General features: G+C 36.8%; 16 protein-coding genes, 1 long non-coding RNA gene and 1 pseudogene across 22 annotated transcripts; 17 read left to right on the forward strand and 1 right to left on the reverse strand.

Annotated features, from left to right (window-relative positions):
- Nucleotides 1-485: 485 nt before the first annotated feature.
- LOC120770923 (putative inorganic phosphate cotransporter) lies at nucleotides 486-28,207 on the forward strand. 4 transcript variants are annotated; one of them, XM_040098620.1, is made up of 5 exons: nucleotides 486-552; nucleotides 4,007-4,285; nucleotides 26,187-26,326; nucleotides 26,585-27,661; nucleotides 27,756-28,207. In XM_040098620.1, the coding sequence occupies exons 2-5, from the start codon at nucleotides 4,201-4,203 to the stop codon at nucleotides 27,924-27,926; spliced, it is 1,473 nt and encodes a 490-aa protein (XP_039954554.1). In that variant the 5' UTR covers nucleotides 486-552; nucleotides 4,007-4,200; the 3' UTR covers nucleotides 27,927-28,207. The 4 variants fall into 4 exon arrangements, with proteins under 4 accessions (XP_039954554.1, XP_039954553.1, XP_039954555.1 ...); XM_040098619.1 differs by having other exon boundaries at nucleotides 502-629; XM_040098621.1 differs by lacking the exon at nucleotides 486-552 and adding an exon at nucleotides 3,687-3,790.
- Nucleotides 28,208-31,462: 3,255 nt separating this feature from the next.
- On the reverse strand, nucleotides 31,463-39,298 carry LOC120771249. The gene is made up of 3 exons (XR_005704960.1): nucleotides 38,384-39,298; nucleotides 37,901-38,232; nucleotides 31,463-31,616 (listed from the first exon to the last, which is right to left on the reverse strand). It is a non-coding gene; the product is annotated as an uncharacterized LOC120771249 (long non-coding RNA).
- On the forward strand, nucleotides 31,937-33,874 carry LOC120771247 (putative inorganic phosphate cotransporter). The gene is made up of 4 exons (XM_040099164.1): nucleotides 31,937-32,034; nucleotides 32,107-32,237; nucleotides 32,311-33,387; nucleotides 33,610-33,874. The coding sequence occupies exons 1-4, from the start codon at nucleotides 32,031-32,033 to the stop codon at nucleotides 33,730-33,732; spliced, it is 1,335 nt and encodes a 444-aa protein (XP_039955098.1). The 5' UTR covers nucleotides 31,937-32,030; the 3' UTR covers nucleotides 33,733-33,874.
- Nucleotides 35,053-37,064, forward strand: LOC120771238 (putative inorganic phosphate cotransporter). The gene is made up of 4 exons (XM_040099153.1): nucleotides 35,053-35,139; nucleotides 35,204-35,340; nucleotides 35,407-36,492; nucleotides 36,553-37,064. The coding sequence occupies exons 1-4, from the start codon at nucleotides 35,106-35,108 to the stop codon at nucleotides 36,754-36,756; spliced, it is 1,461 nt and encodes a 486-aa protein (XP_039955087.1). The 5' UTR covers nucleotides 35,053-35,105; the 3' UTR covers nucleotides 36,757-37,064.
- A 401-nt stretch (nucleotides 39,299-39,699) lies between the features above and the next one.
- Nucleotides 39,700-42,145, forward strand: LOC120771248 (annotated as a pseudogene).
- A 4,923-nt stretch (nucleotides 42,146-47,068) lies between these two features.
- LOC120771242 (putative inorganic phosphate cotransporter) lies at nucleotides 47,069-49,712 on the forward strand. Its single transcript, XM_040099158.1, has 4 exons — nucleotides 47,069-47,136; nucleotides 47,225-47,361; nucleotides 47,414-48,499; nucleotides 48,556-49,712. The coding sequence occupies exons 1-4, from the start codon at nucleotides 47,082-47,084 to the stop codon at nucleotides 48,730-48,732; spliced, it is 1,455 nt and encodes a 484-aa protein (XP_039955092.1). The 5' UTR covers nucleotides 47,069-47,081; the 3' UTR covers nucleotides 48,733-49,712.
- Nucleotides 49,713-54,606: 4,894 nt separating this feature from the next.
- Nucleotides 54,607-56,348, forward strand: LOC120771244 (putative inorganic phosphate cotransporter). 2 transcript variants are annotated; one of them, XM_040099159.1, is made up of 4 exons: nucleotides 54,607-54,686; nucleotides 54,749-54,891; nucleotides 54,961-56,034; nucleotides 56,091-56,348. In XM_040099159.1, the coding sequence occupies exons 1-4, from the start codon at nucleotides 54,629-54,631 to the stop codon at nucleotides 56,262-56,264; spliced, it is 1,449 nt and encodes a 482-aa protein (XP_039955093.1). In that variant the 5' UTR covers nucleotides 54,607-54,628; the 3' UTR covers nucleotides 56,265-56,348. The 2 variants fall into 2 exon arrangements, with proteins under 2 accessions (XP_039955093.1, XP_039955094.1); XM_040099160.1 differs by having other exon boundaries at nucleotides 54,755-54,891.
- Nucleotides 56,349-61,227: 4,879 nt separating this feature from the next.
- On the forward strand, nucleotides 61,228-63,070 carry LOC120771235 (putative inorganic phosphate cotransporter). Of its 2 annotated transcripts, XM_040099148.1 has the most exons (5): nucleotides 61,228-61,305; nucleotides 61,389-61,525; nucleotides 61,604-62,689; nucleotides 62,747-62,879; nucleotides 62,949-63,070. In XM_040099148.1, exons 1-5 carry the CDS (start codon nucleotides 61,242-61,244, stop codon nucleotides 62,969-62,971), a joined length of 1,443 nt encoding a protein of 480 aa, XP_039955082.1. In that variant the 5' UTR covers nucleotides 61,228-61,241; the 3' UTR covers nucleotides 62,972-63,070. The 2 variants fall into 2 exon arrangements, with proteins under 2 accessions (XP_039955082.1, XP_039955081.1); XM_040099147.1 differs by having other exon boundaries at nucleotides 62,747-63,070.
- Nucleotides 63,071-66,246: 3,176 nt separating this feature from the next.
- Nucleotides 66,247-69,838, forward strand: LOC120771245 (putative inorganic phosphate cotransporter). The gene is made up of 4 exons (XM_040099161.1): nucleotides 66,247-66,283; nucleotides 68,097-68,233; nucleotides 68,311-69,390; nucleotides 69,460-69,838. The coding sequence occupies exons 1-4, from the start codon at nucleotides 66,247-66,249 to the stop codon at nucleotides 69,640-69,642; spliced, it is 1,437 nt and encodes a 478-aa protein (XP_039955095.1). The 3' UTR covers nucleotides 69,643-69,838.
- A 3,953-nt stretch (nucleotides 69,839-73,791) lies between these two features.
- LOC120771246 (putative inorganic phosphate cotransporter) lies at nucleotides 73,792-76,104 on the forward strand. The gene is made up of 4 exons (XM_040099162.1): nucleotides 73,792-74,047; nucleotides 74,231-74,367; nucleotides 74,425-75,504; nucleotides 75,579-76,104. The coding sequence occupies exons 1-4, from the start codon at nucleotides 74,011-74,013 to the stop codon at nucleotides 75,759-75,761; spliced, it is 1,437 nt and encodes a 478-aa protein (XP_039955096.1). The 5' UTR covers nucleotides 73,792-74,010; the 3' UTR covers nucleotides 75,762-76,104.
- A 5,479-nt stretch (nucleotides 76,105-81,583) lies between these two features.
- Nucleotides 81,584-84,570, forward strand: LOC120771240 (putative inorganic phosphate cotransporter). The gene is made up of 4 exons (XM_040099156.1): nucleotides 81,584-81,743; nucleotides 81,836-81,972; nucleotides 82,987-84,069; nucleotides 84,133-84,570. The coding sequence occupies exons 1-4, from the start codon at nucleotides 81,710-81,712 to the stop codon at nucleotides 84,334-84,336; spliced, it is 1,458 nt and encodes a 485-aa protein (XP_039955090.1). The 5' UTR covers nucleotides 81,584-81,709; the 3' UTR covers nucleotides 84,337-84,570.
- A 3,849-nt stretch (nucleotides 84,571-88,419) lies between these two features.
- On the forward strand, nucleotides 88,420-90,061 carry LOC120771239 (sialin-like). Its single transcript, XM_040099154.1, has 3 exons — nucleotides 88,420-88,605; nucleotides 88,679-89,761; nucleotides 89,831-90,061. Exons 1-3 carry the CDS (start codon nucleotides 88,420-88,422, stop codon nucleotides 90,059-90,061), a joined length of 1,500 nt encoding a protein of 499 aa, XP_039955088.1.
- A 3,689-nt stretch (nucleotides 90,062-93,750) lies between these two features.
- On the forward strand, nucleotides 93,751-95,440 carry LOC120771236 (putative inorganic phosphate cotransporter). Its single transcript, XM_040099149.1, has 3 exons — nucleotides 93,751-93,936; nucleotides 94,039-95,118; nucleotides 95,189-95,440. Exons 1-3 carry the CDS (start codon nucleotides 93,751-93,753, stop codon nucleotides 95,384-95,386), a joined length of 1,464 nt encoding a protein of 487 aa, XP_039955083.1. The 3' UTR covers nucleotides 95,387-95,440.
- Nucleotides 95,441-96,512: 1,072 nt separating this feature from the next.
- On the forward strand, nucleotides 96,513-98,463 carry LOC120771232 (putative inorganic phosphate cotransporter). Its single transcript, XM_040099144.1, has 3 exons — nucleotides 96,513-96,698; nucleotides 96,763-97,845; nucleotides 97,920-98,463. The coding sequence occupies exons 1-3, from the start codon at nucleotides 96,513-96,515 to the stop codon at nucleotides 98,166-98,168; spliced, it is 1,518 nt and encodes a 505-aa protein (XP_039955078.1). The 3' UTR covers nucleotides 98,169-98,463.
- A 3,294-nt stretch (nucleotides 98,464-101,757) lies between these two features.
- On the forward strand, nucleotides 101,758-103,414 carry LOC120773091 (putative inorganic phosphate cotransporter). The gene is made up of 3 exons (XM_040102060.1): nucleotides 101,758-101,943; nucleotides 102,008-103,090; nucleotides 103,166-103,414. Exons 1-3 carry the CDS (start codon nucleotides 101,758-101,760, stop codon nucleotides 103,412-103,414), a joined length of 1,518 nt encoding a protein of 505 aa, XP_039957994.1.
- A 5,936-nt stretch (nucleotides 103,415-109,350) lies between these two features.
- On the forward strand, nucleotides 109,351-112,813 carry LOC120771233 (putative inorganic phosphate cotransporter). Its single transcript, XM_040099145.1, has 4 exons — nucleotides 109,351-109,582; nucleotides 110,852-110,994; nucleotides 111,071-112,153; nucleotides 112,223-112,813. The coding sequence occupies exons 1-4, from the start codon at nucleotides 109,546-109,548 to the stop codon at nucleotides 112,454-112,456; spliced, it is 1,497 nt and encodes a 498-aa protein (XP_039955079.1). The 5' UTR covers nucleotides 109,351-109,545; the 3' UTR covers nucleotides 112,457-112,813.
- A 3,420-nt stretch (nucleotides 112,814-116,233) lies between these two features.
- Nucleotides 116,234-118,468, forward strand: LOC120771234 (putative inorganic phosphate cotransporter). The gene is made up of 4 exons (XM_040099146.1): nucleotides 116,234-116,442; nucleotides 116,540-116,682; nucleotides 116,759-117,841; nucleotides 117,911-118,468. The coding sequence occupies exons 1-4, from the start codon at nucleotides 116,406-116,408 to the stop codon at nucleotides 118,142-118,144; spliced, it is 1,497 nt and encodes a 498-aa protein (XP_039955080.1). The 5' UTR covers nucleotides 116,234-116,405; the 3' UTR covers nucleotides 118,145-118,468.
- Nucleotides 118,469-119,884: 1,416 nt separating this feature from the next.
- LOC120771241 (putative inorganic phosphate cotransporter) lies at nucleotides 119,885-123,662 on the forward strand. Its single transcript, XM_040099157.1, has 4 exons — nucleotides 119,885-120,002; nucleotides 122,113-122,255; nucleotides 122,319-123,398; nucleotides 123,465-123,662. Exons 1-4 carry the CDS (start codon nucleotides 119,966-119,968, stop codon nucleotides 123,660-123,662), a joined length of 1,458 nt encoding a protein of 485 aa, XP_039955091.1. The 5' UTR covers nucleotides 119,885-119,965.
- The last annotated feature ends 16,406 nt before the right edge of the window (nucleotides 123,663-140,068 follow it).

Raw genomic sequence — 140,068 nt, forward strand, 5'->3', positions numbered from 1 at the left:
TTTAACAAAAACAAAAACAAGACTAACAAAAAAGGAGTAAAGAAAAAATTAAATTAAATAATAATCAAAGCATGAGAACATCAGCAACAAAATAAAGGCAACAAACGTGCAACCAAAAGCGACTACACACGCATATATACACATTTGCATTTATGTATGTATATGTATGGCTTCGGCGGCATTTTACGATAGCCGGATTGGGTGGCCCGCGCGTGGAATGTGTACGAACGCGTGTGCGGCTGTGTGTGCGCGGGATTTATTTACATTACTTTCGGTCGTACTATATTCGTATTTGATTTGTAATTGTATTGGTAATGCTACTGTTGCTGCGACTATCTGTTGCTTGCGCTTTAATATCGATATACCAACTTATGTGGCTACGTAAGTACGTACGTACGTATGTTTGTTGGTTTGAGTGTAATTTTCAAGTACCGCCCGATATGCCTGAGGAGCGAATTAAATTAAATATAAGTATAAATGAAATAGTTATGTTAACGCTTCGCTTAGTTGGCTTGAAATTGTCGCATGGAACACGTCTATATATGGCTTAACGTAAGAATAATTGAATACGGAATTAAACGCAACGTAATAACGGAATAATATTTAAACACAAAGCGTCCGTTCATAAAGTGAGTGTTTTGCTTTTGGTTTCTCGTTTTTTGGTGTGCTTTTTTTTTTGTTTGTTTTTGTTAAGTTTCAGTGTTTGCCAGTGTTGGCACAGGCTTGTAAGGAAACTAGTTGAAATATAGCAAGCAAATAATTTATGGACTCTGTGAAAAATATTGTAATGAATATTATAATGAAATAAAAATAAATGCGAACTGTGACTGCAGCAATTAAAATCTGCGCGTTTTGATTTGATTTCGTTAAAAATTAGCTGCAATTATTGAAAATTATGTGAACGAAAAGCAATGCATTGGAAAAGTACTGAAAACTTGTTTTGTAATTTACATATGCAAGAATATATAAAAAAAAAAGTTCTAAAATAATAACGAAGGGACTGATTTCATTTGTGTTTACGAATTTTGTGCATATTATCTAAAAAAAAATTCTTAAAATTACCTTAAATGCCTGTAAGCCAGCTTGAAAGTTAGCACTCTCGGAGTTATTGCTAAAAATATACTCACTAATTACACTTATTGTTTGCGGTAGCTCCAACTCTGGTCCCAACTGATTCTCCCAAATGATTTCTCATTTCTCATTGAACTCATTTTCTTGTGCCTTCTGCCTTTAACTAATCAAAACACGAGTGTTCCGAGGGCTTTTGACATATTCTTTTCTCTTCGAATAATGTCACATAAGGAAGTCTGCGACAGTCAAATAGGACGAACTGATTAATTAGCCAGTGTTAACTCTCTTTTATAGCAAGCGTTCAGGACAAATTTAAAGTTTTTTGTATATATCTAAAGGCCTAAAAAATAATTCTGTATGCTCAAGGAATATGAGGAAATTATGATTTTGTATAAATGCCGGTTAGAATAGTTACCTTTTGGCGCCGCAATGAAGTTTCATTGCTCCCGAATGGATTTTCCCCAAATACGTCAATTGCGTGCTTACAGATGTTGACGCTGGCAGACAGTGTGAATTTTCACGTTGAGTTACCAAACTGAACGGCTATTGTCATTATAAAGAGCGTCAATATTTCAACGCAATATTTGGGGCGATTTACTATAAATAATTGGCGTTATAGAAAAAATAGAAAATAAAATTTTAGATTTATGGAATTTTTAATAAGAAAATTTTCAAGAATTTTGAAATTTTAATTTCTTTTATTTGCAATACCTAAAATTTTAGATCGAATGAATCTTTTTTTTAAATTTGCAGAAAAAAAATAAATAAAAAAAAATGAATACATAAAATTAAAATTCTTAACGCTCCTTCATTTAGACAAACATCAAAGAGATCTTTCAAAAAGCTCAAATTTCCTAAGAATTATTGTCTTATGTAAAACATGGAAAATATTTTTTAAATAATATAACTTTTTAATAAAAAAAACTATTGAAAAACTTCATTCATAAAAAACGAAGTGTTACTTTTTGAAGACCAAAAACAAAAACATTAACCAAATTAATGTTTAAATTACGGAAGATAGCGAAAACATATAAGAGTACAGAGTTTTTTTTATTATTTTTGTATAAATTTTCCAAAAAACCTTAAATCCCAAAACTCCTGAGAATCCTTGATTTATCTAAAAAAAGAATAATCGTTTAAAAATCAATTTTTGTTTATAATTTTTTTTATTATGTTAATTTTAAAGTATAAAATATCATTTTTGAAGACCCAGGCCAATTGTGAAGTAATGAAATTTCAAAATAATGGAACATAAGGAAAAAATATCTAACGGTATACAATTTTTAAAATTTAAAATTTCGAAAAATTCGATTTTTTCATTAAACATTTTATTCAAAAATTTTTTTTTTATTATCTTATAATAAATTTTTTAAAACATATTTTGAAATTCCAAATTCCTCAGAAACCGGATTTATGTTAAATATGGAATAATCTTTAAAAAAAAATTTCTTTCCTTAAAACATTGTTTTTTTTGCAAAAAGTATACATAATAAGAGAAAATATCACTTTTTGATGACCGAAACCAAAAATACAAACAAAACGTTTCCATATCGGTGCGCCACTAAAAATATATGAAGATACACATTTACCTTTTTAAAATTTTCATCAAACTTCAAATGTACAATAATTAAAATTCTTTAGAATACTTGACTATTTTATATAAGAAAGTGATTTTTTAATAAAAATTGTATTCAAATTTTTATTTCAAAATTTTTTTCCAAATTAATTAATTAATTTTCATTTTTAACTTTTTTTCAGCATTTTTTTTCAAAATTTTTTTCAAATTTTTTTCAAAACTTTTATTTAAAAAATTTTTTTTTCGAAATTTATTTTTTCGAAATTTTTTTCCACTATGTTTTTTTCAAAATTTTCATTTAAAAGATATTTTTTTTCGAAACATTTTTTTTCAAAATTTTTATTTTTAAAATATTTTTTCCAAAATTGTACACATTACCTTGATTTAGGTGATCCTTATATCAAAATTTTTCTATTTGTCTAGAACTTTCGCAACTTCATTAAGAACACAGCAAGCGTCTAAAAACACTTTGCTCCCTTCAGTTATTCTTAATCAATCATTTCATTCAAGAAAAGTACTTAACGCTATATTTCACACTCACGCTTTTGGCTCACCGCTGCAGCTCGTTGCACTCACTTTTCAACTACCAGCGACCAAAATGGTCAACGGAAAGAACAGGTGCATGCTGTTGACAATAAACTCTGTATTTACACACACACACACAATACAAATTTGAGCACCTTGCTGTCTGATTAAAGCTCGCGAAATGTCCACAAAGACGCAAACAAATAAACGCCAATAACAATAACAAAGACAATAAACAGAACAAACACAAATTAAGCCAAGCAGACAGGTGGAGACACAGCTCGACAGACAAACAGCACAATTGAGAGCGCGCAAACACGCCACGCAGCTCAACAAAAACAACAGTTGAACAGCTGGGCCGTTGGCGGAGCGAGTGCATCCACTTGTCGCCGTCATCGCCAGCAAATTGCGTCCGCATTAGAAAGTCGGCCTTGTGGTTTGTTGGCTGGCGCTGGCGCTCGCGTTCACGCTTTGCAAAAACCGTTCATTAAGTGTCTGAATGCAACGCTAAGCGGGCGAAGCACGCTCACACGCCAAACGAAGCGAAACAAACAAAGAATCACTCATATTAGACGCGCACAAAAGCGGCGCAACGATTAAACTAGTGACTAAAAATATGTTAGTTGCACAAAAACACCAAAAACAAACCAACAAAAAAGAAAACGCTGAAACACAAAAATAATTTAACATTTTAATTGACATTTACTGGCGGCCAGCGCATGAGTTTTACTATTAATTGTAGAAAATTACAACAAAAAAAATATACAAAAAAGTTGAAAAACATTACAAGTGTCGCACGAAAGTAATAATATATTTTTTGTTGTTTTTTTTTAGTGTAAACGGCGTTAAGTGCATCATTATAGCAGCAAATAAATATTTTGCAACAGTAAATATTTAGACACTGAGAGAATAGAAATTATTTACAAACACAGCAGTATTTGCAGAGAAGCAAATATTTCAAACGATCATTCCGTGTCGATTTCAAGTGTTACAACCAGCGAGCGTGCAGCAAAACCGAAGCGAACAAAATGACGGTGAAAAAAATCTGGCCTACAAGCGGCAACGTGGACAACGCGCCCAAAGATGACAGCGAAGTGGTCGCAAAGGGTGGATGTAAGTAAAGATTTTTTTGCTCATTGCTAATATAAATGTATTTAAAGTATATGAAAAAGGGGTTTAACAACTTACAAGAGGCACGCATTCATAGTTTTCAGTTTTTTTTTAGGCAAAAAGTTTTTAGTATATTCTTATGGGAATCACCGATGTTTAGTTGTTCAAGTGACTGTGAAGCTACTAAAAACATAAATATAATTAATTAGTGTAATAAGTTTGCTTAGTGTGAGATTTAACTCTTATTTTGTGAAATTTGCTAATACATATACCATACACTTATTGCTCAATTTTGAAATGAATAACTATTAAAGTATCAAGAGTGATTTTATAAAAAGATGCCATGAAAAAATTAAAAATATTACCAAAAAAATTTTCCACTCTATAATAAGAAATGCATTGCGTCTGCAATGCAAGGGTAAAATACTTATCGTATACAAAATGCTCCACTGACATGCTTTTACGAAATTCGCAATCAGACAAATTTGACTAGTCATGCTCGTCCAAATATTCAAATTAAAAGAAGCACATTGAATGGTATATTAACAAAAAATATAAATGAAAATAAATAAATATAAAAAAATTATTGAACATAATGAGTGATTTCACGGTCATTTATAGAATGATAAACAATAAATGTTAAATATATTGATTGACCAAAGGTTACTGTGGTAATTTCAAAGTATAACATCAATTTGTTGTTATAAAAATTTATTTTATTCTATTTGTTTTTAATAGCCGTTATTAAATTCATATAATTTATACCTGTTGCCATTTTCTAAAAATATTTATCCAGTATTTAAACGATACTTTGCACTTTACGAAAGTAAATCATGCAATCAAAACACATATCATCAAGAAAATGAAAGCAAATGCATTAATAATAAACTTAAACTCGTTAATTTATGGTGGTGATATAATAAGTTATTTATGTGCAATGTCTGTAATAAATTTAATTTTTTATTTTTAATTTTTTTTTAAATATTATTACCCAAGTTGTTGCTGCAGAAATTGTTAAAAGAAAATATGTTCTTAAAATCTTTACAATCACATAAAAATAAAAAAATATCAATATTTTATAAATTTAAGATATTTTACAGAGGCAACTTGTTTTAATAACTTTTTTTAGTAGATTTTTTTTTTTTTAATTTTAACCACTAGAAATTTAAAAAAATATATTTTGTTGCTAATATTCACTAAAATTTACATAACTAATATTTTTAATTTAATCAATTTTAATTTTTTTAATTCTTCAAAAAAATCCTTATTAAACTTTTGTTTATTAATGCATTTGTTGTTAAAGGAAAATAACTTATTTACTTAGCTTAGATGTTAAAGCAATATTTCTCTATACACATGTGGTATAATATATGTATAATATAAATACGTGTCTAAACTCGAAATATAAGACTTGTAATTACTGCAGTCGTGTGTATTGTGCTTAAGTGAGTGTTTTCTCTCAGCCCATAAACTTTACTGCTTTTTTTGCTTCCACGTTTTAAAGTTTATAGCTTATTTAATCCTAAATAAATTTAAGTGCAAACTTGTGTTTTAGTTAATTGTTCTGTAACAAATTTAATAATAATTTTAACAATAAAACTACATAACTACAATTAGTAGAGAGAAAAAAATTACCAAAAACACATAATTTGAAAACAGTTGACTTGTTAGAAAAAATATAAATTTTTAATGTAAAAAAAGTTCGTTTCATAGAAATAAATTTCTACCAAACACTCACAAGTAATTGAAAATAGTATACTGCCTACGAAAAATATTTAAAAAAAGTTTTCTTGTAAACAAATTATTTTCGAAAAGTAAATCAAAATAAAGTAATGATATTGGTAAAATCATAAATTATTAATAATATTATTATCATATAAAAAGGAAATAATTTTCAGATAGCTTAAGGTCACTTATTACGAACACATTTAACATACTTATTATTGAAAATAAATTTATTAAAATAACGTAAAATTCGCTTAAATGTAATTTCACTCAATAAATTGATAATTCATGTTATGTTAATTAACAGTAGCTATTATAACAAGAGAACTGTTGGCAGAATATAAAAATTCAAGCAATTTTATTTAACATAATTTCGCCTAAAACGCTGTTATGTTAACTAACATATAACCCAAGAATATAAAAAGAAAAAAACTGAGCTTATTTCTAAAATCTAAACCATTTTTGTTAGTAATAAACGCTGTTATGTTAACTAACAGCAGTCATAATTAAATGAGGAAACACTTAATTATTTCCAACATTCAAATAATTTCGCTTAACATTATTCACAAAACTTCCTAACGCAGATACGTTATGATTTTGAATGCTCAAACCATTTTAGTTAACATAATTCCACTTTACTCAAAAATATTTAGGCGCTGTTATGTTAACTAACAGCAGTCATAATTAAGTGAGGAAACACTTAATTATTTCTAACACTCAAATAATTTCGCTTAACTTATTCCATCTGGCGCACAAAATTTTTTAACACTGCTATGTTAACTAACAGCGGCTGTTATTACATGCGGTGCTAACCAAATAATTTTACTTAGCAGTATTCAATCTAACTCTAAAAATCGCTTAACACTTTTATGTTAACTAACAGCAGCAAAAATCCTAACAACCGCATCTTATTACTCTTCGCCAACTTCGAATACGCAGTGTTACTCCTTAGCGTTGATGTAAATTGTTATGTTGATGTAAACTGTTGACTAACATGTCAGCTTTATCTAATGCTCTTTTAAAATATTTGACTTCAACGAATTCGTAATAACGTTTGCTGACACGATTCACCACAATAAAAAAAATCACAAGCTTTTTTGTAACTGTTTCCTTTTTTATTTCAAACTATTTCCTATTCTTCGAAAACTACTTAACAGCCATTGAGTTTATGAGTATGAGTAGATTGCAAAATTTGCCAGCTTTGCGTAGCAAAATGCAAATTGGCGCGCTTGTTGTAGTGAAAATAAGAGCTTAGTAACAGATACTCAAAAAATCAAACAAAAAACCAAAAAAAAAATTATAATCATAATTGGCAAACTCGTACAGGTATTACATGACCTGGAAAAACGCTTTTGTACTTGGCCTGGAAAATTGTCAAATTGAAGTGTGCTGCTGGCGCCTTCGTGAACAACGTTTCAAGCCTACTTAGGTTTAGCTGTCAACACATAAACGCACATATTGATGGTATACATTAACAGCAACGTATTAGTTGCTGCATATTAAAAGTTTATTTATTTACCTTTTTTAGTGCGTGTGTCTATATAGCGGCCAAGTGGCGTATGACGCGCAAAGAAATCATATTCGATTAGTCTAGCAAGCTGCAAATGAACTAAAATATTCGAAAAATATCGTTTTTTTGCTACTTCACCGCTGGTGAGCGGTGTTGGTGATATGGGTTTTTTCGCAGATATTGTGATGTCTGTATGTATACAGACGTTGGTGATTCCCTCGATTTTGTGAATGGCTACAACGCGTGTATGCACATTCGTAGACAATTCGGCCAAAGACAAGATTTTGCATTATTTTTTGTACTTCGCGCACACACATACATATTAACGGTTGCTGATATTTATAGACATATATAATAGGAAAAAGAAGCCAGTTATTTCTCGAATTTTTCTTGTAATCACAAAAAAAATTAGACTTAATTTTATTTAGAATATTTTCACATATTTCCAGTTAAAGGAAAGTAAAATCCCTCCACGATTCGCAAATGTTGTTTTAGACAGGTTTTAGCCACACATATATATTTAGACTGTATTACGGGCAAACCAGCAAATATTTCACAAGCCAAATCGTTACATATTTATGAGCAAACAGTGGCAGGAAGCAGTTAATTAATACATAGCCTGCATGTCTAGTTAGTTGAACTGTTATATTTGCGTAGCCAGTGCCTTAATTTGAATATCTTTCAATGGGGAGTGTAAAAAAAAGAAACGGGAAAAAACTGAAACAAGAAATATAATTTTTAGTATATACAAACATATATGTAAGTACTTGTTGTGCTGCTTTTTGAAAGCAAAACAAATTTAATTTGCATAGGGTGCTACAATCACCAATTAAATGTCAAACAAATGGAATAAAAGTAATAAATTATATAGAAATGAAAATGTTATTGTAATTGCAGTAATCCCTTCTCGTTTTGTAGTGTGATGCAACGTAAAAAAGCTAACATTTCGAGACTCGATAATCTTTCGTGTGATAAGAGCTTAAGCTGAGTAAAATTGGCTTTGCAAAGTTGGCCAACCCAAAGAATGTATTCGAGTCTCGATTGTTTTAAACTTAATTTGTTGAAACGGCTTTGGTCTTGTTCATTTTTAAACTTAGTTTACTGAAGCATTTATTCGAGTCTCGAAATGTTTTTTGTTTGAAATGCAAATTAGCGGATGAATTTAATGTTTTCAATTTAGCCGCTTAAAATCGAAAATATAATTCGAGTGTTTGACACAATTTTGTGAGACGTCATCAATTAACTTTGTTAATCTGGTAATTTAGATCCGAGCTGAATTTCACTTCATTTTTTATTTATTTAACATATTTCCACCTAATTTCTCGCAAAAAAAATATTTTTAGAGCTCCAGTGACTAGGCAAAAATCGGAAATATTTGGGATGCCAACTGAGCAAAAATAGACAGCAATTATTTGTTTTTAAAATCACAACGTAGACTAGGTTTATTCACCAATTATTAAATGTGACCATCTTCCAGCACGTTTTCCACTCAGACAGACCTAACACTCAATTTACAAACTTTTCTATAAGCGTGCACGAAAAATGAATGAGCAAATATTAGAAAAAATGTTCTTTGATGAATGTCTATATTTTTCGATAAGATTTATGTATACAAGTTATTTACGCCAGCTATTAGCTTATCAAATATATAATACGCATTTAGTGAAGTACTATCACACAGTCATAAAAAATGAAGAAATCAGCAGTTTTGGCGACAGCAGGTGTTAATTGATGGCCTGCGATGTGGCTAACCGAAAATAGATAGCACGCCAAAAACGAAATTCGTATTTTTGGTAGTGCAAATATTTAGTGGTTCATTGGTACCATATCATATGCTAATGAAATTCGGTACACAATTATGGGTTGTTGGTTGTTTAGCAAAAAAGCGGCGTTATAAATATACACAACTGTATTAAATACTTGAAAAAAAAAATAAAAGTTAAACAAATGTGCCCAATAAGTAATCAAAGAATGTAAGACGACAATAGATTTCGAAAACATATATAAATAACTTCGTAAAAGTAAAATAATGTCTAAATTTGCTATTTTAACTTTTTTGATTTACTGAACTTCTTTGTTTTTGTAAATTTAATTCTTTACGCCAACATATCTTTATTTAAAAATATATTTTTGAAATCTTTAATTTTTTTTGGAATTTTAAATATTTTTGAAATTTTTTTACTAATTTTTTAATTCCATTTTACGCAGAATATAATAACAAATCAACAAACATAAATTCTTTCCAATTTCGTTTAAAAATATCATCAACTAATCTTCGTAGTGAGTAAAACATATGAAAAAATATCCAGTTGGCCTTGTTCAGTGGGGAAGTCCCTGCAAATCTTTCACAAGTCATTATGTATATTCCCACCACAAGCAAACTCGCAAAAAGTAACAAAAATTACTAAATATTTTTGCAATGGAAAATTTATATCAACAACAGTTTGCGATATTTAAAAACAATTTTGAGCGTTCTTTAGAGTGTAAGAGGGAGCAATACATTCTAATTACCAAAAAACAAAACTAAATTCACACAAAATAAATATTAACTGCCTTTCACCCAAAAAACATTGCAGCTTTGAGGTAATCGCCAGCCAAAAAGTAAATGCAAATGTTATTTACATTAACACTGTTATTAACAGCGCATTGGAAGCAGCATGTATCCACGCACTAATTACAATGTACTCGTATATAGAGCTACTGATCCAGCACATAGTGCTCACATATTTATGCCTATAGTTGACAGATATTTTTATGGATCACGTATGCCGCTTGTCTGTTAAGATTTATCACTGTTAATTGCTGGCTGTAATTCATCATGACTATGTAATCAGCGAATGTCAATATTAACATGAGTTGTTTGTCAGCAGAATATGTCAGCAGGTGTAATATAAAATAATGCTGGCGAGGCTGGTGGTAATGCACTGTATATATGGATGTATTTGTGAGTTTATCTTTTGTCCTACGGGTGGTCCTTATCATAGTGATTGCATTGCTGTTGTTGTTACACAATAACTGCTTGATAGCAGTATTGAAAGAAAGCAAATATTCTATAAATTTTATTTTCTTTCTTTACAAATGCCTGTCAACATGTAATTTCAGCGAGAAATATGTATATATTTTCACTGCGTGCTTGTGGAATTTTACGCATTTCAGTAGCGCAAACAAAGATGTATGTATGTATGTATCTAGTATATCTTCAATATCGATATTGAGTTCAGTGAGAATCCGGTTGACAGATTAGCAGTGAACGCAATAATAATAAAATTTAATACCGTAAAATTTATTTATTGCATTGTAATTTAAGGTAATGAACTTTGATTTTGTTTTATCTCGGTAATATTTTTTCCATAATCAAAATTAATATATAATATAACATACCTTAGTTATAATATTACATTTTGATTTTGATTATTCATAATTCAATTCAAATTTTATTGAACAAAATTTCTTAAACAGGTAGAAACATTCATCATAAAAAAATTATACATGTGTTATTTTTAACTGTAAGCTTTCTTTAACTCCTCAAATTTTAAACACTTTCATATTAAGTCTATTTATTCAATACTTCTAAATAAGTGGCATCTCTCCTTAAAAAAAAATATTTTTGACTGTAAGATTTCTAAACTCGAATTGGTATGACCATAAATTTGTACCTAAAAATTGAAAATAAGTGGCATCCCTCTTAAAAAAAAGTAATATTTTTTACTGTAAGCTTTATAAACTCGTATTGGTATAACTATAAATTTTTATTCAAAAATTGCAAATAAGTGGCAACCCTCTTCAAAAAAAAGTATACAGTAAGTTTTCTTAAACCTCTACAATTTGCAAAGTTTTTCATATTATGATTTTTTACTTAAAAATTTGAAATAGGTGGCAACCCAATATTTATATTTAATTACACATTAATCAAACAATACAAACAAAACTCGAGTTAATAAGCTTTGAATAAGTTATCGGACTTAATAATGCGTGACGAAATTTTGTTACGTAATGCAATTTCGTTGCAGCTGATTTTATTAATATTTGTTTTCACTTTCAGAATTATTTTTATAGTTTCTTTCAACATATATACATTTATTGACTATTTCCATAATTACCTCAATATATAAAAAAAATAGTAACGGTTAATAATTGCATAATTTGAAATTAATACAAATTCCAAAGCAGCATATGCGAGTACATTCCTGAATGGCAGTTGACAAGATTTTTGAAGCAAGTACTCTTAATTGACACTAAAAGTGAATACCAGCTTAGCATTTGCATTAAATGATATAAAAGTTAAACAATAAATTAAACAATTAATGTGTAACAATAAGTGATAAGATTAGTAACCGCATTGAGTTGATTTTAAATTTTAATAAATTCATATTCATTTTTTGTTATGTCATATAAACAACAAAATGATTACTAAATATTTAGACATACTTATTTATATTCAAGTATGTGTTTATATATTAGATAATCACATGAACTTAAGCACAAATGTGTGTGTGTGAGTTTGGCAATGTATCCACTTCGCGCCTCAAGTGGTCGTCATGAGTCTCGTCGATCGAATTGGTAATTTATGCCGAAGGTTAATATTTGGCGCCATACTTCTATAATAATTGGCTGTACACATATGTGTGTATGTGTGTGTGCTGTATATATTAGTACATATATTACACTTATTACTCCATGAAATTTATGTATATATATGTATATGTACATATGTGTTGAAATTCCTATGACTTTTGGTATGAATAAATTAATTGAGCGAGAATTCGCGTATAATATTCCTAAAACTACCGAGTACTGACACTGAAACTGTTTGTGCAAAAGAAATACTGAGAGTTAGAACCTGACTGACGCTTCCTGTGTTATTATTAGTTAAGTTAGAGCACATAAATCAGATGACTGTAAATAAACAAAAAAATAAAATCTATAGAAAGTACTAATGGCGCAAGGCTTCGCTTTTTTAACATTGTTTAAAATTCCGTAGGTTTAAAAAGCAGTAAATTAATTTTTTTTGTAATAAATTAGTAAAGAAAACAAGGAAAAATAGCTTTTTGCTGGTAACTACAGCTACTTTTTAACAAAAAAAAAAACTTGATAAATTTGAAAACAATACTTTTTTATGCAAAAAAATAAATTGAACAATTTCAAAAATTAATAACATTACAAAATTGTATAACTTAAAAAGTTTTGGAAAACTTATTTTTAACTTTTTTCGTTTTTTTTTTAAATTTAGTTTTTATTTTTTTAAATAATTTTGTATATTTTTTTATTAAAAATTTAACAATAATTACTAAAACCTTAAAAATGTGTATTAAAAATTAGGAAATATTTGATTTCTTTTATTTCTTTATTATATAATATTATTGGGACTAATTTCTATGCAAATAAAAAATATTATTAGCTACTTTTTGACAAAAAATGGTTAAATTTGATAAAAATATATTTATAACCAAAAAATTAATTATTTCAAAAGTTAATTAAATTACAAAACTAAATAAAAAAACAATTTGAAAACCTTAAAAATGTGTATTAAAAATTAAAATTATTAAAAAATTAAATTACAAAACTAAAAAATCATTTTAAAAATTTTAAAAATTTGGAAAATGAATATTGATTTTCTTAAATTTTTTCAAATTTTAAATAATTTTGTACATAAAATCGAACATAAATAATTAATATTACAAATAAGTTAAATTAAAAAAAAAAATTGAAAATATTTAAAATCTTTTCTTTTTATAATTTAATTGTGACTAGTTTTTTTTGCAAATAAAAAAATATCAAATAATCAAATTAAAACAAATTTTTGTCAGCTAAAAAATGTAAAATTTTCAAAAATTAACAAAATTAAAAAGCTTATTTTTAATTTTAATTTATTTTGAAATTTTTTAATTTGATTGTCTTAACTTTCAAAATAATTTTGTATATATTTTTAATGGAATATCGAACAATTAATAATTAAATAATAATTTAAAATTGCAAATAAATAAAAATGGATAAATAAATAATATTAATTTAAAATTTAAAAATTAATATTAAAAATTTTAAAAGTTAAATAAAAATAGATTGATTATGCCAAAAAATTACAAATAAATGAAATAAATTACATTTAAAAAATTTTAAAATAAAAAACAAAAATTTAATCAATGTTGCCAAAAATTATAAGTAAATATAAATAAATATTAAATAAGATTTAAAAACTAAAAGAAACATTTCTTATCTCTATTTTATTTCTTTTTTAACGAAAAAGTTGAAAACCTCAATTTAATTAAAAATTACATAAAATATAATCGGTAAAGTAAACAGAACTCTTACTTCTGAAGTTGTGTGTTGCCTGTAAATAAATTACGTAAAAAGTTTCCCATTCTAATTACTTATGAAATATGAACCTCAGCTGTTTTATTGAAAATTTAAATACGTATGCATTTTCTTGTGCGCGGGCGCTTGTGTGAGGGCGCCACAGCGAACACCCAACAAAGCACATACTCGTACTCGTACACCTGCGCACAATCACCCGGCCAAATGTGCTGACAGTACCAGCGTGTCAAAATGAAGGGAGTGTGCTGCTAACTGTTTATAATGATTTGATGTAAAAATATGCGCATTCATATGCATTTTTTCACGTAATTACCTTAGCGCTTAATGAATCGCTACACTACTAGAGCACGCTGAAGTGTGAAGCGTGTGTGTGCTACAGTGCATTTCCTACTCTCTCTCTACTACTTCCATGTGTTGCTCACTCAGTCTGCTGTGACAGTAATTACGCTTACTTGCATTACTGCTGTAATTTGTTACGGTAATATGTGAATATATTAGAGTCATTGATAATTATTTACCTTTGTTTAAGTTGTACGCTCTTATTTGCACAGAAATCAGCTGTGCTTAAGCATGTGTTTAATGGGAAAAGTTTCGTTATCAACTTTAAGCTTTCTGAGAGCGAGCTTTTATTAACAGAGCGAGCTTTAGCCAACAGAGTGAGCTTTTGCCAATAGAGTGAGCTTTTGCCAACAGAGTGAGCTTTTGCCAATAGAATGAGCTTTAGTTAACAGTTTCGCAAAGCAACAGTTAGAAAGTTATATTTGTTTAAAGTGAAGCTGAAATCTTTCATTTGAGAGTTTTTAAGTTAAATTTTTAACGGTTTATAATTCCAAAAAATAGCGTTGCCATACTGATGTATAATGTTTGGAGCTTATAGCGATGCATGCTGGTACTAAGTAGCTTTTAGTTTATATATTTGCCAATATAATGAGAGATAGATTAAGTGTTAGAAAAATGTTCAATTTTTTCAAAGGATTAGAGTTCTGTATGAGCTACAGTTGGAAAATACTTTTAGTAGAAATAAACCAGATTTGAAAAAAATTTAAAATAATATTATCTGCACATTTATCTTCCAAAAAAAAGTTCCGAATTTACCCCATTCGCTTCCAACTTCCATTGAAACAACGAGGCTCTATTGAATCGAAATATCTGGAAATTCGCAGCTTGTGAAAGTTCAAAAAAATTGTTTCTATCTTCTTTTTAGTATGTCGCGTTTCTTAGAAAATTTGATTGCATCAAATTCTACAAACTCATTTATTAAATAATTGCAAGGAACGTACATATGTGAACTAAGACACTTTGAGAGATCTAAAAAAATTTCATTGCAATTTGTTTTTGAGTGATTGCCTTAAGTCATTGATTTTCTAATCTAAAAATGTTTCCCCTATTTAATTTTATTATCATTAAGAAATAAAATAAGTTATGAGTCGAGCGTCTGCTGAACATTTGTTTTTGGCTTGGATAGAAAATAAAAATGATAAGCCGAATTCTGATAATGAAATTATCAACTTCAGCTCAAATAAAATTCCAAACTTCAAAGTCAAACATATTTGGCGCTTAATGTTTTTCTGTTTAATTTTGTTTCTCAGCATAAACACATTATATATTATATAATATATATTGTAGATTATTAATGAAATGACCAATCTAAATTTAGCAAGTTCTCTGTTGAGAGCAATAAAAACATCAAACATTTTGATAAGCCAATTTAATACGATAGATAATTAAAATTGCATAAGCGTTTTTATACATAAGTATGTATTAAAATCAAATAAAATAAAAATCAACTCAAATCAATTAAATTTTTCCTTCCAAAAAAACTTCAAATGCAGACTGTTTATTAATGTACCTATATACATATATAGATATTTATATATAATATGTCAGTATATTTAATCATTACAATGTGTGTGGGCATTATACAGTCATTTGAAATAATTTTTATTTCGCCTGAACCCCGGTGTCAGGTGTTAAGCTGATCAGTGAAGATGTCACAGCAATGACACCGAATAAATTATTATTGCGTGATGCCTGAATGTAAATTTGTCAGACGTCTGCGCCAATTTTTTAATGAATGTGAAAGCAGAACAACAAAAACAACTGTAAGAATTTCGTAGGTTCTAGCGAGACTGGAAATTTTGATAAGCCTGACTCTTAGATGATCGCTCAGTGCGCGTGGCACTATTTAGCACATACACACAAATTTCAAATATATAGTTTTGAACTATTAATTGTTTATGAATAAATAAGTTATAGCTATTCTTAATTGTTTACAACCTTGTCTGCTTTTTCCCATAAATACCATATTCACATATATATACTATTTTCCTGAAATAATAAATAATTATGCTGCTTCGAACAAGCCGAAACTAACAAACTGATAATACCGTCCACATTAACTTGGTTTTGATCGGTCAAATTGTATGGCAGCTATATGCTATAGTGACTCGATCTGAATGATTTCTTCGGAGAATGCAGCGTTACTTCAGGTGATAATCTACACCAAATTTCTTGCTGATATCTCGTTAAATAAAAAGGCTTTTCATACAGGAGCTTAGATTTCATCTGTCCATTAGTACGGAAGCTACATGCAAAAGTAACTCAATCTAAATAATATTTTCGGAGATTACATGGATGTCCTAGGCAATAATCCATGCCAAATTTTGTGAAGATATCTCGTCAAATAAAAAAGTTTTTCATACAAAAACTCGTTTATTATAGTTGAGTTCGCATGCCAACTATATGCTATAGTCGTTCGATCTGAACAATATGCCCAGAGAATGTAGCTTTCTTTTGAACAGTATTATATGCCAAATTTCGAGAAGATAGTTTGCCAAATAAAAAAGTTGTCCATACAAGAACATGATTTTGATCGATTTGTTTGTATGACAGCTAGATGCTATATTAGTTTAATATCAGATCCGACAGATGCGAAGCTTCTGTGTGTTATAAGTTGTGTATTATATCATATTTAGGGTATAAATATCACACAGATATTACATAACCGCACTTCAGCATGCTTATATGCGTATGGAGTACCAGTTTAGGCCGTGGCGTATGAGTAACTTTTGTTAGCGTTATAATTTTTCTCATAAAGTATGCGATTGTTGGTATTACTACTAAATTTTGCAAGGCGTAATAAATATTTTATGTGCTTTACGTGTTAAAATAACTTCAACTGTTAATTAATAAAATATTTTTGCCGCTCTAAAATTCTCGTATGCTGAAGTACTTAGAAATACTCAAGAAAATATTTCATTCAAACGCAAAAAATTCCAAAGAGCTCATTTTCTGTTATCCAATAGCAATTTATAATTAATTGAAAATAGTTTTTTTATGAACCTCAAGACCTAATTGAACTACTGTTTAGACAAGTTGTCAACCTTAATGCAGCGCTACAAGCTATAGCTTGGCAACTGATTTCTACAGAAGAATCTTATACACTGAATTATATATATATATGTATATATATAGATACACATGTGTATAAATTAATTGTAACAAGCTGATTTACAAATTTTTACTGAAACTAAAATACATAATGCGCATTAAAATCGCCGGTGATCCCTAGGCGATAACGAATCGCTAATAAATGCCTCCTACAGTAACGACATGTGAAAATAAGTAGAAAAATTTAAAAATAAGAAAATACTGTCAATCAGACAAATTGAATACAGTGCAGCAAATACTGCTATATGCACTTATGTATGAGTGTATATATACACTCATTGAGATGCACAACCGACGTTCAATGTTCAGCTCAACAAGTACATGCAAATTAATTGCTGTAATGCCGTCTGAGCAATTTTGTCGAGCAGTGTTATCAGCGTTTAATTGGACTGGGATTTATATTATAAAGTAAGGAAAAAGTGGCTGACAATTGCTGTATATAGTTCATTTTAATATAAGTATATACTATATATATATATATATATATACCGAGTATACCATATATAGGTAGCGATCTACAAACCGCATGTATTTATATATATATTTTCATATATTTTATATAAATACTGTGTGATCGCCTGATTGTCGCACTGTGTTCATTGTTGTTGTAACTTAAAGAAGGTGTGTCTATTTCATTCACAGCGCACACTAATACACACACATTTATAACATATATACAGCTTATTGATGGGCTTGTCTCTGACTTATAAATATTAAATATAGCAAGCCTCGGTTTATTTGTATGAATTTATAATCTATTTGGACTATATACACATATATGTATATGTAAGTACATACTTATATGCTTGTATATAAAACTATATGGAAAAGCAGCATGTAGTACCTTTCGGGTTAGTAATGGTCCGGATTGGGTGTTTACAATTAATAATTTTTTACTGACATTTCAAAATAAATTCTTCACTATAGTTTGAAAAAGCTGCATTAAAACGCAATTGATATACAAGTATAATAGTGATCATTAAGTGCAAATAATATTGCTAATGAGTATTGTGGTCAGTACTGATTCCATGAAATTTTATTTAAATGCACAATTGTCACTTAAAAATAAAACAGAATTCAATTTATCGATCAAAACTGTATTTCGATGTTACATTTGTCGATACAAATTTATGTTAGTGTTACATCTATCGACAAAAATGTTTTTGATATTAAGTTTATCGGTCCAAAATACATACATATGTACAGTATGTATGTCAGTGATAAATTTATTCCTAAAAATTACTTCTTAAATTTATCGATAACAAATCATTTCTCTTCTTAAATGTAAGTATAAAAAATTATTTATCGATAAAAACTGTACTTCGATATTACACTTATCGATAAAAAAATTTCGACATTACATTTATCTGTCATAAATATATATAATATGACATTTATCGGTCAAAAATATGTTAGTCTAAATTTATCTATAAAATTTTTTTCTTAAATTTATCGATAACAAATGAATTCATTTGTTAAATGTATGTATGTTATAAATGTAATTTATAGAAAGCAATTAAATGTTTAATTTATCGATAAAAAATAGTTCGATATTAAATATATCAATGATAATTTTCGGGTAGTAGTTATCGACAAAGAATTATTTTAATTGCTCTATAGTAAATTGTTCTCAATGCACAATTAATTAGCTTTATGTAAGATTGCAGAAAGCTTCTTATCATTGGGTGAGTTCTGACTACAAATTCAATTTAAACACACAACGTTCAGTACAAACTAATTTAAAATAAAATTTATCACAGTAAAATTATTTTAAAATTAAATTAATCTATCGAAAATTGTATCGACATTAAATTTATCGATTATAATTATCGATATAATTATTAAAATTTATGGATAAGACTTATAGAAATTTATCAATAAGAATTATTTCAATTGCATCATGTATAATAGTTCCCAATGTACAGTGCTAGCAGGGTATTGAATCTTCTTGAAATTTAATTCAAGTTTACAACGATTAATTAATAATGCTTCAAAACAAAGTTCATTAATTCCAAATTATTTCAATATTGAATTTATCGATAAGTAAATATCAATTAGTAATTATCGCTTAGATCTTACTACAATTATTTATATACCGATGTATTATATCGATATTAAACTTATCGATTAAAATCAAAATAATGGATTAAAAATTATTACAATTGCTTAAAGTCAACAGTTTTCAAATCCATCTATTTGGGACCAGTCATGCCACGTGACAACTATAAATTGCCAACTCGTAGTAAATGCTCATGCCTAATAACCTGGTAAACACCGCTGCCACAACGCGTTGCTCTACACACTTCATTGATTGGCGGCCGCTGATAATGTAACTGTCTCAGCACTACATACTTATGCTGATAAGATGATCGCTACCAGCGTCTAGCAATCTGCTCGACACGGTGAAATGGAGCAAGAGCAAGCATGTATACACCAACACACACTTCCCCTGCCACTGTGTGTGGTGTGCTTACATACAACACGTGTATATGTACATATGCATGTGCTAACACTTGCCGTAGGATAGTTAGGTGTAATGTGGAAACTGATATTAAGGCGCTAAAACAAATGTGTCGCGCGTGTACAAACTATCTCCCGCACTACTTTTATGGTTTGTTTTTATTACGTTCTTCCATTTTTATTACGTCTATATGAGTGCCTATCAATAATTAGCTTCGAAGCGCCAGTCAGTCATTCCATCAAACTATTGACAGTTACCAGTGTATTATACATATAAATATATGCAATAGCCGCAGAAAGATAGAGACAGCATTTGACTTGAGATTGAACCTGAAAATACTAAAAAGACTACGCATTAATCCCAATACACACAAATGCTTATATACTCATTCATATGTACACATGCGGTATACCAGAGATTCGCTGAAGAGAAGGAAACCCGCCGATAGTACAAATATACTTTAAATGCGGTTTGGTGCTGGTTCTTAACTTACTTGCTTTATTGAAAATCGATCACAGCGATCAGTTCGATTGCAGGTCTTGTGCGGTTAGGTTGTTGCACTAAATTAAGACAGTTAATAATTGTTTCCGTCAAGACAGTGCTTTCGTGGTTTTCGCAAGACATAAATATCAGAAATTTTTTTAAAGTAACATTCAAAATGCCGAAAAATCGCCGATTCGATGGATCAGGTATGAATTGCATTTGGAGAAGATGGATTCTTTAGACAGTGAAATGAGTTTTAAAATGAATACTAGAATAAGATATGTATAGCAATAATATGCTCCAATTGAAGATGTTTTTAAAAGCAATTATATTTCCAAAAAAATTAAATTTCAAGTTAAATTTTAGATCTAATTTTATTATTAATGATAGAAAATGCTGTTATATATAAAACATTGGGTAAATAATGCATTAATAGCATAAAGGACATAAAAAAATATATCTTGATTTTGAATGTATATCAGCTATATGCTATAGTTGTCTAAGCTAAACAATTTGCTCACAGAAAGTAGCGTTGCTTTCGGCAATAATTCCCGCCAAATTTTATGAAGTTATTTTGCCAAATAAAAAAGTTTTACATGCAAGAACTTGATTTTATAAATTAGTTTGTATGGTAGGTATATCCTATAGCATATATAGGCGGTCGCGATAAATGGGAAGAAAAGAGTGTGTGCAAAATTTCAGTTCAATATCTCGAAAACTAAAGGGCTAGTTCTCATACATAGAGACAGACGGACAGACGCACATAACTAAATCGAGTCAGGTGAACACGCTGGTCATATGTATATATACTTTATAGGGTCTGGATAACATTATATTGGGTAGTCGAAAAAGTCTTTCGTATTTTATCAATAAATGCCGTTGCAGTCGTATATCTCCAGTGCTACCAATCACATTGCGTCCATACCATAGTGTGTTGGAAAGGTGAGATTTTAAGCTTCATTTAACCAAAAAAAAAAACAAATATATTCGGGAAAGTTGAAAAAAAGTAACAGCTGTTCAAAAATGAGTGAAAATAATGAATAAATTCGCTTTAGTTTGAAATTTTTGTATAAAAAAGGGAAGAATGCCACGCAAGCCACCAATGAAATTTGTGAAGTTTACGGAGACGATGCTGTATGAGTTCGTGTAGCACAACAGAGGTTCGCTTGCTTCCGTTCTGTAATTTTCGAAATTTCGATTTACACTTATGAGCGGTAAAATGGGACCAAAATGGTGCATATTTCTTTATTTATTTTTTATTATAAATATGAAAAAATAAGATGAAGTTTGATTAGAACTACGAAAAGACTTTTCGACTACCCAATATATCCAGCTGACTCGAAATTAATTTTGAATTTGAAAATATTTTTGACATAAACACACAATATTCTGATCGAAGGTACGTAATATACAGTTATTTAAACAATTAGGGGTTTCACAAGTCTCACAAAGTTATAAGTTATAACGATTCGAAAACATAGCATTGAGAATTGTAAATGTGTAAACTCATTTTTGTATGAAATCCAACAACAATTTTTAAACAAGTGTACAAATTTATAATTTTACGATTTTACGATGCTTTACGACGGGTTGTGAGTACCCGAAATAATTTGAAAATATTAATTATTAATATTATCGATAATCGATTTTTTTAATTTACAAATTCAAAAAATAAGTTCTTACAGTTTTTTTTTTCTTATAGGTAAAATATGAAATTTTTTAAAATTATATTTAATTTTTTTTTACTATTTTAATTGCTCATTTTTATTTTTATTCAGAAATGTAACAAGAAATATTTGATTTTTAAAATACAAAATAAAAGTAATTGGAAAAATAAATAATATTATCTATTTTGATCATTGCTCACAAACAGGCATTACTTTCTCTTATAAACAATTGTGAGCACACTTTCTTTGTAGCCAAAAACTTAACACTCAACAACATATAAATACAACAAACACTCAAAACAATTGCGTTCCAATTATTAATAAAATAATTCAAACGGTATAACTTCACTTTTAACGCTTATGCAAACACACTACAAGGTAGCTAATCAATTACCAATAACAATTCCTCTTCTATTGAGAGCGATTTCAGCTTGAAAAATTGCTACTTTTTACTCTTATTGCTGCTTCTATTCATAAGCGTAAACAATAAGTGGCGTCTGGGCGCTTATAACATATGTATAATGATAACTGTATACGTTGGCTATAACCGGCCAATAAAGAAGATGAACTGTACATGTGTGCATTGTTGTGAACTAGTATTGTTTTTCATATGTGTGTGTGTGCGTTGATCCACTGGGCGACCATAACTTAACCTATAAAAAAATGCTCCTACCTGCTCTTAGACGAAATAAGCGTTAAATTTGAGTGCAATTAAATAACGGAAATGCTCCGTTATTCAGGCGAAGATAACACATAATTGAGTTATCGTCAATGTAAAGTGCATTCCGTTATTGACAGCGCGCAAATATTTGCCATAAACCGTAGGTAAGCGCTTCTCACTTTTCATTCATTTTATTAATTGCAAGTAATGCTTCTAGTTGTAATAACAACAGATCAAACAAATTAGCATTAACTTAATAACGTGGAACTTCATTGGCTGTGCTATAGAAAAATTGAAAAGAGTTTTGAGAGCTTAGCAAACAAAATGAGAAAAATTTTCCTACAACTCACCTATTTCAATGGAAAGTAGTTGTGAAAAATGTTTTGCTCATTTCAGCGTAAATATGATTGCATTCCTCTTATGTCTTATTTCTTTTTGTTTCTTGTTATTTCTTATGTTTTGAAAACATGAACGGAGTGCAAGCGCTGGGGTAAAACGCTTACGTCGTTTATTATTGATTATTTCATAAGAATCACTTAAGTGTTTTCATAATAAATATTAGCCCTCCATATTTACGTAGTTATGGTGCATATACATATACATGTATAAATACATAAGCACCTACTTAATTGTAGAAACCACATAACCTCAACATTCAATGCTTGAAATTTTATCTATAATATTTTGTTGTTGTAGTGGAAAACGTAAATAAAATATACTCCAGTAAACAATAGGAAGCTCTCTAATGATTCACCTCGTTTTGAATTGTCTTTAGTGCGGGCTGTTTCATGCTTTTTTATTACGTTTATTCTTCCGGAAATTAAAACGAAATGTATTGTGGTTTTGCTCTTAACATACATATATGCTTCAATGGAAAAAATACTTATATGGAAGAAAAATATATAGATTAAAGGTATATAAATCACTCAGTCACAGATGTAGGTAAATGCGATCAATGTGTTTTATAGGGTCTGCTTTGAACTTATGTCCATACGGATAAAATGGACCTCTCCATATGCTACTTCAGCGCACTATCTTCAAATGTTCTTTATTTCACAAAAATTTATATGAAAAGCAACAACAAAGATACGCCGATGCTCCCAATACAAAAGTGTATGCATAAAGTGAGACAAAATAAGGTTTTATAACCGTTTGTTATACTATCTCACTTCAATTATGCCAGTCTATTGCATTTACACACCCAGTTGTTCGATTCGCTTTAACAAAACGTGGAGTACTAACTTACTGATTTGTGCTATTATATAAGTCACTATTACCCTATAAGATAAATTTTGGTATATATAGTCACCTAAAATGCAAAATAACATCACTTTTCATAAGTTTATAGGCTAAGGAAAACGGTATAATAGAAACCACTCATATTGAAATCAAAATTTAGTTTTGGTTATATATGTGGTTATATATTGGTTATAAAATGGTTATATATTGGTTATAAAATAGTTATATATTGGTTATGAAATGATTTTATTTGACAGCGTTAGCTGAAAATTTTTATGCTACATATATTTAATATGTTTTAGTGAATCGTAAGCTATAAAAACTCAATTTCGATTTTTTTTATGATATGTTGTTTTGCATTTTAGGTGACGATTCAATATTTTCTTAAATTTCATAAAATTCAGTTTATTACTTGCTTACATTTAAGTATAACATCAAGTATTTTACCAGATATGAAACAATTGTTATCAAAATAGGAACTGAATGTGTTATCTTTTATGTAAAAAAGTCGAATTCATTATTATAATATAAGTCTAAGTCTACAACCATTATAATGATAATAAATTGAGTGTTTTTTAAGCAAAGTATTAAATTTTTACTTTATATATTTCTTAGAGGGTCACTCTAGAAGGGCGCATTTATGGTATTAACTGCTTTAAGTTGCATTTTTTGTTAATTCTAACACCTATAATTAATAACCATAAAGTTACCGCTTATTAAAAAGGTATAGTGGGAGTGCTCTGATTGTTTTAATACTATTTAAGTTTTATTACGTTAATTTGTTGGGCTTTTGCGCCAATACTATTTAATACTTTAGCTTTAAGATAAATATATTCAGTACTTATTTATTGCGTATTTAATAATGTAATAAATAATTTGCTAATTTATAATTAACAGTAATTGTTCCAGAAACATAAAAGTATATGGATATGATTTTTAATATACTAAAATTATCTTTTTAATTAATACAATTGCTTATAAACATTTAAAAAAAACCGTCTTTTTGAAGCACGCTGAGTTACAACCTTTGAATTTCGCTTTTGACACACTTGGAGAATATTTAGTTATAATTCACACCCAGTTTATAAAAAAAAACATAATATCAAATATTTTCGAAAATTAGCCACGAATTTCAAGTATTTTACACTGACTTGTGGTTGTTCCTTTTAGTACTTATATTGAATATACAGCAAATATTGGTTAGTCGCAAAAGTCTTTTCGTATTTCTAATCAAACTTCAAACTATTTTTTTTTTATATTTATACTAATAAATAAACAAATATGAACCATAGAGACAGTATTCCATCAGTGTAAAACTTTCATCAGTGTAAATCGAAATTTTGAAATTTACAGAACGGAAGCGATCGAACCATTGTTGTGCTACAAGAACTGTTACAGTATCGTCTCCGTAAACTTCACAAATTTCATTGGCTGCTTGCGTGGCATTCTTCCCTTTTTTATACAAAAATTTCAAAATATAGCGAATTTCTTCATTATATTCACTCATTTTTGAACAGCTCTAACTTTTTTTTCAACTTCTTCGAATTTAATTTTTGGTTAAATGAAGCTTAAAATCGCACCTTTCCAACACTATATGGTATGACACAACGTGATTGGTAGCACTGGAGATATACGACTGCAACGACATCTATTGACAAAATACGAAAATACTTTTTCGACTACTCAATTTATAGATTTTCAAATCTTTTATTAAATAAATAAAAAAACAAATAAAATAAAATAAAATAACGTAGTTTAAACAAATAAAGGAAGTCTTCAGTTCACATTTCCAAACGCTCAACTCCGACATAACTTCTACTTAGAAACCAACACACACCTGCATTTTGACGGCAATTTAAAATTATGTCAAAGTCCTTGCTGTACCCGCTTATTTTTGGTATGTGCCTGCGATTTTGATTGCGCCTTTTATTAAAAATACTTTTTTCCTTCAAAGTCAATGGAAGATTTCCACAGCCTCTGCTTCAATATTTAAGTACTATAAATAGCAAGACAATTAAAGAGCTGAATGATTTCTTTTACAGCTGATAAACATTTTAATACACACATGCTGCTTATCAGTTTATTTACATTACCAAACGAAGGCGCATGTGAGGAGTAGTTGAGGTATTAAAAAAAAAATAAAAATGCTTTTGATTGCACACAATTTGATAGAAGCTGCTACGTCGGCTTTCAACCAAAATAGCAAAAGGTTCAAAGTCTAGCAGAAATGATGGCAGTGACCGGGTGAATATGTTTGGACTTTATTGGGGGTTTTACAGACTGTAATTAGTTGTGTTGTCATTTATATCTATTATTTAAGTTATTATATTAGCTCAAGCAAAATATTGAAATAATATGTAAACTAATGCAATTATTTTTTCTCTCTTCACTTACAGGTTTCATGGGCTTTGGTATACGTCATTTTCAAGCCTTCCTCATCTTCGCTGGCCTCTCTGTCGCATATGCGTTGCGTGTCAATTTGTCAGTCGCCATTGTCGCCATGACCGATAAAGACCAGGCAAATCCAGATTTTGAGGTAGGTGTAACACACAATAGAGTGGTTGTAGTGGTTGCGTTTTTAGCGGCAACTTTATGATCTTATAAAATCAAATATCGGTATACGTTGTACTAATGACGTCATGTGAACAGTTTTTTTGACAGCTTTATGTGTCAATGCTGTCACTATGAAGTATTTCAAAGAGTTCTTTTAACGTTGCGTAACTTCAACTTTCACTTGCTATTCATCTACATTTTTAAAAATGTATTTCTAAATATCTACTTTTTTCTTTGACAGGAATATGATTGGAACGAAAAGACAAAATCACTTTTACTCAGCAGTTTCTTCTGGGGCTACATTGTCACACAAGTGCCCGGTGGTGCATTGGCACGTAAATTTGGCGGTAAGACGACATTGCTCTTTGGCGTGCTCATCTGCTCCATACTGGCCATATTGACACCTATTTTTGCGAAAATCGGCAATTGGCAGTTGGTGTGTGCGTTACGTGTCGTACAAGGTCTTAGCCAGGGTATGGTCTTCCCCTCAACGCATACGTTACTCTCGCAGTGGGCACCCATTGAGGAGCGTGGCAATATCGGCACATACTGTTATTCGGGCTCACAATTCGGTACTGTTGTTATGATGGCAACAAGCGGTGTAATCGCTTCATCGTCATTAGGTTGGCCCAGCATTTTCTATCTGTCTGGTGGTGTTGGTGTTGTATGGGCCATTGTCTGGTTCATATGGGGTGCCAGTTCACCGGCACATTCGAAAATCATTTCACCAGAAGAGAAGAAATTCATTGAACAATCGATTGGCGTTGATGCTGCTAAAGAGCATGGTCCACCAGCAAATATACCATGGGTGAAAATCTTCACCACACCCGCATTCTTGGTATTGATTTTGACACATAGCACACACAACTGGGGCTTCTGGACATTGCTCACTGAAATACCCACATATATGAAGAGTGTATTAGGCATGGATATCAAATCGAATGCGTTACTCTCGGCTCTGCCCTATTTTGTGATGTTCTTAATGTGTTTCGTGTTCTCGAGCATCTCAACGCTTTTGAGTAAGAACCAATGCATGTCATTGTCATTCAGCAGAAAACTTTTCAATTCGATTGGCCATTGGATACCAGTGATATCGCTCATCGGTTTGGGTTATGTGGGCACGGATGATGCCACATTGGCCATTGTGCTGCTCACCATAACTGTTGGCATCAACGCCTCCACCTATTTGGGTTTCCAGGTTAATCACATAGATTTATCGCCGAACTATGCCGGCATATTGATGGGCATCACCAATTGCGCGGCGAATATTATGAGTATTATAGCGCCGCTGATTGTCGGCTTCATCGTCACCGATGAGGTAAATAGTTTCACTGATTATAATTATTTCTTATTATGTAATTATTATTTATATGTATAGAAATTATAGTAATATGTAAATATTTTTATTGCAGCAAAATTCAGAACAATGGCGCATTATCTTCTTCATTGCTAGCGGTTTCTATTTCATCGGCAATTTGATGTTCATCCTCTTTGGTCGCGTTGATGTGCAATCATGGAACGACCCACAACCAAAGCCATCACCGGAGAAACGCAATTCCACACAACTAGAGTCACAGCATTAGACACGAGCACGCCCTGTACAGTAGTGTAGTTTTGCCTTGTTTTATTTGATTTTAATTTTCCTTTTTTGTTTACTGTTCGTATCAACATATGATACATTGTTATCGCTTGTCTGCATTTGTCTGTGTATAATTTAAGTTGTTAAAAAATATCGACTTTATAGCAAATACTTGATAAAAGTAGAATTTAAATATCAAAATTATGTATCATAATTTAGCTGAGTGATAAATAAAAAAAAACAATGTAATTTAAGTTTATGTATAAAGAAAAAGAAGAAGAATTAAAAATAATGTACAATAAAAAAATATGAAATAATAGAAAAAAATAATAAAAACATAACAAATTTTAATTGCGGTGTTTATTTAAAGAACTGGTGAGGCTTGAAAACAATACGGCGATTATACCAATGTTTAATTATGCTTTTTAAGCGCAATGTCAGCTGTTTTGCTGCTGTCATTCTAGCATTTATATAGTATGTGTTATGTAAGGGCAAGGATAGCCGAAATCCTAAATTCTTATCACAGAAATCTGCATATCTTAGTCCTGCCATAAGTTCTGTTACAAGTTAAGGACGTTAGAAAACTGAAGACATAATTCAATTTTTCATAAAGTTAATTTTACTCAATTTCTCAGCTATGAATATTGCTTTTGAGCTACCGCTAGCTGATTGCCATTACAGAGGGTGATTACGTTGAACTCTTGTGATAACATTTTTTGCGTCTTGCTTATTAGAAAATTTCTCAACAGTGAACATTATTTTCTCTGTAAAAATTATACTTTTATTGCTGTTTATCGCGTTTCAGGGAACATGTCGCTTGATTCGGTTGTAGGCCACTTGCGTCGATAGGATTTTATGCGGAGTTCATCTCGAATAAGCCTTAACATTAATCTAATCGCTAATATTCAATACCCTTTGTATAGTTTTGTGTGTTTCCAAGAAAATTTTGGCGAACGAGTTCACAAACAGTTTTTATGGCTGTGTGAGAACACTTCTTTTTCTGTCATAAACTGTAGACGCTTGGGAAATCCAACAAAAGTGCACTAACAATCTCGAAATATTTAGCTTCTTTAGAAGCTCATAATCAGCGCAATACGACGTTTTTTAGCTCCTTCCTCCATTGTTAATAAGCGAATGCAGACACTAAACTGAGTATTATATATGAGTAGACACTGTGTACAAATTATAGTTAAAGATAACGCCATTTTTGCTGAGAATTTGTTCTCGCTTTATGCATTGAACATTTTGTGACCGAATTTATGGCAAGGTCAAATAGATTGTTTATCTAATCATATCGTTTAATTAAATTCTGAGAATATAATTGTTATACATACAAGGTTTGTTCCAAAGCAAATAGGACTTTCTGAATCCAGCGCCCTCTGGTGGCGCCATCTATTTGACGACTAGTGCGTTAGAATCTGCTATCTTTATTGATTAAGAATTTCATTATATTTCATTGATTAGAAGTGACGTTATTGCGTTTTAAGTGTCAGTATGTTTGAGTTATTGGTGCGAAAAGGAGCTTCGAGCAAAGAGCCAACATTAAGTTTTGTTTTGTTTTAAAATTGGTAAAACTTTTACCGAAACGTTTCAACTGATGAAACAAGTTTATGGCGATGATTGCCTATCCTGTAGCAGAGTGCACGAGTGGTTTCAACGCTTTCAAAGTGGTCGTGAGGAGATAAATGACGATCAACATGTGGGCCAATCAAAATCCGTGATCACCGGAAATTCCATCGAAACTGCGTGAAGCGTGAAATCGTCAAAAATCAGCTGATGTCATCATTGAAATTCATGGAAATGGAATTGAACATCTCCGACACATCGATTTATCGCATTTTGACCACAACCAAACATTTGGGCTTACGAAAGGTGTGTGCACGGTTTGTTTCGCTTAAATTGATTGACGAAAATCACATTTTCACCATTAACCACTCCCCATATTCACCTGATGTGGCACCGTGCGACTTCTTCCTTTTCGGAAAAATGCATTTGCCCATGAAAGGAAAGCGTTATGCAGAAGCAGAGGCCATTCAAAAGGCTAGCACCGGCATTCTGGCGGTCATACCCGCCAACGAGCCAAAACACTCGTTCGACATGCTTTTGGATCGTGCAAAAAACTGTATTGAAGCGGAAGGAGACTATTTTGAATAAAATAAAATGATTTTGCCGAAAAAACCATTTGTTCTGTTTTTTTGTTTGCTTTAAGTCCTGTTTACTTTGGAACACACCTTGTATATATTGTATTGAAACTGTAGAAATAGTTTAAATTAACTTTCATAATAATGGGACATATATATTTGGCCAGAATGTATTCATCCGAAACGCCATTTGTTTAATTTATTAACACATAACGGCTTCTATTTTAAACCCTGTAAAACTATTTTTATCATACAAGGTTTACCAACAAGAACGACGTAATGTTAAAATGGAATAAAACACTCAATTTTGCTTTTTGTTTTTTTTTTTTTTTTTTTGTGTTATGCATATAATTTTATGCCATTTATGATGTGAACAAAGTGTTAACCAAATGGCACCAAGGACCCGTTGGCATATTTCCGCCCGTTTATGATAATTTTCGATGACCCGGTGTAGCTTTTCGGCTGAAATTTCGGCCATAGCGCGCTGGTGTTGGCGTCTTCGAGCTCCTCGAACATTGCTGGTTGATTGGCTTGAAACTTTGATTTAATATACATAGCTGCAGAAAAAATAACCTAGACTATTTATAACTAGGTCGGTATGCCTAACCGCGAGTAGTTGAAAGTTGGTTTAAAATACAACTTACTACTATGAGCAAAAAATAGTAAGACTTTGTTCATAATTTTATAATAAAATAATCTCCCTTGTCCCCAATATACTTGTGCCAACGTTTTTTCTAATCTTCCAAACAGTTTTTAAAGTAAATTTCTGGAATAGCCTTCAATGCGCGTAGCGACTCTCGTTTAATGTCTTCAATTGACTCAAAATGGGCTTCCCGGAGCGGTCGTTTGAGTTTTTTGAATCACCAGAATTCACACAGAGCTGATCAGCCGAATACAGTGGTTACGGCGCGCTATTGGTTGACAATTTGGCGAAAAACTTACGAAGAATTAATGCAGTATGCGACGGTGCATTTTCGTGGTGCAAAAACCAAGAGTTGTCGGTCCATAATTCCGATATCTTTTTACCAATAGCTTCACGCAAATGACGTAAAACACTCAAATAATATTCCTTATTAGCAGTTTGGCCGGTCGGAAGTAATTCGGAGTGCACCACACCTCGGTAATAGAAGAAAACTTTCATCATAACCATGATTTTTTATCTGCTTTGACGTGGTTTTTCGTCTTCGGCTGACCTTTCCCACGACATTCGGCAGAGTGATTATTTATTATTAGTTTATTTCTGAATCGTTAGCATAGATCGCCAGTAATAATACGTTTCATGGCATCTTGGTAGTCGGAAAGCATAGTTCACAGATGTTAATGGATTATATACAGTTAAAAGGACAAAAAACTGCGAAATTTTCAGAATTTTTCCTCAGAAAGCTCTTAAATGTATTGATCCAAATATTTGACACATATTATGATATCTTTTAAATGTACTTAAAACTTACTATTAGTAAAAATATTTATTTGAAAATGAACTACAGCTTATCTCCGGAAGTCTTCTCATAGAAACGATTTGTGGTGACCATTATATCTCTGAACTGAATCCACTGAAATGAAGAAACCAAACAGATTTTGTTAAAGTAATATTTAATCCAATAAATAATCTTAATTAATTAAGAAATAAGCAAAATAAATTTTTTAGAAAAAACATTTCGGCACCAGATTGGGCTCGGTTTGCAGTGCAGCTACTACGAACCTGTTCCGTAAAATTTGATCTTAAGGTAATGAAAAATAAAAATTCTATTTCAACTTAATTTTCCAAAACTTCTGTTTCTGAAATTCTATGCCTTAATTTCCTTACTTCTTTTTTCAATTTAAAAGACAACTTTCGAAAAAAATAAAAATAAAATAAATTATTCAGCAAAAAACAAAAGCGCACACATAACACAAATAAATTTCGCTACGAAAATTAAAAGAAATAGTTCCGTATAAGCAAAATTCCGATTGCTTTCGCGAAGCAAATGAGTATGAATTTCATTTCGTTGGAGCACTGTTAAGAAAAGATCATATCTTAAACTGAATCATTAATCTTTGCAGCTCACTTTGGTGTTCGGCATCTGCAAATGCTCTTGCTCTTCGGCACAATGTGTGTTGTGTATGCGCTGCGCGTTAATCTCTCGGTAGCGATCGTTGTGATGACAGATAAGACTTCAAATCCGGACTTCGAAGTGATATAAAATCTTGCTGACGGTTGCTTTCTCTCAAATATTGTAACCGCATCATTTTCTCCCTATTTTCTAGGAATACAATTGGAATGAACATATCAAGGGTTTGCTGCTAAGTTCCTTCTTCATCGGCTATGTCACCTCACAAGTGCCTTCCGGCTATTTATCACGCCGATGCGGTGGCAAATTATTGCTGCTCATCAGCCTTGTCAGTTGCTCGTTGTTGGCCATATTGACGCCATTATGTGCAGCTATCGGTAACTGGCAGCTGGTGCTGGCCTCACGCATAGTACAGGGCGTATTTCAGGGCACCGTATTTCCCTCAACGCACACAATACTTTCGCAGTGGTCGCCGGTGGAAGAGCGCGGTCTAATGAGTTCGTGCACATATTCGGGCTGTCAGTTTGGTACGTTCGTTATGTTGGGCAGTAGTGGCGTGATTGCTGCCTCGCGTTTAGGTTGGCCTGGTATTTTCTACATATCCGGCAGTGTCGGTTTACTATGGGCCGCCATATTCAAGTGTTTCGGTTGCAGTTCACCGAAAGAGTGCCGTCACTTATCGGAGCGTGAACGCGAACTTATCACCTCACATTGGGGCACTTCGGAGCTGCAGTTTAGGCGCCGATCAATGCATCCACCGTGGACAGAATTCTTCAAGTCATGCCCCTTTTGGGCGCTCATGACTGTGCACTGTACTAATAATTGGGGCCTCTGGACTTTGCTCACCTATATGCCAGTGTATGTGAAAAATATCTTGAATATGGACATACAGAATAATGCACTCTCATCTGCACTGCCATACTTTTCAATGTGGGTGCTCAGTTTCGTATTTACGGCGTTGTCCATGTGGTTCAAGAAACGCCAATGGATGTCTTTGAATACAAATAGAAAGCTCTTTAACACCATCGGTCATGGTACACCGGCAATAACGCTAATTGCGCTCGGCTATGTTAATGCGGATCATGTGATCGCTGCAGTTGCTTTACTCACGATAACGGTTGGTGTTAGCTCGGCTTCGTATTTGGGTTATCAAATCAATCATATTGACTTATCACCGAACTTTGCTGGCATCTTAATGGGCATTTCGAATTGTTTAGCCAACATAACGGGAATTGTGGCGCCGCTAACAGTGGCATTGATAGTCACCAATGAGGTAGGTTCTGTTACTCAACGTGGAAGACTCACTTGTCGCACTAATGACAACAAAATTTGCTGGCTGAAGTCGTAATTAGCTCGAAAGAGACAAAACATATTTTTTCCACAACAAGAGTTGTTAATTTAGTTTTCATCTGATGATTCCTAAAAATCCTAACCTCACTCACTCATCTTTCAATTGAAAAATATATATTAATGTCGTAATCCCTTTATTTTATAGAAATCCGTTGAGCAATGGCGTATAGTGTTCTTTTTGGCCTCGTCCCTCTACATTCTGGGCAATACGGTGTTTCTTGTTTTTGGTGATTGCAACGTACAACCATGGAATGATCCAGCTGATTAGTTCTAAACGACTTTATTCCACGTTCTTAAATACGTGGAAACCCTGTGGAATTTATAAGCGACCCATAAAATTAAGCATTTAAATTAGGTGTAAATCATATATGTATGTATAAATTAATGTAAATTTGTCTCTGTTAAATAAACTCCAGTGCCTAGCTCATTGTGACTTAACATAAAATGGCAAATGATCTATCAAGTTCGCACTATCACGGGCGTTTAGACTAGGTAAATAGAAATAATTGTTGTTACAAGCAAATACCGGTAAGTATGCGTCGATAAAATGTAAGCATTCAAGCAGATTTCGTTTAACTGCAATCTGTACAGGGATCGCCATGAGGTTACTTGAAAACTCTTTTAAGAGATATACATTTAGTTCAGTATGCCATAATACTAATGTATTTTCGAATATGCTGGTAAGCATCGATTAACCGTTCCAGTGTTTTTTCCAAGAGCTGTTCCTGAATTCTACGTCGATATTCGAGATTTCGCGTCTAAAACCATGCTACAATGCTGCCGTCTATTAGATATATATTCCTCAAAAAGCCTGTAGGAAACGATGCTCACTGTCTTTTTAGCCTTCAAAGGCATCGTCCACCATGAATTTGTTCTTCCTGGACAAATCGTCAACGCCAAGTTTTCCGTGGAAGTCCTCAAGAGACTCAAACGAAGCGGGTCCGACAAGACATCGCAGCCGATTGGAAGTTGCAATATGACAGTTACCCGGCTCACACCAGCTTTCTTGTGAATAGCTACCTAACCAAGGTCGGCATCCCAACGCTTCTGCAGCCGCCCTACAGCCCAGATGTGGCCCCTAGGACTTCTTTTTGTTTCCTTGCTTGAAAAGACCGATGAATGAGGGGAGCAAAGCAGCGTGCACCTGGGTTCTCAAGGCTTTTTCGAAGAATGTCTTCCGTGATGCCTTTAATACTTCGAAATCGCGCTGGCAGCACTGCATCGACGCAGAGTGAGCCTATTTTGAAAGTTGTAAAAGAATTGTAACGATTGATTCAATAATTTTTTTAAATCGACTCAGTCCTATTACTTTCCGGACAAACTCTATATATATGCAAGCAGCTCCTTATTTGCTTATCTTGGCCTTAAATCTTTTTTCCTCTTCCCACTAGCAACAAAAAGTTATAAATAGAGTTAAAAGAGTTAAAAGAGTTAGAGCTTGAGGCTAACGCTACATGACAATTATGATACTAACAACAATATTTGCTAATTGTAAATATTTAACGTAGTTTATATTTGACTGAGATTGAAAAATTTTATATAATTCACACGAGAAGAAAGTCAATCAGATAAGGAAATGCAGCTAAACGCATTCAGTTTTAATTGTAGCTCCGAGCAGTAAACATTAGTAAAGTTCTGATAATGGTGTCGAAGGATATTAGCGCTGAGAATGCTGGTGAGAATGCCGCTGAAACTTTCGACGACACCATGTTTAACCGATTGTTTTATATTTTCAATAGGTCCGAAAGTGGGCGTGCGGCATTTGCAAAGTATGTTGATATTTTTTGGTTTGTGTGTGGCGTTTATGCAACGCGTCAATCTCTCAGTGGCCATTGTGGCGATGATGGATCGTAATTCAACAAATCCAGATTTTCCGGTGCGTCCATAATTTTTCAATCAGTTTTCTTAATTATAACAGTTATTGTCTACGATATACAAATAGGAGTATAGGTGGTCGGAGCAAACCAAGTCGCTGCTATTAAGTAGCTTCTTTTGGGGCTATTTCCTTACGCAGATACCAGGCGGTCAGCTGGCGCAGCGTTTCGGCGGTAAAAAAATGTTGTTCTTCAGTGTCGGCGTTTCAGCATTTCTCGCCTTATTCACGCCCTACAGCGCTCAATTGGGTGATTGGCAATTCATTTGCGCTTTACGATTTCTGCAAGGTTTCTGTCAAGGTTCCTTATATCCTTCAACGCATACGATTTTAGCCCGATGGGCGCCACCAGCTGAACGCGGTATACTTGCAACAATTTGCTTTTCCGGCTCGCAATTCGGCACGATCATCATATTGAGTATTAGTGGCACTTTAGCCGCTTCGAAGTATGGATGGCCGAGCATTTTCTATATTTCGGGTGGTTGTGGCATTATCTGGGCGTTTGTGTGGCTGTTGTGGGGCGCTGATTCTCCACGTCAATCCAAATTAATTACACCAAAGGAGCAATATTACATTGAATCAGCAATAGAAGTGATCTCAAAGAGTGAGGATGATGCCACTTCAGTGAAGTTGCCCACACCTTGGTTGAGCATATTCACATCCTTGCCATTTTGGGTGCTACTCATCGCCAATTGTGCCTACAATTGGGGCTATTGGACATTGATGACACAAATACCCTCGTACATAAAGAATGTTTTCGACAAGGATATCAAGAGTAATGCCTTACTTTCCGCCCTACCATATGCCGCTAGTCTTGTACTCGGTCTGTGTTTCTGCGCGCTTGCCCAGGTACTGCTGTCAGCGAAAGTGTTGAGCACGAATGCTAGTCGTAAGATCTTTAACACAATCGGCATGTGGGTACCGGCGGCAGCCGCAATTGCGCTGGGGTTTGTTGATGCCAACAGCGCTGATTTGGCCGTTATTCTACTCACTGTGGCTGTGGGCACCAACTCAGCAACATTTTTGGGTGGATTTGTGAATCACATTGACTTATCGCCGAATTTCGCCGGCACACTGATGGGCATTACAAACTGCGCCGCTAATGGGATGAGCATTATTGCACCATTAGTTGTTGGCGTCATTGTGACAGACACGGTGAGTAGCTCAACAATAGCAGACGCAAATATAATACTAACTCACAACAACTAATTACAGACAAACCCAAATCAGTGGCGTTTAATATTCTACGTTATGGCATTTTACTATTTTATTGGCAATTTACTGTTTATAACTTTGGGTAGCACTAAATTGCAGCCGTGGAACGAGCCGGTGAAACGAGACACAGATCATGAGCATATCAAATTTCAAGTCGTAGTAGATAACCGGGAGCAAAAATTATCAAAAGTTGAATCTAGTTAGGTGAACAAAAATATATATTTTAGAATGATGAATGGATCTACAGAAAGTATTAGATATAAGAATAAACATTTTTATATTTTTCCTTCGTTATACCTAAAACTGTTCGAGATAGATATTGAGTGGTTTATATGTATATAAATGATCAGGCTGAGCTCAGCAGTTGAAATCCGCGCGGCTGCTTATATGTGTTTCTGAAATGGTGTTGAAGGTGGCCGGAATACCTTCATTGCCTAGGCCCAGATACCCAGAAAATGTCGTTAAGCAAAAAATTATAAATTACCGTAACTAAGTCACAAAGCAAGATATAAAACTGTAATATGGTACAAGGCATTGAAGTAGTTTTTAAAGGTGGACATGGTCACGTCTCTTACAAGTTTATTTTTATGTCTCATAAGCTAGTAAAGCTATATCACAGAGCCTTGCTGAGGAAAGTTCTGTTAGCATCTTCTCATTATTGGTGAAACTGGAGAAAATCCGTTGATAATTCTGGCTACTTCCGATCTTAAGGTTATTTTGAAACTGCGTAAAGCGCGATACTCACGAAATTTATATGCCAGAAGCATTAAGTTTTACAAAGAGTTTCCTTATCTCTTACCCAAAAATGGTTTAAAACAGACAATCCAATGCCGGCTATGAGGACTTCAATGTCTACATACATATGTCTGCCGTTGCGCCAAAAATATCGGGCAACCTATAAGAATTATTAGTGAAATTCTAGGAATATATTTTTTTTTTGATAACTTTAAGCGGTAGTGCTGGAAATTGGCAACAACGAGGCTCTAACCGCCATGTACTTAATACAAAGTGCTCGAATTACAAATTGACTTTATACCATACCAGTACTTCGCTAAAGTCATTTTAATGAAATTAAGGTAGCACATTTTTATTATGACACAGATAACCATAACACACATATACCTTATGTATTCATTTCGAAATTCCAGTAGACTTTATGCCGCATATATAGACCAATAGTTGGGATATTTTAAGAAAATTGATGGAGCTTGTTTTTCTATCAACGTTGCATCTTAGTGCACAAAATAGATAAAAATGAGTAAAAATAAATCCGAGACCCAATCTAACTAACAAACAAGTTACAAGAATATGAAATGTTCAGTTATACTTGAACTTAGCTCTTCCTTACTTGTTTTCACTAACATTGTCTGGTCGTTGTTAATTTTTGAACCAATCCTACGCGACACAGCGTGTAGATCCTTACATTTTGCTCGCATGTCGGAGTGTTTTACAGGCAATAAGCGAATGTCAACGGCATATGTGAGATTTCTCTGCGCTTGCATCTGTGGAACTCTGTACAAAGCCACCGACAAGCTACATAGGCATTAAGCTTCTCAGGATTTCCTCCATTTCTAGAGTTGAAGAGTCGACTGCAATTTGTCCTTTAACTCGTCAAGGATATGTAGGGTGTTAATTTGGTCAACACATGTACGACTCGGGCGAAATCCGACTTATTGCTTTCTAAGAGATTTTTCAAATTTTTAATTATTCCGATTTAAAAATTTACTGAACCTTGTAAAAAATAGAGAGGGAATTATAATTCCGGGATAGTTTTACATTGAAAAATATCGCCACTATTTGGGAGAACGATCAAAATGTCCTTACCAATTACGCTTATCTCGTTGGTACCTCCTTTTTAATCTAGTTGTAGTGTTGGGCAGCTAGGCTGTAAAGTGCTGGTGCTGCTGGTGCTCGTTTGTCTCTCTTTGGCTCTGGTTTACGCCCCTAGCACTTGTTTGCTCATTGTTGTCCGAACTCACTTTTGTATGGATAAGGTAGTCACTCCGTATTCCCGTTCTATGGTGCAGAGGTAAGGGCGATGACAACATCTGATGAGTCTATGGTTCCCGGTCAGTCCGGAAAGATCGTTGGGTAATGTCATCTTGTGGCGTGTAGCGACTTGGGTGTATGGCTGTGTGGTGTCTTCATGGGTGGTGTAGGGTTGTGTGTATTTGTATGTGGTGTCTTCATGAGTGGATTGTGTTAGTGTGATGTATTGGCGTACAGTGCAGTGCATTGAGGGGGAGGCTTAGCTCAAGCAGTCATCCTTTTCAGAACTCTTCCATCTCTTATATACTCTAAAATTGTGATCGAAAATTGATTTTTTCTTTCCCATCGTTTTAATAAAGATAGCGGCTAGATGCCTGGCCAGAATGGGAGCTTCCTTAAGAAAATGCTCTAGGGTAAGGGCTGCGATCTCTGAAGGAAATTGAGAGAGTGTTGTGGGTAGCCATGAGTTGAAAACCGCTTCAATTCGAATTAATATTGTAGTGAACTGTACAAAATTAAAGTTGGTTCTTTGGGGAGCGCACTTTTGTATAATCTCAGGAGAGACTTGTTTAACAAAATTTACAAACTGGTCTTCAGTGGCTCTTTGGGCCACAATGAAGAATTTGCTGTTATCGCTCATTAATTTTGATGAGAAGCTATGTCAACGGACGAAGCGAGCAAATGCCGCGAGAAAAGTATCCTTTGTCAGATTACCACAAAAACACACAGTTAAAAGCATGAAAAGTTTAATGACCTTGGAAACTTTATCAAGAAAAGTATTTTTCTGAAAATATATACAGTCAGTTAATATAATTGCAGGGTGAATAGCAATTATATTAACTGACTGTATATATTTTCAGAAAAATACTTTTCTTGATAAAGTTTCCAAGGTCATTAAACTTCAATATATGTACGCCTAATATCATATATGAATGAAGATCCATATTGTGGGATACTAGCTAAGATTTTTCATTAAATTTCTTTTGCTGTTCTCCTGAGATGCCAAGAATGCAAATAGGGCACCAATTTAAAGCTTGAGATCAGCGCTATCTGACAATGATGATACTAATGATTAAACAATCAGGTTTTGAGCGGTAAATTAATTAAGAGTTTATTAAAAGTTAATATTTAATATGCAAGTTTGTTACACCACTTATAGTGCTTTATTGGTGCCTCATGCATTTCTAATTGTATCTTAAGGCCGTAAATAATAGTATAGTAAAGCTTCTGATATCGAGTAAAGCTGAATTGCTAATGCGCTCAGTTCTAGTTGTATCTCCGAGCAGTAAACTTTAATAAAGTTGAGATGATGGTATCGAAGGATATTACCGCTGAGAATGCTACAGAGATTGCAGAAAAAATTAAAGGCAAGTATACTCGTAGAGCGTATGCTGAAGGGCATCGCACTAATTTTCGACTTTATAATTAGGAATAGGTCCTCGAGTGGGCGTGCGACACTTGCAAAGCTTCCTTTTATTCCTTGGTTTCGCTGTAGTGTATATGCAACGAACCAATATCTCTGTGGCCATTGTGGCAATGATGGATCGGAATTCAACAAACCCAGATTTTCCGGTGCGCCCAGAATTTTAATTTTATTTTTATTTTTTAATACAAAATTTATTGTCTAATGCACACTTACAGGAATACGACTGGTCGGAGCAAACCAAGTCACTGGTAATAAGTAGCTACTTTTGGGGTTACTTCCTCATGCAGATACCAGGCGGTCAGTTGACGCTGCGATTTGGCGGCAAAGTAATGTTGCTCTTCAGTGTTGGTATTGGTGGCTTTCTTACCATATTTACGCCCATCGGCGCACAATTAGGCGATTGGCAATTCGTATGCGCATTGAGATTTCTGCAGGGCTTCTGTCAAGCTGCCGTACATCCTTCGGGGCAAATTATTTTAGCCCGATGGGCCCCACCAGCCGAACGCGGTATACTTGTAGCACTTTGCTTTTCCGGCATGCAATTTGGCACAGTCATAATAATGAGCATTAGTGGCATATTAGCCACTTCACAGTATGGATGGCCGAGCATTTTCTATGTTTCCGGCGGTTGTGGTATTATCTGGTCGCTTGTGTGGCTGTTGTGGGGCGCTGAGTCTCCGCGTCAATCCAAATTAATTACACCAAAGGAGCGGAGTTACATCGAATCAGCATTAGAAGTGATTTCTAAGAGTGAGAATAATATCACCTCAGCGAAGTTGCCCACACCATGGTTGAGCATATTCACATCCGTGCCATTTTGGGTGCTACTCATTACGCATTGTGCCTACAATTGAGGCTATTGGATATTGCTGACACAAATACCCTCGTACATAAAGAATGTGTTCGAAAAAGATATCCAGAGTAATGCCTTGTTCTCCGCCTTGTCATATACCGCTAATCTAGTATTCGGTCTGTGTTTCTGTGCCCTCGGTCAGCTATTGCTGTCAAAGAAAGTGTTGAGCACGAACGCTAGCCGTAAGATCTTCAACACGGTTGGCATGTGGATACCGATGGCGGCCACAATTCCGCTGGGGTTTGTTGATGCCGATAGTTCTGATTTGGCCGTTATCTTACTAACGTTGTCTGTGGGCATCAATTCAGCTGTATTAATGGGTTTTTTTGTGAATTACATTGAGTTATCACCAAATTTCGCCGCAACATTGATGGGCATTACAAATTTTGGAGCTACTTTGATGAGTATAATTGGCCCGTTAGTTGTTGGCGTCATTGTGACAGACACGGTTAGTACTTTAAACATAATAGATGCAAATATAATATTAACTCATAGCAATTGTAGACAAATCCAAATCAGTGGCGCATAATATTTTACACTATGGTATTTTCCTATTTTATTGGCAATTTACTGTTTATAACTCTGGGTAGCACTAAAGTGCAGCCATGGAACGAGCCGGTGAAACGGGATGCAAATCGTGAGCAATTCAAATATCAAGCAGCACTAATCTGCAGCCTATCTAATTTAAACTTGAATTTAAATAGGTGTTCAACAAACTGGTGAATGACGAGAGCATCTGCAATATAATAAGGGGGAAATGCGGCGTAAAATATCCGAAATGTCAAAAAATCTATTAGATATAAGAATAATTGTTCAGATAATAGTTATTTTCTAACTAGTTATTATATGTACTTTTGCAACATGTTGCTACAGAATATAATTGTTTTGTTTTTCGGTAGAAAGTAGCACTTGTGGACTAAAATTCTGAAAAAGTGGCGGATCACGCTAGTACTACTTATGCTAAAAAACTTAATTTTCTGAGCGCAAATTTTATAAATACTACTACCGAAAGTGTGAAATTGGAAGATAACAACGCTCACTTCCCATGTAACAATATCAATAACTGTGTACGCCAGAGACATTAAATTTCACCTCCGAGACGGGATAAGAGGGTTTAAGGGGGGCTGAAGTTTTAAAGGCAAAAAAATATTTACTTGTGTTTTTTTTTGCGGCGACATGAGTAATATAATTTTATTAAATTTAATGACATATTATTGTATTGTAATTGTACAGCTTTTGAAGTAGATTAGAAAAAATTTTCAAATAAAAATATGAATAAAAAAGCCTGTGACGGTGAATCTTGAAGCACCTTGAAAAAAGTGGAACATTATAACTTGTTACCATATCATCTGAACCAAAAAAAAAAAATATATATATATGCGTTTTAAAGGTGATGTATTTCTCGAGGTAATAGAGAATAATGCTGATCCGGAATGTCCTACTGAAAGTATTAGATATTAGAATAAACATTTTTGTATTTTGCTGTCAGAGTGTAATTGTTTTTTGCATGTAACGTTTGTTTGTAATCGGGATGAGCACACGAGTTGAAATCCGAGTCCATGGCCCATAATTTCAGATACTTGTAATAAGATGCTAAATGCGGCTGTAATCCGATCATAAATTCGTTGCATAAGGAATATCAAAGTCATTCGCAAAAATTTTAATTAGTAACAGTTTTGACAGCGCCTGAAAATATGCCACAGGTTATGATCTTTAAAAATTGTGAGAAAATAAAATGTTCGTTAAGTAAAAACATTATGGATCAATTGATTCATAAATATAGTGTAAAAACTATATCCTAATGGTTAAAACAAAGCTTTAAAGTAGATATAAGCCCAATTCGAAGTCGAAGAGTGTCTGGCGTCACTGTCTCTGGCGGCGAGAGCTTTTATTATAAGACTTGTATGGGTGCCGGGCCACAGCGGAATCGCAGGTAACTGCAAAGCTGATGAGCTAGCAAGGAAAGGCACCCTAGAATCGCTATCGGTAGAATGGGAACGGGGGTAGGTGCTCCGGCATCCTCTTGTGTTCTACTACTAGATAGCTGGGCCTCGCGGCTGCTCGGTCAGCGATGGGCCAGCATTGGTACCTGCGCGATCGCAAAAGCCTTTTGGCCAAAGATAGATCGAAGGAGATCTAGTGATCCCTTTGCCCTCAGCAAGGCTAGCCTCTCATTAATAATGGAGCTCTTGACGGGCCACTGCCCTATTGGCATACACGCTGTAAGACTGGGAATCTTACCGGACGCCGCATGCAGAAGCTGCTTGGAAGAAGATGCGGTAGAAACTAGCCAGCACTTCCTTCTTGACTGCCCTGCTATTGGGAGATCAAGACTTAGGCACTTGGGGGCACATAGCTTTAGACATCCGACCGATCTGGCGGGCAGAGAAATTAAGCGCCTCTGCAAATTTGTATTGGATACTAAACGGTTTGCCGATCTCTAAGTTCGAACATGGTAGTTCGATTTTCAATGGCTTCACAAAGGACTACTTCTAGTCCATGTGCGATCTCTGATCAGCCATCTAACCTAACCTAACCTATAAGCCCAATTTGTGCTCGATTGGATTGAACTGAACTTCTGGGACTAAAAAAGGACGCAACAAAGCCAATTCAAAAAATATCGATTCGCAAACCATTAACCAAAATATTATATCATATTTTGATCAACTCACTAAATATATAGGGCAGTCGAAAAAATCTTTTCGTATTTTGCCAATAGATGTCGTTGCAGTTGTATAGCTGCAGTGCTACCAATCACATTGTGTCATACCATGTAGTGTTGGAAATCTCACATTTTAAGCTTCATTTAACCGAAAAAAAATTCGGGGAAGTTGAAAAAAAGTTGCACCTGTTCCAAAATGAGTGAAATTAATGAAGAAATTCGCTATATTTTGAAATTTTTGTATAAAAAAGGAAAGAATGCCATGCAAGCCACCCAGGCTTTGCCTCACCCAGACAACTGTCCAGGGGCCCTATTCTGTATCTCGATTCGTAAATGTATTCTATTCGAAATTCGGATCTACTTTATAATTATGCGAAAATTGTACCACCCTGTGTCAGTATAAATACGTACAATTTTCGTTTTTGCTTTCTACAACTCAAAAGCTAACGAATACTTTATTCAAAAATTGGCTTGAAATTTCGGATTTTCAAGATTACAGAATATAAAAAATTCAAATTCGAGTAAAATTTTTTTCGAATCGAGTTACAGAATAGGCCCCCAGGCTTCAAGCCACATGCATTCGTCTACTAAGATCAGCCCTTAATTTCCCGAGGTATGTTAGAAACAAACAGATCCTAGAGGAAACCAAACTTCCTTTCATCCAATCGGCAGCATCCGACGCCAACCCCAGCATCAACTGTCTTGCCAAGAAAATCGACCGTTTCAGAAGGCCGTGTATCATGACAAACCCTTCCGCTCCCACCTAACCAACAAATCGAGCTTCGCTTTTTAGTGTCAGATTCCCTAGAAGGCTGCTCACCCCCTCAACTGAATCTTTCTCCTCCTTCCCCTGTAAATTTTACACTGATGGAAGAATGACCAAAATGGTACATATTTGTTTATTTATTTCTAAATACATATACAGTAAAAGCTCTCTTAAGCGTACTAAGTACATTTCTCTGATTTTAGAGCCAACGTTTTGTCAGGCATGGCTCGAAAAGAAAAGAGACCACTTTCATCGGCGTTCTTCACACTTCAGGTCTGTACTGACTCAGCAAAGAAGGAAGTTTTTCCCTGAATTGCTTTAAATCTTCTGGAGTAACATTAGCAGCTTCACCCGATATGCATTTAAATGCCACGTTATGTCTAGTTCGCCACTTCTAAAGCCATCCATCTGATGCGGGAAATGTTGTGTATCCTATGTGTTCTACTATTTCTTTGGCCTTAGATTTTATTATTGAACCTGAAAGAGGAATGTTTTTGCTTCTTGCTACAACGAACTAATCATAACACAATTTAACAAAGTGAGAGCCCTTAAGTGTGAGGAAAATTCTTTTTCGGTTAATATTCAACCCAGACGTCCATATAGCTTTGATGTCTTCTCTATTTTTGATAATTGCCACAGATTTCGTTTTTCCAATGTTAAACCTTAAGAAAATCGTAAGAATGAATTTATGGCCGTCAACTAAAAATACAAAAATGGTATCTGAGATGTTTCGTAATAAAAAAGTGTCTGCGTCCGTCCAAGAGAGCGCCCGCCTAAGGGAGCATTCCTTCCTGAAACAAGGCGAAATTTTGGGACCAAAAAATTTTCCCGCTTAAGAGAGCTGTCCGCAAGGACAGCTTTCACCTTATGTATTACTTTATAAGGGGTTCCAATCCAGAGTTTGTCTACAAACTTCTGTAGCATCTTTTCGCAGAGATGACCTGCCTAGGCAGGTAAAGTCTTTAACATGATCAGTGTCTTTGTCGTGTAGGTTTAAATGAGTATTAAAGGGAGCTTATTCTTCTAATAACGGTGCATCTTTGTGCGCAAAATAGATAAAATCGAGTGAAAATAAGTCCGAAACGCCATCTAACTAACATACCATATGCAGCTGAAGGTGTCGACTTTTATCCTGGCAAGTTACAAGAATATGAAATGTTCAGTTATACTTGAACTTAGCCCTTCTTTAATTGTATTCATTGTCAATGTTTTTTCGTTGTTAATTTCTAAACCAATTCTACGCGACACAGCGCATAGATCCTTACATTTTGCTCGCATGTCGGAGTTTTTTCAGGCAATAAGCGAATGTCAATGCCATACGTGAGATTTCTCTGCGCTTGCATCAGTGGAACTCAGTACAAAGCCACCGACAAGCTACAGAGGCACTAAGCTTCTCAGGAGTTCCTCCAGTTCTAGAGTTGAAGAGTCGACTGCAATTTGTCCTTTAACTCGTCAATGATATGTAGGGTGTTAATTTGGTCAACACATGTACGACTCGGGCGAAATCCGACTTATTGCTTTCTAAGAGATTTTTCAAGTTTTTAATTAATCCGATTTAAAAATTTACTGAACCTTGTAAAAAATAGAGAGGGAATTATAATTCCGGATAGTTTTACATTGAAAAATATCGCCATTATTTGGGAGAACGATCAAAATGCCCTTACCAATTACGCTTCTCTCGTTTGCACATATTTGACCTCCTTTTTAATTTAGTTGTAGTGTTAGGCTGCAAGGCTGTAAAGTGCAGGTGTTGCTGCTTGGTATTTAACTCGTTTTGTCTGTCTTTGGCTCTGGTTTACGCTTCAGGGTTTTCGCTGATCTCATTTCTCTTTCCCTTTGGTCGGCATGCTTTCGCATGCAACATGAATTCGCATTTTTAAACACATCCAACCAAGCTATATACTGACCGGGGATTCGATTTGAAATGTGCCAATTGCTTGAAGAGCTACAACAACTTATGTGGCTGTTTTTTTTATAATAATTTATTGATGTCGAATTTTTTCACTGCTTTGGTTGTCTTATGAATGAAGAGTGTACCAAGTCACATGAACGGCAAAGATCTATTAATATTTCGCCGTTTGTGTTGACCATACCGGGCCCTTGTCTGCTAATTATGTGTTCGAAGCTTTTGTTGTTCGAACTCACTTTTGCATGGAAAATGTAGCCTTGTGAAGTTTCTGCCAGAGCGGCTGACAGCTTGTTGTAGAAACTCAGTTTGCGGTCATCATCAGCTGGTTGCGTTGGCGCGTAAACTTGTATGATTGCGTTGCTTCCAGTTTTAGAATAATAATAACTCGGTTTTATTGCGTTCGCGCTCGTTTATTGGTTCCCGTATGATAAGCGACTTACTAGTATTTTTACTCAGGAAAAAGCCGATCCCATCAGAATGGGTATTGTGCAGGCTGCTGGAGCAGGGGCACTTCTGGAGTCGATGTCTCTTGACGATACCATTATCTCACTTACAGCTCCTCCGCTGACGTGCCTACGATATATGTAGCTAAGTGATTGATAGTAAAGAGGCACGTGGAGGCAAGGTGAGAATATGATGGTAACGAAGACCGCATTTACATATTTTTGAATGGTAAATAGATTAAAAGTTTATTAAATGTAAATATTTGAAATTCTCGTCTGTTATACCAACTATTTACTTTATTAAATTATTACACGATAAGGAATTTAACGATAAAAAGAAATGCAACTAACAAATTTTTAATTGCATCTCAAAGCCGTAAATAATAGTATAGTAAAGCTTATAACATCAAGTAAACCAAAATGCTAATGCATTCAGTTATAGTTTTATCATTGAGAAGTAAACATTAGTAAAGTTGTAACAATGGTATCGAAGGATACTACTGAGAATGCTACAGAGACTGTGGCAGAAATTGAAGGAAAGTATAGAGCGTCTGCTAAAAGGCATCGCACTAATTTTTGACGTTATAAAGAGTAAGCGTGAGTGATGATTTATATTTTGAATAGGTCCTAGAGTGGGCGTGCGACACTTGCAAAGCTTCCTTTTATTCCTCGGTTTCTCGGTGGGGTTTATGCAACGAACCAATCTCTCTGTGGCCATTGTGGCAATGATGGATCGGAATTCAACAAATCCAGATTTTCCGGTGCGCCCAGAATTTTATTTAATTTTTTTAATACAACTTTTATTTTCTATAGGAGTATAACTGGTCGGAGCAATCCAAGTCACTGTTGCTAAGCAGCTTTTTTTGGGGTTACGTCATCATGCAGATACCAAGCGGTCAGTTGGCGCAGCGATTTGGCGGTAAAGTAATGTTGCTTTTCAGTATCGGCGTTTCAGGATTTTTCGCCATATTTACGCCCTTAAGCGCACAAATGGGCGATTGGCAATTCATTTGCGCTTTACGATTTCTGCAAGGCTTCTGCCAAGCTGCCGTATATCCTTCGGTGCAAATTATTTTAGCCCGATGGGCGCCGCCAGCTGAACGCGGTGTACTAGCAACAATTTGCTATTCTGGCTCACAATTCGGCACGATCATCATATTGAGTATTAGTGGTACATTAGCTACTTCAATGTTTGGATGGCCGAGCATTTTCTATGTTTCCGGCGGTTGTAGCATTATCTGGGCGCTTGTGTGGCTGTTGTGGGGCGCTGATTCTCCGCGTCAATCCAAATTAATATCATCAGAGGAGCGGAATTACATTGAATCAACATTAGGAGCGATTTCAAAGAGTGAGAATAGTGCCATCTCAGCAAAGTTGCCCACACCTTGGTTGAGCATAATCACATCCGTGCCATTTTGGGCACTATTCACATCCCAATGTGCCTACAGTTGGGGCTATTGGACATTGATAACACAAATACCCTCGTACATAAAGAATGTGTTCGACAAAGATATCAAAAGTAATGCCTTGCTCTCCGCCCTGCCATATGCCGCTAATCTAGTACTCGGTTTGTGTTTCTGTGCCCTTGCCCAGGTACTGCTGTCAGCGAAGTTGTTGCGCACAAATGCTAGTCGCAAGATTTTCAACACGATCGGTATATGGATACCGATGGCGGCCACAATTGCGCTGGGGTTTGTTGATGCCAATAGCGCTGATTTGGCCGTTATTCTACTTACTGTGGCTGTGGGCGCCAACTCAGCAACATTTTTGGGTGGATTTGTGAATCATATTGACTTATCGCTGAATTTCCCCGGAACATTGATGAGCATTACAAATTTAGGGGCTACTTTGATGAGCATTATTACACCATTAGTTGTTGGCGTCATTGTGACAGATACGGTGAGTAGCTCAAAAATAATAGACGCAAATATAATATCAACTCATACCAATTGCAGACAAACCCAAATCAGTGGCGTTTAATATTTTACATTATGGCATTGTGGTATTTTATTGGCAATTTACTGTTTATAACTCTGGGTAGCACCAAATTGCAGCCGTGGAATGAGCCGGCGAAACGAGATACAGATCATGAGCGTATCAAATCAAGTGGTAGCAGGTACCCGGGAGCATAAATTACCAAAACTTGTATTACCTAACTGGTAGACAACAATGAGAATGGTGAAGTCATCTACATTGCATTTAGTAAACATGCTGAGATGAAGCATAATGCTAATTCGGAATATGATAGAAAAAGTGTAAGAATTAAGTATATACGATTTTTGGTTGTTCTTTCAGTTGTAATAAGTTTTTGCCACTAAATTTTGTTTTTAACACTCAGAATTAAGCGAGAAAGACATTGAGTTCCTTATATGTATATAACTAAATAATCGCGGTGAGCGAGTCGAGTCGAAGTCGAGTCGTGTGACTATCTGTGCATGGGGCCATCTGCCTTAGTGTACAAGCGATAACTTGAGCAAACATCGAGATATATTGATGAGCATTTCTATACGTGTATCTTTTCGTGTCCCCGCCTCATTTTAAGTATAATGTTATATCAAATAAACTACCGAAGCTTTATCACCCAACATTGCTGAGAAGAAGTTCTGCCAGCACCTCCTCATAAACTGTGGAAATGGATGAATTTGCATGGTAACCACGCTTACTTCCCAGATAGCGGCTACTTTGAGCAACAAGCAGGTACATAGCAGCGGAATTAGGTGCTTAATATAACTCTAATGGTCTTAGCTTATAGTATGATATAGTTTGAAGGTCAAGCATCAATAATGACATTGGAATAAACTTTGCAGAAACTGTCGAAATCAGACAACAAGTTTTCAAGGTCCGAAATAACGGTTATGTAGACCTTAGTGTCATTAACCAAAAATATTGGTCAATTTTTAAAATATGTTCATGAAATTTCTGGAGCATATACATGAGTTAATAATACATAAGTTAATAAATTAGTAATACATAAGTTAGCTTAATGGCAATACAACGCCTCACGCACGTATACCAAATACAGTTATTTTAGACTTTCCTGTCGACTTTAAATTATTTACTTAGGTCAAAATCTGCGATATTTTAGCAAGGATAAGTGTATTGTAACCACTAGTCTAAGTCGGTTCAAAGCACAACCCCTAATATAGAGGCACTCTCACCTTACTCACTCTTACCTTTCTCTCATCATGCCTCAGGTTATCTTTAAAAATTGTGAGTAAAAATAGTACAAATCAAATCAGATCTTTTATAGTTATTACTGATTAATTGGTTCATGAATATACAAATTATATCCTAATGGCTAAAATGATGCTTTTGTTCTAAAGTAGGCCGATTTTAGTCCTTCTCGACCTTGTCCTTCCAATGAAGTGGAGGTCTTCCTCTTACTCTGTTTCCCCCCGCGGATATTGCGTCGAATACTTTCAGAGCTGGAGTGTTTTCGTCCATTCGGACAACATGACCTAGCCAGCGTAGCCGCTGTCTTTTAATTCGCTGAACTATGTCGATGTCGTCGTATATCTCGTACAGCTCATCGTTCCATCGAATGCGATATTCGCCGTGGTCAACGCGCAAAGGACCATAAATCTTTCGCAGAACTTTTCTCTCGAAAACTCGCAAAGTCGACTCATCCTTATCCATTCTGGAGAAAGCAGAACTAACTAACTATGATATCAATATCAGCAGCATACGCCAGCAATTGTACACTCTTTTAGAGGATGGTACTCTCTTTGTTTAGTTCTCCTGCTCGAATTATTTTCTCCAGAAGTAGGTTAAAGAAGTCATACGAAGGGGAGCCACCTTGTCTGAAATCTCGTTTGGTACCGAACGGCTCTGAGGGGTCCTTCCCCATCCTGACGGAGCTTTTGATGTTGCTCAACGTCACCTTAAAGAGCCTTATTAATTTTGCGAGGATACCAAATTCAGACATCACGGCGGCAGCTCCTTTTCGTGCTGTCAAAAGCAGCATTGAAATCGATGAAGAGGTGGTGCGCGTCGATTCTCTTTTCACGGGTCTTTTCCAAAATTTAACGCTTGGTGAATCCTGGTCAGTTAAAGCCACACTGATAGGGTCCAATCAGTTTGTTGACGGTAAGATTTAGTCTTTCAAACAATACGCTCTATAGAACCTTATACGCGATGGTTAAAAGGATTATCCCACGGTAGTTGGCGCAGATCGTAGGGTCTCCCTTTTTGTGGATTTGGCAGAGCACACTTAAATTCCAATCGTTGGGCATGCTTCCGTCCGACCATATTTTACAAAGAAGCTGATGCCGTGTTTGAATAACTCGGCCGGCAATTTATTGTTCGTCAGCCGGGTAATTGCTATTCGAACTTCTTCATGGTCGGACAATGGAACGTCTGCTCCATCGACTTCGATTGGTGAATCGGGTTCGCCTTATCCTGGCGATATGGTTTCACTGCCATTCAGCAGGCTGGAGAAGTGTTCCCTTCATAATCATAGTATGCACTGGGCATCGGTTACTAGATCCCCTCCTTGGGTTCTAGAAGAATATGATCCGGTCTTGAAACCTTCTGTTAGTCGCCGCATTTTTTCGTAGAATTTTCGAATATTACCCTTGTCGGCTAGCTTGTCAAGCTCATCATACTCACGCATTTCGGCCTCTCTCTTTTTCTGTCTACCAATACGTCTCGCTTCCCTCTTGAACTCTCGGTATCTATCCTATCCCGCACGTGTTGTGGTCGAACGTAAAGTTGCGAGGTAGGTAGTCAGTTTTCTCTCCGCTGCGACACTGCACTCCTCCTCGTACCAGCTGTTCTTGTGCATTTTCCGAAAACCAATGGTTTTGGTTGCAGCTGTACGTAAGGAGCTTGAAATTCCGCCTCACTGTTCCCTTATACCGAATTGTTGACGAGTGCTCTCAGAGAGCAGGAGTGCAAGTCGAGGAGAAAATCATTCGGCTATCTGTGGTGATTGTAGCTTCTCGACATCGAACCTTCCTTGCGTGGTGGCTTTTTCGATCTGGAGACAGCTAGGTAGTTTGATTTTCTTATACTGGAATCTAGGACTTTAGATAACTATACTTCAGGTCCCAGCGAAGTCGATCATCCTCAACCCTTTTAGGGATGTTCGTCATGGAGGTTGAATTTGCTGACTGTTGCGCCAAATATACCTTCCTTGCCCATCCTGGAATTAAAGTCGCCAAGCACGATTTTGACATCGTAGCGGGGGCAGCTCTCGTAGGTGCGCTCCAAGCGCTCATAGGCATCTCTGATTACATCGTCTTTCTCTTCCATCGCGGCGTGGGTGCAAATCTATCTTCCGAGGCTGTTTATGCTTTTTCATTGGTAGTGTTTTTTACGTGGCGGGTCCCAAACCCAGCGCGCAACCCTGTGTAGGGGATGTTTCACCAGCTCACTTTAGCTCGCCTTCAAACGGATGTTCTTAGGCTACCCAGAGGCTACTTGGTCAAAGACCGGAAGTCGTGAGCTGCTTGAGTCATATTTAAAAGAATCATTTCTGGTTCCTCCCAAGCAAATGGCGACCAGAGAACTTTCCTCACTTGCGTAAACTTCTACACATAACTCCATGGTGCACTTAATGGCTTGTGCAAAATATTATATTATAGTTTGAGCTCACTAAATATATTAAGGTCGCTCAAGGTACTCTGTTGCTTCATTAAATCAGCAAAATTTATCTTAATTTGTACACTAGAAAGTGAAAGAAACAGATCAAATTTAAAATTGCAATATATGCGAAATAGGCGTGGTTGTAGTCCGCCTTCGTTAGTTTTCGCGCTAGAATATGGGAATATCAAGGTAATATTATGTGACAAATTTGCCAATATTGGTCCAGTAGGTCCTGAGATATGGCTTTTCCTTCCAATTACGCTCATCTATTCCTCGTTTTCCAGTTTTTGCACGTCATCCAAGTTTCGTTAAGATATTTAAATTTTTACTCAAGTTATCGCTTGGACAGACAAACAGTCACTCCCATTTCAACTCATCTCATCATCCTGATCATTTATATACCATATAAGTGTGTGGATAAAAGTTCCAATTGCGAACATCTTATCGAAAATATCGGTCAATCTGTGAGATATATTAAAGAAATACGGATAAAAGTATGTCTGTATGTCAAAAATAAGTTGAACCGGATAAATAATTTCTTTAAATTTTAAATTTTCGACCTTATAGTTGACTTTCTGCCGCATACTACACATTGGCAAATGTGTGATTTATTTTAACCAAATTGAGGGAGCTTGTTCTTCTAATAACGGTGCATCTTTATGCGCAAAATAGATAAAATCAAGTGAAAATAAGTCCGAGACCCCATCTAACTAACAAACCATATTCAGCTGAAAGTATTTCCTCGACTTTGATCCTGACAAGTTACAATAATATCTAACGTTCGGTAACTCCCGAACCTAGCCCCTCTTTAGTTGTTTTCATTGTCAATGTTTTGTCGTTGTTAATTTGTAAACCAATTCTACCCGACACAGCGCATAGATTCTTATATTTTGCTCGCATGTCGGAGTGTTTTACAATCAATAACCGAATGTCATCGGCATACGTCAGTTCTAGGGTTGAAGAGTCGACTGCAATTTGTCCTTTAACTAGCCAATGATATGAAGGGTGTTAATTTGGTCAACACATGTACGACTCGGGCGAAGCCCGGCTTATTACTTTCTCAGAGATTTTTCAAGTTTTTAATTAATCCGACTTAAAAATAGACTGAAGTAATAGAGAGAGAGGTATAGTTCCGCGATAGATTTTACATTGAAAATATCGCCACTATTTGGGAGAACGAGCGAAATGTCCTTACCAATTACGCTTATCTCGTTGGTACCTCCTTTTTAATCTAGTTGTAGTGTTGGGCAGCTAGGCTGTAAAGTGCTGGTGCTCGTTTGTCTCTCTTTGGCTCTGGTTTACGCCCCTAGCACTTGTTTGCTCATTGTTGTCCGAACTCACTTTTGTATGGATAAGGTAGTCACTCCGTATTCCCGTTCTGCTATATGGTGCAGAGGCAAGGGCGATGACAACATCTGATGAGTCTTTGGTTCTTGGTCAGTTCGGAAAGATCGTTGGGTAATGTCATCTTGCGGCGTGTAGCGACTTGGGTGTATGGCTGTGTGATGTCTTCATGGGTGGAGTAGGGTTTTGTGTATTAGTATGTGGTGTTTTCGTGAGTGGATTGCGTTAGTGTGGTGTATTGGCGTTCAGTGCAGTGCATTGAGGGGGAGGCATAGTTCAAGCAGTCATCCTTTTCTGGACTCTTCAATCCTTTATATACTCTACCTTCCACGCTTGACCAGAATGTGTGAACTTGTTCTGAGTTAAGGGCTGCGATCACTGAAGGAACTTCAGAGAGCGACGTGAATAGAAAACGGCTTCAATTCGAATTATTAATGTGGTGAACTATTCATAATTAAAGTTGGTTCCATGGGAAGCGTACTTTTTTTTATTTGTGTGATTTGTATCTGAGAAATGTCATCCAGATTATTTGCGAACTATGTAGGTTTTTATAATGCGTTGCACATATATTCTTTGACACCCAACAGATATGATTTGGGAGGAGTTTAGCGGGTTAAAGTTCCGCAATCTGGCTTGCAATGCTTCCTCAAAGGAAGTAGATGGGCGTGAAAAATTAATTAAACGAAAATTTATAAAGTGTCATAACTAAAAAGATGTAAAAACTTAACAATGGGAATGGCACCGCCCACGTTTAGATGACATCCAGTCCTCCTGAGCTTGAGATCAGCGCTATCTAATAATAATGATACTAATGATAAAACAGTCAGCACATGCTTTTGAGCGGTAAATTAATTAAGAGTTTATTAAATGTAAATATTTAATATGCACGTCTGTTACACCAACTATAGTGCTTTATTAAATTATTTGACGATAAAAAAATCAAACAAATAACGAAACGCAGTTTCATGGATTTTTAATTGTATCTTAAAGCCGTAAATAGTAGCATAGTAAAGCTTATTCCATCAAGTAGAGCTAAAATGCTAATGCACTTAGTTCTAGTTGTATCTCCGAGCAGTAAACATTAGTAAAGTTCTGATAATGGTATCGAAGGATATTACCGCTGAGAATGCTACAGAGATTGCAGAAAAAATTAAAGGCAAGTATACTCGTAGAGCGTATGCTGAAGGGCATCGCATTAATTTTCGACTTTATAATTAGGAATAGGTCCTCGAGTGGGCGTGCGACACTTGCAAAGCTTCCTTTTATTCCTTGGTTTCGCTGTAGTGTATATGCAACGAACCAATCTCTCAGTGGCCATTGTGGCAATGATGGATCGGAATTCAACAAACCCAGATTTTCCGGTGCGCCCAGAATTTTAATTTGAATTCAATTTTTTAATATAAAATTTATTGTCTAATGCACACTTACAGGAGTACGACTGGTCGGAGCAAACCAAGTCACTGGTAATAAGTAGCTACTTTTGGGGTTACTTCCTCATGCAGATACCAGGCGGTCAGTTGACGCAGCGATTCGGCGGCAAAGTAATGTTGCTCTTCAGTGTTGGTATTGGTGGCTTTCTCACCATATTTACACAATTGGGCGATTGGCAATTCATTTGCGCATTGCGATTTCTGCAAGGCTTCTGTCAAGCTGCCGTATATCCTTCGGTGCAAATTATTTTAGCCCGATGGGCCCCACCAGCCGAACGCAGTATACTTGTAGCACTATGCTTTTCCGGCATGCAATTTGGCACAGTCATAATAATGAGCATTAGTGGCATATTAGCCACTTCAAAGTTAGGATGGCCGAGCATTTTCTATGTTTCCGGCGGTTGTGGTATTATCTGGTCGCTTGTGTGGCTAATGTGGGGCGCTGATTCTCCGCGTCAATCCAAATTAATATCATCAAAGGAGCGAAATTACATTGAATCAGCATTAGGAGCGATTTCAAAGAGTGAGAATAGTACCATCTCAGCGAACTTGCCCACACCTTGGTTGAGCATATTCACATCCGTGCCATTTTGGGTGCTACTCATTACGCATTGTGCCTACAATTGGGGCTATTGGATATTGCTGACACAAATACCCTCGTACATAAAGAATGTGTTCGACAAAGATATCCAAAGTAATGCCTTGTTCTCCGCCCTGCCATATACCGCTAATCTAGTATTCGGTCTGTGTTTCTGTGCCCTCGGTCAGCTATTGCTGTCAAAGAAAGTGTTGAGCACGAACGCTAGCCGTAAGATCTTCAACACGGTTGGCATGTGGATACCGATGGCGGCCACAATTCCGATGGGGTTTGTTGATGCCGATAGTTCTGATTTGGCCGTTATCTTACTAACGTTGTCTGTGGGCTTCAATTCAGCTGTATTAATGGGTTTTTATATGAATTTCATTGAGTTATCACCAAATTTTGTCGGAACATTGCAGGGTATTATAAGTTTTGGAGCTACTTTGATGAGTATAATTGGCCCGTTAGTTGTTGGCGTCATTGTGACAGACACGGTAAGTACTTTAAACATAATAGATGCAAATATAATATTAACTCTTAGCAATTGTAGACAAACCAAAATCAGTGGCGCATGATATTTTACACTATGATATTTTCCTATTTTATTGGCAATTTACTGTTTATAACTCTGGGTAGCACTAAAGTGCAGCCCTGGAATGAGCCGGTGAAACGAAACGTAAATCGTGAGCAATTCAAATATCAAGCAGCACTGCAGCCTATCTAATCTAAACTTGTATTTAAATAGGTGTTCAACAAACTGGTGAATGACGAAAGCATCTAAAATATATTAAGCAAAAAAAGCGGGAATGCGGCGTAAAATATTCGAAATATAAAAAAAAAAAACTATTGGATATAAGAATATTTGTTTTGATAATAATTAGCTATTAACTAGTTTATATACTTTTGCAACATGTTGCTACAGAGTATAACTGTTTTGTTCATCTAACGTGTTTTTTTATCACCTAAAATAAGTCTGAGAAAGATTTTGAACCACGAAAATGCAATGCTGGCGGATAGCCGCTGTCTTTTAATTCGCTGAGCTATGTCAATGTCATCGTATATCTCGTACAGCTCATCGTTCCATCGAATGCGATATTCGCCGTGGCCAACGCGCAAAGGACCATAAATCTTTCGCAGAACTTTTCTCTCGAAAACTCGCAACGCCGACTCATCAGTTGTTGACATCGTCCAAGCCTCTGCACCATATAGCAGGACGGGAATTATGAGTGACTTATAGAGTTTGGTTTTTGTTTGTCGAGAGAGGACTTTGCTTCTCAATTGCCTACTCAGTCCGAAGTAGCACCTGTTGGCAAGAGTTATCCTGCGTTGGATTTCTAGGCTGACATTATTAGTGGTGTTAATGCTGGTTCCAAGATAGACGAAATTATCTACAACTTCAAAGTTATGACTGTCAACAGTGACGTGAGTGCCAAGTCGCGAGTGCGACGACTGTTTGTTTGATGACAGGAGATATTTCGTCTTGCCCTCGTTCACTGCCAGACCCATTTCTTTTGCTTCCCTGTCCAGTCTGGAGAAAGCAGAACTAACGGCGCGGGTGTTGAGGCCGATGATATCAATATCATCGGCATACGCCAGCAGCTGTACACTCTTATAGAAGATGGTATCTTCTCCATTTAGTTCTGCTGCTCGAACTATTTTCTCCAGAAGGAGGTTGAAGAAATCGCACGATAGGGAATCACCTTGTCTGAAACCTCGTTTGGTATCGAACGGCTTGGAGAGGTCCTTCCCGATTCTGACGGAGCTTTTCGTGTTACTCAACGTCAGTTTACACAGCCGTATTAGTTTTGCGGGGATACCAAATTCAGACATCGCGGCATAAAGGCAGCTCCTTTCGTGCTGTCGAAAGCAGCTTTGAAATCGACGAAGAGGTGGTGTGTGTCGATTCTTCTTTCACGGGTCTTTTCCAAGATTTGGCGCATGGTGAATATCTGGTCGGATGTTGATTTTCCAGGTCTAAAGCCACACTGATAAGGTCCAATCAGCTTGTTGACGGTGGGCTTTAATCTTTCACACAATACGCTCGATAGAACCTTATATGCGATGTTGAGGAGGCTAATCCCACGGTAGTTGGCGCAGATTGTGGGGTCTCCTTTTTTATTTATTGGGCATAGCACACTTAAATTCCAATCGTTGGGCATGCTTTCGTCCGACCATATTTTACAAAGAAGCTGATGCATGCTCCTTATCAGTTCTTCGCCGCCGTGTTTGAATAGCTCGGCCGGCAATCCGTCGGCCCCTGCCGCTTTGTTGTTTTTCAGGTGGGCAATTGCTATTCGAACTTCTTCATGGTCGGGTAATGGAACGTCTGCTCCATCGTCATCGATTGAGGAATCGGGTTCGCCTTCTCCTGGTGTTATGCATTCACTGCCATTCAGCAGGTTGAAGAAGTGTTCCCTCCATAATTTAAGTATGCTCTGGGCATCGGTGGCTAGATCACCTTTGGGGGTTCTACAAGAGTATGCTCCGGGCTTGAAACCTTTTGTAAGCCGCCGCACTTTTTCGTAGAATTTTCGAGCATTACCCCTGTCGGCCAGCTTATCAAGCTCTTCGTACTCACGCATTTCGGCCTCCTTCTTTTTCTGTCTACAAATGCGTCTCGCTTCCCTCTTCAACTCTCGGTATCTATCCCATCCCGCACGTGTTGTGGTCGATCGTAACATTGCGAGGTAGGCAGCCTGTTTTCTCTCCGCTGGGACACGGCACTCCTCGTCGTACCAGCTGTTCTTTTGCACTTTCCGAAAACCAATGGTTTCGGTTGCAGCTGTACGTAAGGAGTTTGAAATGCCGTCCCACAGTTCCCTTATACCGAGTTGTTGACGAGTGCTCTCAGAGAGCAGGAGTGCAAGCCGAGTAGAGAATCGTTCGGCTGTCTGTTGTGATTGCAGCTTCTCGACGTCGAACCTTCATTGTGTTTGTTGGCGTGCATTTTTTGCTGCACAGAGGCGGGTGCGAATCTTGGCTGCAACAAGATAGTGGTCCGAGTCGATGTTAGGACCTCGGAGCGCACGCACATCTAAAACACTGGAGACGTGTCTTCCGTCTATCACAACATGATCGATCTGCTTGGCAGTTTTTCGATCCGGAGACAGCCAGGTAGCTTGATGAATTTTTTTGTGCTGGAATCTAGTACTACAGATAACCATATTTCGAGCCCCGGCGAAGTCGATCAGCCTCGATCCATTTGGGATGTTTTGTCGTGGAGGCTGATTTTACCGACCGTGGTGCCAAAGGTACCTTCTTTGCCCACCCTGGCGTTAAAGTCGCCAAGCACGATTTTGACATCATGGCGGGGTCACATCGTCCTTCTCATCCGTCGGGGCGTGGGCGCAAATCAGCGATATGTTGAAGAACCTCGCTTTGATGCGGATTGTGGCTAGACGTTCATTCACCGGAGTGAATGATAGTACTCGGCGACGAAGTCTCTCTCCCACCACGAATCCCACACCAAACTTGCGCTTCCTTTATATGGCCACTGTAGTAAATGCCACAAGGACCTACTCGTCTTTGTCCTTGTCCCGTCCATCGCATTTCTTGGACGGCGGTGATGTCAGCCTTTATTTTCACGAGGACATCAACCAGCTGGGCAGCGGCACCTTCCCAATTAAGGGACCGGACATTCCAGGTGCGTGCCCTTAAATAGTAGTCCTTATTTCGTTTGCCGTGGTCGTCATCAAAAGGGGGGTCTCTCATCCGAGGCTGGTTGTTACTGTTCATTGGGGGTGTTTTTTTACGTGGCGGGTCCTAAACCCAGCGCACAACCCTATGTAGGGGATATTTCGCCTTCTCACTTTAGCTCGCCTTCAAACGGATGTTCTTAGGCTACCCAGAGGATACTTGGTCAAAGACCGGAAGTAGTGAGCTGCTTGAGTCATATGTAAAAGAATCGTTTCTAGCCACTCCCACGTGAATGGCGATCAGAGAACTTTCCTCACTTGCGTGAACTTCTGCACATGACTCCATCCTCCCGACTGCTACTTTTAAATGTCGGACACAATGCGTATTCTGGTAAAAAGTCACAGATCATATGATAGATAATTTCGGAAAAGATTTAAGGGGAAAGTATCTGAAGTCGTTTAAAAAAACCGATTATTTCTACTGTCTTAACCGATAGGTATATTCTCTAAGAAAATGACCGCAAAATTTTAAAAAACCGATCTTAAAAAGTGTGCTAATGTTTGCACTTGAAAGTGACTCTCGCCAAGTTCACCTAACTTTCACCATAAACTAGAGGTACTTCCTTCTTTTGAAAGGTCATGCGTGAGTAGTGTCAAGCTGTCATACTTTTTTTGTTCAATATTGTTAATCATTTTATTATGAAAACATTTTCGTCTGAACAACGTTTACAAGTCGTTCAACTATATTACGAAAATTCACGTTCTGTAAAAAATGTGTTCAGCGATTTGGCCCATTTTTGGCTCAATGGGTATCTACCGTATTAATCTATTAAAATTTACGCATTAGAGGCGAGGAGTAACCTAAAAAGTCTCAAAAGTTGCCATTTCATCCAGAATAAACAACGGCTTGGTGTGGCTCATATTTCTTTAAAATATAAACGGCTTTAAACGGCGCCACTTCACATACCTCCCACACATCGCATAAATCAATGGATTTATTGATTGAACACTTTGTTGAGCAGATAATTTCACATTCTGGGGAGGGCGATTGGCCCCAAAATCATGTGATATAACACCGTTGAACTTTTTTCTTTGGGGATATGCAAAGTTTAAAGTTTTTCGAAGTCGAACGAGTCATCGAAAATTGGACTAACCATCTGAGACGCAGCTGCGGCCAACATTTGAAAGAGATAATCTTCAAAAAATAAATGCCAACGAATGTTCTTTCGAACGACAATAAACGTTCTCCATTAAATTTGAAATTTCTGTGTTTTTTCTTTAAAAAAAAGTTGGAAATCTCGAAATGGATCACCCTTTAGTGTTGCAAACTGGTCACTCACAACATTATCGTAAAGTTTGACATTTTTGGTAGTGCACAAACTCAGAACTTTTCGACCTACGAGCGCTATTTATGTTGCTTACAGTAACTTAAAATATTCAACTAGGCCAATAAATGGAATTAAATTGTGAACACTTTCGCGCGATTATTTTTTCTAAAATTTGATGTCAATGAAGACCCAGTATTTATCGATGATATGAGAAATTCAATCCAGATCGTAGATCAATCCAAGACGAATTTCGTATAGATCGTCAAAAATCTATCTTTCCATGCACCAATTCGTGTTTCTGCAAAACATGGCACTGTAGATCTAAAAAGCAGAACTATTAACGACGTCAGAAAGGCATACGAGCACAGAAAGTACTTTTCAGTAAAATCACTTTTCACTACTGATGAATAAATGCTATCTGATCAAATATAATCCAGACAGGCCGAATTATGCAGCTCGCGCAAGCCGAATAGTTTAACAATTGTTAATTGTAGATTTAGCACTGACTAACATTTATGATACTAACGATGAAAATGTTAGTGTAGGTTGTAGAGCAATCAATTAATTAAACGTTTATTGGAAGTAAATATTTTAAGTGCTTTGTCTGTTAAATTACATTACATCTAAAGTGCTTTATGGAAACAGTAAACGATAAGAAACTGAACGACATGAAATGCCGCAAAATGTAATCAGTTTTAATTTTATCTCCGAGCAGTTAACATTACAAAAATTGTGATAATGGTATTGAAGGATACTCGTATTACCGCTGAAAATTCTGACGAGACTGCGGCAGTAACTGACAGCAAGTATAGACCGTATTCTGAGGGGCAACGCACTAATTTTCGACGTTACCATGTGTACCCGCATACTTTATATTTTCAATAGGTCCGAAAGTGGGCGTACGACATTTGCAAAGTATGCTGATATTCTCCGGTTTCTGTGTAGCGTTTATGCAGCGAGCCAATCTCTCAGTGGCCATTGTGGCAATGATGGATCGCAATTCCACAAATCCAGATTTTCCGGTGCGTTCGTAATTTTTAAATCTGTTTTTGTTTTTTTTTTTTTAATTATAACGGTGATTGTCTTCAATATATATATAGGAGTATGAATGGTCGGAGCAAACAAAGTCACTGCTACTGAGCAGCTTCTTTTGGGGTTACGCCCTCATGCAGATACCAGGCGGTCAGCTGGCGCATCGTTTCGGCGGTAAAGTAATGTATCTCTACGGTGTCGGTATTTCTGGATTTCTCGCCTTGTTTACGCCCTTAAGCGCACAACTGGGTAATTGGCAATTCATTTGCGCTATACGATTTCTGCAAGGCTTCTGTCAAGGTTCCCTATATCCTTCTACGCATACGCTTTTGGCACAATGGGCGCCACCAGCTGAACGCGGTATACTTGCAACAATTTGCTATTCCGGCCCACAATTTGGCACGATCATCATATTGAGTATTAGTGGCACACTAGCTGCTTCAAAGTTTGGTTGGCCGAGCATTTTCTATGTTTCCGGCGGTTGTGGCATTATCTGGTGTTTGGTGTGGCTGCTGTGGAGCGCTGATGCACCGCATCAATCCAAATTAATTACACCCAAGGAGCGAAATTACATCGAATCAGAATTAGCAGTGATTTCTAAGCGTGACAATAATGCCACCTCAGCAAAGTTGCCCACACCTTGGTTAAGCATACTCACATCCTTGCCATTTTGGGTGCTACTCCTTTGCAATTGTGCCTACAATTGGGGCTATTGGACAATGATGACACAAATACCCTCTTACATAAAGAATGTGTTCGACAAAGATATCCAGAGTAATGCCTTGCTCTCCGCCCTGCCATATACCGCTAATCTAGTATTCGGTCTGTGTTTCTGTGCCCTCGGTCAGATACTGCTGTCAAGGAAAGTGTTGAGCACAAACGCTAGCCGTAAGATCTTCAACACGATCGGCATGTGGACACCGATGACGGCCGCCATTGCACTGGGGTTTGTCGACGCCGATAATGTTGATTTGGCTGTTATCTTACTAACTGTCGGTGTTGGTACCGACTCGGCAACATTTTTAGGTTATCTTTTGAATCACATGGATTTATCACCGAATTTCGCCGGCGCTATGATGGGCATTACAAACTGTGCAGCTAATGTAATGAGCATTTTTGCACCGTTACTTGTTGGCGTCATTGTGACAGATACGGTGAGTTGGTCAAAAATAATAAACGTAAATATAATATTTACTGATTGCCAATTACAGACAAACCCAAATCAGTGGCGTTTTATTTTTTACATTATGGCTGGGTTCTATTTTATTGCCAACTTACTGTTTATAACTTTGGGTAGCACTAAATTGCAGCCGTGGAACGAGCCGGTGAAACGAGATACAGATCGTAAGCATATCAGATTTCAGCAGTTGCTGCTGACCTGGTGTATATCTAATCTAATTTGTATTTAAATAGGTGTCCAACAAAACGGCGATTGATGAAAGTATCTATACTTTAGCTAGCAAATAAGGGGAGCTGGAGCATAATGCTTGAGTTGATGTATTTTCATTTTTTATTTTGTATTTTTGATTTTTGTTCACCTGAAATTATCATTTTTGTTATCAAAGTCCTATCTTTAACTTTGCTATTTTTATTTGAGATAATTTTGTTTAAATAAAGTAAAAATAACTCATGATTATCGAAAATATCCATACATCAGTATAACCAAAGATTTATATGGAAGAAATTAATTTATATAAAGAAAATGTCCGAAAAAGAACTTCTATAATTGTGATTGTAAATAAATAGAATAAACGCGGTCTCTCCCCTTAAAAGCCAAGCAAGAACATCGGCGGTCGCTCCTACTAAGTTGTATGCAAACAAGTAGAAGGAACAAAAATTAATTAATTAAAAATTAAATATAAAACAGAATATTAACAACAAGCCACATGTGAGAAGATATAGGACACAATGTATCAAAACATTTATTAAAATAAAAAAAATTAATTCGCTGGATTACAAAATGCTAAATTCTTTAGAGTCATTGCAGATAGAGAACTGCACAGTTGTGTGCACTTATTTGAATAACGCCTAGTCTTTAAGTGAGCTGGTATCTTTAAAGAGAATTATATGTTTAGTGAGAATTAGTATTTGGTGAACATACTAATATTTGCATTTCTATTTCGTAACATTTGATTATGGCTTAAATGATAATACTTTTGTACAGTGTCGCATGATTGGTTTTACTCAAGTAAAATGGAAACCGGATCAAAGGATTTTCCTATTAGGTTGAATATTGCTTAAAGTACCAACCGTAATATTTAATGATAAATATAATATTGTACGTGAATCGGTAAGAAAATTGGATAATGGGATTTACGGCAGCCGATTTTATTCATGGACCTCAGGTTGAGGTTGTTGGTTGGTTGTAAAGAAAGACACAGGAACGCCAGACAGCAGGCGCCCGCACTTCGGCCTTCTATAGGTGCATTGTACTACCGGTTTGCAACCAAACTAAGCCTTATTCAAAAACTAAATGGATTTTGTAAAAAACCTAGTGGTGGTATCTTAACGTTAGGTTAGATATTACTACAAATTCCCATTTGCTTAGAAGTAGCTGCTTTTTGGTCAGTCCATCACCAATGCTACCACAAAATAAATTTTTAATAGATCTAGGTGTTTCTCTATTGCCTCAAACATCTCTTTGAAGAGCTGAATGGTCTAGGTAGCTTACGGGAATTATGTTCCTATTTGCCCCAGTGCGGTGACTGCCTTTTCGTTTTCTTCGATTGGCATACGACTGAAAATCTAGTTATTGCCTCATTCATAACCTAGATTACATTTAGTATAGACCTTACGGACAGCTTGGTTGTTCATTAAAAGGTTTGCTGATTAAGGCAGAAGCCCACTTCGGCCTGAAAAACTAAATTGTAGTTATTTAGTTTGAAGCTACTTTCTACACTTAACATTACAACAGAACAAAAGTCTTATGTGAGTTCCTTATCTACCTCTGACGTTAACATGCAGAAATTAAGAAATGTTCCTGAAAATCGTCGTGTAGGCACCAGGAAAATTTAGCAATTTTCAAATTGTTCAATACAGTCCAAGTCCACGACCTTTGTTTACATTCAGCCAAATCAATAACCTTTGTTTACATTTCAGGTCACGAACTCTTTTTTTTACATCTCAATGAATCCTTTGTTTACATACATTTAGCCAAATCCACAACCACGTTTGAATTTCAGATCACTGACCCGTTAGAATTTAAGAGGTCAATGACCACTTTGTTTTAATTTTGTGAGGTCAATGACCCTTTTGCTTACATTTAGCAAATTCCAGAACGTTGTTTGATTTTCAGATCACTGACCTTTTCGTTTAGAATTTAAGAGATCAATGACCCTTTTGCTTACATTTAGCCAAGTCAACAACCTTTGTTTACATTTGGGGTCACTGACTGACCTATTTTTTTACATTACAAGTGGTCAATGGCCGCTTTGCTTACACTTTGTGGCGCTTATAACTTTTTTGTTATCTTTACATCTTGTTACCATTTTATAAGGTGAGGGACCTTTTACTCTTGCTTACATTTAGCCAAGACAGCAACCGTTCTTTACTTGACTTATTTTAGTGCCTTAATTATTGACTTCGAAATAATGTGACTTGTTATTATAAATTTGGGATATTAGTCCATATGTTCCCCTCTTGTGCCCAATGTAACCCTAGCACTTCTTTAAGTATGTGTTTTATTTTAAATTTATTATTAGATAAAACGTGTTATATTTATAATACAATTTAAATGTGTTGAAGTTTTCTAACAGTAATGTCACGAGCAGCCTCTTTTATTGACGTTAAACTCGGTACATTCTCGGGATGCGAATAACTTTAAGTGACTTTGCAATTTGCTTGTTTACGTTAAACGGTACTTTTGAATAAAAAAATTTCCACTACGAATGGGTCCTAACTTCCGTTATGAATAGTTATAGCAGAAAGAGCGGCATGCAAATCCTCAAGTGCTTGGCGCTTTAAAGACGTTGTCATGTTTACACACTCTGTTATTTACTTGTTTACTATTATATACCTACTACTATTATATATTTGCATGTATATTTTTGTGTATAATTACTCAGACAACGTGCAGCTAGCATCACACTTGATAAGCGCCATGTGTGTACTGTATGTACATATGTACATATGACCGAGAGATAAGTCTTAATCGTGTTCATAAATATGAGTTAATCTGCAAGTCCAACTTACGGCGGTGGTGTATGGAGAAAAAAAAATCGGTAGCACCAAAGTATTTGTGACCAAGTATAAATAACATTTAAATACTAAAAATGTATACGTATTTATATATGTATATTAAAGGTCTTTATCATAAGAGCGACCTAGCCAAGTGGTGCACATTTAAATAAATAAGAAGTAGATACTAAATATAAATGTTATAATAATTTATTTGTGATGATACAAGTGTTAACGTTACCCAGAGATATCTTCATCTATAAAGTGTGTTCTTTGCAAATCTTTTGTAGTTACTACTTATTTATAATCTCCCTAATAATCGTTTTGATTATTTTCTTAATAACTCGCTACATGTACTTGCCTCTGACAGTTATATCTATGGAAGCTGGGGAGTAACTTGTTGCTGAAGAAAACTTTTAGAAGCTTGCCACATCTCAAAGCATTCGCACGCGCCAAAATTGGATTCGGGAAATGTCAAAAACCATTTTAATTTTTTACTTCCTCTAACTGCAATAATAAAAACCTATTCGTGAAAATGGAGAAAAGTGCGAAATATGAAAGAGAAGAAAAAGGTTTGTGAAGTGTAGGAATTAAGGATAAATTTTAGCAACAAAGTAAGCGGTTTATAATTCAATATCCTTTGAAAATATATCACACAATCAGAAAAAGAAGTTTGAATTATAAGAACGAAGAATAAAATGAATGGCTTTAAATTTTTTATAACGGACAAGCAAGTATTGAGAACGTGAAATGATTGGAAAAGCACATTGAAATTAACATAAGGAAAGTTATAAATATAAAATACAATTTCTAGTTCAAATCAGTCGAAACTAACTTTCAAAATTAGCTGCACCATACACAAAAGGATTACACTCAAGCACTAAACTTAAAAATCGGAAATAATCATAAACTGTCAACCGTCGAAGTGTTTTGAGAGAATAACAGTTACAAGTGTCTCAGCACTTTCGACATAAGACAGCTTTGTGCTAAGTTTGAAACACCTTGAATCCCAACGAATAAGCTGGAATCAAAACTTTTCGTCTATGTGTTGTGATCAATGATAAAGAACTTAATTTTAATTGCTCACAAGTGATCTACCCGAAACATTAATGACTTATTTGAACATTGGAAAACTCAGAAAAATATATAGTGTTATAACTTGAGAATATCTGAGCCTATGTGAGAAGGATAATCAGCGGATTAAAATTTATTTGAAAACAGAGCATCACAAACTACTAAAGCTATACCGACTAAACGTAGAGAAAATATTTTCCTATTATAAAGATAGTCGAAAAGGTCTTTTCGTATTTTGCCAAGAGATGTCATTGCAGTCGTATATCTCCAGTGCTACCAATCACATTGTGTCATACCATATAGTGTTGGAAAAGAGTAATTTTAAAAATTAAATTCAGGAAAGTTGAAATAAAGTTACAGCTGTTCAAAACTGAGTGAAAAAAATTAAGAAATTCGCTATTTTTTCTTTGCTGAAACAAAATAAAATCGATGCATTTCTAAAGCGAGTGGTAAAAGGAGACGAAAAGTGTATCAAATACGACAATAATGTGCGAAAAAGATCATGGTCCAAGTGTGGTGAAACCCAAAAAATGGTCGCAAAGCCACGATTGACGCCTCGAAAGGTTATGCTGAGTGTTTGGGGGAATTGGAAAGTAATCATCCACTAGCTGCTCCAGCCTGGCTGAACGATTAACTCTATATTTTACTGTTAACAACTAATGAGATTGAAGCATGTAATCGAAATAAAATGGCCAGAACTGATCAACAGAAAGCGCTTCGTCTTCCTTCAGGACAACGCTAGACCACACACATCTTTGATGACTCGGCAAAAACTGGGAGAGCTTTGCTGGGAAGTTTTGATGCATTCACCATATAGCCCTGACCTTGTACCATCGGACTACCATTTGTTTCGGTTAATGCAGAACTCCCGTAATGGAGTAAAGTTGTGTTCAAGAGAAGCCTGTGAAAATTACTTCGTGTGGCACCGCCCACTTTAAAGTGACATAACAAAACTTAGGAACTCTTCGGCCAATTTGAATCAAATTTGAAATAAAACAAGCTCTTGCCAACGATACTAGAGCCCAGAAAGAGACGTTTTTGGTATTAGCAGCATTTTTTCGTAAAATTGGGGTTTCAGTAATAAATCTAATTCTTCAAATTATTATTTTTATTTCCATATTCTGGGTCATTCAAGCTGGTTAATATATTTGACACAACAATTATCTAATAGCAGAGAGATTTAAAAATATGTCTTTTGAAGCTGAGGTTTAATCAAAAAATATGAGATTAATAGCGCCCTATCATGGAGCGTAGTCACTACTTCTATGTAAAAAAATCATGATTATAATTTTTTTCATTTTTCACTTTCAGCTTCATTCTTTGGCGCTCGTCATGTGCAGTGTTTCATGATTTTCATCGGTCTAACAGTGGCTTTCGCACAACGAGTTAATTTTTCCGTGGCAATTGTGGCAATGACGGACCGGAATGCAACAAATCCGGATTTTGAGGTAAAGTGAGCTTGCATTGCCAACTATATAACTATATATAGTATAAGTATCTATAATCATATCATTCACCTACACAGGAGTATGCATGGTCGGAGCAAACAAAATCATATCTGCTAAGCGGTTTCTTCTGGGGCTACTTCGTGACACAAATACCTGGCGGTCAGTTGGCGCACAAATATGGCGGTAAAATTATGTTGCTCCTAAGTTTGAGCCTCAGCAGTATTTTGTGCATGCTCACACCGCTGACAGCGCGCTTAGGCGATTGGAAATTGGTCTTTGCATTGCGTGTGGTGCAAGGCTTGATACAGGGTTGCATTTTCCCCTCTACACACACGCTACTCTCCAAGTGGGTGCCACCCGAGGAACGCGGTTCGATCGGCACCTTCTGCTATACGGGCGTACAATTCGGTAGCGTCCTAATGATGGGCATCAGCGGTACTATAGCGTCGTCGTCATTAGGCTGGCCTGGCATTTTCTACATTTCCGGTTTGATAAGTTTATTGTATGCTGTTATGTGGTACTTTGTGGGCGCCAGCGAACCTAGTGACTACAAATGGATATCTGCCGAAGAGAAATTATACATTCAATCAGCATTGGTGACGTCGACTAAACCGGAGGAGGAGCATGTACCAACGAAGACGCCATGGGTTAAAATACTCACCTCGGTACCATTCTTAGTCATTCTAATCGCACAGAGCACATTCGCTTGGGGCTTCTGGACTATGCTCATACAAATTCCGTCATATATGAAGAATATACTGAAACAGGATATCAAAAGCAATGCTGTCATGTCGGCGCTACCGTACCTGGTTAATATGTTCCTGACCTTTGGGTTTTGTGGCCTAAATAATTTCCTTATCAAACGAAATTTGATCAGCATACGCACAAGTCGTAAACTTTTCAATACCATCGGCTTCTGGGTGCCGGTGTTGCCACTCATATTACTGGGTTATTTGCGCGAAGATCAAAGCAGTTTGGCAGTTGGTTTACTTGTCATCTTAATCGGTGTCAATTCAGCAGCTTACTTGGGCTTCTTAACCAATCACATTGACTTGTCGCCCAACTTTGCTGGCATACTAATGGGCGTGGCTAATTGCATGGCAAATTTAATGGGTGTAGTTGCGCCCCTGCTGGTGGGCTTCATCGTCACTGATTCGGTGGGTGAAAGTTTTGCTGATTTTTTGTATTATTTTTTATTTTCTTGTGTTTTTTTTATATATTTTTAGAAAAACGTCAATCAATGGCGCATCATATTCAATATAACCGCTGCGCTTTACTTTATTGGCAATCTGCTATTTATCCTCTTCGGTCAGGTCAAAATTCAGAGATGGAACTATCCTAAAGAGGCGGGACAGCAAAGGGATCATATCAAATTCGAGCCAGTCAATGTGGAGAAAGAAGTCTATTAGCGCCAAATACAACGTATTCTTATTTATATTATGATATTTATGCGACCTGCTTGCCCGATTTATGCATTGTAATGTGCTGATGTCATTAGTTAATTGTAGTGTTGTAAGTTTGCTTAAGTTGACCCTTATAGCTTTTACAAAGTTATGAGGTGTGGCGTTAAACAGAGAGGAATAAAAATGTACATATGTAAATTTATTTTTGTTTGTCATTAGTCCATTGACCTTCTATAATTACTTGCATTGATTACAATGTGTTTAAGTGGAAAATATTTTGAAATCAGCGAAGTACTTAATTTGTTTGACTTATGTCGTTAAAGTCGACGCAAATCGTTTACTAAGTTTTATTTTTCAAATTACTGACAATTGTATTTGTCAATACACTCTATACAGGGTCCATTAAGTTTGCCACGTTGGAAACTCCAACGCTGTAAGTTATACATATATACACCAGTGGATCCGGCCACGCGTTGCTGTGATATAAATTTTATACTATTATTCAAATAGTAAACTATTCAATACAGTGAAATTTTATTTACGAATAAAAGCGAGAACATTTTTGTCTTGAGGTTTATTATACCCTGAACAGGGTATATTAAGTTTGTCACGATGTTTGTAACACCCAGAAAGAAGCGTCGGAGACCCTATAAAGTTATATATAAATGATCAGTATGTTGAGCTGAGTCGATTTAACCATGTCCGTCTGTCTGTCTGTCTGTCTGTCCGTCCGTCCGTCTGTACATATACGAACTAGTCCCTCAGATTTTAAGATATCCTTTTGAAATTTTGCAAACGTCATTTTCTCTTCAAGAAGCTGCTCATTTGTTGGAACGACTGATATCGGAGCACAATAACATATAGCTGCCATATAAACTGAACGATCGGAATCAAGTTCTTGTATGGAAAACTTTCACATTTAACAATGTATCTTCACCAAATTATTTTCTAAGGCTACAATGTAATCTCCGAAGAAATTGTTCACCTCGGTTAACTATAGCATATAGCCACCATACAAACTCAAAGATCGGAATCAAGTTCTTGTATGGAAAACTTTCACATTTGACAAGATATATTCACCAAATTTGGTATAGATTATTTTCTAAGGCAACAATGTAATCTCCGAAAAAATTGTTCAGGTCGGATTACTATAGCATATAGCTTCCATGCAAACTGAACACATAGTTACTAAAAGAAATGCACCTGTGAAGGGTATATTAGCTTCGGTGCAGCCGAAGTTAACGTTTTTTCTTGTTTTTAAATACGTTCATACAAATAAATTCCACTGGAAAAAATAACGAATTTAAGGCTGCTTTTTCAATGTCTGGTTACTAACCTTGCTTTCCAGTTAATGGAGTTGTTCGCTTAATACATTGTACTTAATAAACATCAACAAATTGTGGGACCGGCCAACGTGCATGGGTAATGGCGATGTCCGGCTAATAGAGCGACCATTTAATAGAGCCTTAAAGGTATTTTTTTATTTATGAATTGTTTTCACTATCCTATCTTCTAAGTTGGTTCGAACTGGACACATCGTGCTAAATTTTGCTAAAATCGGCTAAGTAGTTTAGGAGTCCATCGCGGACAGACAACGTGACACGTAATTTCTATACAAGGTGTGTTCCAAAGTAAACAGGACTTTTTAAATGTAGCACCCCCTTTATGATCAGAATCCAACAATCGAAGGACGATTATTTGACCAAAAAATCACAAATTAACCATTAACCACTTCGCGTATTCACGTGAAATGGCACCGTGCGACTTCTTCCTTTTCAGAAAAATGCATTTGTCCATGAAAGGACAGCGTTATGCAGACGTAGATGCTATTCAAAAGGCTTGCACCGGCATACTGGCGGCCATACCGGCCAACGAGCTAAAACACTCGTTCGACAAGCTTTTGGACCGTGCAAAAGCTGTATTAAACAGAAGGAGACTATTTTGAATAAAAAAATTGATTTTGCCGAAAAAACCATTTGTTCTGTTTTTTTTTTTTAAGTCAACACATTTCTCTTCAGTAAGGTTTGCCACTTCATCATGGAATTACATATACACGATATAACAACGAGTAAAAATTATTAAAATTAACGACCGAAATTGGGAGTCAGTGGCTTCAATTTGAAGAGCGCTACGCTCAATGCAAATCAGATCCAAATTAGTCTCTCACACTTCGTTCTCAAGCGTTGGGCATCTCTATGACGTCGTTGTGGCGAATTTTGCAAGAATTAAAGTCGCGTGACCACTAGCGATCTTCAGCGACGAGGCTCATTTCTGGCTAAAAAGCTTCGTCAATAATAATTAAAAATAATAAAATATGCGTTACTTGTTAGGCAGCAATCCACACGTACTCCATGAGTCACCATTGCATCCCAAAAAATTTTGGTTTGGTGCGGTTTATGGGCTGGCGCCGATCACGACCGGTACGTTACTGTGAATGGGAATCGCTACCGCTCAATGATAACCGAATATTTTTCACCCAAATTTAATTATATGGACTTGGACAGTATGCGGTTCCAACAGGACGGTGACACAAGCCACACAGCGAATGTCACAATTTATTTATTGAAAACCAAGTTTGGTTATCTCAGGAAATGGCCGAGTCAATTGCCCGCCTTGGTTGTGCGATTTAACGCCGTTAGACTATTTCCTTTGGGGCTACGTCAAGTCTACATATGATTTATGCCAATAAGCCAGCGAAGATTGATGAACTTCGCACGAATATCGAACGGGATATTGTAGCAGTATCAGCCGATTTTTCCTTGAAAACTGTCGAAAATTGGGTTCAGTGTCTGGACCTCTGCAAGCGTGCCTCTTGGCCATTTCATTAATATCCCAAACCGTTTTTTGTTAAATAACAGCGCTTTAATTGAAAACCCCTTTACATAAAACTTTTTATTTGGCAAGATATCTGCAAAACAAGGCAATGCAAGGCTTATTTGCTCAACAACACATTGCGCAGATTGGGTCATTGTCACAAATAACTGCACTTCAAATTAAATGATCGAAGATATAGATCATTGCTGTTTCAGAAGGGTGAGAAGTCTTTATAGATTTATATATGGTTTGCTTTCTTGGAGAAATGCATCTCAGAAATTTACCTATGTTACTATAATGTAACTTTACAGTGGTCGGAAACCACTTTGGCCTTCAATATACTTAACTATATGAGTATCTACTTACGTAGTTCATTCACAAGGAGCATTATCATATTGAATAAATTAACTGTTTGTTCAGCTTGTTTTTCAAAGAGTTTTTATTTTTTTTTAGTTTTAAACAATGCATCACATTGGCCGTTTGCATGCTCAGCTCCTACTATTCTACTTCGTCATAAGTTGGCTGATTACTGTGGTTGTTCATATTATTTAAGTTTTTATTAGGGTTTACGAAATTTGCCTGACTATTTTTTGTCGGGTTATTATTTAAAATATTAGAAACCGATTTTTTGTTGGACGTAATATTGTGCTCTCTGAAACAAGGAGAGCTAGTTTGAACGCTAATTTAGAAATTATTTGTAATCATGAACAAGTCTTTGTCATGGGCTAAATGCACAGGTAGAAAGTATTCGAAACTGCTGTCATTTGGTGGCATAGAAATCGGAAAACGGTTGATATTAAACTTCATATGTGAATTTGACTCATTCGTGGTTTTTCTTCTTCTGATGATTTTTGAAAATTACATAAAACTAAATCAAGTATGTATATTTAAAGAAGAATCACAAGCAACAACCAAATCAATGAAAGGTGTATAATTGTTTAGTTTCATACAAGTCGAAAAAATGTAGCCTGAAATCTTGCGAGTAACTCAAGATGCAAATAAAAAGATAACTTTGTAAAATAGACATGTATTTATTATCTAAGACCAATGAGATTATCTTAATACCTTACATAGGGGGCATACTTACTTAACTATCTATGATAAATAATAACCGGCCACGCCCCTACTGCTTATCGTAAAATCCTCTCATAAAAGCGCATGTATCATAGCTATATAAATTATTTAGCATATAATGATAAGCATTTGTGAAAGCTAAGACCTCTACTGGAGGCTACATAAACAACAGTGCTCGTAGTCGCATATGTGTAAGTCAAGTCGGTGGTTCGAAAGCAACAAATTTGTGAGAAATTTATATATATTTATGATGCTGATTTTGAGTCATCACTAAATGTTAAATTTAATTTAGATGACTTTTGAGTCACCCTAACGCTACTGCCGCTGCTCATGGACTCTACACTAACTATGAACACAGCGAAAACTGTTAGATGCCTTTCATTGCTCGATCAATCAACTTGTTTGGTTGCTGGTCCATTAAAAATTTGTGTTTTCGGAACTTTAAGTTCTACTTTTTCAAACAGTGTGACAAAGACTGAATATTAAATGGAAAATAAGCCGATAGATGATAACAAAATTAAAGGTTTGTAAAAAAATTCGATATTCTTCATGTGAAAAAAAATTTAATAAATTACGCAAAGTTCATGGCACCGCAAATCTGCGTAAGAAATATATTATATTTAATTTTTACAAACTAATAAACTAATTAAAATAATTTACGTGATACCTTTTATATAAATATATTGGAATTTTCACCGTATTCCAGCACCGCTCTTCGGAGCGCGTCATGTACAGTGTGTTCTAATATTTCTGGGACTCTCTGCAGCGATCACGCAACGCGTAAATCTTTCGGTGGCGATAGTGGCAATGATGGATAAGAATTCCACAAACCCCAATTTTGAGGTGGGAAAACTTAAAAAATAAATTTTTTTTTTCATAATCAAAATTTTTTTACCCAAGGAGTACCAATGGTCCGAGAAGACCAAATCCTACCTGCTCAGCAGTTTCTTTTGGGGATATTTTGTGACACAAATACCGGGCAGTCAATTGGCGCACAGATTTGGTGGTAAAATAACGCTACTCCTTAGTATAGTACTAAGTGGCGTCTTGGCTTTACTCACGCCGTTGAGCGTGCGTTTAGGTGATTGGCCACTGCTCTTCGCGCTGCGTTTGTGTCAAGGTCTCATACAGGGTAGTATCTTTTCATCGATACACACACTGCTCTCCAAATGGATACCAGCCGAGGAGCGTGGCTCACTTGGCACCTTTTGCTATACCGGGCTGGGCTTTGGTAGCGTGCTAATGATGTTGGTCAGCGGTTGGATTGCCTCTTCCACCTTCGGCTGGCCGGGCATATTCTATTTCACTGGCTTATTCAGCTTAATTTGGGGTTTCGTTTGGTATTTTGTTGGCGCTAGCACGCCAAACGAATGCAAATCGATGACTGTGGGAGAGCGTTTGTATATTGAAGCGGCAATGGTGACAACGGCTAAACCGGAGCATGACCATGCAACCTTGAAGACACCATGGTTGAAGATACTCACATCTGTGCCTTTCTGGGTGCTATTGTTGGCACAGAGCACCTACGCTTTTGGCTATTGGACATTGCTGACACAAATCCCTTCGTACATGAAGAGCATACTGGGACAGGATATCAAGAGCAGTGCTCTCATGGCCTCAGCACCTTATCTTGCTAATATGTTTTTGACATTTATATTTTGTGTTTTAGCCGACTTTTTGATGAAACGTGGCTACACCAGCGTCAATGCGAGTCGTAAGTTGTTCAACACTATCGGTTTTTGGGTGCCCGTAGTACCGATCATACTACTCGGCTATATGCGCGCCGATCAGAGTGAGTTGGCGCTGGTTTTGCTGGTTATTGCTGTTGGTGTGAATACAGCCGGCAATTTGGGGTTTCTCACCAATCATATTGATTTATCACCCAATTTTGCTGGTGTCCTTATGGGCATAGCGAATTGTGCGGCAAATGTGATGAGCTTATCGGCCCCATTGACGGTGGGCTTCATTGTCACAGATGCGGTTTGTAGGCTTATAATTTTGTAATCTATTAGTTAGAAAATTTAATTTTTTTATAAATCGCATTTTAATTACAGAAAAATGTGCAGCAGTGGCGCATTGTCTTCTACATTGCCGGTGGCATGTACTTCGTTGGCAATTTATTGTTCATTATGTTTGGCCAGACGAAAATCCAGCCCTGGAACTATCCTAAAACTGAGCGGGATGAGCGCGATCACATCCAATTTGAAACTATTAAAATGGAGACCGAGAAGATTTGAGAGGTCTAGGCATTTCTGAAAACGAAGATCACAGTATTTAAAACTAATTGTAGAAAATAGAATAATTAACAGTTAAATTGCTCTGGTGGCGCTCTTTGTGGTCTACAGAAATCCAATTTAAAAAATTGTATTTAATATTATAAACTAGAATAAATCATGTTTATGCTTAGTGAAAAGAAAACTTCTGCTATAGCTGTTAATGGCCATATTAACACTTGCCTCTTGAAGATAAAAAATATAGGGCGAATAACATCGTTTTTCTAATTGTCATAATGCAGTGTTTGCGCAACTGTAGTGCGCTCATTATCTCGATTTAGGGCCAACACTACTCTAGTTATTTAACAATAAGCCCCTTTTAACTAGTCAAGGTTTAATCATTTCATATCAAGCTCCATTTTGTATTTCAGATGTATTATTTCTGCTCAATCAACTGAGAGAGAGCAAATTTCATAGAAAAGCATTAACTACGACTGCATCGAATCTATAATACCCTTTACAGGTTCATTTCTTGGAGCAACTATAAGTTTGAATAACTTGAGAAACATTTTCCTAGTACCTTCAAGGCTAATTAAGGTAATGTTAGATTAGTCGGTCGATCCCTACAGGGCTTTCACTTGAATTGCTAGGAAGGCTGGTGCATTGTGTTTCCTAAAAATCCTATATAATCGATCATAAGACCCATCATAAGATCGATCAAGCGCTCTGACGTAATGAAGTGAAGTGATGTGTTAGGATGGCTAATGTCAGTTGCGGCAATTTAGCCCTGGTTCGCCGAAAGTAAGACTACCGAGTTGTTTTATTCTCAACCTGGCAAAGCCTGGTCACTGGAGCACAAATTACTTGGAAGTTTTCATAACACCATTCTCCATAATATACCGATGTACTCGACTCGACAGTTCAGTTGTTTTATGCTCAGCCTCGCAAAGACCGAACAATGGATCAGAAAGGGCTTGGATGTTTCCATAACACTATCCTCCAAACCATAGTACAGGAACGCTCCTGTGATCTACTCTAGATTAAAAGGATCTTTCAGCCGCACTGGCGCACAGGTCGTAGACCATCGCCTTCAAAGCGCACGCGAGCTCTATTGGAACATTGCTAGAACGTAAGCTACCAATGTAAATCCAACTTGGTCCCATTCCGATATGCGCGGAGCAAATATAGCTCTGGATAGCTCATCGATTTTACAGTTACCAGCGATTTTGCTATGATCCGAACTACTCTGAGGATACTTCAGCTAGCTAGATGCTGTTTTTAGTAAGGAAACACACTCCTTGATTAACTTTGAGCGCAGAGCTCAGCGCTGGTATTACCGCTCCTCTGTCCGTCTTGTTTCTTGCGGAAAAAATACTTTAGATCTATTGGAGGTGGTCTGTCGGATGCTCATCTCTCTGAAAGAGGCTGCAGAAAAATATCTGCTTAGCTTCGAGCCACTCGTGGAAAAGCTCACTAGGCCTCTTCACCAGCGATTCCTTCCCATTCACATATTCTTTGTTGCACCGCAGTGATTTAAGGGATGCATTTGAAGGAGGAGAACTTCAGCGCGTCCTTGGTCGACCCCCTTCATATACTCAGCTTCCCTGGGCCTTAGAGCGCAATTCGCAGTAATGCACCTGCCGGCTATGTCTACGGATACCATGTATAATATGGCATTAATTCGCTTCTGTTGATGTTGTCCGCAGTGCATCAGAAATGCCTATGAGAGCCGCTCATTGAACACGTTCAAGCCTCTTAGCAAGTATAGCCCTTTCGGGCGCCCTTCGCTAGACAATGATCCCATAAAACATTATTGGCTTGACTACGGCTTCATTGTGAATTAAGGTTACTCAATACAACGGATCTCTTATGAAGATTTTCAACTTGATTTTATTCTTGGATAGTTTGTTTAGCAGCTATAGTATGTTATAGTGGGCCGATCTATCCTATTGGGATCCCATTAAGGCGGATCCGACGAATAAACTGTTTCTTGCGGAAAAAATACCTATGAAAAATTTCAGATCTATATCTCAAAAACTGCAGAGCCGGGTTTTAAATTAGAAATATGACGCAAACTTTACTTTCATCAAGATTTAGAAATAGTCAAAGAATTTTCATTAAAACTTTAAAAAACTTTTCATTATACTATTAAAAATTATTTTTCTAAAAAAATGTATATAAACATTTTATTTAGAGAAACTACTGTGCTCGTTACAGTTAGACATTTGTCTAACGGATTTAAAGAAATCTTAACTGACAAAATTACTCATCTTCTTAACTATAACAGCAGGTGTTGCCTAGTTTTTGGCGCAGAATCTCTTGAATTGTTACTTATTTTGAGAAATCCTGAAAATTAAAACTTGTGTCCATCAGAAGATAGGTTCTTTCTATTATTAAAGATACATTTCTTTTTCTTAAAGATATAGAAACGTTTAACGACGAACATGGTGAACGTTTCCGCTATGATATTGCTAGGTATGAACACTAACAACTAAAAGTAGACAATACGAGTATTTATTAGTTCTCTACTTGAGCTATTTGTAAATCAAGTAGTCTGCTACTTCTAAGATTATTAAAATAAATTTGAATTTATTGAATAATTTCTTATAGGAAGAGACGAAGTGCTTTAATATTTAAAATGTATGCAATTATTTCATACATATTGTAAAAAAAACACCCAACTACTTGTATGGTACTCTATGTAGAAAATCCATTCCTGGTACTAACTGATTGCACTTCTAAGTAACTGTTTCTATAAATACATACAATGTAGATAAAGAGTTAAGAGGAATTATGCATTTTTTAGCTGTCATCTATTTAAATAAACGATTACCTTGAAAATAGCGTTGCCAGATCGTGTAAATACCCAGTTTTACAAAAATTAACATTTCACTAGTAAAAGTCGATTTTGAACAAATTTCTTTCCTCCTCCTAAATTATCCAATTGTATGCTAAGTTTCGTGAATGAATAATGCGGATCCTATAATTATTGTTTACGGTTTTGAATGAGATTTGGTACAAAAACAGAAAATTTACTTTTAATATTTTTGTTTTCTATGCAAAACCCTGCTGATTATCCTTAATGTAAATAAAAAATTATCTATTCTATTCAGAAAAGTTTATAACAAAATTAAAAAAAAAAAATTAAAATTCCTAAAAATTATGTGCAACGCTATCAGTTGTAATTGTTTTCTATCTTTGCGAAATACTTAAAATGCGGGTAAACAGTTAGATAAACAATTGCATGCAATTACTGCAGAATACGCAACAACAGTAGTTTATATGCTATTTGCATAAGCATCAAGCAGAAGATTTAGAAAATCATAAATCATACGCATACAGAACTCAACATGCTGAAAATAATTCATATACTGTCTCAATGCATTTTTATGTTACATTAAGGTAGCTCGAATACCGACGCGTAAAACGGGGATGTGACTATACAAGTAAATACGCTAACATAGGTTGCCCCTAAGCTATAATAACCTGGAACTTATGACTACATATGTACAGAGTTTCTTCAATAAGACACTACAAAAGCAGACCGATAGGAACAACAAACGACGCCATATTTTTTCACCTCCTTTGACACTTCTCCTCAGTAAGGTTTGCCACTTCCTCATGGAAAGGTATACGATCCAACAACGAATCGAAGCTATTAATATTTACTACCGTAGTTCGGAGTCAGTGGCTTCAACTTTAAGAGCGCTACGTCCAACTTAGGGTCGTCATAATCGTCCTGTCAGATCAACAATTGAGCGTCTTGTCGTTAAGACGAATTTTGCGAAAAGATCTTGGCCTACGTCCGCAAAAGATCAAATTGACATAGGACCGGAAGCCGCTTGACCACCAGAATCGTCGAATGTTCGTGCGTTTAGCAGAGCAACAACTTGAAAATAAACCGGATTTTCATAGAAAAATCATCTTCAGCGATGAGGCTTATTTCTGGCTGAATGGCTCTTCAATAAGCAAAATATGCGTTATTGGTCAGGCAGCAATCAGGCAGTCACAATTGCATCTCGAAAAAATTACGGTTTGACGGCGTCATTGCCGTATTTCTTCCGTGATGATCAAAACCGGCACGTTACTGTGAATCAATCGATTTATTGAAAGCCAAGTCAGTTGCACACCTCGGTGATGCCAACAAGCCAGCGACGATTGATATGAACTTCGTACGAGTATCGAACGTGAAATTGCGGCAATGACGGCCGATTTATGCATGAAAACCGTCGAAAATTGGGTTCAGTGTCTGGCCTTCTGCAAGCGTGCCCGTGGTGGCCACGCAAAAGAAATCGGATTCCATACAAAATAGCATCGAATATACTTTTTCATTAATCTTATTGAAAAATCCGTTATATGCAACTTAAACCGAAAACGTAACTGTTCAATGATTTTGATCCCATGGAAAACGTTTTGCTAGTTCTTTCGTTGTGACACGTGCTGTCTTCAAGTCGCAATAAGATTAAAAAATATATTCTGAAAATATCTATCTTGATTTTGATCGGCAAGTTTGTATGGCAGCTATACGCTACAGTGGCTCGACGCTCCGTACACATTGTACAAAGTGACGGCAAGTTTGTATGCAAACTATATGCTATGCTGATCCGATATCGACATTTCCGACAAATAAGTAGCTTCTAGGTAGAAAAACGATGTATGTAAAATTTCATATCAGTATCTCAAATCTTATATACAGATCGACAGATGGGTATGGCCTAATCGACTTAGCACGTCACACTGAGCAGTCAGCTCGTAAAGCTGATCATTTATATGTATACTTCATATGTTCTGCGATGTTTGAATTTGGCTGTTATATGCATCATGGCATTACTGGCGCCAGTCGTTTCCTTTTTCGCTACGTGGCGCGAAGCCAAGTCCTTCTCCGCCTGGTCTTTCCAACGGAGTGGTGGTCTTCCTTTTCCTCTGCTTCACCTGGTGGGTACTGCGTCGAATACTTTCAGAGCTGGAGTGATTCCGTCCATTTGAACGATATGACATAACCAGCGTAGTGTCTCTGCACTATATTAATGTCGCATACCTGTACAGCTCATCGTTCCATCGACTGGAGTGTTTGCCGTGGCCAACGCGCAAAGGACCATAAATCTTTCATAGAACCTTTCTCTCGAAAACTTGTAACGTCGACTCATCAAATGTTGTCAGCATCCATGCCTCTGCATCATATAGCAAGTCGGGAATAATGAGTGACTTATAGAGTTTGGTTTTTGTTCGTCGAGAAAAGACTTTACTTCTCAACTTATCCGAAGCTGGTTGTTATTTTTCATTGGGTGCTGGGGTCTCAAAACCAGCGCACAACCCTGCGGAGGGAATATTTCGACTTCTCATTTTAGCTCGCCTTCAAACGGTTGTTCTTTGGCTACCTAGAGGATACTTGGTCTATGACCGGAATTCTTGAGCAGCTTGAGTCTTATGTAAAAGAATCGTTTCTGGCCAATCCCAAGTGCGTGAACTTCAACACATGACTGCATCCTCCAATTTTCAATACCAAAGCAAATTTATTTCTAGGTGTTTAAGGACATATTAGCTTTATGCTCGCATAATATTAAAAACCGACCTGAGCATTTTGGAAATATGGTTTTTAATCAAACCACGGCAAATTTATCTGTTGGGTAAGATGACTATGCAGTCTAACTAATCCCACCAAGAATACATATTGTGAAACACGTGCTAGCTATGTACGAAATTAGAATGATATTTAATTTACATTCTATGTTTGTATATATTTATATATGATTTCAAAAGATAACGACTTTGGTTGAAGCAACGATAAGTGATTATATAGTGTAACAATATAATTACGTGTACCGTGGGATTTGCACTCAGAGACTCGTTAATCGTTGAGCGGTCAGCTGTCATTACACACATGCAGTTGCATTCGAAAGCATTTCGGAATTCGTTACAAAAAATTTCTTCTAAATTTTGAATTTATTGAATCAGTGAGTTAGTCGTGAACCATGGTCTTGAACCAGAGCATCAAGGAAGCAAAGCGTGAGTTTTTCTCACCAATTTTAAGCTTAATTTATAAAATTTGTGATTTTTATTTTTTAAGTGATATTATTATTTTCATTGCATTTTCGTAGTGCCGATCTTCGGTCGACGTCATGTACAGTGTTTACTGCTCTTCTTTGGCGTCTCGCTCATCTATGCCATGCGCGTCAATTTGTCCATTGCCATTGTGGCGATGATGGATAAGAATGCGTCGAATCCCGATTTTCCTGTAAGTATAGTGATATGGAATTATGTAATACATCAAAATGAAAATAAATATGGCAAAGCCTGTGGAATCAAAGAAGTCGTTTGAAACCATCATAAAAAATTTTAAAGTGCTGTCTAATTGTGAAAGAGAGTTTACAAGTATGACGGGTACTCTCATCTAACAAGTGAACATTTAAAACGGCAAAATCATTATCGAGATAAAGAAAATGTGTCTACACTAAGTACATACATATAAATAAAATTAACGCCAAGTCGAAAGGTCACAGTGACTTTTAATGTCATTCAACCAGTTGGAAAATTCCAGCAATGACAAAAAATTAGAATGCACCCCATTACACTCCGAAGTTCTAAAAATACACAGAAAGCTTAATACGAAAGTTTAATTAACCGCCAGGGAGAGAGAGGAGAGTTGAGTTCTGTCTCGCTCAGTTTTCCTCTCATTTTTCTCTGTGAAGTAGCTACGGGCATGCATGACGATACCGAGCACAAGGTTTGTGTGTGAGCTTCTCCGAACAAAACAAAAGCAAAGGGAATTAGTGAGAGCAATTCTTCAATAGTCAAACTTTAAGTAAAGATTGTCAAAAGCTGAAGGAAACTTGAGGTCTTTGGAGATTTCTATATTAATAATCCGATAATTATTGCCTTATTTAGAAGAGAAACTATACCTTCATTGTAGCATCATATACTTGAAGTCTTCGCATAAAGGTGTATGTTATGGGAGTTTAAAAGGCTCCCGTATAAGGCACGTGTCTTTAACTGAAAACGGAATTAAATGTGCTTTAGATGAAAAGAATCCTTAATAACCAAACAAGTTTTGTCGGATATATTGTTTCGACTTAATATCTGATAAACGAAAGATGTAGTTGGTCTAAAGCTTTAAGGATGTTCGTTCATATTTTGGACCGTAAACGAACTACCTTACTTACTAATATTTAATCACAATCCAAATAATAATGATCTAGCTTGACCTTCTTTAAATTATATCCATTATATTGAGTATTTCATCTATTCACAGGAATACAAATGGTCGGAGCAAACAAAATCTCGAGTGATAAGCAGTTTCTTCTGCGGCTACATTTTCACACAAGTCCCTGGTGGCAATTTGGCGCGACGTTTCGGTGGCAAAGTAATGGTACTCTTTACGATGACCAGCAGCAGTATATTGGCTATATTGACACCGTTGGCCGTCAGCATAGGCGACTGGTGGTTATTATGTGTGCTACGTTTCCTACAAGGCTTAGGACAGGGTTCGACCATGCCAGCTGCGGTAACAATACTGGCCAAATGGGCGCCAGTTGAGGAACGCAGTTCTTTGGCAACATATCTTTTTTCGGGCGCACAATTCGGCACAGTTGTAATGTTGGGTAGCAGCGGCGCACTGGCCTCCTCCAGCTTAGGTTGGCCAAGTATTTATTATATACCCGGTATGTGCGGTTTGTGTTGGGCATTAATTTGGCTATGGCTTGGCGCGAGCTCACCTCGAGATTGTAAAGCTATTACACTTGCTGAACGCAATCACATCGAAACCTCATTGAATGCACACAAGAAAGACGACCACGAACATGAAATGCCCACCAAAGTGCCTTGGCGTAAGATAATCACTTCACCACCATTTTTGGCATTACTAGTGGCACAATGCGGCTACACATGGGCGTTCTGGACGCTGCTCACGCAAATACCATCGTATATGAATAGCGTACTTCACAAAGATATAAAGAGTAATGCGTTACTCTCTTCCCTACCGTATCTAACGATGGTGATTTTGGGTTTCATTTGTTGTCCCTTCGTGCGTGCTTTCGAGGAGTCAAAAGTCGTTAGCACCACAACTTCGCGCAAAATTTTCAATACCATCGGTCAGTGGATACCCGTACCCACATTCATATGGTTGGCTTACGTGAGCGCAGATGAGAGCGATTTGGCTGTGGTGCTCTTAACGGTAACTGTTGCGATCAGTTCGATAACACATTTTGGCTGGCAGGTGAATCATATTGATCTCTCACCACACTTTTCTGGCACGCTGGTGGGTTTGACAAACACAGCCGCAAATATAATGAGCATCATTGCACCACTGGTCGTCGGATATATCGTGACCGATCCGGTAAGTTTTTACGAAATGCAAAAAATATTTGAGTGTTTAAAATCAATTTTCAAAATTTTACAGACAAGTTCGCAACAATGGCGTATAATATTTTTCATCGCTGGCGGCTACAATTTCATTGCGAATGCGCTCTTCCTTGCATTCGGCTCAGCAGAAATGCAACCCTGGCATAATGACGAAGTCAAGGTGCATGAGCTGCAACCACTAAATGGGAGTTCGTTGGTAACGAAACCGGCTGACGTTGAGAAGGGAAAGGAGGCTGTTTAGTTTTTATTATGTATTATTTGTTCTAATTTTTAGTTAATATACAAAATATTTCGGTATTTTTGTCGTATGTCATCGGAAATGTATGTCTTGTAACTAGTTTGAGCTTAGTGTATGAAAGATAGGTCTGCCTTAATAGTTATAGAAAAATTGTATATAAATTATATTTCTTTATGTGTTTGTTGTACAAAAATAAATTTGAAAGTTCAGTAGAGAAATATAAGCGGAAAATTATAATGAGCCGAAATTAATATATTTCTTAGTAATAGGACTAATAAGGGTCAATATTTTATGAGCTTTAAATTCTGAGAAATTCTGATCATGAAAAATGACTAGTCAAATTAAATTATATAAGACTTTTGTAAGACAAATAACAGGTCAGCAAAAAAGTCCCCGGCTTGTTCCAACCTTTGAAAGGCGCGTGTATAAATTTGACAGCTGTCAGATAACTAGTTTGTAAATTATGTCATTTTGAGTGAAGCAACTTTTTTATTGCGAAAAAGTGGATAAAAATGAATGAAGAAAAAAATACAGCTGGAGAACAAACTAGGCTTAATGATGTGTTTCGGAACACTGCGCCAGGAAAACCAGCCATCAAAAATTGCTTTGCTAAGTTTAGACGTGAGGAAATGAGAACCGAAAACTGTGAACACAGTAGACGCCCAAAGGAAGTTGTTACCCACGAAAACATCAAAAAAGTCCACGAAATAGTTTTAGATGTCCGTAAAGTGAAGTTGTACGAGATAGTAGATACCCTAAAGTACCAACTGAACGTGTGCATCATATAATACGAATTTTTGGGCATGAGAAAGCTCTGTGCGAAGTGAGTGCCGCGAAAGCTCACTTTTCACTACAACAAGTTGCTGTTTTAGTGCAGTGTTTGGAGATGTTCAAGCGTAATAAACCGAGTTTTTGCATCGCAACGTGACATTGATTTACCAAACTTTGATTAAAACATGAATCCATCATTTCACTCCCAAGTCCAATCGTTAGTCATCCGAGTAGACTGCACACGACAAACCCGCTACAACGACGCTGCAACTAAAAACACAACGGTCGGCTGGCACAGTTTTGGCGCATAGAAAGTGCATGAGACAATTTTTATTGACTAACATGAAAAAGTATGGGTCATAAACAGCGACTATTACATAGCGTTATTGTATCGTTATCGAAATCGCCGAAAAATGGCCGCATTTGAAGAAAAAGAAAGTGCAGTTCCACTTACGCATTGACTGAAAATACTGAACTCCAGATTCTCAATAACCCTTAAGCGGGAAGTTAACTTTAAACTATTTAAGCTACAGTCGCAAAGAAAAAAGTCCTTACGCCATTTTTTATTGGTATTTTCGAAATTTTGGGTCATTAAACCGCAATTCTTCTAATAAAAAAATACTCCACAGATGATAATCATTAGATCCTGGATTTGAAAACTAAATTCAAAAGTGTAAGGAGCGAAATTGATCGCCGAAAAATAATAAAATATTTTTTTGAAACATTAAACTTTAAACTGCTTCCATTGCTAGACTGCTTTTGAATGTGCTGGGCTTATGAATCCCCATTTGTGCAAATAAATTCCTCGGTATCCCGTACACATTTCTCTTTTCCTTTCTTCAAGACGTAACCTTCTCCGTGGCCTTGGAAGATGAATGCAGCGCACACTTAATAACCATTTCTCGCTACCTCATCAAAAGTCACATGTCAGCAACTAAGAGTACGCTTACTTCTCATAGAAGTTCATTAAACTCTAAACTTCAAGTTCATTGCCAAAATTCTATGACAAAGAAATGAAAAGATATGTTTATTTATAAAATAAGATGTTGTTTTGTCTATTTATATATAACATTAGCATTCAAACAGTCGTCGACGAAAATAATCGTAGCTGATTCGTTATAAGCAGATTATTATTATAACCCAAAGATTACACAACCTTTGTGAGGGTTGTATCCGCTTAAATATGTCAAATCAACGGCAAAACCGAGAATGATACCGCTTGGTCTCACGTTGCAAGACCGGGTCAAAACTATTTAGAAAACAGCGGCTCGGAAGTTTTGCCTGAGAATTAAAATCGTGACACATGCAACGAAATGGTTCGTTAAATTCAAAATTTCATCTATCACATTTTAACAGTAAGGGTCTAAACTGCCCATAAAAGCGAACCGGTATATTAAATTTATATTCATACAGGATAACAGAATAACCAACTCTTCTAATCAGGATTTTTACTAAGAATATAACACCCAGTATTTATCTACGACTAGCAAGTGTAGGTAGATTTATACGTTTTAAATGACTATGGATGTATCGAGGAAGACTTAACCTAGAAACCCATTGGAAATGCCCTAGAAAAATTGATTTTGAACCCACTTTAATTACATCGTTAGAATGATTTGGTAACAAGGGTTCCATACAACAGAGTTGGTTCCAATATAGTTTTAACCTTTTTTTACTTTAACTTTTAATTGTAAAAGTGTTTTTGTTACGGATCTCTAAATTTTTTAGACCACAGAGAATACCTTTTGCTTTCAAGACTATGGTATCAATATGAAGACTAAAATTACGCTTAGTAACTCCCAAATCAACAAAGTTAAATCTTGTTCTAATAAGTAGTATTTCATTTCATAAGAAGATTGGAGCCCAGATCTACGAAAAAAGCAGATTGCCTTAAAATTTTGAAAACTCAATGGAAATTCATTTCAATAACACCAAGCAATTATTTAAGTATATTTGCAGCAGACACCTTTTACTAATTGAAGTTTATGTTATAAAAAGCTTTAAGTCATCGGCATATAATAAAATATTTAAGAATTTTATGACAGAAGAGATATTGCTAATAAATAACAGGAATGGAATCGGGCCAAATTGACTAAAAATATTGAAAATATTTGAATCTGAAAGAGTATCCTCAAATATCACTCATTGTGGTCTATTGTAAAGATCAAAAGATTCCAATTGAAGACATCTTGGTTGAAAGTCCCAAAGATCAAATTTTTGTACAAGAGTCGAGAGATTTACTATATCGAAAGCTTACACTGCCTTTGGTATATAACGTCCGTATACTTGTGTTCCCTGAAACCCAATGTTACATGGCTTACAAATTCAAGTAAATTTGTTAGAGCATATTACCCTTTACCAAATCCATGCTGAGAAGAATAAATTAACGGAGATATGGCAAAAGTTATAGGGTCCACGATGATAGCTTCAAAAAGTTGAGATATAACTGATAGTTAAGCAAAAGGGTCATTCTAGTACATGACTACACTTCCAGACTGTAGATATTATATACAAAAGTGTATTCTGTAAGTTTCTTGAAATTCCATCATAGTCTGGAAAATATATATGACAGAGAGTCAAACTGAAAAATTTCATCGAAAAATTGAGTTTAAAAACAAGGAAAAAACTTTAACTTCGGTTGCACCGAAGGTAATATACCCTTCACAGGTGCATTTCTTTTAGTAACTATGTGTCCAGTTTGCATGGAAGCTATATGCTATAGTAATCCGAAAAAATATATGAGAGAGATATGTACATTAAAGGTTATTTTCTCGAGACCGAAAGAGTAAAATTAAGAGTTAAATAAGGTTAGGTTAAACTGATATGCCAATAAGCCACGCAAATACCAGTTTAGGTCAGATGAAGTTTAGTTTAGAGTTAAATAAATTCATATAATTTATTTAAAACAGTATCCTGTGAGACCCAATCGCACTCTTAGTCTGCTAGTCTATGTCTACAAGCATTTTCCTCGAATTCTTTTTTGGTGGTTACTGTACAACGTTCAAGTTTAATACTAAATGCAGCTGCAAAACGAAGCGAATGCAAAATTAGGATTAACCACGGCCAGCTCTGTGGCAGAATATTTATGATTAGATTTAGAATTAGCTAGATATATAAGAATACTTATTATCATTAGAAATAATATGTTACTGCGTATAAAGTTGCGTTTGGCGTGCAGAGAATGTGTTCTTTTGTCAATTAATTTATAAAGCGAAATTGCCAGCGGCACCAGACGCATTTGGGACTGAGACAGGATCACGAGAGGTCTCTTACAAAAACGAATCACAATTTTTAAAGTCAAAACTGCGCTTAAACATGTTCGAAAAGCGGCGCTGTTCACGAGAAATCATTGAAAATTTAAGTAGTCCCGTTATAGGCGTGCGACATATGCTGTGCCTGCTAATATTCTGCGGTCTGTGCTTGGTTTATGGCATGCGTGTAAATCTCTCAATGGCCATAGTAGCGATGATGGACAATACAGCTGCGAATCCGAACTTTCCAGTAAGTCTTAGTAATATTAAATTCAATTCATTTTCGAACAAATTTAAGCAAACTGTGTGAACCTTTCGCACAGGAATACGCGTGGTCGGAGCAAACAAAGTCACATATACTAAGCAGCTTCTTCTTCGGCTACATATTTGCGCAAGTGCCTGCCGGCAGCTGGGCACGTCGCTACGGTGGCCGCCTACTGCTGTTCATAAGTGTAAGCCTTAGCAGTGCATTGGCGCTGCTCACGCCGCTTAGCGTCAGCGTGGGCGATTGGCCACTGCTCTGTGCGTTGCGTTTCTGTCAAGGCTTAGTGCAGGGCGTCACCTATCCAACTATAGCCACAATTATGGCCGAATGGGCGCCCATTGAGGAGCGCAGCGCTATGCTCACCTATTGCTGTTCGGGTCTGGAATTGGGTATAGTAATGATGCTGGCCAGCAGCGGCATGCTTTGCTCTTCGGATTGGGGTTGGCCAAGCACATTCTATATACCTGGTGCGCTCGGTTTAATATGGTCCGGCATTTGGTTTATATACGGTGCGAGTACACCGGGCAATTGTAAATATATTACGTTAGCCGAGCGCACACTAATCGCCACATCTTTGAAGCGTAACATGGCACAGAATGAGAGTAGTAAAGTGACACATCCGATACCGTGGTTGAAAATCTGCACTTCAAAACCATTTCTGGTGCTCATACTGAGTCAATGTGCATACAGTTGGTGTTTCTGGACTCTGCTGACGCAAATACCATCGTACATTAAAAGCATACTCAACAAAGACATACAAAGTAATGCATTCTATTCGGCACTGCCCTACCTCACAATGCTTGGGCTTTCGCTGGCGCTCTGTCCACTCGCCAGCTATTTGGAGAAATCGAAACGTTTGAATGCGACCGTGAGTCGCAAAATATTCAATACCATCGGTCAGTGGACGCCTGCGGTCACCCTAGTCTATCTAGGCTTTCTACACACCGATCAAGCTGATCTCGCCATTATACTGCTCACACTCACCGTTACTGTTAGCACTGTTACGCACTTTGGTTTTCAAGCTAATCATCTCGACTTGTCGCCACACTTCGCCGGTACTTTAATGGGCATCGCGAATTCGGCGTCGAATATGATGAGCGTTATTGCGCCGCTCGTGGTGGGCTACATCGTCACAGATACGGTATGCGCTTCAAAACAAATTAAAAAAATAAAACAATTGGTTCGTTTTCAATTTTATCTTTATTCACAGAAAAATTTACATCAATGGCGCATAATTTTCTCTTTGGCGGGCGGTATTAGCTTTTTCGGTAATCTAATGTTTCTGTTTTTCGGCACTGCTAAAGTACAGTTGTGGAATGAAGTTCCGCCAATGGTCGTAGAAACGAAGCAGCAGGACGGGCAGCATTTCACGGAGGTGAAAAATGTAGAGAAGGAGGATGGCAATGTTGGTGGTTCGAGAGAGACTTTAAATTTAGTATGATTAAGTTTAATTTTATTTTAAATTCAGGAATATCTTATAGGTCATAATAAATAATTTTTGTAAACAAAAAAATCATACTAGGAACCGAAAGTTAAAAAAAAAACACTAAGGAAAAAATAAGGTATGGCCATTTGTTGTCGGGAAAACGAAGTGAAGGGCATGGCTTGTTCCAAGATAGACGAAATTATCAAAAAAGCAGTTTTGAAATCGACGAAGAGCTGGTGCGTGTCAATTCTCTTTTCACAGGGCTTTTCCAAGATTTGGGGCATGGTAAATAGCAAGTCAGTTGTTGATTTTCCAGGACTAAAGCCATACTGATAAGATCCAATCAGTTTGTTGTCTTTTACATAATACGCTCGATAGGACCTTATATACGATATTGAGGGGGCTTATCCCATAGGGGAGTTGTTCTTCAAACGGGTAATTGCTACTCGAACTTCTTCATGGTTAGGCAATGGCACGTCCGCTCCATCGTCATCTCCTGGTGTTGCCCTTTCACTGCCATTCAGCAGTTTGGAGAAGTGTTCCCTTCATAACTTCAGTTTGCTCTGGGCAGCAGTCTCTAGATCACCTCTGGTGGTTCTACAAGAGTATGCTACGGTCTTGAACCCTTCTGTTATTCGCCGCTTTTTTTCGTAATATTTTCGAGTATAAGCCCTGTCGTACTCACGCATTTTAGGCTCTCTCTGTATTATCTGCAAATGCGCCTCGCTTCCTTCTTCAACTCACTCTCAACCATCCCGCATGTCTTGTGGTCGATTGCAACGTTGGGAGGAAGGCAGTTTGCTTTCTCTCCACTGTGACACGGTACTGCTCAACGTACTAGCTGTTCATTGACTTTTTCCGTAAGAAGCTTGAAATGCTGGCCAACATTTCCTTTATACCGAGTTGCTAATGAGTGCTCTCAGGGAGCAGGTGTACAAGTCGAGTAAAAAATGGTTCGGCTGTCTGTTGAGATTCCAGCTTCTCGACGTCGAACCTTCCTTGTGTTTGTCGACGATCGTTGTTTTGCTGCACAGAGGCGGGTGCGTATCTTTGTTACCACAAACACTGAAGATAAGTATGTATGTCTTCTGTCTATCAGAGCATCGATCTGATTGGTGGCTTTTCGATCCGGGGACAGCAGGTAGCTTGGTGAATATTACTATGCTGGAATCTAGTACTACAGATAACTATATTTCGAGTCCCGGCGAAGTCGATCATACTCAATCCGTTTGTGGATGTTTCATCATTGAGGCTGAATTTACAAACGTTTTGCCAAAGATGCCTTATCTGACATAGTGACGGGGCAACTCTCATAGGTGCGCTCCAAGCGCTCACGGAAGACACCTTTGATTAAATCGTCCTTCTCTTTCATCAGGGCGTGGGCGCAAATCAGCAATATGTTGAGGAACTTCGCTTTCAATCGGATTGTGCTTAGAATTCATCCATCCTTCACCGGGATGAATGCCAGAAATCGGCGACAGAGTCTCTCTTCCTCCACGAGTCCCACACCGAATTTGCGCTTCTTTATGTGGTTACTCCCCAGGAAGTCGTGAACTGCTTGAACCATATGTAAAAGAATCGTTTCTGGCCAATGCCAAGTGAAAGGCAATCAGAGTACTTTCCTCACTTGCGTGAGCTTCTACACATGGCTCCATCCTCCTACTTTGTGTTTCAGGGAGATATGTATATTTAATATGGACAATCGCAAGATCACAAAAATCTGATATACGGCATTACCGAAGAACAGTACAGAAATCTCATTAACTTAAATATTTTCATGACTTTTGAATTCTCATTTATAACCAAAAATACTCACCACAAAAGTTCATTGTCATGCTCGTTTGATAAATAATGTGTTTAGTATTAATAAAAACTTTAAAATTTCCACTCGAAATTGCGTCAAGAACATGCAATTATAATCTATTTTATTTTAAAAAAATCATACACTGTAAAAAATATTAAATTAAATTTTAAAAAATGAAGGGCGCAAGTACTGATGGTTTAGTCACAGGTTGAGGCAGAACATTGGCGATATTACTCACTTAGAGCGGCTAAAACAACCTATAGAAGAACAATCCTCAAAGAAATCGGAAAAATCCGATAGTGCGTTGCCACGTAGGAGACAAAATTGGAAAGCATGTCTTAATAATAATAATAATAATAATATTAGAAATAATGAGTATAATAGAAATCATACATATGTGACCTGGTCTACGAAAATACGAAAAGGGAGCTAGCGTGCGAAAACTAGTTTTCCGGGAAAAGCTGTTAAAAATAATCATTAATTGTTCTCCTTTTTTTGACACCTAAGCCCCTTTTCCGTAGACCAGGTCACATATGTTAATTTTCAGAAAAAACAACTTTTGTCGGCCGAAATTTTGCCAAAAATCTAATTTTGAATAGTCCTGCGATGCTTTAATTATTTTTTAATTCTCATAATCGTGCTCGCTGAAACTTTTCTTCGTTCAAAATTTCACATTTACATTTTATGGAAAGCGCTGATTTTCGTAAGATCTTACTAAATAGATGGTTTTCAGAAGAAACTCGAACAATTCCGAGAAAACTAATATTTAGAATGACTCACAGACGCCACGGTAAAGAAAAAGAGGTCAATTGGTAAAAAAACTTTTGGTAAGGAGAATTTATGCCTCACAGATTTATAACTATATATATAAGATACAAACATACATACATATGTACATAGAAGTGGAATACTTTCCTAGTTGTTCAAAAAATGGGTTGGTCCCGCTTATGGCAAAAATGGTGAAATAATTTGACTTTTTATCTGCTAGTCATCTAAATCCCAAATGGTCTGTGGGGACACTATGTTATCAGTATACAAGTATTCCTCAGGGCAGGAGTTTGCTACTTTATTTAGTATAAAAAAAACTATTTGAAATCTACTTGGAAGTTGCTACGTGGGTGGTTAAAAAATCTTATAGTTGTATACGGCAGTCAAATTCAACATTAGCTTACAACCCGATTCAGATCTTTGGGACTTGATCGTATAAGAAGATTAGTTGAACAAAAAGTTCGCCCGAGGCATAATTAAGCCTATATCCAGCAGAATGTCATCTATTCCAGGCAAAATAAAGTATTATTCACTAGTTAAATAATAAAATAACTCTACTGCTTTTACCTTTGTTTATACCAGCGGATTTTTTACCGTGTTCCCATTTAGCGTTGGGAATAAGTAAATAAATAAATACAGTAGCTATTGTACCTATATTTCGTAGCTTTCTACGCAGATTTATGGCCGCGGCGCAGCATAAGTAAATACTGTATTTTAATGACAACGTTTGAATGCTTTCCAAATATAGCGGCTGCTTTTATTTTAACTCCTCTCAAACCAAACCGTACATACAGCGAACAAAGTTGATGATAACAGGATTGTGGGTGTTTGTATGAAGGTGTATTTGAAATGCAATTGTTGTTATTATTGTTGCAACATTTATATACATTTCAGCATTAATGCTCATTATCACCAAATTATTTATTTATATCAACATATACATTCGCATATGTATACCATGACACAGACATATCTTATCACTTCACTGGATGGATTCGTTGGATGCATTAATCATATTTTCCTTTAAAATAGAGTCGCTTGATGCGTACAGAAGAGTTTGTGCGCGCAACCATCGCCGGTGAAAGTCGCTAAATGCTTATTACGCAGCAAATTCAAAGACAAGAGCAGTGATATGGTGACAACACGACGATTTTCACTTGAGCCGAATGGTAAGTTCAAGGGTAAGACGATAGGATTTAGGCACTTGCAGTGTCTGCTCATATCCTTGGGCTTCAGTTTGCTCTTCGCCATGCGTGTAAATCTCTCTGTGGCCATTGTGGCTATGATGGACAATAAGGGCTCGAATCCAGACTTTACGGTGTGTATTTGTTTCACAATTAAGCTAAACTATTTTACCATTACGTAAGCGGTAAACGCTTGAGGTTGGTTAACTAATGTGCGCTTTTTCTTCTCTTTGCAGGAATACCATTGGTCACAGCAGACGAAATCACATATACTGAGCAGCTTCTTCTGCGGTTACATTTTAGTGCAAATACCGGCCGGTGGTTGGGCGCGTCGCTTCGGTGGACGCTTACTACTGCTGCTCAGTGTCACGCTTAGCAGCATTTTCGCACTAATCACACCGCTTAGTGTCAGTTTGGGCGGTTGGCAACTGTTATGTATGCTGCGCTTCTGTCAGGGTCTGTGTCAAGGCGTTACGCTGCCGACCATAGCAACGCTGATGTCCAAATGGGCACCGATTGAGGAGCGTAGTGCCTTACAAACTTATTGCTATTCGGGCGCTCAGTTGGGTATAGTGGTGATGTTGGCCACCAGCGGTGTGCTTTGCTCCTCATCGTGGGGTTGGCCGAGCACTTTCTACCTACCCGGTTTGTTGGGTTTAGTTTGGTCGGGCCTGTGGCTAGTGTTCGGTGCAAGCACACCACGCCATTGCAAGCACATTTCGGCGGGTGAGCGTGCCATGATCGAGGAGTCGTTGGGTCACGACACCAAGAGCGCTGAATTCGCTAAAACACATGCTGTGCCGTGGAAGCAAATATTTACGTCGAAACCATTTTTGGTGTTGATCTTCAATCATTGTACAAATAATTGGTGTTTCTGGACGTTGCTCACACAAATACCGTCGTACATTAACAGCGTACTCGGCAAGGACATCAAGAGTAATGCTTTGCTCTCGTCGCTGCCTTACATAACTATGTTGGCATTATCTATGATCTGCTGCCCGCTAGCGAGTTGGCTGGAGAAATCGAAATTGCTGAATGCAACCGTGAGTCGGAAGATCTTTAATACCATCGGTCAGTGGATACCGGTCGTCACGCTTGTGTCGCTCGGCTATCTGCAGCCAGAGCAAGGCGATTTGGCAATCATTTTGTTAACCGTAACTGTTGCCATCAATACAATTGGCCACTTCGGCTACGCGGTGAACCATCTGGACTTGGCGCCCAACTTCGCCGGCACGCTTATGGGCATAGTCAACTGTTCGGCTAATGTGATGAGTATCATAGCGCCGTTGGTGGTGGGTTACATCGTCACCGATACGGTATGTAGCAGTATTTGTATTATATAATCCAAAATCATTACTGAGACCTTTTTACTCTTCTGAAAATCAGACAAACGTCTATCAGTGGCGCATAATTTTCACAGTGGCTGGCGGCATGAGCTTTTCGGGCAATCTGATGTTCTTGATTTTTGGTACCGCCAAACAGCAGCCATGGAATAACCCACCACAAATCGTGCAGGAAGCAGAACCTCTCAAGAGTTTAGGCGTCGATGCAAAGCAGTTGGAAAGAGAGCAAGAGAAGGTTTGAGCGACGTGTTTGATAACGGTTCAGTATTGTAATTAGTTTATAATTAATCTTAATTTTTTTAGTATTACATAATGTTAAGTCTAGCTTAAGGACTAGGCATACAAATATAAAGCTTTCGAATATATTTCTGCAAAGTTGTAATTAAATCGATAAATATGCCTACAACAAATCACTAGAAGAGAGTTTTAATATTTGGTAATAGCTCTCCAATTGGGAATGACACTGCTCTTGCTTTCGAAATCTGTGAGTATTATCACTTCACTAAGCAGAGTTTACCAAGAGTTCCAAACAAAAAAATAAAAATACTGGGTAGTGGAAAATGTCTTTTCGTAGTTGTGATAAAAAGTGTGTAACTATTGCTTCGCAAGCGGCGCCCAATATCTGATCTATATTTCTCTCCTAGAAAAAAGCTTCCTATAAACCGAGAGCTATTTTGAGATACTGCACGAAAAAATAGAAAAAGCTTCGACAAAGATTTGCCAGAGTTGTAAATGCCGTTTACAGCCACATATAGAAACGATAAGATAACCTTGTAGAAACCTAAATGTGAGAAATAATGCAACCTTGATAGGTGTCGGCGCTTAAAAATTTTATTTTTAGTATATATAACCAATCATATAACTTGTGAGATACTAAAAAGACCGCAATTTATTTTTGGAAAATCTCAAACTATTCCACACAGAGTCATAAAAGTATGAGATTATGTTTTAAAACAAATAAACAGAGACACAAGATTACGAGTAATTTAAGAAACAGTTTATTTTGACATTAAATATGCTAAATCTCAACTTTCTTTTGTCGCGTGAGTACTGAAGACGTAAGAAAGCTCTCCATCAACTTCAGAGCTTAGATATATGCCATAAAGCTAATGGCTTTAAAGCGGCGTATATCTATATTTAGATTAGCCTAGACATTTCTATCTCACCATTTTAATCACTTAATATCCATTTGTTATCACTAAAGCAGCAAATAATTTCCAGAGTGAAAGAAGAGCCTCTGAAACGAAAAGAAAAACAAAATAAATTTATATAAAACCTGTGCACACTGAAGAACCAAATCATTTGTGAGTGCAGTCGTCGAAACACAGTTTACATGCCAGTGGTCAACAAGTAACACACTTGCAGTCATGGTGCTGGATCAACGCTATTCTATTGAGCCTAGCAGCCAATTTAAGGGCAAAATCTTTGGTTATCGCCATCTACAATGTCTGCTGATTTTTATGGGATTCCTTTTGGTTTTCGCGACGCGCGTCAATTTATCAATTGCGATCGTGGCGATGATGGATAATAAGGCGGCAAATCCGGATTTTCCCGTGAGTGAAATTTCGTGCTTATACCGCGTACAAAAAGTTAACTTTTCTACCCGAATGCTTGCAGGAATACGCGTGGTCCGAGCAAACCAAATCGCATATACTCAGCAGCTTCTTCTGCGGTTTCATTTTGCTACAGATACCCGGTGGTGCTTGGGCGCGTCAGCTCGGTGGACACATTTTGATGCTGGTTAGCATTGGTGTCAGCAGTGTTTTAGCGCTGCTAACGCCGCTAAGTGTGAGCATCGGCGGATGGCCTCTACTGTGTGCACTGCGTTTCACGCAGGGTCTGTTACAGGGTGTTATATTACCATCTGTTGCAACGATTTTGGCCAAATGGGCGCCCGTCGAAGAACGCAGCGCCATGCAAACATTTATCTACTCAGGCTCTCAGTTGGGCATTGTGTTGATGTTGGCTACAAGTGGCAATCTTTGCTTATCGCGTTGGGGTTGGCCGAGCACTTTCTATTTGCCTGGCGCTTTGGGCTTAATTTGGTCTCTACTTTGGTACATATTTGGTGCGAGTACGCCACGTGATTGTAAGCATATCTCAGTGGAAGAACGCAATATGATTGAAAACTCGTTGGGACATGATAAAAAGGCAGGGAAGAAAATAGATGAGAAACACCCAGTGCCATGGAAACGTATTTTTACATCCAAACCATTCCTAGTAACACTCGTAAATAGCTGTGCTAACGACTGGTGCTTTTGGACTTTGCTCACACAAATACCATCGTATATAAAAAGTGTACTCGGAAAAGACATCAACAGTAATGCATTGATCTCAGCGCTACCTTATATGTCCATGTTTACTTTGTCTATGATACTCTGTCCCGTTGGCACTTGGTTGGAGAAGTCTAAACGTCTGAACCCAACTGTAAGTCGTAAGATATTCAATACTATCGGTCTGTGGGGTCCCGCAATAGCGCTAATATGTTTGGGTTATTTGCGTCAAGATCAAGGCGATCTGGCAATTGGGTTGCTAACGGCAACCATCACCTTCAGTACCCATGTGAATTTTGGCCATGCGGTGAATCATCTGGACTTGGCGCCGAATCTAGCTGGCACTCTTCTCGGCATTGCTAATTGTGGTTCCAATATGACGGGTATCATAGCACCACTCGTTGTCGGTTATGTTGTCACTGAAGCGGTTAGTTGAAGTAAATTAAAGGCTTGTGTTACATTTTCACTAATCTATTTTCTTTTTTTATTTATTTCTAATAGACAAATATCCATCAATGGCGCATAATATTCTTTCTATCCGCTGGCATTACTTTTGTCGGTAATCTCTTTTTTCTCATTTTCGCCACAGCTAAGGTGCAGCACTGGAATGAGCCACCACGCGAAGTTACTCCGATCGAGCAACTAGAGCAACTGGTCGATGGTTTGGGCGAGCCTCTGAACGCAGCAGAAGAACCCGATGATGGAGATGGAGATGTTAAAAAAATCGATGTGGAACAGAGCACCGTTTAGATTGGCTTTGTGGAAAGATTTTTGTAAAAAATAAATTAAAAGTTCGAAAACCTGATAAAAAACAATATCTAAAAGGTTGAGCGTTGAAATCAAAGCCTTTTAAGCAAGACAATTATTTGGTAGACCTCTAATTGTGCATCAGATATACGAGATGATGGTTGATGACCTTGTACACATATAAACTTTTAAGACATTTGCTGTTGATAAAACTTCAGATGCACTGATACTCTTACTGTTACATTTATGGAGAGATAAATAAAGCATATGACGCTTGAGAATTAATTGAACAACACTACTGACTTCATTTTTTATATTCTAAATATAAGCAAATAAAAATAGGGAAGAGCTAGATTCGGGTGAATAAAAAGTTGAATAGCATAAAAAAATTAAATTACCAAACTTTTTTTTTTTAACAAAAAATGCAATAATATATTTAGTCCTTCTAAAACCGTATATAAAGGGTGATCCACTTCGAGGTCCCCTACTTTTCTAAGGAAAAATCACAGAAACTTCAAATTTAATGCAGAATTTTTATTATGATTTAAAAGATCTTTCTTAGGCATTTATTTTTTGAAGAATACCTTTTTCAAGAGTTGGCCGTGGCTACGTCTTAGATGCTCCACCAATTTTCGATGACGAGTTCGAGCATTTCCACTGGTAACTGCCGAATGATACGCGTGATGTTTTGCTCCAGGGCTTTAATTAAAGCGGGATTGGCCACATAGACCTTAGATTTTACATATCCCCACAGGAAAAAGTCTTACGGCGTGACATCGTACGATCTTGGTGGCCAATCGACCGGGTTAAAACGTGAAATTATCATTACTCTCAATAAATCCATTAATTAATGCGATGTGAGAGAAAAGGCGTCGTCTTGTTGGAACTAATGTCGCCGAGATACCGAGCTTCAATTTCAGGCATCGTCGGTTAACATGGCACGATAACTGTAGCCATTAACGGTTATGTTCTCACTGTCATCTTTTTGAAGAAATATGGACCGATGATTCTACCGGCCCATAAACCACAACAAACCTTTGTTTTTTCTGAATGAAATGAATATCTTCAGGTTGCCAAATGTGGCAATTTCGCTTGTTTACATACCCATTAAGCCAGAAATAGGACTCATCATCGCATCGTCTTCACAAAGTTTTTCCATATGTTAGTCCGTGTTGTTGCGAACGGCGCCGAATCGACTCTTCACGGCCTTCATGTACACTCTCAGCTAAGGCTACTTCACTGCTCGCTGGACGTGGTCTATTCGGTCAAATATTATCCAATAATGATTGCTGGGTCTCAAGATGGGTGATGGTGTTGCGAATAGTACGCTCAGTAGATCGATTACGTTGAACATAATTGATGTGAGTCTGTAAGACCCAAGGCATTTAACGCAGGGTTAATGGTATTTATTATACATATATCTATTGTAATAATATGTTTACATCTCAGCGAGTCTTATCGCGCCGTTTTAATCACTTAATATCCATTAGTTATCTCTAAATGCACTACTTGTTGACTGATTTACTTTGGCCTTTGCAAAGGGTGTTTTTTTAGAGGTACAAAAATTTTATAAAAAAAATAAGAAATAAAAATAAACTAAACAGCTTTTCTGCAGGCTCATACTATATCAGTCGGAGATGTTCAACAGAAAAGATCATTCACTAGACGTATACCCAAAAATGTGGTCTAGCAGAGTTGAATCCGATGACAAGATGACCACTTTACACAACTACCATGACATTAAATTTGACCCAGGCTGATTCTCAGAAACTGCGCGTGCAAGCCGAATCGAAAAATAAACAAGTTTCCTAGATTGGTACAACACTTGCCTATGGTCGTTTGAAGTTTGAGCTGCATATGTCACTTAGTGTATTTGACAGCTATTTGTTTACGACACGAACGTTTTCTCTCTCCATTTTCAACATGGAAAAAATATGACAACGAGTTTGCAAGAGATTTTGTGTTTTCGGGTGTTTTTGGATGGCACAAAGCTTTCAGCGAAGACCGTTAAGTCATCGAAAACTTGGTTTGTTCAGTCACCTCTAATAATGGCGATATGTATATAAGAACCAATGCTTGTTAAACATGGTGTCGTCATCACAGAGATAGCAGAAGGCCACAACATCTCGTATGGATCGATTCAATAAATTTATTTTAATGTTTTGAGTATGTAGCGTGCCAATGCTAGCCTCGTACGACGTGAATCATTCGCAAAAACTACACCGAGTAGATGTCGCAAATAGATGCTTGACAATGTAGCAGAAGACTCAAATACCTGAGTTTATGAATATGTATATTGAGTAGTCGAAAATTTTTTATCGTTGAAAAAGTCGATGAAATTATGAAAAATATTGACCAGGATCGTCCCATAAGCAGCCATGACATCGCTAAGAAACTTAGCATCCATCATTAAACGGTTTTGAACCATTTAAAAAGTATGGCTACAAAAAAATAGCTCGATGTTTGGGTACCGGATGAATTGTCTGTGAAAAATTTAATGGACTGAATGAACATCTGCGATTCTTTGCTGAAATGAAATAAAATCGAACTATTTCTAAAGCGAATGGTAACAGGAGACGAAAAGTGGATTAAATACGACAATAATGTGCGAAAAAGATCATGATCCAAGCATGATGAAGCTCAGCTAATGGTCGCAAAGCCAAGATAGTCATCTCGGAAGGTTATGTTGAGTGTTTGGTAAGATTGAAAAGGAATCATCCACTATGAACTGTTCCATCATGGTCGAACCATTGATTCTATATTTAACTGCCAACAACTGATGAGATTGAAGCAAGCAATTGAAAAAAAGGCCGGAACTGATCAACAGAAAGCGCTTCGTCTTCCATCAGGCCAACGCTGAACCACACACCTCTTTGATGACTCGGCAAAAACTTGTAGAGCTTGGCTGGGAAATTTTGGTGCATCCACCATATAGCCCTGACCTTGCACCATCAGACTACCGCTTTTTTGGTCAATGCAGAACTCCCTTAGTAAGTAAGTAAAGTTGGCTTCAAGAGAAGCCTGTAAAAGTTTCTTGCCGCAGTTTTTCGCCGAGAACCAGAAGAGAACTTGTGAATATTTCGTGGTCAAATGTGATCAGATGATATATATTTTATGATATGATTTGGTAACCAAAAATTGGTCTCAATAAAGTAACGGTTTCATACCTATGCCTTGTGTCTTTGCTTCTATTTTGTCTTTTCTACTTTCAGTTTTAAAGAAGAAGAGTCCAATTATGGTGCGCCAAACAAATTACATTGGATAATATATCCTTATAGATATCAGGTCGCTCGTAAAATCTCTTTAGTGTTATTTACATTTCAAATAATGAATTGTTGCACGTTTGATTATCCATTTTACAGGTTATCATTCTTCTAGAAAATGTGTTTGCTCCAAAAACATCACTTTATACTTTTATGGGGGTATGTAAACCTAGGCAACTAGGAAACATAGTGCAAAAAAAAAAAACGTAAACAGTATTCTTTTTGAGATTCTGTGTACATTGCAGCATGAAATCATCTGTAAGTGCAGTCTTAAAAAATCACTTGCATCTCTTACTTGTCAGTTGCCATTAACTGGCGAGCCTAGAGCAATGGTTACGGAACGACGCTATTCTATTGAGCCTAGCGGCAAATTTAAGGGCAAAACTATTGGATATCGCCATCTGCAATGTCTGCTAATATTTACAGGCTTCTGTCTGATTTTCGCTACGCGAGTTAATATTTCCATTGCGATCGTGGCGATGATGGATAATAAGGCGGCAAATCCCGATTTTCCGGTGAGTGAAATAAGTTTGCTTGATAGAATAGACAAAATGTGCTATCTTCTTGGAATACTTGCAGGAATACGCGTGGTCCGAGCAAACCAAATCGCATATACTCAGCAGCTTCTTCTGCGGTTACATTTTGCTACAGATACCCGCGGGTGCGTGGGCCCGTCGTCTCGGTGGTCGTTTGTTATTGTTGATCAGCATCAGTATTTCTAGTCTTTTAGCGCTGCTAACACCATTCGCCGTCAGCATTGGAAATTGGCCACTATTGTGTGCCCTACGTTTTTTCCAAGGTCTGCTACAGGGTGTCTTATTTCCAACGGTTGCAACCATTATGTCCAAATGGGCGCCCGTCGAAGAACGCAGCGCCATGCAAACGTTTGTCTACTCCGGTGCTCAGTTGGGCATTGTGGTGATGTTGGCTACAAGTGGCAATCTTTGCTCATCGCGTTGGGGTTGGCCGAGCACCTTCTATTTGCCTGGCGCATTGGGCTTAATTTGGTCTCTACTTTGGTATACATTTGGAGCGAGTACGCCTCGTAATTGTAAGCATATTTCGATGGAAGAGCGCGATATGATTGAAACTTCGTTGGGACATGACAAGCAGATAACGGCGGAAAATAAAGTGAAGCAGATTGTACCATGGAAACATATTTTTACATCGAAGCATTTTTTGGTAGTTCTCTTGAATCATTGTGCCAACGATTGGTGCTTTTGGACATTGCTCACACAAATACCATCGTATATAAAAAGTGTGCTCGGAAAGGATATTAAGAGTAATGCATTAATCTCTGCGCTGCCATATCTTTCTATGTTTACTTTATCCATGATACTTTGTCCACTGGCTAGTTGGTTGGAGAAGTCGAAACGCTTGAAGGCAACTGTAAGTCGTAAGGTCTTCAACACGATCGGTCTATGGATATCTGCCGCGATGCTCGTTTCTTTGGGCTTCTTGCGTAAAGATCAAGGCGATTTAGCGATTGCCTTGCTAACTGCAACCGTTGCCATTAGCACCACTTCGCATTTTGGTTATTCAGTGAATCATCTGGACTTGGCGCCGAATCTGGCTGGCACTCTACTGGGTATTGCTAATTGTGGCGCCAACATGATGGGTGTTATAGCGCCGCTCCTTGTTGGTTATGTTGTTACCGATACGGTTAGTATTTAAAAAGACTAGACAACTCTATTATATCCACATGTGTTGTTGCTCTTCTTGTAATTTTCCAAACAGACAAATATCCACCAATGGCGCACAATATTCTTCATCGCCGGCGGCTTTGCTTTTATTGGCAATTTCTTCTTTCTCATTTTCGGCACTACTAAGGTGCAGTGGTGGAATGAGCGACCACGCATTATTTCGGAGGCTGAACAGTTGGCGCAGCTTGTCGTTAGTTTAGATAAGACTCTCACTACTAACAACAAAATTAAAGAACCTGCTGGAGATATTGAAAAATCGGATGTGGAACACAGTACCGTATAATTTTCAATGCGGAGTAGCCAAAGTGTTATTGACAGTATGTTTTTAATTGAAATTGTTCGTTTTTGTAATGAAGTCCACAAAGCCACTTATATAAACAATTTTTTTTCTCTAAATATTTTTTTCAGACAGCGCTGCTAAGATTATATATATAATTTGTTACAAAGATAATATTTTTTATAATTTCTATTCAATTTAAATATAAAAACATAATATTTATAACTTTTGTGTTTGAAATCAAGAAAATAAACGCTAAATTTTAAAAGAGAAACTTGGTGTGTTCAGTAAAAAGAGCCTTGAGAGACTAGAGTCCGTTACCGTTACCTTATCATAACAAATCAAGCGCATAACCTTACTTCATCGTACAATAACCTACCTCAACTTAACTTAATCAAAGTAAGCTCCTGTGTCTTTATTCGCTTGGAGTTCTATTTCGCTCTTTAATTAAGAGACTTATTTTTTCTCTAAAATATTTATCTAAACAATTGTAAGAATTACATAAGGTGCTCTTGAACCCATGTTCTCCAAGCTCAAGTGCATTGCTAAAGAAAAGTGTGTCAGAGATCATTCTTTGCCATTTCGATAGTTCATATCTTTGTGTAATATAGAAGAAGTTCAAGGGCCAGATTTCAAAAGCGATTAAGTCTCTAGGTGGTATTTAATCAACGGTTTGTCAAGCTTATATGTACATGAAAAATTAAAAAAATATCTCCTTCAATCATACATATACGAGTATATAAAAAGGGTGATTCATTTCGAGGTTCCATACTTTTTTAAAGAAAGACACAGAAACTTCGAATTTAATGTGAAATCTTTATTATCATTCGAAGGAAAATATTTGGCATTTATTATACCCTAAACAGGGTATATTAAGTTTGCCACGAAGTTTGTAACAACCAGAAGGAAGCGTCGGAGACCCTACAAGGTATATACTTGTATATAAATGATCAGTATGTTGAGCTGAGTCGATTTAGCCATGTCCGACTGTCTGTCTGTCCGTCTGTCTGTATATATACTAACTAGTCCCTCAGTTTTTAAGATATCATTTTGAAATTTTGCTAACGTCATTTGCTCTTCAAGAAGCTGCTCATTTGTCGGAATTGCCGATATCGGACCACTATAACGTATAGCTGCCATACAAACTGAACGATCGGAATCAAGTTCTTGTATGGAAAACGTTTGCATTTGACAAGATATATTCACGAAATTTGGTATAGATTATTTTCTATGGCAACAATGTAATCTCCGAAGAAATTGTTCTCGAAATTTGACATGGATTACTGCTTAAGGTAATAACATAATCTCCGAAAAAATTGATCAGATCGGATTACTATAGCTTATAGCTTCTATACAAGCTGAACACATAGCTACTAAAAAAAATGCAGCTGTGAAGGGTATATTAGCTTCGGTGCAGTCGAAGTTAACGTATTTTCTTGTTTTTGACAAAAAATCTCTTTCAAATGTTGGCCACGGCTACGTCTCAGATGGTACATCCGTTTCGTCCAATTTTGGATGATTCGTTCGAGCATTTCGACTGGTAACTGACGAATAATGCACGTGGTACCTGAATCGAACCGGGATTACCCGTATAGACTAAAGTTTAGCGCTGTGATATCACATGATCTTGGTGGGCAATCGACCGGACCAAAACGTGAAGTTATCTGCTCACTGAAGTGTTCCCTCAATAAATACATTGATTGATACGATGTGTGGGAAATGACGCCGTCTTGTTGAAACCTAATGCCGCCGGGATCATGAACTTCAATTTCAGGCAACAAATAGTCGATTATCATGGCGCGTTAACGACCGCTATTGACGCTTACATTCACTCCGACATTTTTTTGAAAAAAATATGGACCGATGATTCCATTGGCTCACAAACAACACCAAACATTTTTTTGAATGAAATTTCAGCTTTTGAATCTCTTCTCGTTGCTTATCGTCCCAAATGCGACAATTTCGCTTGTTTACACACTAGGGTGTCCGTTATTTACCAAATTGGTTATTTTTGACGAAACGCCCCCTAAACTTTTAGTTTTCCATCTAAAAAAAAATATCACACCATAAAAAGCCCTTAATTTTCATAATAAACCTTGCCCCGAACACGATACATTTCCCATTGAAATTACATGGGATTTTGTCATTTTTCCGAATATTTTTTTTTTCTCTGGAACTTTCTCGTTTGTAGGAATAAAAAAGTTATATTCTTGTACAGAATTGAATGCTCTACAAAAAAAGTCTGAACAATATTTCGATATACTCACTTTTTTTTGAAAACTGTAAAGCCATGTAACCCCTTAACCGAGTTTTATGAAATTTCGAAAATCATTTTTTCACTCTGTTCTAGATAAGAATCAGAGTAGAGCCGGATTTATGACCAACAAAAAATTATATTTTTTAGAATAAACAATTGAATTTTACAAAAAAAATTCAATTTGCCGTGAAAGTTCGAAAATTTCAGAAATTACCCGGAAGTTAACTTTAACCTTGAATAACTTTTAAAGGAGTGAGTATATCTAATAATTGTTCAGACTTTTTTTGTAGAGCATTCAATTCTGTACAAGAATATGACTTTTTTTATTCCTACAAACGAGAAAGCTCCAGCGAAAACAAAATATTCGTAAAAAGTGGTAAAATCCCATGTAATTTCAATGGGAAATGTATCGTGTTTGGGGCAAGGTTTATTATGAAAATTAAGGGCTTTTTATGGTCTGATATTTTTTTTTAGATGGCAAACTAAAAGTTTAGGGGGCGTCTCGTCAAAAATAATCAATTTGGTAAATAACGGACACCCTATTACACACCCATTGAGACAGAAATGGGCCTCATCGCTGAACAAACTTTGCCTTCACACCGTCGGATCTTCTTGGAACTTTTCAAGAGCCCACAGAGCAAATAGATGCCGCTCGGGAAAGTTGAAGTTCTTGTATATGATGTATGCTCTCAATTTAAGATCTCGACGTAAAATGCGCCAAGTCCATATGTTAATCCGACTTGCTGCGAACGGCGTCCTCCCACGATGAAATTCTAACTTCTAAAGAAAAGTAATATGACAGCTTGACACGATTTCTGCGTGGTCTGTCAAAATAAGGGTACTACTTGGATCACCCCTTATATATATATATATACATATATATATGCTATATTACTCATTTCATGTCACGGGACTACCGGTTATTACCGGTTTATTACGTAAGCATCTGCTGGTAATCTAAGAAGAGATTTGAAATAGTTATCACAAAGCCAACACACTGCGCTGTACAAAACTGTCAACTATGTTTACTCCTAGTGTGAATCGGCTGACAGATACCGTGCAAATAACTGTGTTAATGGTTGTTGACACTTCGTGCAAATAAACTTAAACCTTTTTTAACGTGAGTGGTTTTTTTATTTAATGCAGAGAGATAAATAAAATATATGTCTACATAATAATTTTATTCATTTGACTATATGTTTGTTTTATCTTTATTTGGTGGCGTCACGGAATTTCTTGCTATGTACTACTCTCTTTAAATTTTTGCTATTTCCATATGAAGTATAAAGAAACTAATTAAGGTAAAAGTCTAGTTAGGTAGACAGTAAACCGTCGAGAAAGGGATCTCATAGGGACTGTTAAATACAGTCCTCTGCGAAGTCATTAATTAACTAAGTAAAAATTAATTAGTGTAATTAGATCTCATAAGTCGACAATGAGTCAATACAAATCTGCTCAAGGGTCTTATTTCTATTCTCTCCAGCTCGGCAGGATGTCTGAAAGTTTGAACATCCAGGTATTTAAACTTCGATTTCGCAAAGGCTTACAATGATGAAGGTCGTCTTGTTCCAAACAGCTCCTACAACTAGCATTCTCAATCTTCGGACATCGGAAAGACAATGATCATTAAGTACCGCTATAACTAGGCCTTATAGAGAGCAAAGAGTTTACTATACTTCTTGCAATCTACTTTTGGACTAAAATTTAGGAATAAGAGCGGGCGAAAATCGCAGTTCAAAAAGTAATGTGGGTCTATAACTTCTACTTTATTGTTGTAGCCACTGCTTACGGCGGTTATAACCAAGTTTAGAACGGAGCGTTCTTCCTTTCCGCTGTTTGGCCGCATTCCATGTGTAGCCAGGTCCTTCTCCACTTGGTCTTTCCAACGTTGTGGAGATCTGCCTCCTCCTCTATTTACCCCGATGGACACTGGGTCGAATAATCTCAGACCGTAGTCGCTGCATCGCACCATCGACCGCAGTACTTGCATTACCATAAATCTTGCGCAGAATTTTCTCTCAAAAACTCGTAATACCGATTCATCATATGTTGTCATCGTCCATGCGTCCGCATATAGATAGAAGGACGGGGATGATGAGACATTACTTGTAGAGTTTGGTTTTTGTTCGTCGAAAACAATTTCTCAAGAGTTATTCTGGTTGGATTTCGCGGCCGATATTTTTCGAAGTTATGGCCGTCAACAGTGACGTGGGAGCCAAGTCGTAAATGCGTTTTTTCACAATTTCAACCCTTAGTAAAGAATAATACAAAACCGTCATATTCAAAATTATTCTGAAACTTAAATGTGTTCCTATCTTTCTGGCCAGTTTTGAATTCCATTCCAAAAGAACTGCGCCAGCTTAGTGACTAAGAATGAATTAATCCAATTTTTGATACACGGTTCTGGTGTGAACCGTATTCCCGTGAGGACGCTTTGCATAAACCGACTCAAATGGTAGTCACCACCTAATGTATCCGTCTGTTTAACAATTTATTATTTCTATGGCGTTCTTTGTCTTGCAAGTCAAATTTACCACTTTTAAACCAACCATCCGCTTTTTGCTGGAACATGTCTACCGTAGTCTTTCATTAAAATAAGATGACTTTCGGCTGAGGGTTTCTTTATATAAAAGCAAATAATAGCAAAAAGCAAATAGCAAAATTACTTTTTCGGGCACAAAGTTTACAACTTGGTTCCGAGTAGATGCTTTAGAAGTGAAGTGAAAATTTGCCGCACAAAGATAACACTGTAAAGGTTGTTGTCATTTTGGTGGTAATGAATATGAAACAGATGTCCGGATTATAATTTTATCTACTATGAAAACTTTTGGATTTTGCCATAAAAGTTTCAAAACAATCACTCATCTTTTCGCCTTGACAATGAAAAAAGAGAAAGATATTGGCAGCAGATTAAATCGGTTCCACAACGGTCATTTCCACGATAGACCGAGATTTTTAACCTTTCAAAGATCGTCAGTATGGCTTTACTGTAGGAAGATCTTGAATGTTTGTTGGAGAAAGGGTAGCGAATTTGACATCGTTTTCACGACAGCCGGATTTTCGAAGGAGCTGGAGTTTAATCTTCCTGAAGAAAGATATTGGTAGCAGATGAAGTATGCAGCCAATTTGGCAAAGTTCCCATAACATTCAGGTATCTGAATGAAGCACTGCCAATTCACCAATATTACCAAAAATTACTTGGAAAATATTTTCAGTACCCACAACAATATCAATCATATTTTTTCTTTTGAATAAACTGCCTAGCATCCGACTTATTTTTCCGATTTATTTTAGCTACGGAAATACCAAGTTCCTAACTTTTATACTTTTATAAAAAATAATTTTATCTACGATTAAACTTTATTTTATCTAATACTTATCACTTTTTATCAAATAGGTAAATATTATGTACCGAATTGCCTGTTTAAAGAGTACAGTAGCATCGGTTCTCTGACGTTCGCCTATATACTGATCGCCAGTTTATAGTAATATCTCCATATTTATCTCTACCTGCACTTCTATCTACCTATCCATGCAATCGTATTTGTCTAATTAAAACTTTTTTTGCTTGCGGACTTATCTAAGGATTTAATGCGATTAACACACTTGCTATGTCTCCCCGATTCGGTGGTTTGTCTATATAATGGACATAACTGATTTGGTTGTTATCATTTGATGTTAGAAGTTCAAATTGAACGCTAACACTAAGCGGTAGCACATAAGCTTAAGGAGTGTAGTGCAGTTAGGAAGTGCCATTCAACGTGCGAGTCACATTCGGTAGTGAACACGCGAGTGCAAGGATTCATACATACAGTGTATCGTTCGGTTTGTGATTGCCTAAGTACTGAAGTGATTACTGATCGGAGCAACAAGGAATATTATGGGTACAAGTAGGCGCTCCTCCAGCTTGGCAAAGTGTATGTTTTTATTATATTAAGTCTGGTGAAAAGAAAATTCATTATTTTTTCAATAGCTGGTTTTAATAATATGTGCCGAGCGTTATATAAGTGCAATGGTGATATGATATATGGTATTAGAAAGATAAAATTGCTTACTAAGAAACCTCTTAAAAATTTTTTGATTGCTTGACTCTGTTGGTTTTGAACACGCGTCAAAGATGGATACCAGCGAAGACGAACACCCAAGGCAGGTAGCTGAAAATGTGAATTGTATTTATGGTCCTGATTCTGTAAGAGCCGATTATACGTAATTTTGATTTCGTCTATTCCGGTCCGGTAATTCTGACGCCAGAAATGACCCACGTTGTGAAAAATTAATTCTCGAAAATTTCGATCAAATAATGGAAATCGTCAAAGGCAATAGCCATGTAAGCACTATCTTGATTTCTCAGTAGCTCAACATGGCTCAAAACCCCGGTAGGCATCATTGAAATAAGGCTGGATATAACAAGTATCTCAATATATGGGTGCCACACGAGTTAAAGCAAAATACCACATGGACATATCCCAATATCCGAATCGCAACAAAATCGATCCATTTCTGAAGCGATTGGTAATAAGTGATGAAAAGTGGATCATTTACGGCGAAGGTCAAGCGAAAACAGTCAAAGACGAATCGCGATTAGCCGGTGTAAATAGTGACTATGCCAGGAGTAGAAGACTGGAAGGATTTGCTAGTTGTTTGGTGTGTTTGACAGTCAATCATCTGGTATGAACTGCCGTCCAAATACCAAACTCTGAATCCAGATCTACGCTATCAGTAATTTGGTTTTGCTGTCTGAAGTATGCAATCCCGCAGAAGTGGTCAGCTTTGGTCAATAAGAGAGGAATCGTGTTCAATCGCGAGACAACGCCAAATCACACAAATCGACAAGGCCTCACTAAAAGCTCTGAGAGTTTGGTTGCGATAATCTTATACAATCACCTCTTGGTTCGAACTTGGCATCCAGTGCTTACTACCTGTTTCTGTCTATGGCGAATAATAAAAATCGACTAAAGAGAAGCTTGCAAAAAGTCTGTGTAAATTTTTTGAGAATATCACTAGGGTTTCTCTAACCCTGGCATTATACTTGTACAATGCCAAAACATTGTTAACTTAAATCTCTAATTTATTGCAACAATAATGAAATGATTTCTTTAGACCTAGTACTAGGTCATTATAAAAATGATAAATACATAATAAATTATAAAATATATGACCATGTGTCCCTTGTGATATATTTGTAGTATTGCCGCCCACATTTGGTAGACGACATTTGCAATGCCTATTGATGTTTGTCGGTTTTGCCGCTGCATTTTCGATGCGCGTTAATCTCTCGGTCGCAATTGTAGCGATGATGGACCGCAAAGCAGCAAATCCAGATTTTCCAGTGAGTAAAGAAAGCGAACCCTGACGTAATGAAACGATTATATTTATTTCACATTTTATAAACCGTATCCTTTCAGGAATATCACTGGTCGGAAGAGACGAAGTCACGCATACTTAGCAGCTTCTTTTGGGGTTATATATGCACTCAAATTCCCGGCGGCATGCTGGCGCGGCGTTTCGGCGGCAAAGTGATGTTGCTGAGTAGTTTATCTATAAGCAGCATAATGGCGCTTTTGACTCCACTCGGCGTCGCTTATGGCGACTGGAAGTTGCTTTGTTTTATGCGTTTCCTACAGGGTTTCGGCCAAGGTGTTACGGTGCCGTCCATGCACACTCTACTCGCCAAATGGGCACCGGTAACGGAACGTGGCTCGTTGGCTACCTATGCTTATTCAGGTGCACAATTCGGCACTGTTATAATGTTAGCTTCAAGCGGTTTGCTCGCCTCTTCGTCTATGGGTTGGCCAAGTTGTTTCTACATACCCGGCGGCTTGGGTCTTACCTGGACGGTTTTGTGGATAATTTGGGGAGCAAGTTCGCCAAGTGAATGCAAAAAGATTAGTGTAGCCGAGCGTGCACTCATTGAGGGCTCACTGCAGCAGAATACTAAATCGCATGATGATGACAAACCCAATTTGCCCATACCCTGGAAGAGTATATTCACATCCGTGCCATTCTTAGTGCTAATGGCGACACATTGTGCTTCAACTTGGTGTTTTTGGACATTGCTCACACAAATACCAACCTATATGAAAAGCGTACTCGGTAAGGATATCAAAAGCAATGCGTTGCTCTCGGCACTGCCGTACTTCACGATGTTGATTTTGGGTTTGGCGTGTGGACCGTTAAGTGATTTCTTGGAGAAGGGCAGCCATTTGAGCGCGACCACAAGTCGGAAGATTTTCAACTCCATTGGTCAATGGGTGCCGGTGCTCACCTTGATTTGGTTGGGTTACATAACACGTGAGCAAGCGGACTTAGCGGTTTTCTTGTTAACCTTCACCGTGAGTATCAGCACGACAATGCATTTGGGCTGGCAGGTGAATCACATCGATTTGGCACCAAACTTCGCCGGCACGCTCGTTAGCCTGACCAACTGTGCGGCGAATGTTTGCAGCATTATTGCACCTCTAATTGTGGGATTTGTCGTCACCGATACGGTAAGTCTCTGTTTTCCAACAAAATTTTATTACTGTTTTTAAAATTTTAATTTTCTTATCCACTTTCAGAGTAACCCCAACCAGTGGCGCATCATTTTTTTCATGGTGGGTGGCATCAACTTTTTCGGTAACCTGATGTTTGTTCTATTCGGCACCGCAAAAGTGCAGCCCTGGAATAGTGAACGCGAAACGAAAGTTACTGATAGTAAAGTCGATGCAGAGAAGGCGCAAGAAATGGAACCTCTTAATGAGGAAACAGCTGATGTTCCAATAACTAAAGCGGAATCGCAAATGGTGGTTTGATTTTTAGTCAATATTTTGCTAAAGTTATTGAACTAGCTAACTTACAGTATTATTAAGATAAACTTTTTATTGTGGTTATAATCCGTAGATTTATTTTTAAGTAGTTTTAGTATATTGTTATAAGTTTAAGTTTCAGTTAACATTATTTAGTTGGTGTTAGGTATTTTGTATGTTATGTAAGAACTATTTGCACCGGGACCTTTGGTCTGTAGTGATCTTCATATTTTAGTTAACTAGAACCCTTGAGATTGAATATGGTAACATATTTTGTTAGGATTGAATAACAGAAATATATGAACTGATTGACCATTTATTGTTGTGTACAAAGATATTAATATATTTGACATAAAATTTTAATTTACATGTATAGTTATTGGAAAAGCGAAATATATACACAGTATAAAAATGATATCTAATTATTATCCTAAGATTTCAGAAATCTGGTAGGCTGGAAAGTGCGTAAAATAAATTTGTCCACCTAACGGTTTGTAAAACATAAAATCACGATAGATATAAAGTTAAATGTTTCAAAAGGATCAGGATGGCGAGGTGACTTCTTATCTTGGATTCATTGTAAAAATGAACGAAATTGGACATTAGCCACGCCCCATATAATTGGGTAAATTGTTTTAGTCACTAAGTGAGTTAGCAGTGAGCACATTTTCCTGATAATAATATGATTTTGAGTTAGAAATTGTTAAACTGGATCAATAAACCCTCAGCCTCCATATATGCAATTTAAAAATTTTCGAACTTCGAGTTGATAAAGTGCCGGTTTATATGTGCGTTAGCTTAATAGACATTTTCGAATTTCCATCTGACTTGCCGTGAGAAAGCTCAGCGCGTCTCTTATCCTTCTCTCCATCCATATATTTCTCATCGCTATATGAGCAAAGCCTCTATCGTAAGCCTCAGCGACGCAGTAATCCAAGTTTTCAAGGATGCAGTTGAAGGAGGAGAGAATTTCAGCGTATACTGTTTTGGATCCCTTCATATACGCAGCATTTCTGAGAATTAGAGCGCCTAAAGTCCGGGAGGCAACGGGGCTGCCGTTGATAGCCACTCTATGAGGACGTTCAAGCTTCTTAGCAAGTTTATTCTTTTCAAGCGCCCTTCATCAAACGAATATACCGAAAGCAATATTGGCTTGACTATGATTTTGTAGAGCTAGAACACCACCTTTGTTGAGAGCTCCTACCTTGTCTCTATAGCTCCTCTGCAATAATATAATGGAACTGATGCCTACATTACTCTCTCCGCAATATTTAGCCTTCATGAACGCTTTTAATCAATAATAAGCCCGAGGTACCATTGTGGGCAAAAAATAGTAAGACTTTTAAATTTTCGCGCGAAAAGCCGTTCGTCGAAACATTTATTTTCTAGGATCGTTGGCTCATCTGTGCCAAAATCTCATCAAAATAATCATTAGTGTTCGGTATACGCTTGTCTTTCTTAAGTAAATAAAGTGCATTCGGCGATTTTTACGATAAGTGAAATTATTCAACAAAGAAATTCTATTAAATTTTGCGTTCGGAGTTCTGAAATGTTAAGAATGTTGGAAAAGGCCTTCGCTGATTGTTTGTCGCGAGCAAGTGATTTTATTGGGATAAATTATTTAAACGTTAAAGACAAACCACGTCCAGGACGCCCGTCAATAACAGCTGATGATCAACATGCCAATAAAATTAAGGAATTGGTGCTTGAGATTCACTAAAAATCACTAAATTTTTTTGAAAAACATCGTGTGTGAAACAATGCTTTCCGATTACCAGAATGTCAGGAAACTTATTATTACTGGCTTGGATCTATACTTACGACCCGAAAACAAACGATCAAACGGCCGAATATCGTGGCAAAGGTGAGCCGAACCCGAAAAAACTACGAACCAGGTCAAAAATTAAGGTTATGTTGACAGATCTTTGCCATGACATTTCATTTGGCCAAACTGTCAAAAAGGAAAACTATTCGAATGTTATGCATCGTTTGCATGAACCCATTCTCAAAACGAGGCCGGACTTGTGGGCCAACAACTCTTGATTTTTGTCGCACGTGACTTCTGGCTATTCAGCAAACTCAAACGACCGCTCTGGGGAAACCGTTTTGAGTCAATTGATGACATTAAACGTAAACCGCTAAGTTAATTGAAGACTATTCCGGAAATTGATTTTAACAACTGTTTCGAGGATGGCACAAATGTTTTGGGGTCAAAGGGGATTACTTAGAGGAGAACGACATCAATTTTGAAGAATAAATTAAGAATTTCAAAGTTATGAACAATGTCTTACTATTTTTTTCTATTTCACCTTATCAATAGGTTGTGATAATTCGGTGGTGGAGCACGGTGCTCGCTCGTTCCAAAGATGTGGTTGGCCTTGGGGAAACGGTCGGCGCAAATGATTCCACAAATATTAAATAAAAACCAAAAAGTTTCTATAATAAATATATTTAATTATAACAAATTGGATCAACACTTACCACGTCTGTATAGCTGAGAGGTCGCAAAAGAAGAGAGCGCGCGCAACTTTTTTAGTTAGTGTTTAGTTGCGCGCTAATTAAAACTTCGAAAAAACTTCGAAAAGGAAGAAAAGAAAAGATTACTCTGCTGATACAGACGTGGCAAAAGAAATTGGGCGGGGCGGCGTTAACAGGTTGAAAGCGTGATCCTACGAATGAGGACAGACGAACGTTCGCCGAATTGGATATCGCATTGAGATACTCTTCGGTTAGCCCGTAGAGGGTAGATCGAAATTTTCCTTTTACCATAAGAGCAACGTGGTCAGGGTAAGCTGTCAGTAGCTCGAGTTCTCCTTGCAGATCACTTACCACCAGCAGCCAGAGCCGTGGATAAAGTATCCCATCTGAAAAGTACTTCTGCTAACCTTTCGAGATACCTTTGTACCATCACACTGCGCAACAATCATTCAGTTTCAAATGAAACATATATGAAGTGCTTGAGTTTCGATTCCACTTTAACGGTCGGACGTTCTTGAAGTCTCCCTCAATGTCGAGATAGGTGCCTACAGCATATTCACTGTGTGTAAGGACTCCCTCCAGCCACTATGACACTATGTTACAGCGTGCAGAGCAATATTAATCGACTTGCTTTTAATGTGGGCATTCTGAGCTCTTAATAGTTTATTCTTTGATGGTGGTGTTCTATTCCAAATAAAAGTTTGTAAAAGTTCATGAGGCTCTCCAAAATATTCAACAGAAACGAGGAAACGGTATTGTACTTCAAATACTTAGAAACCATGTGAGAGCTCTTTTCAGCTTTCGGTATAAACAGCAGTCTACCGGTCTGACTTGTTTCCAATTTATTTTAGCTATTAAATTGCATAATCTTCTACCTATATACCTTTAAAAAGCACAGTTCCGTCAGACAATTTTTATCTCAAAATTTTCAGTTTTTATCAAAACGATAAACAATATATATCAAATTGCATTTTTAGTTAGCTCACCAGCATCGTGCCCCTGACTTTCGTTTATGTACTGATCCCTGGTATATAGAAATGTCGAGGTATGCGTATTCGCTACCTACATATATCGAACTCTTATACCACATATATGGCTGTTTATGTCTTTATTTTTATCTAATTAAATAATGTGGTGGTTTCTTCATTGTATTCGATTATGCATTTGTATATACACTTGTATTCCGCCCTAATCTATCTATGGAGTTAATGCGATTAACACGCTAGTTATGCCTCACCATTTCATAGGTACTACGTGTATATAATGGGCATAACTGAATTGACTTTTGCCATTTGATGTTACAATTTCAATTCTAGCAGGAACGCTAAGCGCCAGAGGCAACAACACAGAATCTTAACAAGAGTACATAGTGCCGTTAGGAAGTGTTAATTAACGCGCGAGTCTCTTTTGGTAGTGAAAACGCGAGTAAAACCTTTCGTACGCACAGCGAACTATTCGTGGAGTGACAAGGATCAATATGGGCACAAGTAGGCGCTCTTCCAGCGTGGCTAAATGTAAGTTGTGTATACTTAAGAAGGATAAAAAAATGTGGTTAAATTATATTATGGTGATATTAAATATAATCATATGGTTTCTGTGATGTATTTGTAGTATTGCCGCCCACATTTGGTAGACGACATATGCAATGCCTATTGATGTTTGTCGGTTTCGCCGCTGCATTTTCGATGCGCGTTAATCTCTCTGTCGCAATTGTAGCGATGATGGACCGCAAAGCAGCAAATCCAGATTTTCCAGTGAGTATATAAAGCGAATCCTAACGTAATGAAACGATTATATTTATTTCACATTTTATAAACCAAATCCTTACAGGAATATCACTGGTCCGAAGAGACTAAGTCGCGCATACTTAGCAGCTTTTTTTGGGGTTATATTTGCACGCAAATTCCCGGCGGCTTACTGGCACGACGCTTCGGCGGAAAAGTAATGTTGTTGAGCAGTATCTCCATAAGCAGCATAATGGCGCTGTTAACTCCACTCGGCGTCGCCTATGGGGACTGGAAGTTGCTTTGTTTCATGCGTTTCCTACAGGGTTTCGGGCAGGGTGTAACAGTACCGTCCATGCATACTTTACTCGCCAAATGGGCACCGGTAACGGAACGTGGCTCGTTGGCTACCTATGCTTATTCAGGTTCACAATTCGGCACTGTTATAATGTTAGCTTCAAGCGGTGTGCTCGCTTCCTCGTCCATGGGTTGGCCCAGTTGTTTCTACATACCCGGCAGTTTTGGTCTTATATGGACAATACTGTGGATCATTTTGGGTGCAAGTTCGCCAAGTGAATGCAAAAAGATTAGCGCTGCCGAACGCGCACTCATTGAAGATTCTCTACAGCAGCATGTTAAGCCGCAAGATGATGGCAAACCCAACTTATCTGTACCCTGGAAACACATCTTCACATCCGTGCCATTCTTAGTGTTAATGGCGACACATTGCGCAGGGGCTTGGTGCTTTTGGACGTTGCTCACACAAATACCAACCTATATGAAGAGCGTACTCGGTAAGGATATCAAAAGCAATGCTTTGCTCTCGGCACTGCCGTACTTCACGATGTTGATTTTGGGTTTGGCGTGTGGACCGTTGAGTGATTTCTTGGAGAAGGGCAGCCATTTGAGCGCGACCACAAGTCGGAAGATTTTCAATTCCATTGGTCAATGGGTGCCGGTGCTCAGCTTGATTTGGTTGGGTTACATAAAACGTGAACAAGCGGACTTAGCGGTTTTCTTGTTAACCTTCACCGTGAGTATCAGCACAACAATGCATTTGGGCTGGCAGGTGAATCACATCGATTTGGCACCAAACTTCGCCGGCACGCTCGTTAGTCTGACCAACTGTGCGGCGAATGTTTGCAGCATTATTGCACCTCTAGTGGTGGGCTTTATCGTCACCGACACGGTAAGTCTCTGTTTTCACATCAAGTGTTGTTATTACTATTGAAACATATTGCTTTCTCGTTACTTCCAGAGTAACCCCAACCAGTGGCGCATAATATTTTTCATTGTGGGAGGCATCAACTTTCTCGGTAATCTGCTGTTTGTTCTATTCGGCACCGCAAAAGTGCAGCCCTGGAATAGTGAACGCGAAACGAAAGTTACTAATGGTAAAGTCGATGCAGAGAAGGCGCAAGAAATGGAACCTCTTAATGAGGAAACGATTGATGTGCCAATAACAAAGGCAGAATCGCAAATGTCGCTTTAATTTTTAGACAGTACTTTTTTTGTTTGTCAAGTTAGTGGAATTTAACATTAGCTTGTGTACAATATTGTTTAGTCAAACTTTTCCTTGAGATTAAGCTTCATAGTTACTAGGTTTTATAGATTCTCAAAGGTCTATACTTTAGTTTGCAGTATGAATATATGCGGTGATAGGTGTTTTGCATGTAAGTAGATAAATAGATTTGGAAGATATATTTAGGTAGCCTATAGTCAGTATGTAGAACCTAAGTATAAGCTTGTTCGAAAGCTGACAATGATAGTATAACGGAATACAATATGAGTTAATGAAATTATTATTAATATGCACAGAGGTATAAATATGCTTAATGTATTTATTAAAAAATATTTGTATATAAATAAACATATAAAATTGTAATAATATTTCGCAAAATTTTTATTTACAATGGTTAGACATGCATACATTTAATTACAGTTTCCAGCTGCTTTTTTCTCACAATGTACATCAGAAAACTACCTGCTAAAATTTTGCACTAAAAAGTTGTGATCTTCGATCGACAGTTTTGACTTTAGTAAACTCATCAAAAATACAAAAATAAATTCTTCATTTCAAGGCTTTCAAGTCAAGGTTTTTATTTATATAACATGACAAACATTTAAACCATAATTCGTTTATGAGCAATGGAAATTAGGACTTAGCATTGTTCTGTAAGCCAAAGTTTTGGTATCATAAAGGACATAGCAGCAATTATTCATGGCTAATCTTCCGATCGAGAAACAAAATCAAGAACTTACTTAACCTAACCTAGCTCTTCAGCGAGTTACAGCAATCAGAAAAAATAACAAGTAAAAAAGCAATTTCAACAATTTTCACGTTTGGAATTAAAAAACTGTACGACTCACCTTTTTAACCAAATTTCAGTTAATTCTTGTGCACAAATGTAGGCAACGTTTCATTTGGGAATTCCACAACGTTTGTATAGACTTTTAGTCACACCATACATTTAGGATTTGTTACAAAAATACCAAATACTTTACTGAAGTTTCACACCAAATTTACTTGAAATAAAATAAATTTTTTTTTATGAGTAACTAAAATATAGTGGATTTCAATAAAGTAAAGTAAAGTCACTTTCAATTAAATTAAAACAAGTTTGGATCATCTAGGGTATACATGGCAAAGCCTAACAATCTGGTAACACAATTTATTTTGCAAATTCAAGATTTCAAAGTCAAAATGAGAACCACCACTTTGTCTTTGACGTATTTTACGTATTTTAGATTTCACAATTCGGAATTTGATTGCTGTGGTTAGAATAAGATATATGTTTAAAAATAAAGACGAGCGTACTCAATCTACTGTTCTAGCATTTTTATGGCCCCACCAAAGAAAAAACTTTCCACACGGATTGCGTCAAAACTGAGTTGATATATCAGTCAGTATTTGCTAAAGACTTACACAGCGGAGCCAATAAAACTCAACAGAAGCGAAAAAACATTACGGAAATACATATATTTTCGGTGAAACCCGACACACGCCTCGCAGACACAAATAATACACATACAATTTTATTTACTTACATATATACTTTGTTTCCTCTATAGTTAAGAGACTGAATTTATCTGATTATGCGATTTTTTATTCACGCATGATAAGCGCTCGACTAATTAGCTGGATAATCAGTCTTTTAAAGGGGAAAAATCTGCAAAATTATTATCACTTCTCATAAAATTTCAATTCAGTAGCTTAACAGCCGCAGCGCTGTTCAGAAGTGCTAATTTTGTTTAACTTCCTGCAATTGTTCAGCGTGTTATTTGTAAATAAGCTAATCGCAGTTTACTTAAAATGGTGTTGAATGGAGAAACTTCAGGTGTGCCCAAATGTAAGTATGCACGCGATTGCGCTCAGAAGCAAATATTTTTGTATGGAAGCGCATGTAGAGAAAATAACAAATGTTGCTCATACGCCATGGCACGCGACTAAATATAGTGTTTAATGAATAAAGAAGCAGTAGTTGCCAGATAAGAGCAGGTGATTGACATTGATAATAGAATAGTGATAGCAGTTGATATTTAAGAGAAAAATAACGTAGTAGATAATAAAATAATTGAGCAATCAGCGTGTCAAGCCTTAAAATCAATTAAATACTGTTATGTAATTATCGTGATAATATAGATATCTGTTTAACTCTCTAGATCGTGGCCATTGTTTAATTCGTATGGTCCGAATACGCTGAAAATATACACCCAGGAGCGGTTTTTTGACTATTTTGGAAAGAAAAGGCATAAGAGTCAGTTAAATTTTAAAACAAAAAAAATAAAGAAACTAATATTTAAAAATGTATCATTCATTATCAACCTGGAGAGTGACCGTGAATTATCGTACTTGCGCAATCTATGAAGTTCTCGGCAAAGAGCGACCGCTTACGTGTAATTAATTTACGTAACATACCCTTATTTTCGACCGACCTTGACGTGATTGTTACCGACTGGTACCGTTTCATTCTTGAGGTATCATTTGCTTATATCTTCTGTAGTAAAAATGTGAATGGATATTTTGAGGTCCGAAACTTGGTTTGCAAAGCATACTACATATCTTTCTTCAACTTTGTTTGGAGTCCTTCATCCATGGATTCATAATATTTTTTCTTCCGTATAACGGATAAATATTAACAAATTTTGTAGAATAGATGATCTTATTGCCTAAAGATATGAAATGACGGAGGAGTTTCACGTTTTGATATATTTTTTTTGTGGATGGTGTGAAAATTTCATTAGGTATTCAAGCTTCTTCTTAGATGTAAAAAGTTAGAAACAGGTTCGAGGCCCTCATTTGCGGTTTGCAAAAAAATGAAATGATAGATAGTTCTAATAACAGTTATGAACAATAGAAAACCATAACCTTCAAATATTCACTGAAAGCTTGAAGCTTTTGGCAGGATTTGAAGCGCTTTTGTGATGACAAAATCAATAGAGAAAGCCGGATAAAAACCAAATATAAGAAATATTGCAATGATAGAATAAAAATCGTCAAATATTCACTGAAAGCTTAAAACTTTTGGCAAGCTTTGAAGAACTTTTGTAATAACAAAATCAACAGAGACATTTTTTCATACCATATCCAAATAAGAACCAATCCTAAGAATTTTTTACAATGATGGAATAAAAATCGTCAAATATTCATAGAAAGCTTGAAGCTTTTGGCAAGCTTTGAAGAGCTTTTGTGAAGAAAAATCAACTGAGACATGTTTTCATACGAAAGACAAATAAAAACCAATCTTTATATTTTTTGCAATGATAGAATAGAAATCGTCAAATATTCATTGAAAGCTTCAAGCTTTTTTGATGAAAACAGAGGAAGCGAGATAATAAGTAAACTTTAATCTTTTTACAATGATAAGAAAGAAAATCATCAAATATTCACTGAGACTTGAAGCTTTTGGCAAGGTTTAAAGAGCTTTTATAATGACAAAATCAACAGAGAAAGCCAGATAAAAACCAATAATAAGAAATATTGCAATGATAGAATAAAAATCGTCAAATATTCACTGAAAGCTTAAAGCTTTTGGCAAGCTTTAAACAGCTTTTGTGACGAAAAACCAACTGAGACATGTTTTCATACGAAAGACAGATAAAAACCAATCTTTATATTTTTTGCAATGATAGAATAGAAATCGTCAAACATTCAATGAAAGCTTAAAGCTTTTGTAATGAAAACAGAGGAAGCAAGATAATAAGCAATCTTTAGACTTCTAACAATGATAAGAAAAAAAAATCATCAAATATTCACTGAAACTTGAAGCTTTAAAGAGCTTTTATGATGACAAAATCAACGGAGTCATACTTGTATGTTCGTAAAAAAGACATATAAAAACTAAAGTTTAGATTTTTGCAATGCCATAATAGATACTTTTGAATTGTTGGATAGTTTTAAGTATTCGATCGGTAAAAAACTGTTTTTATGTCAAACATTTTTCTTTTTATTATCTACAGTAACCGCGCCCACCTTCGGAATACGCCATTTGCAATGTTTCATGATGTGCATCGGTTTCTCGGCCGCTTTTGCGATGCGCGTTAATCTCTCAGTAGCCGTTGTGGCAATGATGGATAACAAAGGCGCCAATCCCGACTTTCCCGTAAGCACGATTGAGCAAATGTTATTGTGTGATTTTTTTTAAGCCACCAAATATCTATTCTAGGAATATCACTGGTCGGAGAAGATCAAATCGCGTATACTCAGCAGCTTCTTTATGGGCTACATGATCACGCAGGTACCTGGTGGCATGCTATCGCGTCGCTTCGGCGGTAAAATAATGTTGTTGCTGAGCTTCTTCATAAGCAGTGTGCTAGCATTGCTCACACCATGGGGTATAAGTTTGGGCGGCTGGAAGCTTTTGTGCGCTATACGCTTCCTACAAGGTTTGGGACAAGGCACAACAATGCCCGCTATACATACACTCGTCGCTAAATGGTCACCAGTGGAAGAGCGTAGTTCACTCTCAGGTTACAGCTATTTGGGCGCACAATTGGGTACGGTCGTTATATTGGCCTCAAGCGGTGTACTGGCTTCCTCCAGTCTCGGTTGGCCAAGTCTTTTTTATATACCCGGCGCTGTGGGTCTCGTATGGTCTGCCGCGTGGATCATTTGGGGTGCTAACTCACCCGATGAATGTCCTAGCGTAGGAGCAGCTGAACGCGCGCTCATTGCTGAATCACTGAATATGAAGGCGAAACAAGACGAGGGTAAACGCCCGCTACCTGTGCCATGGCGCAAAATCTGTACATCGCTGCCTTTCTTGGTTACACTACTGTCGCACTGCGCCAATTCGTGGGTATTTTGGACGCTACTCACACAAATTCCGTCGTATTTGAAGAGTGTGCTCGGTATGGATATCAAAAGTAATGCACTGCTCTCGGCGCTACCTTATTTGACAATGTTACTTTTGGGTCTGGCCTTCTGTCCACTGGCCAATTACTTGGAGAAGAGCAATCGCATTAGTGCCACAACAAGTCGTAAGCTCTTCAACTCAATTGGTCTATGGGTGCCGGTCATAACGCTGATTTGGTTGGGTTACATGACGCGCGAGCAGACCGATTTAGCCGTCATTTTGCTGACATTCACAGTGGGCATCAGTGCGGCAACGCACTTGGGCTTCCAAGTCAATCATATTGATTTGACGCCAAACTTTGCTGGCACCCTCGTGGGCATGACAAATTCGGCGTCACAAGTCGCAAGCAGCATAGCGCCACTGGTGGTGGGCTACGTCGTCACAGATACGGTTAGTTGTTTACATATTTCGCTTTCCTTGTTCTTTTTGAAAATTTATTTTTCTTGATTTTTGCAGAAAAATCCGGAACAGTGGCGCGTTATATTTTTCATAGCCGCCTTCATCAGCTTTTTCGGCAATTTGCTCTTCGTTTTCTTTGGCACAGCCAAAGTGCAATCATGGAATGATGAGCAACCGGGGAAGGTCTATGAATTGAAGCCACTTAATCAAGTAGTTATTGAAGACTCAGATGTGAAAGAAGAAATTACGAAATAAGCTTTTGTCTGTAAATTTATAACACGACATACATATAAGTTTCTTATCAATATTTGATTTATGAAACAAGTAAAAAGATTGCATTGTCAAATCCCTAACTAAATTTTTAACTTTTACGGTTTACGGGTTAGATTAATAAAGAGTAGCAATGTAAGCATCGAGAATGTAGGCTGTGAACCCACCTTCGTAACCAATACTCGTAGGGAGATCCTTGACATAACTCTAAGCAATGAACACATGGCCGGTCTCACCTTGTGGTGACGGGTGTTGCAAGAACCCTGAATGTAAGCTCACAGGATCATACCGATCACAAATTCGTATTCCTAGAAATACTAACTGGAATATCTTTAGGGAAACTCAAGGATTAAATGTAAATAGAGTGAGACAGGTAGATAGTGTGAAAACGGTGGCTGGAGTTGAGAGCAGGCTGGCTGCGACAAACTTTCTCACAATGAACACTTATCACTGTGCCTGTCCACTAAGGGTGATCACCGGGAAACAACCCTTTTCAAACAAACAAACAAATCTCATGGTGGTCTAGTAAACTCTCAGTGCTTAGGCAGTCAGTTCGCAGGCTTTTCAACAAATCCAAACGCATGGGCAAATGGGACGAATATAAGCAGCACATAAAGATGAAATAACGTCCACGAAGACTAACAGATTCAGAAAATTCTGTAATAACCTACCCTCGGCCCCAGAGTCAGCCAGAAGGCACTAGGCTTTTTGCAAAGCCAAGACAGATACAGCATTACCCAACAAAAGACTTGATGGGACTTATACGACCAGCACAGAGGACAGGTCAATGGCACTCTTGCTTGCGCACTTCCCGGAGTCGGTTCGAGATGGCCAAATTTCACCAGTGGTAGCACATAGGCCAGATCGCTCGGATTTGACAGCTGTATGGTAATTATTGACTGCAGAATCAATCAAGTGGACGCTGACATCCTTCCCAAACTATAAGTTCCCAGGGGCGGACGGCATCTTTATAGCACTTTTGCAACAAGGTGTACAATATCTCTCGGCCCATCTTTTGACAAGTGCATAAGAAGTCTAAACCGTTTATCAGCTTTTACAGCTGATCTGGGTGCCGAGGCATAAAGGAGTAGCCGGCAATGAGCTGGCCGACGAACTCTGCAGCGGCTTCTGGGATGAACCATGCATTGCAGTCGGGTCCCACGGGAGAGAACGTCACTAGCTGCCGCTCCAAGTTACTATTGGGAGGTTACAACATTGCAAGGTTTAGAGATAAGCCGAGACAAATTCCGTCTCCTTATCGCTCTCTATACTGAGCACAGCAGGCTCAACAAACGCTTGTTCAACATGGGCAAACTGCCGGTTTTGCGACATGGAGCCGGGGACTCTAGAATACTTGCCCTTGGATCCACCTACGTGGAAAGGGATCACATCACTTTAATCGCGTTCAGAAAGCTTCTGGAATAGTTCAGAGTGTTGGACCTTTATGGCCATATGTTTTATAGGAGACAGCAAAATAGACGTTAGGTCGCAGTTCAAAACCTCAATTATTTTCTATCTATTTAGGTTAGGTTAACAGGCTCATATTTGTGAAGCCACGGATACACGGACAACTAGAGACGCTTGTTTTGTTGAAATGCACAGAACGCTAGGTATGTATCGAACCTTGGTCTGACAAACGCGACAGTGGAAGAAAAGTATATATAAATGATCAGCATGACGAGCTCAATTGATTTAGCGACGTGACGTCCGTCTCACTTTCTATCTGTATACACACGAACTTGTCTCTCAGTTTTGGAGATATAAATTTTGCACACGTTCTTTTCTTTACTAACTGTTAGATCAAAACCAAGTCTTTGGGTGGAGAAATTTTTTAGTTGGCGAGATATTTTTACGCAATTTGACACGAACTACTTTCCAATGTAGCAATCTAATCTCCGAATAAAATGTACAGATCGGACCGCTATTGCATAAAGCTACCATACAAACTGACCGATTACAACTTAGTCCTTGTGTAGATCACTTTTTTATTTTTGAAGATTTTATTAGCTTCGTTACAACCAAATCAATTATCAGTTTTCTACCTAGAAGCCTAGATACCATTATGATAATCATAAAATGGGTGGAGGACAGAGAACTATAGCTATATTTGAGAAGACAGATTGGTTTTAATGGAATTACAAAAGTTGTTACATTTTCATGACCACGACTGTGTGATATTGGCGCCAATAAGTATGCAACGGTTTCTTTCAGTGTTACCGCCAGCTAATGATCGTAAAGTGGCCCAAAACACAGAATCTTTTATTTTCCAATCCCTTATAAAATATAATTATTTGTTATCAACGAATAGAGATTGCTGCTTAAGGGCGATACCTTTTTTAACGATTGCGCTAAATTTTGAGAAATTAGCGTCTGACGCAACAATTATGAAAATGTTAACGTAAAATAAAACAGCTGAGCTTATGAAGTCGATCATTTTATTCACTTTCCATTATTCCGCACTTATTGTACTTGTTGAGCAATTAAATGATTATTATCACGGCATTTTGCTGCACTGATGTTGGCTGATATAAAGTGATAAGTTTTAGATAGATAGTTTTTATAATGCTGATTATATCGCGCTATCGATATTTCTCATAACAAAATAGTTATTGCTCTTATCTTATAATCTTAATAGCCAGGAAAGTCAAATTTTAAAAATGTTTAGATAAAAGAGGACAGAAGAAACTACTATAGGGTTTTCCAATAGCGATGAAATGATTTCTAAGTGTCGTTTGGGTCATTTTTCATATGTCACGGGCTCTATTTTTACACTCTTGCAATCAGTTGCTACAGTGTATTATTGTTTTGTTCACCAGCCAAAGGGTTATGTATGTACTTGTATATATAAATGATCAGAATGACGAGAAAAGTTAAAATCTGGTTGACTGCCTGTCTGTCCGTCCGTCCGTCCGTGTATGGGTTCCTTAGTACAAAAAAAAATTCGAGTTCGTAGATGGGCGTAATCGGACCACTGCCACTCCCACAAATCGCCATTAATCCATACAAAGCACTAAATTAAGATATGAAGCTGTAATTTGGTACAGAGGAACCCAGTAGCAAGTGGCACCAGTGGGTAAAATATTTTGAAAAACTGGGCGTGGCCCCGCCTGCATATATCTCCTAAACCACTCACCCCATAGTATACTGTTAAAAACTACTAAAAGCGCACTAAATCAATAACCAATTACGCCAGACAATCAATCTTACCTCCGAAATAGTATGAGAAGGCTTTATAGGAGCCGGTATGAATATTGGACGATAGGTGTTGTACCGCCCACTTTTTAGAGAAACCATATATCTCGGGACCCAACCCACCGATTTCGACAAAATTTAGTACGTGGCATTCCTCTCATACTACTATGTCACAGTGCGGCGAAATCGAACTACAACCACGCCTACTTTCCATGTAACACAATTTTGAATTCCATTTGCTTCTTTCACTTTCCAGCACACAAAGCAGGAGGTATGTATGTATATAAAATAATGGGCTAAAACTCTGCACTAATAATTCGTTTAAAGTGTGCCACCTTATGACCAAAATTGTCCAAATCCAAACAAAACTGTTCAAGCCCCTAGGTACCACTTATAGTTGACTTTTGACCGAAAATATCGTTCAATGAAAATGAAATTCAGACAAAAACCTTTCCTGCCAATAGTAGTCCTGACAGTTTGGTGTGGGTTTTGGTCTGGTGGAATCATCGGTCCGTACTTCTTTCGAAATAAATTTCGTTACAATCAATACAGAGCGGTATAGATCGATGTTAACCAATTTTTATGCCAGTAATTGAAAGAAGTTTATCTTGACAACATCTGGTTCCAACAGAACGGAGCTACGTGTCACATAGCACTTGCAATAACCGAAGTATTGCAAGAAATTGTGACACTGAATGTCCTCCAATAAGTTGTGATTTAACACCATTAGACTACTTTTTATGGGGTTATTTGAAGTTATTGGACTTTAGCAAGAAACTGGACTCTCTTTAAGCTTTCGAAGTCAATATTGAACGTGCTATTCATGACGTACGACTTGATTTAGTAGAAAAAGTGCTCGAAAACTGGGTTCATTGAATTCGTTCCTGCAAAAAAAGTCGTGGAGGTCATTAGAATGACATAAAAAATTTCACATAAAATAAAAAAAATCATTAGATTTTCTTTAAGAAATAGTGTTTTTGTTTTGGAAAGAAATCATATTATTCTTATTGGAAAACCCTGCAGAAACATTATGCGGCAAGCAAATAACCAAATGAGCAATATACACCGTCATGTGGTCATTAAAGTATATTGTACCCATATCATAAAAGAAATAATTAGTCAAAAAAGAGTCTCGAAAATTAAGTGCTATAAATATGTACTTAATTAGTCTCGAAACTAAACAGCATTTCATTTGCGATACATATACTTTATATATACTTTCTGCCATTATGCAATCTAAAACTCATTAAAAATTAATAAAAATTGTAAATATTTAATATAATTAATTAATTTTTTACGTTTAGTGACTAGCGAATAGAACAAACAAGTTTCGTAATTGCGATAGGCCGCCATAAACAAATAAAGTTGTAATAGAAACCACTTAAATGAGGCATGCAATTACACGCTCTTATATTGTGTAACTTATGACTATAGAAATTCTTTGGTACTTTCACTGTTCCACTCTGCTTCCACTTCATTAAAAATAAAAAATAAATTATATAAAAATGTAGAAAAGTGATGATTACTCTTCTTAGCAAACATTTCCTAGAAATATGTTTTTAATTATTAGGTAAATAAATATATTTGGTTAGTCATTATTTAAGGACTCTTCAAAATCTAACTAGTTGCCTAACTCAAAAGCTAATAACGCGTTCACCTAAGTAGTTTTATAACACCAAATCTTAATTGTCAATCAAATTTTAATCAAATCAAAATTTAATCAATATTTTTGCGACATACATATGTTATACTGACACCTCATCAAAAGAGTGACATGTATAAAAAATTAATCAGCTACTTTGATACTCCGCAAAACGGTAGTGACCCACTCTCTTGTACTTTAAATTAAGACCCACACTAGAGATTTGAAGTGAACAGTTGACAAGTAGTAGTTCGGTATAACCAGACACACATATGTCTAAATATATTTGTATGTAAATGTGTATAGTTATATGCTTGGCTATCAAACAACTCAATTCAATAACTAATAGTCTGCGCGACTCACGTGATATTCAAAGCCCCAAATTATTTTTAACTGAACTTTGCTTTCAATCTTCAATAAAGCGCGTATATAAAAATATACGAAAACACATGCTTAGCAACAGCTAGCAATTTGCTGATATTCATATTCAACTAATTTGCAAGTTAATAGCAAGTTACATACAGACATACATAACTATACCTACCCTGCAGTGAAAATTCAAAGTAGTCAGTCAGTTTTCAACTATAATGCCATAACCTAATTCGAACTAGTTCGAAAACCTTTCAGACATACACTAGATGGCCCAAAAATGTGACATTGTTTTGATGATAGGCTGCCAAGAGTAATGCAATGATTTGCTTCGTAGTTGTACATAATCGTCAAACGAAGATGTATAATCTGTAAAAACAATTTGGATGACATAAAAATGAAGTTAATTAAGAGAGCTGATCGGCAGCTGCTGACACATCGTCCATTGAGACGATCCATGAAAAAGTTTTCTTCAAAATGGGTGCAGCTTGAACTCACAATCAAGCCAAAACTCAAAAATCAAAGAAAACGTTGTAAAAAGTGCTCTTGATTTGCAATAGGTTCCGAATTTGACTACCAGCAAAAATTCTCCGCTCCTGAAATCGCAAGAGAACGCGCACCAGGAAGCAATTTTGGTACAAGAAAGAGATATTCGCCGAAACTGGAATATATTTAGCAGGAAAAGATAAGCCGTACTGAAAAAATTGTGTCAAAATAATCAGAATATCTTCGTAGAATGAAACTATGATGAACAATAATATCGAATAAATTTGATTTTCTTATAGGTTAGGTTGGGTTCTACTGGCAGGCTGTCACGCCTTAGTATTGCCATAGTCAAATTTGAGCTAAAGTATTTGTCACACAGGATGTCAACGCTTTTTGCGAATTTTAAGTGCGACTTGATATCCAATTTTGATGCTTCCTCTATTCCGTTGAACTGCGAAGTTTCTAGATATTTAAGTAGAGTTCTAGATAATGCTGGACAGAGTTACAGGAGGTGTTCCAGCGCCATTTTCATGGCTACTACTCTGCACTTTCTGCACATACAGTCGATACTTATGCTCCACCGATTCGCATGTGATTTCAAAAGTAGGTAACCTCTCATTTTGGGAACGTATAAGGATAAAGCATGCGAGATTTTCTGCCAGATATTTGGACTTGATCATGGCGTTTCTGCATGTCCTTAAGGCATTCCGTCTCGCCCTGATTCGTCTGTAAGCCCTTTCGGAAATTTAATTATAGATCGTTTTTAGTGACTCAGTATGTCTTGTACTAGTTTGATAGCCAATTGGATGACCACTTTCACAATATCATCGCCAATTTGGTTTTTCGGAATTCCTTTGCAGCCTTGAACCCAGTATACAAGTACATCTAAGGACATTCTCTCATGTGATGCGATGTGAGATTATTGCTTTATGCTCCTGGGTCATCCAAACAGGTATGGAGAGTTAGACGGCAGGGCAAAGGTCGCTGATGAAGACCATGCTGGGAGACCTGCGACTACGACAAACAACGACAATGTGTCGAGTCATGGCTCTTAAGGGGATCCAAGCAGCATGCACTTCGGCTCTCAAGGCTATTACGAAGAATGTCTTCCGTGACGCCTTTAATGCTTGGAAATCGCGCTGGCAGCGCTGCAACCACGCTGAATGAGCCTCTTTTGAAAGTTTTTGAAGAATTGTAACGATTGTTGTACATTTTATCCACCAATCTCTGTTAAGGCTACGCTCAAAGGTCTTTCTACTAGCATTTATACCAACGGTAGGTTGAGTACCTTTTCTTTCATAGCCGTTCAAGTGGTTCTTAGTTCTTTCGTTAAGCAGAGAACAGCGAATCATTGTATACGCTCCAGCGGTTTTCTGTATGAGATTTCGCCCCAACGGTCCACCACACCGAAGCGGCATAAGATTGACTTAATTACCAATAAAGAAGTATGCCAAGTACCTGGGAGTAATTCTTGTTTTTTTTTTTATAAGCGACTTGAACTTTTTCGCAGAAAGATTGATTCAGAAAGAGGGTATCGTTCTATCGGCCTATGAATAAAAAAATGGAGGACTTGAATGAATCTCAATTAAAAAATCAGCATGAAAGTGGTTAGTTTCTGAGAAAAATCTGCAATTTGTAGGGAGAAAAGAAACATGCCTGACTTATTAGAATGCGGTTCATACTAGTTGCACGGTAATGTAGTTTGTAACCGGTTGATTTCACAACAGGGTATACAAAAGTGCCAAAATACAAACACAAATACAGATATTTTCGTAGAAAACTCGGTTGATAAGTAAGCTCGGTTTATAGTGTAGGCACAATTTGATTATGAACTAATAAGCAAAACAAAGCCACAATTGAAACGAGTGGCTTGTGCGTCAAATGCTCAATATTTAAATATTAATAATGTACATATATGTAAACTATGTAAACAAATGCAAATAATTTCATATTCAAATTCTTTATTAATTAATTTAAATAGTAAAACAACCAATCGAGTGATCTGAAATCAGTTGCCGCCCGAGTTTATCACTCAATGTATCAGTCATAAGCGCTTCAGCACCAAATTCGCAATTCGGTTGTCTTCGTCGCGTGCAGTCCACGTTTATGGCCTAACTGCTTCGTCGAACTGCTGGCGGGCGTTTGATTGGTAAATGCCGTCCGAATCAGCCGACATTAAAGGAAGGCGTTGTCTGTCGCCGCACTGCCATATAGTCTATTCCGAAAAGTTCCATGAATTTGTCGATTTCGATTAAGTAAAATCGTGTCAGTTGCCTAATGCTCGTAAACACAACTTAAAATTCATTACGAGTATGTTCGCGTTAATGCCCGCTTATTGATCGGCGTTCGTTGATTTTACGGCGTTGATGAGTTAGCGTTTTCAATCTAAAAAGTAGATTCATTGAATATTCGCTGAAAGTCATTCAAAAACCAGTCTTGGCAATCGTTTGAATGTGAGTTTTTGTTTCAATTTTTGTCGTCTTCAGTTCTGCCTGTACTTTATTGCTCCATTATAACCCATGACAAATTAAAGCAAAATCACAAATTTAAGAATTAATAAAATTTGTTTATTTTCTTAATTTTTTATTGTTTTTTATGTTCCTGCCAACTCGTGATGGTATTGTGAGGAAAGAATTTCCGAATACTATATAATGGGTTGTCAAAAAAGTCTTGCGGTATTTTTATTGAATTTTTTTTTATTGAAATTGAAATGAATTTTTGATGACTCATGCCCAGCTCTTGACCGATGCAACGGCTGCTACTATGCCGGTCTCTTTCGACCAATTCAGCGATTTTATCGCAATTTTCGACGACAGGCCTTCCGGAGCGTGGCGCATCTTCGACCACCTCTACACCAGAACGAAAACGTTGAAACCATCGGTTTGCGGTGGAAATGGAAACTGTAACGGGTCCATAAACTGCACAAATTTTATTGGCGGCTTGAGATGCATTTTTGCCTTTATCGTAGTAGTACTGTAAAATATGCCGTATTTTCTCTTTATTTTGCACCATGTTTGCGACGCTATAACTCACGAACGACTTAAAAGAAACGATAATCAATCAAAAACGTGTTAGCGCGTTAAATGAGCTTTCCAAAAAGGTATAGCATGACCCGATGCGACGAATAAAATTAAAACTACGCGCTTTCAGCGCCAACTAGCGAAAATACCGCAAGACTTTTTTGACAACCTATTATAATCATTTAAATATATAAAAGAAATATTAGTTTACAAAAATATCAGGGTCGTTGAAAGTCGTAATCCTTAGTTATGGGTTGAAATTCTAAATTATCAAAAAAAGATTTCTTTCTACTGCGTGAGACATAAAATATATATACATATATACAAATATATATATAATTAATAATTTACTCGCCTATCCTTTATCTTTCTGGAATGACACGAATTAAGACTATGTGTCCATGTGAGTGAGTAGAAATTGGCGAGACGCGGCGTCGGAATGCTTTTATGTGAATGCGGTTTATAAATAAAAATGCTAGACATACATATTTATATTTGTGGAATAAAAATAAATTTTGAGTTATATTTTTTTCATTTCTCTATCAATTGGAATTTTCAGATTTTATTGGATCGGATCGGATTTAATATAAGCCTTGAACATGAAATATTGCCATACGAAGGAACGATAACGAATTGTCGACGCGTAGGCAGCCAGTACAAAATTTACAATTTTAACTTTTTTGCAAATGTAAACGGTGGGGCTCTAGCTTGGCTAGGATCGCTTATAGCTATATATTATAAATATAAAATTGTCGATTTTACAGAAAAATATCTCACTCATGAAGTAATTTTCCTTTCTTTAATTTTACTATTATGCTCTTGTTATATTCGGATGTTTTTTTTAGGTCCCACAGCTTTTTCGTTTCGTATGCCAGAAGGTCATTTGGGACCTTTCCGCTTATAACTAATATTGCCTTACCTGACACTGTTCTGTTGGCTGATGCAACTCTACAGGGTTTGTCCGGAAAGTAATAAAACTGAGTCGATCTAAAAAAAAGTTATTGAACCAATCGTTACAATTCTTTAAAAACTTTCAAAATAAGCTCCTTCTGCAGCGCTGTCATCGCGATTTCCAAGCATTGGCGTCGCGGAAGGCACTCTCCGGAATACACTTGAGAGCCGAGGAGCACTTGGACTCTGCTGCTTGGATGCCCTCTGTCGTTTCAAAATTCTTGCCTTTCATCGGCCTTTTCAGGCAAGGAAACAAAAAAGTTCGGGTGCTACATCTGGGCTGTAGAGCGGCTGCGAAAGCGGTGGGATGCCGGCCTTGGTTAGGAAGCTGTTCACAAGAAAGGTGGTGTGAGTCGCAATTTCTGGTCGTCAGTGAGCACTTTTGGAACCATCTTCGCGTACACCTTGCGCGTGTTCAAGTGATCCGTCACAATGCTATGAACCACAGATTTTGATAAATTTAACATCTGGGCAGTTAAACGATTACTTAGTCGGTCTGAGTTCAAAACTTTGCGCACACGAGTCACATTGTCGGTGTTTGTCGAAGTCTCAGATCTCCCAGCACGTCCTTCATCAGCGAACTCTTCCCGGCCCTCCAAAAAGGCCTGGTGCCATCGAAACACACCACTTCTTGCTAAAGCAGATCTGCCGTAAAATAAGACGATGATTGCCGTCGACATTGGAGGCTTTCTCTTTCCTTGGCTTGGCCCCCATTTGGCCATTAGTCCGCTTAGTTGGGAGGTGATTTTTGCTGCTTTTTCTGCAGCGTGCTGGTTTGTACGCAAAAGGTTAGTCTGGGGTCCAGTCTTAAGCCTAGGTAGTTTACTGCTTTTTGTGTCCTAAGAATATACATAGTCGTTTGCATACTTATTTGGAGGATTATACAAGTCTCTTTTTCTCACTTAGCACAATAGAATTGCGATAGAATTAAAATTATTTGAATAATAATTTCGAAGACCAGAGTGGAAACTGAAAACGTCGTCATCGGTAGAAAACTGAAACTCATGTACTGCTACAGAGAGTAACAAACCTTATACATAGGGATCTGAAATTTATATCAACATATACATACAAGTATGTGCATTGTTGAAAGCATGTTCGACTGTGATCGGGAATCGCCTTTATGAATTTGCCTAACTCTAAACGTCATATGGACTTTATAAGCGTCAACTAGTTTTATTTATATAATTGCAAATCGAACAAGGTCAACGAAAATAACAACAAATCGAAATAACATTTCGCGCAATTTGTTTACATTAACAACAACAATACAAAAGCAAATTTCGTGTGGAATTTCGCTAGGTGAGTAATTCGTGCGGCTCCATTTCTAATTAAAATCATTCTATGCTCATTTACAGTTCATAGAATTGTTGTTGCTGTAGACGCTTAACAATTCTGCAATCAACCCACCCATGCGGAGAGCAGGAAAGTGCGAAATACACACACGAATGCGAGTATGAACACGAAGAAATTCGCAAAGAAAAAAGCACTTTTAGGGGGCCAACTGGAGGCTCGCAAACACACACTTAAATAAATAAAAAGTCATACAACAACGCGCGCAAACACATATACACATGCGTAAATGTGAGCCCGGCTGAGAGCTGGCCGAGAGAGGGCATGGCGGCGAGTGTGTGCGTGTGCCTGTAAACAATTCAGCGCCAATCATTTGATCATCACGTGAAGTGTGCAGCTGGAACGTGTAGCAAACGTGATCAAAGTTTAAGTATTGCAGAAGCGAGAGCGCGAGCGTTTAGTGAGCGTGAGCGGTAGAGTTGAAGGCTACTTCGATGACTACTTCTGCCTTAGCTTTGGCGACGGCGACGTCAATGACAATAAATGACTTTCGCGCGTTTGTAGGTTCTCATGTATAAATGTGTGTTTGTATATTGGTATAAAAGTAAGTATATATATGTATAAGGTTTTTTTTGTATGTATATGAATATATATGTGTGCGCGCTCATAATATTGTGCTCTAATCGCGCGAAACGTTGATAAGCACTGAGGGGAGCGTCGTTTGACTTCAATTTGCCGACTGTTGCATCGATGTATTGGTCACACACACACACACGCAAACAAACGTGACAAGTTGCCCGTTGCTTTCGGATGTGCAAGGCGCTGCAAGGGGGACTTCGCAAATATTTCAACTAAAGCAACAATAATCACACAGCACCTTTTGCACCTCTCACCGCTGCGCTGCTTGCGGGTTATCGCAGCACCCGGCGTTAACAGTGTGTATGTGTGTGTGTGTGATTTTTATTAATTTATACATTTTCGTTTTATTCATTTCATGCTTGTTTTGTTTCCACTTATTTGTTCCGCTAATTTTTTTCGCCCAATAATAAACTGATTAAAAATAAATAATTTGAAAATATTATATTGTGTGCTTGTTTTTATTGTCATTCCGCATACATATGTATTATATTTGCGTCAAACGCGATTTTTTTCTGTTCCTGCTTTACTTTAAGCAGATTTGATGTATGGCGCACGAAAGTGATTGAGAATTGTAATTATGCAAACATTTCAAGAAATTCATAATATTCAAATGATGGAAAGCTCACGTGGTCGTGCTTCTGAACAATTAGCAGGTAAGTTAGTCACAGCGCGGATATATTTCCAGGCGCAACTTAAGGGCTGGCTGCAGTCATTTCGCAAAATATTCCGCAGTATCCACTTCGCACGGTGATTTCATGCATTCCAAAGTGGCACTCATTAAAAATTTCTTTACCCATCCGTTAATCCAATTCGGAATTCTCGCTTAAGCACATTTCCAAATTTAGTTTGCGGGCCTTCCCAGCTCCTTAAAGGTCAAGCATTTTTTTTTGTGAAGAAAGTTACGCTGACTCAGCGTGTGAAATTATCACGGTGAACGGTTAGCAGCAATGCCTTCTCATTTTATTCGTTTTCGCAATTCAAGTTGCTGGAAAATTTTTAACACTGTTACTGCTACAGTTCAATATGCACCTGTTTAACAGCGTAATTATATAGCGATGACCCGCAAATATTTATTAACTATTTAGGTAATATACATATGTACATACATAGATTGCAACAAAAAAGTACCCGGAAATTGTAAACAAAACGCAAAATTTAAATTATTCATCAATATTTATTTGTCGCATTGAAAGTAATCCCCACCAGATGTAAAACACTTATGAAAATTATTTTTCCAGTTCTCGAAACAATTTTCATAAGCACTTTTTGGGATGGCGTTCAGCTGTTTTAGCGAAGTTTGTTTTATCTCTTCGATTGGCTGAAAACGCGTTCCACGGAGCGGCAATTTCAGTTTTGGCAACAAGAAAAAATCACAGAGAGACAAATCTGGTGAAAACGGTGATTGATCGATGGTATTCATTGCGTTTTTGGCTTTAAATTCGTTCTCAATCGTGGCTAGATGCGATGGTGCATCATCATTGTTCTTCCACAATTCCGACCATTTTCGGTAGATATTTTCACGCAAATACCTCATTAAGGCCAAAAAGAACTTCTTATTGATCGTCTGTTCCTCTGGAATAAATTTATTATGCACCAAACCACGAATATCGAAAAACACAATGAGCATTACTTTCCGATGATTGTTGACTTGTTTGCATGTCAAACTCATAAGTCCATGTTCCAGTGACAGTTATAATGCTCTCCATGAATGTGGGATCGGAATACGCACGATCAAGCATGTCCAAGAGACTTTGTCAAAAAATTCAGCTTTATCGAGACGAATCAAGCAATAACGCGTTTCATATCAAAAATATCCACCAAAGTCATTCGAACTGACTCGCGACAGATGACGAGCTCTCTTGCCATTTCTTTAAAGGTCTAATTCAATATCAGATCAATATACTTCATCCAGCGTTGCTTTAACTTCTTAAAACCTCTGAAAATATGCTTTATAGCGATCTGCAAGGTAGTCGTCATCATTATTTACATTACTTTTCAAGTTCAAGTTTTGAAACAAAACCAAGTCGCAACAAACATCAAAACCATTCGCTTATTTTGCCCATTGCGATGGCGGAGGTAAAAGCTGTCGCATTGTAGCCGTTTTCGGGGAAAGTGGTTGTTGCTTATCAAAATTTGACATGCGACCACTTTGAAGCTCGTTGAGGTAAATTTAACCGTCGCTATGAAAGTTGAATAGTCATCTAACGTTCCAATGATTCTAATAAGCCTACAAAACGTGAAATATAACAAGTGAAACCGGACAGACGTCTGGTTGATCGCATCATATAAAAATATAGGTTATCAGACGTATACCTAAGCACGAATGGCTCTCATGACAGGGTTATGTGCAAATTTACTAACAGTTCGACAATTATCTAAATTTCAGAATTTAAAGAACACGGCATCCCTACAAATGAATCAGTTATGATAGGTTAAGTTAGGTAGTAGAGTTGATCCTAAATCGATGATTTTCACTTGTAATGATAATTTACTCTTTGTAGTATCCATTAAACTCGTAAAATACTAGATTCTCATAGATCGCCGATCGCCTTTTGAGCTTATCACAAATTTATTAAGTCGAGTAATATTAACGCTATCAACTTCGGTAAGTTCGCCAAAGGTGTGTCCAGCGAGTTATTTAAATCTCAGACTGGCAAAAGCCAGGGAAGTAACAGAATGATTCCACCTCCCCTTTCCACATCGTGTGAACCTATTGAACAGAATACTTGCAATTCCTAAATATTGACTTTGTTAAGAGCCAGTAGTTCAGAAGGCCTCTTACTTGCAATTGCTCAATATTGACTTTGCTATGTAAAAGCCAGTCTGGGCCAGAAGTTCTGGTTGTTGACCAGAACGCAAGAAGACATCGGAAAACCGGCTGCTTTCAATCTGAAGATATTAGAGAAAGGGTGCCCAAGCTCATCGGCTTTGCAGTTTCCGGCGACTCCAGTGTGATTGGGCACAGTGGAAAAGTTTAATTATATGAGAAAACTTCTTCAAGAAATAGCTATAATTACTCGACATTTTTCCTAAACTGTTTGTGGTTTCAGTCGGCTTAGTACCACTATTTACATATTTGTGCCAGTATCCGCGTTTGTTATATTCATTTGTTAGATCCGCAATATGAACAGGTATGGTATATATATATTTTCCCTCGTATACAAGTATATGATCCCTTTACTGATCTCAGTTGAAGTTGTTAACAATTGCCAATATTTTCTATTTGCCTTGTGAGTGTAAAAGGATAAGTATTTTCATTTTACCAGAACCATACTTATGAAAGCTCTACGGAGATTTTCCACTAAATTCGTCGCAAGGCTAGCAGTGACAGTTAAAGATTGACACCGAATTTGCTAATTGTTCGCTTAAATTAGCAACGCTACGTTTGACAAAGAGAATATGCGCGTAATTTCCCATGGAATATTCATTTTAATTGTAAACACACCAAATTGATGATCCAATTTCAGTGAATATTTGCAGGACATTTAGCACGGCTATAAGTGTTTACAGGTGTTTTATTTGCTTGAAAGAACTGCGACATCTGCCAACAGTGGGTCATACGATAACAACACATACCTATGTTAATATTAACAGTGGCTGTTATGTTTATTATGAGCAAATATTAAATTGGAGGCATAAGTATTTGTGGTTCTAATTAATAACGGCAACTTGTTTGTTGTCATGTATTCTGGTATTTTTACACATTGTAAACAGGAAGCTGGTCCTAACCTAATTTTTTCTATAAACATAGCTTTATTGCGCTGTAAATCCACTATTACCGCAGAAGTTGTGACATTGTAACACCTGTTGGTTTGTTGGATTTGTAAGCATCATTGAAGAATTTTTGTGAAATTGAAAAAATTGTGTTTGCATTTGAAATTGACTCAATTACCTGCTAGCCTACACTTATGCTAGCTTTTGATCGCCAACGAATTAATTCAATTCACAAATGCGCTCTAACAATGTGAGCCAACAATAGTCGCCGTTCGCTGCATCGATGTTTATTGTTGATTGAAGCTGCAGTAGGCATACGAACCACTCAACTGTTGACAATTAGACGCAATTCAGCTTTCACAGCAATTGATCAATAACAGTCGCACAAATTGACACTCAATTGCCCAGTGTTTGTATCGCCTTAGAAATTAAGCGGTTGCCAGCGCATCCTGTATTTTTCCCATATTAAACATACATATATATCTTCTCATGTTTGCGTGTGTGTGAGTGTGTGTGTATATTGGGGCATGTTTGCGCATTTGTTTAACAATGGCTGCGCCCGCAATAAGTATCTTAAGCGATGCTGGTGACAGTTAGTGCCCGCCACCACCTAACAGCAAATATTTACGCTATGATAAAATATAACGTTTTCACCAAACTCAGCGGATGTACTGAAAGTGTTAACAAAGGTGAAGGTGGCATTGACTTTGCTGAAGAAAATATTTTTTTGCAGAAATTATTTTTGGAAATTCTTCATCTGTTGGCATTGTCATTAGTTGACTAAAGCCTAATAGTTCTAAGTACCCAATGAATGACACCAAATTAGCGGAAAAATATTTGCTTGTCTGATATGTAGCAACATGGCAAATTTGTAGGGTAAGAGTTTCAGCGCATAGTGGCACTTTTACGCTAGACTTAGAAAAGATTTTTTTTAGATGTGTGAAAATATTTGAATATTATGTGCTTCATTTCTGTTAAGACAGATTTTAGTACATTTTAATATATGGCGATTTATTTTTGAAAAATTTTTTATTCCCATGATTACATAGCCGATCTCTAGGAAGACCTCCGAGAAAGGCTTAAAA

Source organism: Bactrocera tryoni, chromosome 3 (genome assembly GCF_016617805.1).
Source record: "Bactrocera tryoni isolate S06 chromosome 3, CSIRO_BtryS06_freeze2, whole genome shotgun sequence".
Taxonomy (NCBI): Eukaryota; Metazoa; Arthropoda; class Insecta; order Diptera; family Tephritidae; genus Bactrocera; species Bactrocera tryoni.

What these genes read in the sequence shown, in the direction of transcription:
- LOC120771233 (XM_040099145.1), top strand. Translation starts at nt 109,546, where the DNA reads ATGGGTACAAGTAGGCGCTCCTCCAGCTTGGCAAAGT. An exon ending in CTCCTCCAGCTTGGCAAAGT is followed by an intron (nt 109,583 to 110,851) that starts GTATGTTTTTAT and finishes ATATATTTGTAG; the next exon opens with TATTGCCGCCCACATTTGGT. An exon ending in CAGCAAATCCAGATTTTCCA is followed by an intron (nt 110,995 to 111,070) that starts GTGAGTAAAGAA and finishes GTATCCTTTCAG; the next exon opens with GAATATCACTGGTCGGAAGA.
- LOC120771239 (XM_040099154.1), top strand. Translation starts at nt 88,420, where the DNA reads ATGTTCGAAAAGCGGCGCTGTTCACGAGAAATCATTGAAAATTTAAGT. An exon ending in CTGCGAATCCGAACTTTCCA is followed by an intron (nt 88,606 to 88,678) that starts GTAAGTCTTAGT and finishes CCTTTCGCACAG; the next exon opens with GAATACGCGTGGTCGGAGCA. An exon ending in GCTACATCGTCACAGATACG is followed by an intron (nt 89,762 to 89,830) that starts GTATGCGCTTCA and finishes CTTTATTCACAG; the next exon opens with AAAAATTTACATCAATGGCG.
- LOC120771247 (XM_040099164.1), top strand. An exon ending in CTTCAAATCCGGACTTCGAA is followed by an intron (nt 32,238 to 32,310) that starts GTGATATAAAAT and finishes CCTATTTTCTAG; the next exon opens with GAATACAATTGGAATGAACA. An exon ending in CATTGATAGTCACCAATGAG is followed by an intron (nt 33,388 to 33,609) that starts GTAGGTTCTGTT and finishes TTTATTTTATAG; the next exon opens with AAATCCGTTGAGCAATGGCG.
- LOC120771246 (XM_040099162.1), top strand. Translation starts at nt 74,011, where the DNA reads ATGGAAAATAAGCCGATAGATGATAACAAAATTAAAG. An exon ending in CCACAAACCCCAATTTTGAG is followed by an intron (nt 74,368 to 74,424) that starts GTGGGAAAACTT and finishes TTTTTACCCAAG; the next exon opens with GAGTACCAATGGTCCGAGAA. An exon ending in GCTTCATTGTCACAGATGCG is followed by an intron (nt 75,505 to 75,578) that starts GTTTGTAGGCTT and finishes TTTTAATTACAG; the next exon opens with AAAAATGTGCAGCAGTGGCG.
- LOC120770923 (XM_040098620.1), top strand. Translation starts at nt 4,201, where the DNA reads ATGACGGTGAAAAAAATCTGGCCTACAAGCGGCAACGTGGACAACGCG. An exon ending in AGTGGTCGCAAAGGGTGGAT is followed by an intron (nt 4,286 to 26,186) that starts GTAAGTAAAGAT and finishes CTTCACTTACAG; the next exon opens with GTTTCATGGGCTTTGGTATA. An exon ending in GCTTCATCGTCACCGATGAG is followed by an intron (nt 27,662 to 27,755) that starts GTAAATAGTTTC and finishes TTTTTATTGCAG; the next exon opens with CAAAATTCAGAACAATGGCG.
- LOC120771245 (XM_040099161.1), top strand. Translation starts at nt 66,247, where the DNA reads ATGGAGAAAAGTGCGAAATATGAAAGAGAAGAAAAAG. An exon ending in CAACAAATCCGGATTTTGAG is followed by an intron (nt 68,234 to 68,310) that starts GTAAAGTGAGCT and finishes TCACCTACACAG; the next exon opens with GAGTATGCATGGTCGGAGCA. An exon ending in GCTTCATCGTCACTGATTCG is followed by an intron (nt 69,391 to 69,459) that starts GTGGGTGAAAGT and finishes ATATATTTTTAG; the next exon opens with AAAAACGTCAATCAATGGCG.
- LOC120771241 (XM_040099157.1), top strand. Translation starts at nt 119,966, where the DNA reads ATGGTGTTGAATGGAGAAACTTCAGGTGTGCCCAAAT. An exon ending in AACTTCAGGTGTGCCCAAAT is followed by an intron (nt 120,003 to 122,112) that starts GTAAGTATGCAC and finishes TATTATCTACAG; the next exon opens with TAACCGCGCCCACCTTCGGA. An exon ending in GCTACGTCGTCACAGATACG is followed by an intron (nt 123,399 to 123,464) that starts GTTAGTTGTTTA and finishes TGATTTTTGCAG; the next exon opens with AAAAATCCGGAACAGTGGCG.
- LOC120771232 (XM_040099144.1), top strand. Translation starts at nt 96,513, where the DNA reads ATGGTGCTGGATCAACGCTATTCTATTGAGCCTAGCAGCCAATTTAAG. An exon ending in CGGCAAATCCGGATTTTCCC is followed by an intron (nt 96,699 to 96,762) that starts GTGAGTGAAATT and finishes GAATGCTTGCAG; the next exon opens with GAATACGCGTGGTCCGAGCA. An exon ending in GTTATGTTGTCACTGAAGCG is followed by an intron (nt 97,846 to 97,919) that starts GTTAGTTGAAGT and finishes TATTTCTAATAG; the next exon opens with ACAAATATCCATCAATGGCG.
- LOC120771240 (XM_040099156.1), top strand. Translation starts at nt 81,710, where the DNA reads ATGGTCTTGAACCAGAGCATCAAGGAAGCAAAGC. An exon ending in GAGCATCAAGGAAGCAAAGC is followed by an intron (nt 81,744 to 81,835) that starts GTGAGTTTTTCT and finishes GCATTTTCGTAG; the next exon opens with TGCCGATCTTCGGTCGACGT. An exon ending in CGTCGAATCCCGATTTTCCT is followed by an intron (nt 81,973 to 82,986) that starts GTAAGTATAGTG and finishes ATCTATTCACAG; the next exon opens with GAATACAAATGGTCGGAGCA.
- LOC120771238 (XM_040099153.1), top strand. Translation starts at nt 35,106, where the DNA reads ATGGTGTCGAAGGATATTAGCGCTGAGAATGCTG. An exon ending in TATTAGCGCTGAGAATGCTG is followed by an intron (nt 35,140 to 35,203) that starts GTGAGAATGCCG and finishes TATTTTCAATAG; the next exon opens with GTCCGAAAGTGGGCGTGCGG. An exon ending in CAACAAATCCAGATTTTCCG is followed by an intron (nt 35,341 to 35,406) that starts GTGCGTCCATAA and finishes ATATACAAATAG; the next exon opens with GAGTATAGGTGGTCGGAGCA.
- LOC120771236 (XM_040099149.1), top strand. Translation starts at nt 93,751, where the DNA reads ATGGTGACAACACGACGATTTTCACTTGAGCCGAATGGTAAGTTCAAG. An exon ending in GCTCGAATCCAGACTTTACG is followed by an intron (nt 93,937 to 94,038) that starts GTGTGTATTTGT and finishes TTCTCTTTGCAG; the next exon opens with GAATACCATTGGTCACAGCA. An exon ending in GTTACATCGTCACCGATACG is followed by an intron (nt 95,119 to 95,188) that starts GTATGTAGCAGT and finishes TCTGAAAATCAG; the next exon opens with ACAAACGTCTATCAGTGGCG.
- LOC120771244 (XM_040099159.1), top strand. Translation starts at nt 54,629, where the DNA reads ATGGTATCGAAGGATATTACCGCTGAGAATGCTACAGAGATTGCAGAA. An exon ending in CAACAAACCCAGATTTTCCG is followed by an intron (nt 54,892 to 54,960) that starts GTGCGCCCAGAA and finishes GCACACTTACAG; the next exon opens with GAGTACGACTGGTCGGAGCA. An exon ending in GCGTCATTGTGACAGACACG is followed by an intron (nt 56,035 to 56,090) that starts GTAAGTACTTTA and finishes TAGCAATTGTAG; the next exon opens with ACAAACCAAAATCAGTGGCG.
- LOC120771235 (XM_040099147.1), top strand. Translation starts at nt 61,242, where the DNA reads ATGGTATTGAAGGATACTCGTATTACCGCTGAAAATTCTGACGAGACT. An exon ending in CCACAAATCCAGATTTTCCG is followed by an intron (nt 61,526 to 61,603) that starts GTGCGTTCGTAA and finishes ATATATATATAG; the next exon opens with GAGTATGAATGGTCGGAGCA. An exon ending in GCGTCATTGTGACAGATACG is followed by an intron (nt 62,690 to 62,746) that starts GTGAGTTGGTCA and finishes TGCCAATTACAG; the next exon opens with ACAAACCCAAATCAGTGGCG.
- LOC120771242 (XM_040099158.1), top strand. Translation starts at nt 47,082, where the DNA reads ATGGTATCGAAGGATACTACTGAGAATGCTACAGAGACTGTGGCAGAA. An exon ending in CAACAAATCCAGATTTTCCG is followed by an intron (nt 47,362 to 47,413) that starts GTGCGCCCAGAA and finishes TATTTTCTATAG; the next exon opens with GAGTATAACTGGTCGGAGCA. An exon ending in GCGTCATTGTGACAGATACG is followed by an intron (nt 48,500 to 48,555) that starts GTGAGTAGCTCA and finishes TACCAATTGCAG; the next exon opens with ACAAACCCAAATCAGTGGCG.
- LOC120771234 (XM_040099146.1), top strand. Translation starts at nt 116,406, where the DNA reads ATGGGCACAAGTAGGCGCTCTTCCAGCGTGGCTAAAT. An exon ending in CAGCAAATCCAGATTTTCCA is followed by an intron (nt 116,683 to 116,758) that starts GTGAGTATATAA and finishes AAATCCTTACAG; the next exon opens with GAATATCACTGGTCCGAAGA. An exon ending in GCTTTATCGTCACCGACACG is followed by an intron (nt 117,842 to 117,910) that starts GTAAGTCTCTGT and finishes CGTTACTTCCAG; the next exon opens with AGTAACCCCAACCAGTGGCG.
- LOC120773091 (XM_040102060.1), top strand. Translation starts at nt 101,758, where the DNA reads ATGGTTACGGAACGACGCTATTCTATTGAGCCTAGCGGCAAATTTAAG. An exon ending in CGGCAAATCCCGATTTTCCG is followed by an intron (nt 101,944 to 102,007) that starts GTGAGTGAAATA and finishes GAATACTTGCAG; the next exon opens with GAATACGCGTGGTCCGAGCA. An exon ending in GTTATGTTGTTACCGATACG is followed by an intron (nt 103,091 to 103,165) that starts GTTAGTATTTAA and finishes TTTTCCAAACAG; the next exon opens with ACAAATATCCACCAATGGCG.